Consider the following 144,179-nt stretch of genomic DNA (forward strand, 5'->3'; position numbering starts at 1 on the left):
TTTACCCGAGGAACCGGGACGTGTGAGGGAGTCGCCTGTCAATGGCGTCATATCCGTGTTCCCCTCGGTTTCTGGTGTTATTTAGCAGAAACGCTTTACTCTCACTGCAGTGTGAACAAGTGTCATATTAGCCACCGAGCGAACGCACAGAGTAACATCATAACATCATTATCAACACACTCAGATGTATCTAATATGATAATCAGAGCTGCGTTACCTCATACTCATGACCGGAAAAGTGGAAATGGTGCCGGCGACTGTGTCTTAATAAAAGTCCCGCCGGCAACTATGCCAAAATAAAAGTCCCGCTGCTCGCGAGGCTTGTGTTGCCATAGATATCCATAATAAAGGCTAGATGTCTCGTGCGCGCTGCTGGCCAATAGAGGTCGACGTCCGCACCTGGCGGCCATCTTGTCACAGGCAGCTCGCTCACTCGTAACATTGTTTTCATGGGTGCTTGCACTTTTAAAATAACCATAACTTGCTCAATTTTCTACCAATTTTCAAACTGTTTGGTTTGTTATAAACGTCAGAGATGTAGTTATGACACTGCACACTTGTGAAAATGTATTCATAATTTGTTCAAGCATCCATAATTATAGCCACGTTAATAACGTTTGTGAGAAACCAAATCATTTGTAAATCCGTCAAGATTTCAGTGAGATAAGAGTATTTGTGTCATAGACCGTAAAAAAATATGGACGACGCGACTTCATTGACTTCCGCTGACCATAGTTGAAGCTTTCATAGGCCCGCTCACGGCGCTGACATCTTGGGACCGAGTCTGCGCAGTAGCGATCTCGGGACCGGAATTGCGCAGTAGAGAACAGGAAGTAGAGGCGCGATTATCAAAAGCCTGCCCCCACTCTCACAGATGCAGAACAATTCATTATGTTGGTGTGAAATAAACAGTTACGGAAATGTAGAAATTAAAGCTAAAGCTCCAATCTCCTCCTAAAAATCCAGAAAAAAGTCCTTTAGTGCCTCAGTGACAACTTCACTCAGAGAAGCCGTCAATCTTAGCTGTCAATCATGACGTCACACCCCCCGTTTTTATAGCATCAAATAACTCACTAAAACTAAACTTATTTAAAAAACGAACACTTGAAATGAAATGATCGTAATAAAAACTGCCTAAAATGACAGAATGCGCTCTTCTTATTACCAATCGCTCCTGCTTCTTCTTCATACTACAGTAACGTTACTAATCACATCCATCAACATGATTTCTGCCCGAGTCCTATCCCGATTCTTTCCCACCAGCTGTGAGGTGAAGACCACATGTCCCAAGATTCTGCGCTCAAACTTGGCGTCATCAAACTACGCCTTTGTTTTGAATAGGCGACCTCTAGTGGACGGAAAAGTTACATAGTGCATCTTTAAACGACTGATAAAAATAGTAGCAGGGTTGAGAAACATTCAAAATAAAATAAAAACACTAGTTAAATGGCCAAAAGCATATTTTCTTAGAGCAAATGTTGATAATGTAAAGTCCCCTGTAGTCAATAATCGTATCCCTTAAAGGGACAGTTCACCCAAAAATGAAAATTATCCCATGATTTACTCACCCTGCAGCCCCCAGTGAGGGTATGAAAAAAAAAAATGGTAACACTTTAGTTTAGGGTCCAATTCTCACTATTAACTAGTAGCTTATTAGTATGCATATTAGGATATTGGCTGTTTATTATTACTTACAAAGCAAATATTAATGCCTTGTTCTGTATGACCATATTGCACATCCCTTAATCATACAATGTAGGCAGGTTTATTATCACTGAGATCCCAAATGTGAGTTAATTAGGGGGGGTCGGGGGCATGCTCCCCCAAGATTGATTTCCATGATCTACATATGTGCATTTTAAGATATTCTGAACACCAAAAAAATAGATAACAATAGCTTGAAAACCATGTCAGTGGGCATTTATGACTGTTTACGTTTTTCCATTTTCGTCAGTGAAGACAGTAAAACATATGTTTAACTGATATTTATATGTTTTATGAATAATTTTCATAGACATGTTAATTTACTGAAGGCTAACAGCAAAGCTAGGTAACTACATTTATTAAATCAATTCACAATATGCACACCTTCATTACTTATCTTATGCCCAATACAGGCTGAAAAAAGCTGAGCTTTTTATTTACTGAAGGCTACAAATGGAATTATATTGAATGAATGAATGAATGAATGAATGAATGAATGAATTTATTTTTATTTCGAGCAATATATAAAGACACATAACAAAGGCAATAAAGAAGCATTATGATTAGTCTGTACAACTAGTTAAATTCATCATACTTTAACATCACAATTCCAACTGTTGCTCGAAAAGGAGTGGGTAGAAGTTAACTTATTTAAACCCACCCCGGTTACAATTTAAAACAGGAAAAACAACAAAACAAGAAAAGGAAAAAAACAAAAACAAAACAAAACAAAAAATTACAAAGATAAACAAAGGTAGTGCTTCCTTAATTATTGACATTATCCAAACATTCCATTACAATTTGATATATGAGAAAAACTCCAAAAAGAAAAGAAGGGGAAATCCCCCCAAAAAGCAAAACAAAAAACACACATTCCTTAGATACACACCATATATTACCGCGTGTAACAATTATGATAATATCAACAATGATAATCAGAATACCTACGAGGTAAGATAACACAGACTGTGAATTCATAGATCTATACTATTATAGTAATACCAACAATGGTAATCAGAATAGCTAAAAGGTAAGATAACACAGACTCTGTATACATGATTTTACACCACACAATTAAACCACACACTCCTTATAATGAGACAAGACCTTCTGTTTATACAGTGCTTTAAATTGATGAATGCCTTTACATTGTTTATGTTCGAGCCCCAGACTATTCCATAGCTTAACTCCACATACAGACACACAAAAACTTCTCCTGGTGGTTCTGATTGTTGGTAGTAAAAAGTTCCCATAACCCCTCAAACTATATAACTGCTCTCTCTGCGTGAATAACTTTTGTATGTTATCAGGTGATAAGTTGTAAAATGCTTTGAATAAAAATTGTGCTGTATTAAATTTAACTAGGTCGTGTATTTTTAATCATTTTGATTTCAGAAACAGTGGATTTGTATGTTCAAGGTATTCAGCCTTATGTATGGTACGTATAGCCCTTTTTTGGAAGATAAATAGTGATTGTATTAAGTTAGTATAATTATTTCCCCATACTTCCACGCAGTAAGTTAAGTACGGTAGAATCAGGGAACAGTACAAGGTACGGAGTGTATTCTCATCAAGGACCTGTTCAGGGCTGGACTGGTAATCTGGCATACCGGGCATTTTCCCGGTGGGCCGACGCACTTTGGGGCCGATAGGTTATTTATTTATTAATTTTTTTTGCCACGGACTGGCCCATCATGCAGGGACAGCGGCCCATTGGTTTGTCTTCTGAATTGACAGGCCAAAGCGAGAGAGACCTTCCCTCCTCCATAGACTGTGGCCATATTAGGCGCTGTTTAAAAATTTGGCCGCATGAAACTGCAAAAGGCGAATATCCGCGCAACAGCGCTGCCGCTGACGAACATGCGCTGCGTTTCTGCTGCTCTATGAAGTGATGAACCGGCACTTTGACTCCGAATGTTGTTTTATACAATCGTGTGATATGGGAACATTAAAGGTTCTGTGGTGAATCAGCTGAAAACAGCCGCGACCATGTAAATAGGCTACATCATGAGGTAAATTGGAAAACAGCAATACACACACAACTACTAACTTGTCACTCTAGCACAACCAAATTCAATAGTTTATTATTATTGATTTATTTATATTCGAAACCATATTATACCTATGGCAATGAGGAGCATGATTTTACCTGTGACTACCATGCCCATACAGTTAAATGAAACTGACCTACAGTTAAACTCATTTAAAATGTCATTAGCTACACGCAAAAAAAAAAAAAAGGTTCTATATGGCACCAGAAATGGTATCATAGGGGAACCTTTTTCAGTGCTATATAACACCAATTTTGGTGCTTCAGTGGTTCTTCAGAGGTTCTTCAATGGTTCTTTGACCTGAAGAACCGCTGAAGCACCAAAATTGGTGCTATATAGCACTAAAAAAGGTTCCCCTATCATTACGAGCCAAGAACCATTTTTGGTGCCATATAGAACCTTTTTTTTTTTTTAGAGTGTAGAGTAATTCAATTATAATTCAACAAAACAGCTTTAAAGCCTGGATCCCATGCATTAAAGGGATAGTTCACCCAAAAATGAAAATTCTGTCATCATTTACTCACCCTCAAGTTGTTCCAAACCTGTATGAGTTTCTTTGTTCTGCTGAACACAAAAGAAGATATTTTGAAGAATGTTTGTAACAGAGAGAGCAACCATTGACCACCATAGTAGGAAAAAAAATACTATGGTAGTCAATAGTTGCTCTCTCTGCTTGGTTACAGATATTCTTCTAAATATCATCTTTTGTGTTTCACGGAAGAGAGAAAGTCATACAGGTTTGGAACGACATGAGAGTAAATGATGACAGATTTTAAAAGCATTAAATCACTTTAATGTATCCTAGCTCAAAATCAGTGGTTTACTGTCAAGTGCATTTCTGTGTGACAAAAGTGCAATATTACGTTTGTAATCTGCATTTGCAGTAAATTCGATAATATCCATTATTAGTTGTCCCTGTCCTAGATTTATTTATTTACTCCAATTTAAGGCCCTAACCCCAGTTAAAACCATTCAAGAGGGACTCATGGGCCGGATGGGCTGGATTTGCCAGGGCCGAATTTTAGCCCCAGTCCAGCCCTGGACCTGTTTGGCTTTATTTATTATTGCAAGGCTTTTGGAGACTTTGGTTTTTATGTGTCTGATGTGAGTTTTCCAAGTTAGTTTGTTGTCTATTATAACTCCTAAAATTTTTATTTCAGAAACATTTTCAATTTGTATCCCATCTATCTCAATCGTCTTATCCATTTTTTCCTTATAATTACCAAAAAATATAGCTTTAGTTTTTTCTAAGTTTAAAGATAATTTATTACTATCCATCCATTTTTTTATATTCCTTAGTTCCGCATTTACCACATTGATAACCTTATCATTATTGTCATCACAATAGAAAATATTGGTATCATCTGCAAATAAAACACACTTAAGTAGTTTTGAAACATTAAATATATCATTGATGTACAAATTGAATAATTTAGGGCCCAATACTGACCCTTGGGGGACACCACAATTGTAATATTGCAAATATTAATTTACAATATGCACACATTCATTACTATTAATCTTATGCCTAATCTGGGGAAAACGGCTTTGTTAATATTTCTTGTTTGTTAATTATATTGTAAATGATTTTACATAGGCCTATTTCAAAATTAGACAAATGTTTATTAATTTGCCTGAATATTTTTGTCATTTGTTTAACATTTCTGATTAAACACTGTAAAAAATGCTCTTCTTACTTAGAATTTTTGTCTTATTTCTAGTCTAAATATCTAAAAATTCTTAAATCAAGATGCATAAGTAAAATGACATAAGATATTTTTTCTATCTTGAAAAAATACGTTTTTAAATAACTTTAAAAAAAATAACTGGCCTCTCGCCAGTTTCATATATGTTATATAAAGGTTAATCACACATTTTTTAGGGGGGCTGGGCAGAAGTTTAAAAAGTCTAAAAAGGGCCTATTGACGCCCATGCCCTCAACCCATCCTAGGTGTACATTCTTCTTTCAGATGAACACAACCAGAGTTATATTAAAAATGTCCTGGCTCTTCCAAGCTTTATAATGGCAGTGAATTGTTGGGTCATTTTTGAAGTCCATAAAAGTGCAGTGAAGTGAAGTGAAGTGAAGTGACGTGTGGCCTATACTTGGAATTTCCGCTCTGCATTTAACCCATCCAAGTGCACACACATCCAGAGCAGTACATCTATCCATCATATAACTGCTCCACGCGGCTCCGGAGGGTTAATAAAGGCCTTCTGAGGCGAAGTGGCGCGTTTGTGTAAGAAAAATATCCATATTTAAAACTTTATAGACTAAAATAACTAACTTACCATCACATCCATCCATTCAACCACATTCCCTCTTTCTCATGCCATCCAATTGTGTGTGTGTGTGTGTGTGTGTGTGTGTGTGTGTTTGTGTGTGTGTGGGCATGTTTTTGTGAAATATCAGGACTCAAATGTGTATAATGACATAGGTATGACATAGGTATTACAAAAAGAGGGTGAAATATGAGGACGTTCTGTCCTCACTTTTTTCAAAATGCTTATAAATCATACAGAATGAGTTTTTTTCACAGAAAGTGAACTGCACAGTCTCCTGTGATTATAGGTTTAGGGGCATGGGCAGTGTAAGTGGATAGAAAATACGGTTTGTATGGTATAAAAACCATTACGCCTATGGAAAGTCCCCATAAAACATGAAAACCCAACGTGTGTGTGTGTGTGTGTGTGTGTGTGTGTGTGTGTGTGTGTGTGTGTGTGTGTGTGTGTGTGTGTGTGTGTGTGTGTGTGTGTGTGTGTGTGTGTGTGTGTGTGTGTGTGTGTGTGTGTGTGTGTGTGTGTGTGTGTGTGTTAGTAGCTTCATTCAGAAACTGTATTCCAGCGGGGATGTAGCTCAGTGGTAGAGCGCATGCTTTGCATGTATGAGGCCCCGGGTTCAATCCCCGGCATCTCCACACTTTAGCGTGTCTGTTTGACGTTTGCGTTGTCTTGCGAAGTGGTTTGGATCCAACACACCCAACCCTGAGTACCCTAGCAACCACATAGCAACACCCTAACAACCACCCAAGTGCCCTAGCAACCATATAGGAACACCCTACCAACTACCTCGAGTACCCTATCTATCTATCTATCTATCTATCTATCTATCTATCTATCTATCTATCTATCTATCTATCTATCTATCTATCTATCTATCTATCTATCTATCTATCTATCTATCTATCTATCTATCTATATATCTATCTGTCTGTCTGTCTGTCTGTCTGTCTGTCTGTCTGTCTGTCTGTCTGTCTGTCTGTCTGTCTGTCTGTCTGTCTGTCTGTCTGTCTGTCTGTCTGTCTGTCTATCTATCTATCTATCTATCTATCTATCTATCTATCTATCTATCTATCTATCTATCTATCTATCTATCTATCTGTCTGTCTGTCTGTCTGTCATCTATCTGTCTGTCCATCTATCTAACTATCAAAACTACTAAATTAAAACAAACTATTTTGAACTTCAGACTTTTAAAACTATTTCAAACTTTCCGGCTAGGCTTTTTCAAGCCAACTTAGAGTTTGTCAACAAACTTTTTTTTAATCTAGTTAAATCTAGAGTATTATAGTTTTTCTCCATTGGTTTGGCTCATTTCTTGAAACAGAAATTACATTCTCAAAATTGTAAGATCATTTGGCAAAACTGTCTTACAGTTCAGCACAACACTATAACTCACTTGCAAAAGCTAATATCTCTACCAAAACTGTTCACTCATGCTTCAGAACTAAATTCCTTTCCCATATAAATAGTCAGTGCCACCAAAATGGCAAAGATCCTTCTCATTGCTTTGGCTCATTTCTTGAAACAGACCGGACGTTCTCAACACTCTTGGTGCTTTTGCCAAAATAACGTGGATGGTTCGGCACAACACCATGGTTCACCTGCAAAAGCTCATACCTCTCCCAAAACAGTTCACTCATGTGTCAAAACTAAATTTCCTTCTCATTTAAACAGTCAGTGCCCCCAAAATGCTTCGTCCCTTTGGCATTGTGTAAGCACTGCAAGTCAAAATGTTTAGATGTTTTGTCACTATGGCAGAGGACCATTGAAATATCCCTCATGTCCACCTTTCAGTCTTAGCCCAGTCCTTCATTTTTGTCTAGCTAACAGAATACAATTGTGTATAAAACTGAAAGAAAAAAAAAGAAATAGGATTTTAGGGTAAGAGTAGCCTCCAAGGTTTGACATCACACATTGCACTCATACTGCCAAGGAAAATGTAACCATTATCATTCACACACATAAAGTAACTTCCATACATCAGAGTATGTAAAAAACAAATCAGAGTACAAAAAAACAATGAAAATTACCGTCCTCACCCTCCTGGCCATCCACACGCTGCTGTTCTCAATCTTACTGTAAACACTTGTAATGTTGTAAAATTTCTACTTTTCTAATGATATGATCTGGGTTTGATTTTTTTCAGAGATATTGTTAGAGTAAAGTATATGAATATATTGACCAAACAGTACACACAAGACCAGTACTGCATATTGATGAAAATATGTATTTCTCTCCACATTTGTAAAATCATTCGATTCATTCATGCATTTTCAAAGGTTTGTTTTTTGTATATCTGCTGAGGTTGGGCTGAATTCTCTGTCCAGCCTCTCTCAATGTCAACCCATGGGTACTCAGTAGAATCGCATCTGATAAATTTGGTCCCCGTCTTCTTTGGCCACATCCTACTCCAGGTATACCTTTTCCTACCCCTCTCTACCCCTCTCTTCTTTGATTGGTCATCTGAAATGTGTGAAAGTCCTCCTTCATTAGTCAAGTTCTAGTTTCACCTGACTGTCAATTGCTGTAAGAAATGTATCAAATGTTCCAAGGGATTCATATATGGTATTCATGGTATTATGTTTTTGACTAATTTTGACAATTTAATAGACTATTGTGCATGTGATGACTTATACAATGAAATGATGCTGATACGTTTTGGAGCGAACGACCATTAGACTGAGAATCTAACAATCAGTTTAGATCAACAAGATCTATTCACTTGCAAACTGTGCTAAATGTAGGCTAACTGTACTTAATCATTTGCAAAGATGTACTGAGACATTGAGACATGTACTTAGACATTTGCAATTTGATGAAATGAATGAGAAATGCTATTCTGTTGTGAACAATTGCCAAGTGGTTTGGAGATTTGTCCATGTTGTTTTGAGAATGTAATTTCTGTTTCAAGAAATGAGCCAAACCAATGGAGAAAAACTATAAATCATAAGTAACTGTATTGTTGCAAATGAAGAGTAATCCGTTACTTTACTTTCATTACTAATTACTTACTATCAACCACATAGCAACACCCTAGCAACCACCCTGAGTACCCTAGCAACACCCTAACAACCACCCCAAGTGCCCTAGCAACCATATAGGATCACCCTAGCAACTACCCTGAGTACTATATCTATCTATCTATCTATCTATCTATCTATCTATCTATCTATCTGTCTGTCTGTCTGTCTGTCTGTCTGTCTGTCTGTCTGTCTGTCTGTCTGTCTGTCCGTCCGTCCGTCCGTCCGTCCGTCCGTCCGTCCGTCCGTCCGTCCGTCCGTCCGTCCGTCCGTCCGTCCGTCCGTCCGTCCATCCATCCATCCATCCATCCATCCATCCATCCATCCATCCATCCATCCATCCATCCATCCATCCATCTATCTATCTATCTATCTATCTATCTATCTATCTATCTATCTATCTATCTATCTATCTATCTATCTATATTAAAACAAACTATTTCAAACTTCAAACTTTTCAAACTATTTCAAACTTCCCGGCTAGGCTTTTTCAAGCCAACTTTTTATCTAGTTAAATCTAGAGTATTACACCAGAAGTAACTGTATTGCAGAAAAAATGAAGAGTAATCCGTTACTTTATTTTCATTACACCCGACACTTTCAGTCTTGCTATCGAGTGATTCTTTGTGAATCATCAACCGAATCATTACAAAAGAATCTGTTCAAAAGAACGATTCGCTCGCGAATCAAACATCGCTAGTTCAATGACATAACAAGCTTAAGAAACATGAAACTGTCCTTATATTGATCTCGATTTGATCACGGACAGCCAGACTCCAGTGTGAAATAGCTGGCCGTAGTTCAATGTTTTCTAGTGTGACCGAAGAAAAGGAGGAGGAAGAGGAGGAAGGGGACAGCACAGGACAGCTCCGCCTTCACCTTGTCGCGGAATTCACAAGGGAGATTTCAGGACGTCAGATCCTGACAAAACACACACATCCTCATCCATTTACTAACAACAGCGACTTGAGTGTGTTTTATATCCATGCGTGATTGATATATTGGACGTGTTTTGTTTCCAAGGGCATTTATGCGTATTTATTACCAATGTGCAACTTTTACACTCCATTCTCCCGAAACTGCCGCTGCAGAACACGCTGAGCTCGCGCTGGCAACTCCCTGATTTACAGTTTCATGCGCGTTTCTGTTTGGGATTCTCGTCAACTCAGGAATTATGGGATGCTGCGGCAGCACACAGGTAAGGGATCATAAAACACAACATCGTGTAAATGCATGCAGATTCACATGCGGAAACTTTTTGGAGTTGAACGACCACATGCATCGCAAGAAGTTATGCGTGCATACGGATTTCATATTACGAACACATATATGCAAATATCTTGTTAATGGGGTTTTATAAAAGAGAAGGTCTGTGCACTTTATATAGAGATATATTAGGACCGAATCGCCTTTATCGCATCAAAATAATGATAAAAAATAAGGGTCAGAGCTTTGTTTGTCAACAGTGTAAAGATCATTTCCGGGTTTGACTGTGAGAGAAGGAGGCAGGTGTGTTCACACAGTCCCATTCATTCACTACTCTGCTTTCATCTGGTTTTATCCATGCTATAAGTGTCTAAAATCTACGCCGTGAGGAAAAAAAAACAACTACATTGACTCTAGTTTAACTTTTTGGATTTTGTCTTTTCAACATGATTTTTTTTTTGGATGAAAAAAGAGAAGCTATTATTTTTTTTATAATTTATACCAGTGTTTTTATTGTTAACTAAATCGAAAATGATTACCCTGTTGAAAAAAGCAGCATATGCTGGTTAGGTATGTTTTGAGGCATGGCAGCTGGTTTGAGCTGGTTTATGCTGGTCTTGAGCTGGTTAAGAAGCTAGCTCCAACACTTGACCAGCTTAAACCAGCAGCCATGCTTCAAAACATACCTAAGCATATGCTGTTTTTTTTTTCAACAGGGTAAAAATCTTTTTGTTAATTGAACTTAAGCCAAAATAATATATACATATTAGATGAAAAACTTAAACTTAAAATGAAAATTAGTTGCAACAAATAAAATGAGCTGAAATAGAAAAATAAAATGGAATAAAAAAATGACAAAAGCACATAGCAAAATTACTAAAACATGAACTTGGAAGTTAAAATGAAAACAAAAAATATATATACATTTTTGCTAATACAAAAAAAAACCTACATTAATATATAAATAATACTAAAATAACCTTTAATTAATACTTTTTTGTAGTTTTCTTAAATAGTCATGTTGTGTGACAAAAGAACATCTGTTTGTGTAAAAACTCTATTTAAAAAAAAAAAAAAAAAAAAACTATTTACATTTTTACATTTAGCTATTTTGTATGTGTCATGTCAACGATGTCAACTTCCCCTTAACAGAAGACACGCGACTGGAAACCCTTAGAGCAGAGGAAGTGCACAGATATCCCATGGCTGCTCCTCTTCATCCTCTTCAATATCGGCATGGTAAGAGAACAGATGTGATCATGCGATATATCAAAAGAAAGAACAGAGCCTTTGCTTTTAAACAAAAAACATGTTGTATTCTAGCTTCATGGATTCTTTTTTTATTATCACTTGAATGTGGGTAAGTTTCATTAAAAAAAATTGAGCAAAAAAGAGTAGATCGAGTCCATCAACACCGCTAATGCTTGCACAGTCCTAGACCTCATCCTGGGTCAACATTTCATTCAGTAACATTAGGCAGTTTTGATTTATATGCTGTTTAAAGGTACTGTATGTAAGTTTTCACTTTACTAAAGCATAAAAATGTCATAATGTGCTTTAAGATATGTAGGAAACATGCTAAATTCGCCTACTTTTTTCTCAGAAAAACAAGGGTACAGCCTTGTATGTTACTTTTGTGTAATTTTTTCTCACCTGGGGTCCGTTCTTCGTACCTCGCTTAATACATCTGAGATGATTTGACAGATCCCAGATCTTCTAATCGTGATAGCTGATCTCTGGCTAATTTGGTTCTTCAAAACAAATTTGCGGATTGGATTAAAATAGCTGGATTAGATGGTTCTTGTGTTCCCTGAAGAGGGCAGATGCATTGATACTCGAAACCACGATCAGCAATGCAGCGATTGGCTGGCGGCAAGACAGCAACGTAATGACATCATGCCTAATTAAAAAAGCCACCTGGCAAAAAACTTGACAAATTACACAAAAAAACCCCCACAAATTTCTGGACCTTTATAAGGAAACAGCTAAACATAAAACACTAAAACATAAAAGTTATAATAGATAAATGATAAATGATATACAAAAATAAAAAAAAAGATGATTACCAATTCTTTATATTCACGATTTTATAGTATTTGCACACCCTTTACATTTTTATTTCAATGTTGTAATTGGCAATTCATTTAATTTTTAAGTTAATTTGAAGCAGATTTGTTACGTGACAGTATTAAAGTTCAAGATCAAGTTCTCTTCTTCTGCGCTTCATCAAGCCACTCCCATAATATCCGTCATCACTCAAATTAATGCACTGCTCAGAGTAACTGTACATGTATATGTAGCATGTGTGTAAGACTGCAATAACATTATAAAGTAATTATTCCATCACAAATAAATATCTCCATCAAGTGGCTGTGTCTGTAGTATATACACCTTTTACACAACATTATTTTCAAATGCATTTTTATATTATTATTATTACTATTTAAAACGATTCTTGCCCCTGGTTCAGTAATGAACTCTTGTAATAAAGTAGCAGTGGCTGGGACAGATTTTAAGTATCACCTCAAGATGCAATCTAATCCTGTTCACATGAAATAAGCCGCTCGCGTGCAGGTTTAAGCTTATGGACCTGTTGCAGTGACAGCAAGTCCAGGATGAGCGTCGAAGAACCAAACAATCCAAGATCATGCCAAATCGTCAACAATCAAATCCAGCTAACCGAGTTAGCGACGTACGAAGAACGGACCCCTGGGCTGGGCTTGTTTTTTTTTTTTTTAATAACAAAAAAGTTTTATTTTTGGCAAATGTAAAAAGGCCCTTTCAGACCACAAGTGAAGTGAATAAACCACAGACTGAAGAAAAAGCTAATTCACACGTGTACACTTACAGTAGAGGGTGCAACTCAAACAAAATAATAATGTGAGATTAAATTCATAAAGTATATTTGTGTAATTTAACATTTAATAATGCATTTCACTGTTTTTATTCATTTTGAGGAATACTGAATCGTTTTTTGTGCAAGCGAGATGAGTAAATGCATGTTCCCATTTGTGACACTGGACCACAAAACCAGTCATAAGGCTAAATTATTTTTAGATTTATACATCATCTGAAAGCTGAATAGATAAGCTTTCCATTGATGTATTTGTTAGGATATGACAATATTTGGCCGAGATACAACTATGTGACAATCTGGAATCTGAGGGTGCAAAAAAATCGAAATATTGAGAAAATCACCATTAAAGTTATCCAAATGAAGTCCTTAGCAATGCATATTAATAATAATAATACAGTTTTGATATATTTACAGTAGGAAATTTACAAACTATAATGCAATGAGTTTGCCTCCTTTTTTTCTGAGAAGATCAATAATATCAGAAAGGCAATCACTATATCTTCATGCTATGCTGAGGTCAGACAGACTCGTCCACAATTTCGTCTTATTTAGAAGAAATCGACTGTAAAATTTTAGAAGAAACGTCACAGCACATTAAAACATCAACCTGCGCCCTTGACACACTCCCCACTTCTTTTTTCAAAAGTGTGTTTAACTGTTTAGAAGCTTCTAGATGTGGTAAACGCCTCACTTCTTTCTGGGACTTTTCCAAAGTCCCTTAAAACCACAGTAGTTAAGCTTCTCCTGAAAAAGAGAAACCTGGATAACACCATATTAAGCAACTACAGACCAATTTCAAATCTTCCTTTCATAGACAAGATCATTGAAAAAGTTGTTTTCAGTCAGCTGAACAAATTATTGAGCTCAAACGGATACTTTGACAATTTTCAATCCGGTTTCCGACCGCATCACAGCACAGAGACAGAGACAGCGCTCATAAAGATAATAAATGATATTCACCTCAATACAGATACAGGCAAAACATCAATTCTGGTACTACTCGACCTTAGTGCTGCATTGGACACTGTTGACCACAACATACTTCTTGACAGGCTAGAAAACTGGGTTGGGCTTTCTGGGATGGTTCTTAAATGGTTCAGGTCATACTTAGAAGGGAGAGGTTATTATGTGAGTATAGGTGACCATAAGTCTGAGTGGACATCCATGACATGCGGAGTCCCACAAGGGTCAACTCTTGCACCACTCCTATTCAACCTGTATATGCTGCCACTGAGCCAAATAATGAAAAATAACAAAATGTCTTACCACCGCTATGCTGACGACACCCAGATCTACTTAGCCCTATCGCCTAATGACTACAGCCCCATTGACTCTCTATGTAAATGCATTGGTGAAGTTAACAGTTGGATGTGCCAAAACTTTCTTCAGTTAAACAAAGACAAAACTGAAATCACTACATTTGGAAACAAAGATGAAATTCTCAAGGTGAATGTATATCTTGAGGCTAAAGGTCTAAAATCAAAAAATCAAGTCAGGAATCTTGGTGTGATTTTGGAGTCAGACCTGAGTTTCAGTAGTCAAGTCAAAGCAATAACTAAATCAGCTTACTATCATCTGAAAAATATTGCAAGAATTAGAAGCTTTATTTCCAGGCAAGACTTAGAGAAACTCGTTCATGCTTTTATCACCAGCAGGGTGGACTATTGTAATGGTCTTCTCACTGGCCTTCCCAAAAAGACCATTAGACAGCTGCAGCTCATACAGAACGCTGCTGCCAGGATTCTGAGCAGAACCAGAAAATATGACCATATCACACCCGTCCTCAGGTCTTTACACTGGCTTCCAGTTACATTTAGGATCGATTTTAAAGTACTATTACTTGTATATAAATCACTCAATGACCTAGGACCTAAATACATTGCAGATATGCTGATTAAATACAAACCCAACAGATCACTCAGATCATCAGGATCAAGTCAATTAGAAATACCAAGGGTTCACTCAAAGCAAGGAGAGTCTGCTTTTAGCTATTATGCCAGCCGTAGCTGGAACCAGCTTCCTGAACAGATCAGATGTGCTCCAACAGTAGCCACTTTCAAATCCAGACTCAAAACACATCTGCTTAGCTGTGCATTTACTGAATGAGCTTTCTGTGCTTTGTCCGAACTGATTGCACTTTAATTTGTTTAAATTTAACCCTGTTTTTATTTTTCATTTTACTTTTTATTTTTTATTATTCTTTATTTTGTTAAGGCTGTCTGGGTGGAAGAGTTTGAGAGACGGGGGAGCAATAGATCAAAATCCCTCCAGCGTGAGGACGATCCGTTTAAAATCCCTCCAGCGTGAGGACGATCCGTTTAGATCTGCTCTGACGGATATAGATCTGAGATAGCCCTGGTGGTTCAGTCCAGAAAGATTTGTCTGTAAGGGTAATGTTTATATTAGTGGTGGGCCGTTATCGACGTTAACGTGCTGCGTTAACATCAGACTCTTATCGGGCGATTAAAAAAAAATATCGCCGTTAATCTATTCTCAAAGTTGGGTTGGGAGCTGGGTCTATACTACGCAAGCTATGATGACTTTCACCTTGATATTTTAGCGCGGATGTACACCTAGCCGAATTGCACAGTAGGGGGCGAGAGAACGAGTCTTCGAACCTGTGTGTATGCCTACTAGTGTTGTCAAAAATATCCATATTTCGATATGTATCGATACTGAAATATCTGAAACGATATGATACTTATTTTCTACAGTATCGATATCAGCTGCGCTCTCCTCTCCGACCGACAACGAGTTGACACGCTCCGCCTCCTCTCATTCAGTCCGGTTAACCCAACACGGCGAACGCGTATTCTGCTGGATTTTTCCTCATGACAGCGTGTTAGTGTTGGTGTGACCAGTCTGAATTTCGTGCGGGGTTGCACATAACGTTAATTCTACTAATTCCCGCAGATTTCGCGCTCGCATTTGAAGAGCACACATACATACCGTAATAAAACCTGCCTCTGACATACAAAAAATATGCCTCTGACATACAAGTGCAAAAATGAGCTCCTTTTTCAATCTTATTAATGGTCAAATACACTCAAAAATGTCTCAATGCCCATTTGGGTGAGTTTTAACGTAAACACAGTTGTAACCAGCTCACAGGAACAGTGTTTGGGATCCATGTGTGCGTCAGGTCTTAAAGGGACAGAAGTTATTTATTATTCAAACTACAAAAAGACAAACGATCACTTACGAGCACACATATTCTGAATGCCTTCGGCAGAATTCAAATGAGCCATTTGAATCTAGATTAATCGAGATTAATTCCAAGATTACAGTGAGATTAATCTAGATAAAAAAATTAATCTATGCCCACCACTAGTTTAAATGCACAGTTACCTGACAAATATTTTTAACGTAAACCTTACTCCATTTTCTTCCACTCCAGATACGGGTTATACTATATATATATATATATATAATATATATATTTTTTTTTTTTCACCTATGAATTTTTTTATTTAATTTCTGTGTAAAGCACTTTGAATTGCCACTGTGTATGAAATGTGCTAAACAAATAAACTTGCCTTGCCTTGCCATATAGGTAAATAATACTAAAATAATAAAATATTTCATTTCTGCTACTGGTTGTATCCCATTATAATCATCATCATCTTGTGTTTCTATGGCAGCTCTGCATCTGTGGCTTCGCCATAGCAACAGGCGCCGCCTCAAGACTCATATCAGGGTACGACAGCTACGGGAACACCTGCGGTCAGAAGAATGCCAAAATCCCAGGAATAGAGCTCAGCGGCCTGGACCACACCTCCAGAAAGTGTGTGAAACAAAGCATTGAGTGAAGCTGAAACAGTGGATCTTCTTCTTATATTCTATATGCAAACAATCACTGCGGTAGGAAGATTGAATGACCATTTCTTTCAATGGTTTTGTCACAGGTATGTGTTTTTCCTGGACCCCTGCAACATTGACATAATGAGAAGAAAGATCAAATCTGTGGCTCTGTGCGTCTCAAAGTGCCCAGAGACTGAGCTGAAGTCTTACGAGGATCTCACAAAGTTCTCAAGAAATAATGGTGAGCTCAGTGCTGACTATAGTGAACTGTAAATGGGATTTTATAACTAATGTTTTGTTTCTCCATATTGTCTCTAGGATCTGATTTATGCACCTATGACTTACAACCAGACCAATATTCATCTCACCCTAATAAAGCTACAAAATGTCCAACACTTCCTGTCCATCCAAGGTAGAAACATTATAAGCCCCATGAGTTTTGTTCCTTTTAGTCCATGTGTGTTCAACTTGAGGTCATTTGTATGCTAGTTTGCTCCTAAAAATTGGCAACTTTATAGGGATGAAACGGTATGGAAATTTAACATCACGATTATAGTGACCCAAATTATCACGGTTATCAATATTATCACGGTTTTGTTCAAACGAAATGAAAGTATTCAAAAAGAACAGATGCACACACTTAAAACATTTCAACAAGTTTTATATTTTAAATTCAACAAACAACAAATAACTAAAGCAGCTCTAAGCACTTTTTTAAGCTAGATTCTGTGGGATTTCCTTCCTTAATGGCCGTCATCAATAGCAACGCATAACACATAAATAATAATAATTTGTCGTAAATATTATCTCTAATATTATCACTGTAAATATATTCCCAAGCAATATTCTCATCAGTGTTCTATCAGACACATTTAAATCTAGCATATTTTGTGTTAGAGCCCAAACAGTATCCTAGTGAAATAATGCATATCCATATTTCCATATGATTTGACAGTTTATTTTATTAAATATCAAAACCTAGATGAGCACTTTACAGTCTTTTTATGACTGTCATTCTCTTCAAATGCTATTGAAGTTTGAAACGTGTATAACGTTACCAATGTTGTATGTAACTTTAGAGACGGTCCCTAAATTCGCCTGCGTTATGCCAGTCATATCAGATGCGCTGTGGTTCTGCTGTGTTTTTTTTAAACCATTTTCGCTGCTGAAATAGAACAAAAGCAGTCATCCACTGTATGATGAATGAATCTCCTGCGTACAGCACACGTTTATCTCTGCTTTGAGTGCAGATTTCAGCGTGAGAGAGCGGCGCGCGCTCTGAACAAAACTCCGCTAATCTGAACGCCTCTGATTATGAGATATTGGATTCATAAACTCAATAGAAGCACGTGTAAGTGTAATGCGCAACGCGATTATAACAGATGGCTTTTGAGAAGACTATTATAAGTTCAACAGCCAGAGTGGCTAGTGTGCAGCCGAAATAACGTTACACTCGCAAATGGCGGTTGTTAATGTCAAACCCTGATTATTATCCCTTAAATGTCTCCCTAGTCTTGTCTGAATTTGTTTGTTCGCTTCACGTTATTATTTCCCAGACGTAGGTTTGGTATTGAGGTCAAAGTCCACTTGCCTTGCGTTCGTAGTTTTGAAGTGTTTTCCCTATTACAGCGACTTTCTTCTGGCATGTTTGCAGACAGGGTGACCATCTTAGATTAAGTTTCCCTCAGGACTTTTGTAAAAGCCAAAATATGACCACACCTCAGATTGGGTCCTTTTAGAAGGCAGAACAATCCCCCGAGTGCTGTCACTGCTTTCTGCCATTTCTCCTCATTCAGAAAACAGCGGTGCGCCAGACTGACGCTGACTGGACAAGATTTACCGCGAGTTTTCACAACCGTGATAATCACACGCGGTTTTAATCATAATAAAATTTTATACGATATTACTAACCGTCACTAAATTTTATCGTGGTTTATCGTGAAACCGGTAATCGTTTCATCCCTACAACTTTAGTAGATATACACTACCATTCAAAAGTTGACGTCATTAAGATTTTTGAAAGTTTTTGAAAGAAGTCACCAAGGCTGCATTTATTTGATAAAAATACAATAAAAAACCTTAATATTGTGAAATATTATTACCATTTAAAAGAACAGTTTTCTATGTGAATATACTGTAAAATGTAATTTATTCCTGTGATCAAAGCTGAATTTTCAGCATCATTACTTTCAGAAATCATTCTGATATGATGAATTTAAAACGATAATAGACCCATCAATATTTACACCCATACTTATGTCAACACCGCAAAGAAAACTTTTCTGTATGAATTCCTGCTTATACATTCAGAAAACATTAACATTAATTTCTTGGTGCAGTGCATCTTTACCAGTGTTTCACCGCTGTATGCCCGTTGACATTTCCTGCTACGCCAAGTTTGCGGAGGCGTTCATCACCTTCGTCAGCGACAACAGCGTGGTGCACCGGGTCATCGCCGGAGTGATGGTATCCAAAGAGATCATCATGGGCCTGTGTCTGCTAGCTCTCGGTGAGCGCATTCACTGGGACTGTCATAAAGCCGACTGTCAAACCACTCATGAACACTTATGAAACCAACGTGAATACAAATTATGTTTTTGAAAACTTCCAATAACGTATTTTTATAAATGAACCCGGTTTGCATCAGTGTGTTATTTTAGTATCATTGAGATCAGTGTTTGGGGTAACGCATTACAAGTAACTTAAGCGATGTAATCAGATTACTTTTTAAAGTAACAAGTAACTTGAAAAAGTTGTTACACTTTTTTTGTTCTTAAAAAACAAACAAGCAAGCCCAGCGTAAAAAGTAACTCAACAGTACTGTAATGGATTACTTTCCATAAAAAGTAACTAAGTAATGCAATCAGTTACTTTTTTAGAGAGTAATGCAAATTTGTAATGCATTACATTTAAAAGTTACTTTCCCCAACACTGGTTGAGATACTATTATAGTTTTTATTGTTTTTATTTTTTAATTTTAGTTAAAGTAATTTTATTGTGTGTTTTTTTCATTTTTATTATTATTCTATAGTCTATATCGTTTTTATTCATTTTGATTTCAGTTTTAGTTATTTTAGTACATTCAAGTTAAACTAAATGACAATTTAATTTCAAGCAATTACATTTTTTTATGGTTATACTGACAATACTTTGCAATGACTTTTGTTAACTTCAGTTAACATGAACTAACAATGAAAAATACTTCTAAATGTATTAATCTTAGTTTAACATTTACTAATACACAATCAAATGTTGTATCTATAATTTAATGGATCTGAGTTCACATGAACTAATGAACAGTTGTATTTTTATTAGGGATGCACCGATATGTAAATTGTGGCCGATAACCGATAATTCTTTATATTTGAAAGCTGATGACCGATATATTGGCCGATAAATCTACATCCACAAATACATTTTTTTTAAATCATTTTTAAAGAGGCCTTATTACAAAAACAAAAGGCTCACCATTAAAAGCCATGTCCCAAGTGCACAATTATAAAGTTCATATTATAATTTTATGTAGCCTTTATTAGGGATGCACCGAATCCAGATTTTTGGGGTTCGGCCGAATACAGAGTCCACTGGTTAAGATTCTGCCGAAACCGAATCCTACTCCCATCCTCAGTCCATTATCACAGTAAACACATTAATTAAGTAAACAACGTCCACAGCAGTGTATTTTTCATTTGATTTTATTTTAACTGTAAAACAAAAAAGAAAGAATAGGCAACATTATGTCAGGATGACTGTCCTTCCTTTGCCGTACCTGATTCATTAGCTGCATTTTGGCTGCATTAGCTGCATTTTCGTATTCTTTCAGGTGTTTCATACGCAAATGTTTTAACATCGGCTATTATTTAGGATCCTAGTCACCACGAGACAAATCGGCATTGCAAATTGAACATGTAGCTTGACTTGAATTGCCTTCTTTTGACTGAAAGTACTGCCAAACAACACTTTTTCTGCTCACGAGTTCCATTTTTACTGTCTCTCAGCCTAGTAAACACCTTCCCGTAATCAACGGCGGCGTCATTACGTCGAACAGCATAGCGCAAGCCTAGGGTTCGGTTCGGTGGAAAAAAAATCTAAGTTTCGGCAGAAACCAAACCCCGTCAAAAGGCCCAATATTCGACCAAAGCCGAATCCTGGTTCAGTGCATCCCTAGCCTTTATGACAGACTTGCGCTGCACATGTTGCACTTAACTTTTCCTTTTTGAAGTGATTCCAGTCATATTTCAGGCAATTCAAAACCATGTGAACAGTGCGTACATTGCTTATCAGCTTTAATACTGTATATCGGCCAAATTTACTTACCAGGCCGATAACGAATGAACATATATCGGCTGATACCGATATGGTGGCCGATATACCGTGCATCCCTAATTTTAATGAACTAACATTAACAAAGATTAATAAATACTGTTGCTTATTGTTAGTTAATGCATTAACTAATGTTAACCAACAAGACCTTTATTGTAGTGTTACCGTTTTAGTTTAAAGTTAACTGTAATGCCTCTGATTTGCCCGAGTTAGTGTCAGTGGTCGAATTAACGCACTGTTATGCCTTTGCTTTCCGCTGCAGTTCTGTCTCTGATTCTGATGGTCGTGATCCGCTACATATCCATGCTTCTGGTCTGGATTCTTACAGCTGTTGTGGTGGTCGGGTCAATCGGTGAGGCCTTAGTTTCACATTGAAATGAATGAAGCGACCAGCACTGACTGTCACTAGCTGAAAAGTCATAAAGAGCCCATGATCTGAGAGACAGTGCTGTGTTTGTGGCAGGTGGAACTGGTATTCTGTGGTGGCTGTACGTGGATCAGAGGAAAGCATTGAACGTCACTCTACCGGCTCATGAACTGCAAGTGGCCAATGACAACCAACAAGCCCTGCTCGTCTACGCCATCGCTGCCACGGTTTTCACGGTATGAACTGGGGCTACGTTTAGAATCTCATACAACTATATGGACTGCCAAATGGCAAGAATGTTTAAATATAACTGTACGCCTCAGGTGATTCTGCTCCTGCTGATGTTCTTCATGAGGAAGCGCGTGGCGCTCACCATCGCTCTGTTCCATGTGGCCGGGAAAGTCTTCACCCATATGCCCCTGCTGGCCCTGCAGCCTTTCTGGACCTTCCTCACGCTCATGCTCTTCTGGGTTTACTGGATCACGGTGCTCCTCTTCCTCGGAAGCGCAGGTTTGTCAGCACTAACGAATGAAGGTCTGGGGTGGGCGGCATTTCAGGTAGACGATCGCAGGGCTGCACAATATAGCTTGAGTGTAGATGTATATTTTCAGATATATTAAACACGATAGTTACGTTTCTGTTCCTGTGAAGAACATTCAAAAGGCTTAAAGGGATAGTTCACCCAAAAATGAAAATTACCCCATGATTTACTCGCCCTCAAGCCATCCTATATGTATATGACATTATTAAACACATCCTGGCTCTTCAAAGCATTATAATGGCAGCCCAAAATTTGAAGACCAAAAAAGTGCATCTATCCATTATAAAAGTGCTCCACACGGCTCCAGGGGTTAATAAAGGCCTTCTGAAGCAAATCGATTGGTTTGTGTAAGAAAAATATCCATATTTAAAACTGTAAAACGATTAAATGTAAAATAATGTAAAATATCTAGCTATATATATATATTTTATGCTTATATGTATATATATATATATATATATATATATATATATATATATATATATATATTATGCTTATATGTATATATACAGTATATATATATTTATATATATATATAAGCTAGATATTTTACATTATTTTACATTTAATCGTTTTACAGTTTTAAATATGGATATTTTTCTTACACAAACACAATATATTGTCATATATATATATATAATATATCAATATATATAAAACATAATATATTTATTTATTAATCATCAGGTTTAAAAACGTTCTATTCCAAGTGCACACATCTGAAGTGATCAACATTGTGTAAATGTAAAACAAATGACTTATTTGTTATATATCTTTGCAGAAAATATGCATGAAATATGAAGGCAAATATTGTACAAACGTATCTTAAACATATCCTATATACTCAGAAATAATATAAAATAAGAAAAATCCTAAATATTTCTTAGCCAAAAAGTAATAGCAATAAATAACACCAGTAATGGGCTATTATTAATTGAAAATAATTTGTAAAAACAGAAAATAACCTTTCAGCCTGTCACCATCATGCAAACATGAAATATCAAACATACAGTAGTAGATCTTTACAGGTTTTGGTATTCCATTGAGCTATTTTTCCTATTGTTTTTATGTTTGGCGACGTGTTTGGCTGTTGCACTCGTGTGTCACGTCTTTAGCAGCGTCTCACCGATGAATCGGCATTCAAAAAACATGGCGCTCAAGTTAGAAGAAAGTTCAGCTCACGTCTTATATCTTTGCTTTATTCCCACATAAATGTGTCATAAATATTCAATATATTGTCTAGTCCTAATCCACAGATTTTATTGTTATTATATCAAAGTTTCACTAGGAACAGCATTTCAGATTTCTGTACAGTAGTGTCACGCAGTTGCATGTAAACTAGCATAACATGACCCCCCCCCACAGGAAGTCCAATGAAGAATAACCAGACGGATCTGGTGGAGTTCCGTATGGACGGCCCGCTGCAGTACATGGTGTGGTACCACGCCGTGGGTCTCATCTGGATCAGCGAGTTCATCCTCGCCTGTCAGCAGATGACCGTAGCTGGCGCTGTGGTCACATACTACTTCACCAGGTCAGAGGTCAAAGTCATTTAGAAAAACGTTAAGACACTTTATTTGTAATGTTTCCACTTTGTCTATGAAGGGTAATCGTTGTGATTTATTTTATTATTCTTCTGTCACTGTAGAGATAAGTCTCAGATGCCCTTCACGCCCATAGTGTCGTCTGTCCTGTGTCTGATGCGCTATCATTTGGGCACCGTCGCTAAAGGAGCCTTCATCATCACTCTAGTGGAGATTCCTCGCCTCATCCTCACCTACATCCACAGTCAGCTCAAAGGAAAAGTGAGTCCCGTCACTATCCGCTCATCCATGTTCCTGTCTCACCATAAACAGATAATATTAGAATGAAGTAAAATGTTGTTCCTGCAGGAAAACGCCTGTGCCCGCTGCATGCTGAAGGCGTGTATCTGCTGTCTATGGTGTCTAGAAAAGTGCCTCACTTACTTGAACATGGTGAGTCATGCGTGTGCACATTGTGCAGAAAGATAAATTCATGTTAGTTTTTTTATGCTTTAATCATGTGGCTTTTCTTCAGAACGCATATACAGCAACAGCCATTAACAGCACCAACTTCTGCACATCTGCACGAGACGCTTTCTTGATCCTTGTGGAAAACGTTCTCCGTGTGGCGGCTATCAACAGTGTCGGGGACTTTGTCCTGTTTTTGGGAAAGGTATTTATACTTCCCATTATACTGCAGAGAATTCAGTTTTTATTTTATTAATATTTTATATACACCGATCAGGTGAAGTGAATAACACTGATGATCTCTTCATCACCTGTTAGTGGGTGGGATATATTAGGCAGCAAGTGAACATTTTGTCCTCATAGTTGATGTGTTAGAAGCAGGAAAAATGGGCAAGCGTAAGGATTTGAGTGAGTTTGACAAGGGCCAAATTGTGATGGCTAGACGACTGGGTCAGAGCATCTCCAAAACTGCAGCTCTTGTGGGGTGTTCCCGGTCTGCAGTGGTCAGTCTCTATCAAAAGTGCTCCAAGGAAGGAACAGTGGAGAACCTGCGACAGGCTCATGGGCGGCCAAGGCTCATTGATGCACGTGTGGAGCGAAGGCTGGCCCGTGTGGTCCCATCAAACAGACGAGCTACTGGAGCTCAGATTGCTCAAGAAGTTAATGCTGGTTCTGATAGAAAGGTGTCAGAATACACAGAGCATCTCAGTTTGTTGTGTATGGGGCGGCATAGCCGCAGACCAGTCAAGGTGCCCATGCTGACCCCTGACCTCCGCCGAAAGCACCAACAGTGGACACGTGAGCATCAGAACTGGACCAAGGAGCAATGGAAGAAGGTGGCCTGGTCTGATGAATGCGTCGATGGTATGAGAAGCACGAGTTTGAGGTGTTGACTTGGCCTCCAAATTCCCCAGATCTCAATCCAATCGAGCATCTGTGGGATGTTCTGAACAAACAATTCTGATCCATGGAGGCCCCACCTCGCAACTTAAAGGATCCTCTGCTAACATCTTGGTGTCAGATATCACAGCACACCTTCAGGGGTCTAGTGGAGTCCATGCCTCGACGGGTCAGGGCTGTTTTTGGCAGCAAAAGGGGACCAACACATTATTAATGATAATGTTATGCCTGATCGGTGTATATATTGCAGTTGGTTGACAAGACAGCATTTATTTTATATATTTTTGTTTACATTTTTATCTAATATTTTATATAGCTGAAATATATATTTCTGCTTCATTTCATTTAACAAAGATTATATTTAATCTTTTTGATCCGAGGTACAGTTTTCACTATTGTGGGATGATTTATGTGCTAAAGATTACTAAGCTATAAGCAATAAAACAGCTTTGATTGGTGGTTTACATTTTTTCCAATTGCAGGTGTTGATCGTGTCCTGCACGGCGTTTGCGGGCGTCCTTGCGCTGAACTACCAGCGCGAGTACACCGTCTGGGTGCTGCCGCTCATCATCGTGTGCGTGTTCGCCTTCCTGGTGGCCCACTGTTTCCTCTCCATCTTTGAGATCGTAGTAGACGTACTCTTCCTCTGCTTCGCCATCGACACCAAGTACAACGACGGCAGCCAGGGCAGCGAGTACTACATGGACAAGAACCTTATGGTGAGAGATTTTCCCGTTTTTCAAGTTCAGTTAAACCCAACAAAAGTCATTTAGAATACCCTTGTGTTGTTGTATAGCAGATTAAACATGCCTTCGGTGTCTCTTTGCAATCGTTCATGTAGGAGTTCGTAGAGAACGCCAAGAAGGCGACAGAGCGGTACGGCAAAGCAGAAGGAGACAGTCGGGAAATGAAATCAATGGTGAGTTTAAAGGGGTCATGAACTGCAGTTTTATAATGTTTCCTGGGGTGCACTTATGATGCTAGTTAGTCCAAAAAATGGTCTTAATTTAGAAATAAAAGGCCATTTTCTACCCTGAATTGAACGCTCTGTTGGAAGGGGTGTGGCTGCTGTGAGACGTCAGTGTAAACGCCCACTGCTGTGATTGGCTAATGAAATTTGGAAATTCCAACATTCTGTGTGGTCGAAATGCAACATTAGTTACAGAATTGTAATGCATATAAACAATACAAGCACAAGATTAAATATGTTTGTGTAGAGCGCAACAGCTGGGTTCCCGTAAAAACTCTCCATAAACTTGAACTTTCCCATAGCTCAATCCCACCAGGATTTTTTTTTTGTGATTTTTGAGATCAAAATTACTGAATTTGTGGTGGTCATTTCCAGAAATTTGCAAGTTTTTTTTTTTTTTCGTAATTAGGATACCGCATTTACTGTATTATGTTAGATTCACAATAGTTACACATGGCAATAGAATAAACAAAGTGCATAAATCTTGTTTATTTTGGTATCTTGGCATTATTTCGCGGTGAAATGACGAATTATGCAGGATCACAAAAAAAAAATTATTGTTGGATTTTCGTTGTATCCAGTAATCGTGGAAATGCGAAAAGCTGGAGGACTATTAGCTGAAGAATAAAATTTGTTATGTGTCTGTGGTACAATCCGAAAGAGACTCGTGGCAATAACACGAAAGCTGATTGGCTGCAATATAAGATGCTTGTTGGTCTCATTTGTCGTAATTCAGCAAATTATATTTGGACTAGCAAAAGAAAGAACTACAACACCCAGAATTAAAAAAACATTCTTAAGTGCTGCTGGAGCATTTCAATGAACATTAGAGGTAGCCAGTGGTGTAAAGTAACGAATTACAAAGAATTGTACTTTATTAAGTAGTTTAAAAACAGTGTACTTTTACTTGAGTACATTTTAAGTGCTGTATCGGTACTTTTACTGTGCTATTTTCCCTAACCCTGCAGTTGCTACATTATGTTTATTTTTGTCCTGTCAAGGCGAATAATAAGTCCTGTCTCCATGCGTCACGCATGTGACTCCCGTCATATCAACCATAGTGTTAGGGAGTCGCGATCAGCCTAGAGTGAGAGACACGCGCGCTTTTTGAAAGGGGGTTGTTGCTGGTTACTGTATGATGACTTAAATCGTGAAATTGCTCCATGAGCCAACATGCATCCTCATCTCAGCGTAGTTTATCAACTGAGAGAGGAGAGAGAAAAGTCCAAAGTTAAGTTTTTCTTAAAGGGGCCGTACACTTCATTACAAATCATATATAAAACTCCAAAAATATACATACCAGCATAATTAAATCAAAAGACAATCCAATAAAAATCAAACATATATATAATATATTCAAAATAAGAGAATCAGAGTTTTTAAAGGTCCTGTTCTTCGTGATCCCATTTTTCAAACTTTAGTTAGTGTGTAATGTTGCTGTTAGAGCATAAATAATACCTGTAAAATTATAAAGCTCAAAGTTCAATGCCAAGCGAGATATTTTATTTAACAGAAGTTCCCTTTCAAAGCCTACAGCGAACGGCCAGTTTGGACTACATCTCTGTACATCCTGCTTTAATTACGTCATTAGAACAGTTTATCGACTAACCTCCGCCCACAAGAACGCGCGAAAAAGGGGGCGTGGTGTTGTTGCTCCCTCGTGGAGAAGAGGAAGTGTTGCGTTCGGTACGGTTCGGTTGCGTTGCGTTTGTCGCCATGTCGTTCAGACGCTGTTATTTTCATCCCGGAGTCAAATCACCTTTGTTTGGCCTTCAGGGGCTGTAGTTTGAGCGCGTTCATCTCCCCGTTATGGTGAGAGGCGTGACCTTTCCCGTAACGTGCGCTCTGCGTGCCCTAAGCTGCTGTCGAATCACAACACGGGAACCGCTGGCACAATCAGAACTCGTTACGTGTTTCTGAAGGAGGGACTTCATAGAACGAGGAAATTCTCAGGCCGTTTTGAGGACAAAATACTAAAATATTTGTATATATGCATGTTTTGCAATAAACTTAAAGTTGTTTCTATAGATATAATCAACAACAGTTGATTTTAATTCAATGATGATGTTCGCAATGCTTCATGGGATTGCAGTTCTTTCCCTTTTTAAAGGCGTTTAGTAAACTATCCAATTTTCAAATACTTTTTTGCTTCGTATCAAAGTTTATAATGTTGTGATTCACCTTGTACCTGGTTTGTTTGTTTCATGTCCTATTGTTGTTTAATCTCTCTGGGGAAAATTAATAGAAAAAATACTTTCAAAACCAGCGCCGCTGACTTGTCATGTATTGTGTTTCAGACTGGAGGTACAGTGGCTTGATGAAGACCTGCGTGGTATTACATCATCTGACACTCCAAAAAAGTGCTATCGAGATGCACAAAAGCTTCTCTTCAGGGATTATAATGTGACAGACATCCGTCATCACGATTTAAAGGGCATTTTACATTAAGCTCAAGGACAGTGAGCCGGGTACATGCACAAGCTGGAAGATGCACACAAATATTTCTGCTCCTACATTTTTATTCAAAAAGTTTTTATTTCAGTTTTATTAGGATACTAAAATGTATATAGGTGTTATTACCTAGCAGTAGCGGCATTAGTATTTCAGATATTTTTGGTTTAAAAAAAGCAAATCATTTAGTCCTATTTTTTTAACGGTGCTTTTTGTATTTTATCTTGTTTGTATCATTTGACTTTGAAAGACTTTCTTCCGGAACAGATGTGAAATACACTCCTGTCTGCAGAAGCTTAAACTGCTGATGTTTTTCTATGCAAGCGATAATATAGGATCTTCTCATTGGTTAGTTTCAGATTGTCCTTGAGTGTCTTATTTTAATATTATAAATAGAGTAGTTCCATCTTATATTTGCATTGTTTATTTAATTTGTGCAGGATTATATGTTACAAGCAAATATATTATACGAGACTCTCAACTTTTAAATCAACAGCGTAACACTGATTGTCATTTCCCTCGTGCCAATGAGCTAAAGTGTGTCATTTATCAACCACTAGCAACACCAAATGGAAATGCGCTCTATTTGTTTGAGGAGCCCGACTTTGCAACAGCCAATTTGAACTGTTGACAGCGGGTTTATCCCATCAATCAAGAGTTTCCATTTGATGCAGAAATTACACACTGCAGCTTTAATCTAGTGCTTTAGTGTGAAAGTTGTGTGTGCGTGAAAGAAGACAATTTACTTTTAACTACCATGTTTAGACACTCCATTCAATAAAAGCCAAAGAGACAAGCAAAGTGTTATTGATTCATTATTGCATCAGTTTTCATGAAGTAAGGATTGAATGAAAACCCCTGGAATTTAATTAAACAAATTCAATTTAATAAAGGACTGTTTACAAAACAAATTGTAATTTTGACGAACTTTTAACAAAGACAGAATAACTGTGGCTGCCCCGTGCGGGAGCTGTAGTGTCTTTAAGCAGGCAGGTGAGTTTTGAGATGTTCTTTTAGTTTGGGAATCGTCGGCTGCTCTTTACGACACACGTGGCATCGCAGAGGCAGCTTCAGTAGTTCACTAGCACCTTCCTTCACCGTCACTTTCCCATCACACTCCAGCATCGCAACAACGTCTGTGGGAAGAGGAGCATGAACACTTTACTTGATTACACTAGAATGCTTGTTTATTTTTAGGTGCGAAGGCACCTATTGTATCCACTGGCATTCTTCTTCCGCTCTTGAGTCTATGGCAGCCCATAGAAGCTCTTGTGGGAAAGTTAGGATATTTAACAGATAGAGGACCGTCTGAACTGTCACCATAGCAAATTTGGAGTCTCTAACTCAACCCCTCTAGCGCCACTAACTGTCCAAATTTTCACCCACTTTTATGCTTATAACTTTTGAAGAGTAAAGGCCTTTGCACACTGAGTCCGAAATTCGCATGCGAAATTTTCGCACGTCAAAAAATTAATTTGACCTCACCTTATGTCAATTACGCTTGCACACTGCCTCCGAAACTTTCGTCCGTCAAAAAAAAAAATCGGAACAGGTTTGATTTTCTGCGTTTTTCCATCTACAGCTGATGCCCAACCTAAAACTGCTGGCAGTGCTGGGGAATGAATCGCCAGTGCTCAGATACCTACAATTATATATAGCCTACAAATATTATTGTATCAAAAATACTACAAATATTATTATATCACAGCTATAATTTATAGCACACCAAGTCCCTGTAAACCGTGTGTGTGTGTGCGCGCGTGCGGATCCATACCTTTAGACATAGGCTGTCAGTCTCTGTTCAGGATAAATTGATTCACGGAAATTTGTGGTCTTTTTAATATGTGGCTCCAGTATCACTAGCAAAGCATCAAACGGAGCCACTGACATTCTAAAGTAAACTTTGAATCGATCTGGATAATCCCGCAACGCTCCTTGATAAGGAGGTGGAACTCTCCTTCCTCTCTACGCGATCGCAGAAGTGGATGGACCCAATATTTCATCTTTTTCATTTTTTAAGAGAGAGGACAAAAAAATCATCCTCACTACTTGAAGACGCCATTGTGTTGTTTTGCGTTTTTATTTCTAAACGCATTCATTAATACGCATCGGACTCAGTGTGCAAGGTCTCTGTGCGTGACGAATTTTTCAGATCACGAATACGAAAAAACGCATGCGAAAATTTCGGACTCAGTGTGCAAAGGCCTTAAAGGGTTAGTTCACCCAAAAATGAAAATTCTGTCATTAATTACTCACCCTCATGTCGTTCGACACCCGTAAGACCTCCGGCGCTACGTCATATTCTCGCGCATGCGTCGTGGAGGCACACACGGAAGACAAGAACAAGTTGGATAAAGGTGTTATTTTGATTTTTTTTTGCGCACAAAAACTATTGTCTTCGCATCGTAAAATTATTGTAGAGCCACTGTGGTGAGATGGACTTTGTAACGACGTTTTAAGTGCCTTTTATGGGTCTTGGGAGTGTAAATGTACTGAATGCCAATGGAGGCCTAACTGAAGCCTTTCTCAGCCATCAGCTTTCAACTAAAATATCTTCATTTGTGTTCCGAAGATGAACGGAGGTCTTACGGGTGTCGAACGACATGAGGGTGAGTAATTAATGACAGAATTTTCATTTTTGGGTTAACTAACCCTTTAAGGGCTAGAAACACAATTATTTTCACGAAGACTTACTTTTTGCAACAATGAACCAGATCGTCTTCAGACTATGCTGACAAAAAGTTATGGAATTCAATTCACTCGTATAACACGCAAACAAATTTGACAAAGTGCCCGAAGGCTATGTCGCCGCAATGCTTTAGTGTATCCTGACAAAATTTGGTGTGTGTTATGACAACCAGGACATCATGTGGTCAGGAGATATGAAAAATTGTTTTTTTTTACTTATTTAACTTCTGAACGGTTTGGCCAAAAATCTTTAGCTTCCGTGCTGCATGCCTAGTTAAACGATGCCAATTTTTGCCAACAGCCATTTTTAATTTTGTCGTAAAATGATATATATATATTTTTTTTTTCGGTATGCGTTTTCGGCACCATGCCTTGATGGTACTCAAAAAGTTTAAGAGTTATAATGAAATGTACAAAAATGCTAATAACTTTTGATGAAATTATCCTATTGTAATGAATGGCTGTAATAAGATTCCTTGGATCATGCCGAGAACATAGATACCAATTTTTCCATTGGCGGCCAAACTTTGTCCGCCATTTTGATTTAAAACCTACTTTTTCAAACTTGTCCTAGACCATTTGTCCAATTTTCACCAAGTTCGAGTCAGACCATCTTCAGACTGTGCTGACAAAAAGTTATGGATTTCATGTCAATAGACGAAACTATTTTCCAATACCACAGCAACAAAGTTGAGGCATGATGCCAAAATGACTCTGCAATGCTTTGGCACATTGACACCAAATGCATGTGTCAATGGGTCTCATTCACTATTAATTGCATGGATTCTTTCGTATTTGTACACACAGGAGAACTCGCAAAAAATGTCCACCTGATTCACAAAACGTTCGGACACACAAAAATTAGTTCTTAACCTTGTTCTCATGTTAGTGAATGTGGAGTATTCTAAATGAGCGGCTGCGTTCACGAGGTTAGTCATTTGCATAAAACACGCCCAAACATCTCCATATAAGGGCTTTCCGCACACGCTTTCCTCACAGCCTTTCGTCGCTCTCATCAAACTTTGTGCGTGCCCATGCTTAGTGAATGAGACCCACTGTCACCTTACTCTGACCACAACACATCAGTTACATAACAGCGCCACCTATAGGTTGAAAGTGATCAACCATTAAATCACATTACCAGTGATTGTATTTGATTTTTCAGGCACTAAAAAATTTATATGTCTTTAATTACTCATTGTTGCAGTTAGTCTGATGCTCCCAGCCATACAGCCAAGACTTGTGATAATTGCTCGCAATTATATTTACTAACGCTTTACATCCATGTGATGGAGCAACATTTTCATTAAAGGATTATAAAGACTTTTTTTCAAGTTTAAAAATAACAAGCGCAAATAAATCATGCAGAAACATTGCATCATATGTTTTCATACAGAGTTTGTTTTTCTTCCACTCACCTTTAGACTCAACAAAATAGTCGGTAGTGAAGGAATTCCAGTGCTTCTTGTTCTTCAAACACTGCGAGTCGAAGTCTTGGCTGATAACGTGCAAGTGGACGTGACTATGAGAGGAAATAAAACATTTAATTAATGACAAGCCCCACCCTCCCCACATCAGCAGCCAATCGGGGCGCAGACATGTGTACCTCATGCTGGGGATGGCGTGATAGCCCAGACGGAAGCGCGGTTTGTCTGCATCATGGCACTGCTGCACCATCTGATCTCCCACACGCTGCATGTGCTTGAGCAGGTCCACGTGCTCCGGCCGCAGAGCCTTCAGACTGGAGATCGAGTCCCACGGCAATACCAGCCAATGGTAACGCGCCTTCGGGTACTTGTCCTTGATGACCACCACCCTATCATCTTTGTACACCTGACAACAATAAAAGGTTTATTGTTTTTTACACATACACACTACTGAGTAAGATTTTCTCTTCTGCTCACCAAGGCTGCATTTATTTGATCAGAAATCAAGTAAAAACAGAAATATTGTGAAATATTATAACCATTTAAAAGAACTGTTTACTATGTGAAATTATTGTAAAGTGTAATTTATTCCTGTGATCAAAGCATCATTACTCCAGTCTTCAGTGTCACATGATCTTTCAGAAATCATTCTGATATGATGATTTGATGCTCAAGAAATATTTCTGATTATTATCAATGCTGAAAACAGTTGTGCTGCTTCATATTTCTGTGGAAACTGTGATACTGTACTTTTTCAGGATTCTTTGATGAAGAACGTTCAGAGGAACAGCATTTGTTTGAGATAGAAACCTTTTGTAAAAATGACTTCACGTCACTTGATATATATCTAGAGAGGATATATTTTTTTAATGACCCTACAGGTACAATTAAATCATCATATATGAGGAAAGTATATTCTATATTTTTAAACATGGGTAAGATATTCATCTGACAAAATTATTTGGCAAACTACAGCTAGAGGTTTTATTTTACTATACAAACAAAATGCATAGAATACCAAAAAGCTCACAAGAAAAAACATACACTGACTACAACATAATCAGCTATTAATATTTAGCTGGTTCTCTCTTGTTTTTGCATGCGTTTATAATTTCTTTGTATGGCCGCCTGTCCAAAAATGATTAATTTGGCATGTTTCGTAGCATTATAACAAATAAAACAACTGACTCCAAGCACAACTATGCAATATGCTTACAAAGTCTTTGACAAATTTGTAATAAAATATATATATTAGAGCTGCACAATTCTGGATAAATTGAGAATCACTATTTTTTTTGTTTCAAATAGAGTTCATAATTCTCCCACGATTCTGAACAGACAACTAAACAAAATAACATGTAATTTACTAGAGGTTCTGACAAAATGTTAATTGCTTTAAAATGTTTAATCTGAATTATTTATTTATTTATTTTTAATCGAATTGAATGAATGATTCAATGATTCACCCATAAAGACTTCCCTTGTTTTATTACCGGATGAATCAGCGTGTTTAATGATTGATTCAATGACAAATACATTTAATTGTAACAATGTTATGTAAAATAATATCACGTGGGTGTTCGAAGATCGTGATTGTGATCTTTTAATGATTAATCGTGCAACTCTAATATGTGTATGTGTGTGTGTGTGTGTGTGTATGCGTGTGTTACCGGTTAAAAAGTTTGAGAACGGTAAGATTTTTTTTATGTTTTTAAATAAGTCTCTTCTGTGCACCAAGGCTGCATTCATTTGATCAAAAATACAGTAAAAACAGAAATATTGTGAAATATTTTTACAATTTAAAATAAAATATATTCAAATAGAAAAAAAGTTCAAATGTAATTTATTCCTGTGATCAAAGCTGAATTTTCAGCATCATTACTCCAGTCTTCAGTGTCACATGATCCTTCAGAAACCATTCTGATATGATGATTTGATGCTCAAGAAATATTTATTATTATTATCAATGCTGAAAACAGTTGTGTACAATTTTTCTCAAGATTATTTAATGAATAGAAAGTTCCAAAAAATAGCATTTATCTGAAATATAAAGCTTTTGTAGCATTATAAATGTCTTTACTGTCACTTGATAAATTTTATGCATCCTTGCTGAATAAATGTATTCATTTATTTAAGTTCTCTTACCGTTCTCAAACGTTTGACCGGTAGTGTGTGTGTGTGTCCTCTTAATTCATCAAGATAAGTTTCAATAGAAATGAACAACTCATACCTGCATCTTGGGGTCCTGCATTGACACTTTAAGCCCTTGGCTCCAATGGCCAGCAGATTCCTGGGAAACAAGAATGTTTGCAGTGTTTTAGTCCAATGTAATAAAAGAGGTTGCCATTTAAAAAAAAAAAAAAAAAGGTTTCTCCAACCAGCTTGGAAACTTGGCTGGTTGGAGTAAAAACTTTAAAGTAAAAAGTGTATGAAAATTGGAAAAAGTATCAGAACAATATAAAACTACTGGCTAAAAAAAGTGTAAAATTTTATTGCAAATTATTGCAAAATCACTGTAACTCGGGCAGCTTTATTAGGCTACTATTTTATCACATTTACTCATTAAAAACAAACCAATTTCAACTTGAGCAGAAGAAACTCACGGATTTATCATGTCCAGGCGGCGGTGTCTTTTTCAGTGGCGGTGAACCGTCAGATGTTGATGTTGCATTTGCAGGGCTCTTGATCTTCTCTCCGTTCCCCTCAGAGCTCATCCCATGGGCTCTTTTGGAGGCTTTGCCCCCCTCTGCAGCGGGTCTGGGTGTGAACGTCTCAGTGAACTTCACTGTATATGGATACAGCTGGTTGACCATGTAAAGTCTCTGGCCCGGCTTTATGGTCACCTGGTTGCAGAGGTGGGCGACATGTGGTTTGTAGGATGTTAAGACCAGTAACCTGTGCAATACAGCCTCAATTACAAGAGAACTGGGCATTTATGGACATACTGAATTTGATAGACAATGACAGAATAAACACAAACTGCTATTTTGATGACACTGTACCTGATTGTCTTTCCCCACAACCACATTGTCCACATTTGTAGGATTCACACCCAACTGTTAAATGGACCAAGCATGCATTATTATATTATGATATCTATTATGCCATAATATATTACATTTTCTTTAATATTATAATATTCTAGCATACCTGTTTAACAGAGATAAATCCTCTGTTGCAATCAGCTCTCAATTCCACTGCAAGAAAAAAACATTCAATGAATAAAGCCTGCATTTCTTTACTTCACACTGGCTCTTGTGCTACACTACCTTGTTCTCTTGAGCACTTTTTGTCTTTTATCTTAGTTTCTGGTCCTCGACCCAAAGTCACAGCTTGCTGGTGATGAAGCTGAATGGGTTTATGTGAGCCATCTTCACTTACTAGTAAGCACACTGGCATCTCTCTGAAAACAGTTTGATATAGCCGTTTATAACACATATGGGCTGATTCGTGAATGTACAGCAGACTGAAGTCTAAAGTGCTTGTCTAAAGGTCACATATATTCATCACTTACCCTGCTGGTGGTGGTGTAATATAGGCTATCTACAGCAGAAAGTGTTGTAGTTGAAAACAAAACACTGGGAAGTGCAGCACATGATGCACACGGTCTTCTTCATGGACACCAACAAAACAAACACGCAGGCGGACGCGCGCATACTGCCACCCACAGGACGATAACCTCACATTACAAGAAGAAAGATTTGTGCAGTTTGTGGACACATATCCTTTAACTAAATTAAAACAAACAATGTTATATCATGTTATTATATATATATATAAAAAAGTATACAGTTAACAGGTTTTCACTGTAACATTTTAGGCTACTCTGTTGTTTTGTTTTGTTTATAGCCTAAATTATTTACAGTGCATGGGCAAGTCAAAGACAATGACTAAAACCGAATGATTAATTAAACATTAGCTTATTGCTTTAATTATACACCTGTTACTACACCAGGTTTGAGTCTCAATAACATATTGTATTATTTGTATGCACTTTTGGGACAGAATGTATGAATGGTCAGTTAGAAAGAATGTGTAACATCTGCTTTTGAATGAATATCACATTGTTAAGGTTGTTTTTTATGCAAAACAGAGTTGAATTTGGGTGTAATAACATTTTGATTATAGCCTATAAGTTTTATTAAACCAATTTTGTAATTTGTTAAAACTGCTCCAAGTTTTGTAGCATAAATTTGATTTCAATCCTTAAAGCAGCTAAAAACAGGAATGCCTTAAAACCCTCAGAATGACTTGCAATATTGATTAACATAAGCTTTTGCTTTTAAATATTTCTGTATTTATGGTGCGTTAAAATCATGTTGGAAAGATGAATGGCATCATAAATTCGTAAAAATGAGTGGAAGCTCTGGATTTAAACCCCTATTTTACAATTTAGGTGCATGTCAGGCTTTTTATGTTCAAAAAAATAAGCTTATTGCCCATACAAATATAATATCATTAACCTATAACAATATAATATGTAACACAGTTTACAGTGGCTTTAAATAAAAACAAAAAGCTAAACACACCTGATACACACTCTTTGTTCTTGATTTTCTAGAAGTAAATAAATGTATTTAAGCTAATTAAGTTGATTAACTACGGTATAGTTTAATTAATTAATTAATTAATTGTTATTTTAAGTTAATTAAGAGAAGGTACACCGCCATCTTTCTGTGACGAAAGTGACTTGAACACACCTGATGTCATAAACACGACTTCCCAAATCATAAACGACTTCCCAACTCGTAAACACGACTTCCCAACTCGTAAACACGACTTCCCAACACGTAAACATGACTTCCCAACTCATAAACGACATCCCAACTAAACACGACTTCCCAACTCATACATACAACTTCCCAACTCGTATATACAACTTCCCAACTCATAAACATGATTCCAACATGTAAACATGACTTCCCAACTCATAAACGACTTCCCATCTCGTAAACACAACTTCCCAACACGTAAATATGACTTCCCAACTAATAAACGACTTACCAACTCGTAAACACGACTTCCCAACACGTAAACATGACTTCCCAACTCATAAATGACATCCCAACTAAACACGACTTCCTAACTCATACATACAACTTCCCAACTCGTAAACATGACTTCCCAACTCGTATATACAACTTCCCAACTCAGAAACGACTTCCCAACTTCTAAACACGAGTTCCCAACTCATATGACTTCCCAACTCGTAAATATGACTTCCCAGCTTGTAAACATGACTTCCCAACTAGTACATACAACTTCCCAACATGTAAACATGACTTCCCAACTAATAAACGACTTCCCAGCTCGTAAACACACCTTCCCAACTTGTAAACATGACTACCCAACTTGTAAATACGACTTCCCAACTCATAAACGACTTCCCAACTTGTAAACATGACTTCCCAACTCGTACATACGACTTCCCAGCATGTAAACATGACTTCCCAACTCATAAATGACTTCCCAACTCGTAAACACGACTTCCCAACTCGCAAACATGACTTCCCAACTTGTAAATACGAATTTCCCAGGATCATTTGAACACACCATTATTATTTGTTTTTATTTATTTATTTATTTTCTCTTTCTGTAGGCTATATGCTGCTTGGAATTATTTAATTTGCGTTTAACAATGATAATGTCTGTTTGTTAGGCTATTTAAAGAGGTTTAATGAAATTTAATAATGAATTAAATTACTTAAGAACTGTATTTCGATCATTACAAGTATACAAGTGTTTATTATTATTAAACATTTGTGTTTTCGTCATATTACTGTTGCCATCGTTGTATAAAGACAATGAACCACCCGAGCACTTATTTTACACAATCAGCATCTTGTAAAATCACTGTCACTCGATCAGCTTTATATTTGGCTACTATTTTATCACATTTACTCATTAAAAACAAATCCGTTTCAACTAAAATGTCATTAACGAGTGAGTCAAATCACTTATACACGTGTGTTGACCAGAATCAGGACGGTGTCTGTATTCTGTGAACTGGGAAAGATGCGATAAAGTGACTTTTATGCGAGTTGTGTGAGTAACTCGCTCACTCCTGTGATCTCATGTCACTGACTTCCTTCTTCAGAGGGGATCATTGAGAGATCAGGTAAGAGCTGGCCTGCTCTAACACACTTTAAATCATGTCAACACCGGGCAATTCACATTTCCCTGTCTTGTCATGTTGTTTTCGGTTGTTGTCCGGAGGTTTCATCTGATGTTTTGCATTAATTGACGGGATTTCTCTCATTATACAGAGCTTTGAAGCTTAGCACAGGCTAGTTAGCTTCAGTTTAACACACATTCCCCCGCACGCTAACAATATTACAGGTCTTTTAGAGGGTAAACGCGTATTTGAATGGTTGATAGGTGATTTATTATCACGTAAGTGTTTCATTTACACAGATATTCGTGTTTTTGACTGTACTCGTCCATGTCTCGCGATAGCGCGTCAATTTTATTAGCCGTTAGCTGAATTAGCCGTCAAAGTCATTTTACGTTTGCATTTGTGCACATGCGAATAAGCAAACTGGATTTCTATTAAAACATTAAGAGTGCTTGTTATATATTTCATAGTGGTGTTAATGAACTTTGACATTTTAAGGTCGTTTGGACTCGTAGTTGTGTGTGAATGACTCCTAAATACAGGCCTCGTTTATCTAAACAAAGTTTAAACTAGCCCGAGATATGTTTGTGTTTGTTTATCACGGTCATAAACACTGTCGTTTATAAGGTTTTGTTTTGATTCGTGTCTGTAAATGAAATGAAGTAACGTTAGGTTCACTGAGTGACACGTAAGCGAAACGAGCTCACTGACATGATATCCACTAAGTATAACACACGTTATTTAGCTAGATTTGAGATTTGTGTCAAAACCTAAGGTGCTGTCAACCCCACAGAACCCTTTAGACAGCACAAAAATGCTGTCTGGGCGGGGAACAACACAACTTAGGTGTGTATGTAAACATTTCAGGTGCCCTGGCATAGAGAAAGGCAGTGAGTTTACCCAACATGGTGTGAATCACACAGGCATTTGTGTCAACTAACCCGTTTAACCTTTTGTGTTTACCCAGACCCCCGTCAGACACTGTGAAGCCACGGGCTGTCGTGATGTCGGAGCCCAAAGCGCCCACCCCGGCCCCTGGAGACACCTATAAAGGCTGGCTCTTTAAATGGACTAATTACATCAAGGGATACCAAAGGCGATGGTTCGTCCTGAGCAATGGCTTGCTGTCTTACTACAGGTGAGAGTTTGTGGTGTGTTGTTGTCGATTAGCACACTCTAGAGACAAAAGAAAATGTCACCGGTATCGTTTCCGTCAGACAACTGGTCTCCCAATGGCTGATAGGAACGTCTGATGTCCTAATGAACCCTTTGTGACACTGTCAAGTGTTCTTTGGCCTTTCACCAATATCTGATAAGGTGCAAAGATTTAGATAGCGTAATTACATGACATTCTTGGTATGGCAAGCGTTGCCATTGCTGATTGCTCATACAAAACCTCTAACCCTGAGTATTAAAGAGGACTTGTTATGCTCTTTTACAAAGCCTTGGTTTTGTTGTTAGAGTCGACTAGAAGTTTTCATGCGTGAATGTTCAAAAAACATTAATTTCGCATTGTTGCAGCTCCTCTCATCTCAGTCTATCAGTATCGCTCTGTTTAGTTCCTGTCTCTATGAAGCCCCTCCTTCTTTAAGCACAATGTGCTCTGATTGGTCGGCTGGACCAGTGTGTTGTGATTCTTCAAGTGTGTGTGCCAAATGTCCCGCCCCTTACCATACGGCGAGTGTAACACACTACTAACTAACACAACAAGGCCTCAGCCCATTTTTTTCCGTATGCCTTGGGCGGGAATTATTTAAATTAGGGGATACTGTCACATATTAGTTCCCGGTAGAAACTCAAGGCTACAATGGAGGCGTTTCAGGGAATGATATAGAGAATATCTCTTTTTGCTTTGTAACTTTGCAGAGCTTTTTCATGTTCAGAAAGCAACAATACACACTAAAGAACGTTGTAAAGGAAGCATAATAGGTCCTCTTTAGGCTTATGTACATAACCCGTCCCATATTGTTTGTGATGAATTGATAACGTCCCAAGTCATACGACTTGTGGATGCTAAACGGGCAAAAAAAACTCAACAGCTGTCTGTCTGTAAGATGATGCCATTTTACGTAATTAGATTTGAGTTGATCTAGTGGTAAAGCTGTATTGGGCTCTGTCAATTATTAATACTGCATGTGAGAGCGTGCAGGAGCGCCCGAATGTTGTCTGTTTGCTCGTGCGATCCTCACTGTTTGCTCAACAGTTTGAGATGAGAGGATAAACACATTCTTTAAAATCCACCCTCATCATCTGATGTTTAACTCTGTAAATGTGCGATAACATAACAAGGTCCAGTTGGCTAATGAGTGTATCTGCACTGTTTTTGCTTTCCTTATTATGTTGTGTTTGTACATGAATACGGAAATGTAATGTAAATGTCATTGAATGCTGTTTTAAAGCCACGCCAAAGCAAATTTGTTTTACGTTAGTGCTTCATTCAGATCGAGCTGAATATCAACAAAACGTGCTGTGTGTGGCGCTGAAGCATCCAGTTTCTCTCAATGACACATATATATGGTGAATTATCAGACATTTGATGATCTAACAGGCTCCAGATGCATCACAACCATGGTACTTACTTGAATGGAAACACAACCGTTCAGAAATTTGGGGCCAGTTATTAACTTTTATTCAGCAAGGATGCATTACATAGATCAAAAGTGACAGTAAAGACATAAATTAAAACATAAATTCTTATGAACTTTCTGTCCATCAAAAAAATCCTGTATCACAGTTTCCACAAAAATGTTGATATTAGAAATATTTCTTGAGCAACAAATCATCTTTTTTTTTGTATGATTTCTGAAGGGTCATGTGAAGAGTGGAGTAATGATGCTGAAAATTCATTAAAATCACTAGTGGATGTAAATAAATAAAAAAAAACCTTACTTTTAATGTAGTAACTTTTTGTTAAATCTCAAATATGTGAAACGTGTATTTAATTTAAGCAGTTAAAGAGCATATTGCACACAAATGTTTGTCATATAATCTGTTACATGTGCATCAAATTTAATATACTTAATTTAAATTGAAACTGATTTAGTCCGTTGTTCAAAAATAACCTACATATTTTCCTTCACTAATATAACAGAGACTTGTCTTGATAAACCCAGAAGTGCATTACATATTGTGTGATGTCATAAAATATAAAATATTTGCACAAAATAACTTTTTCAAAATATAGTGGAAACTTCCCAATCATGTATAATACAGTTACCAAAGTGATTTAATTTGAAGGCATTAAGCGCCGTTTCCAACATCAGGTTCTGATTTCGATATTATTTATCGATATGCGCTACTTCTAAAATGTTTAATCCGGCTAGAAATAGTTCTTTGTGATAGTAGACTAAATAATTCTTAAATTAAACATTTCAATCTTAAACATTAATCACGATAACTGTTAAAGTCATGGAAATTCATGAGTCAAACGGTGTGGAAAGTCTGACTGTAGCTTTACAGTGTAAATAAAAGGCACAAGTGTACATTGTCTCTTCCACCTCCGCATGACCATTTTGATTGGCTGAGTGAGTTTTGGGTCACGTGACTTTAATCCGGCTGGAAATAGTTATTTGTGATAGCAGACTAATTAATTCTTAAATGAAACATTTAAATCTTAAACATTAATCACGATAACTGTTAAAGTCATGGAAATTCATGAGTCAAATGGTGTGGGAAGTCTGACTGTAGCTTTACAGTGTAAATAAAAGGCACAAGTGCACATTGTCTCTTCCACCTCCGCATGACCATTTTGATTGGCTGAGTGAGTTTTGGGTCACGTGACTGACTTAACAGGTCATCTCTGTTCAGGAGGATCACACGCTCTACTTAAGACTTGATTTCAGCACTTCCTCTGATCCTGCAGGCAGTCCTTACCAGTTTTTCATCACTCTAGTTGTGTGTGTGTGTGTGTGTGTGTGTGTGTGTGTGTGTGTGTGTGTGTGTGAGATTCATCAGGAAGTGTAGAGGGAGAGTAAGAGATTTCAGTTTCACAGGTTACATGCTCTGGATTCTTGTGCCCAGGACCCATGACATTAACACCTGCCAAATGCGTGTGTATTTCAGCAGTGGTGTGTAGCGCAGTCACTCCTACTAGCCACTTTGGCGGGTTGAATTTTATATATAATCTACGTTTTTAAATTGTAGTCATTTAAAAAGGCATCTGAAATAATGAACTAAGAACTGTAGTGCTGTCAAAAAGATAGATTTTTCAATACATTTTGGTACTGATATATCAGAAACGTGTGTGTATGTATATATATATATATATATATATATATACACATACACACACACACACACACACACGTATATAATCTCTCTCTCATCTCTCCCTCATCTCTCCGACAGCGAGTTACACACAAAACCGCCTCCACTCACTCACTCGTTTAATTTGCTCCGGATGAATATTGTTGGTCTTACAGGGCTTAAATTTCGCCGTGGGACTAGGTGTATTGTGCATAATTTTACTCATTCCTTCAGATTTTGTGCTCACACTCACATAAAGCCGCCTCTCAGTACTAAATTGAGTTCTTTTTCGGTGCTTAAACAGTCAAATAAACACAAAATAATGTTAAAATGCCAGTCTTGGCAAGTATTCTCGTAAACCAAGGTAGTTATGTTTTAAGTGAAAAACACTCGTGTAACAGTATAATGGATCCGTGTGTCAAGTCTTAAAGTGACAGCAGCCTAATATTCCTGCTGCCAAATTATGAGATATTTAAAATATCGGTAACACTTTACAATAAACCCAAGATGAAAAAACCCAAGATGAAAAAACCCAAGATGGCGGCGCGAGTAGTTCGCGAGGCTCCGGGTCTCTCCAGATTCTGCAATTTTGCGGTATTTTTCCTGCTCATCTCGGGTCTGTTCGTTCAGAATAGTTGTGCCTTAACATCGTACACCCGTGGTGAGATTTTGGATATTGGTTTGCGAATTTCCGACAGTTTTATGGACAATCTTCGACTCCTTCCTGAGATCGCTAGAACACCCGAGGCTATGCACTCTGCCCGGCCGGGCGGAAGTGCTCGCAGGCGGCGCCGAGATCGTAAACAAAGGCGGGGAAGACGCGGTGGTCTGAGAGCTAAGCTAAGGCTAAAGCTAAGGCTTACCCCACATCGGCTCTCTTTACCCAGTATTTTCCTTGCCAATGTACGGTCGCTAGTGAACAAAATGGAGGAGATTCGACTCAGCATCACACACAGCAAGAAACTTTTGAACTGTAACGTCCTAATCTTCACGGAAACCTGGCTAAACGGCGGAATACCGGACACCGCTATTGAGCTAGCGGGATGCCACACGCTCCGGGCGGATAGAACATTAGATGGCTCCGGTAAGACCAGAGGTGGTGGATTGTGCATTTACATTAACAAAGCCTGGTGCACAAACTCTGTTATTGTTGGGAGTCATTGTTCAGCTAACCTGGAGTTTCTCATGGTTAAATGTAGACCGTTTTATCTGCCGCGAGAGTTCACTTCCACCATTATAACTGCAGCCTATATTCCCCCGGATGCTGATGCCAAGCTTGCTATGAAAGAACTTCATGCAGCCATCAGTAAACAACAGACTGATCACCCGGAAGCTGCTTTTATTGTTGCAGGTGACTTTAATCATTCAAACTTAAAGTCAGTGCTACCCAAGTTTCACCAGCATGTTTCCTGCCACACCAGAGGAAACAAAACCTTAGACCACGTGTACACAAACATGGCGGGAGCTTACGTTGCGACACCCCTCCCCCACCTGGGACAGTCAGACCACATCTCTTTGTTCCTCATCCCCAAATATTCACCCCTCATCAACCGTGTGAAGCCATCAGTGAAGACCATCAAGGTGTGGCCTGCGGGGGTTGATTCCACACTCCAGGAAAGGTTTCTAAACACAGACTGGAGTATGTTTGCTTCTCAAGCCACCAGTGGCGCTCACACGGACATTGACTCCTACACCTCCTCTGTATTGGATCATATCAATACCACCATTGACAGTGTTACAACCCAGAAACAGATCACCACATACCCAAATCAGAAGCCATGGATGAACAGGGAAGTGCGACTCCTGCTGAAGTCACGCAATACTGCCTTCAGATCAGGAGATGCACAAGCCTACAGTGCATCCAGAGCAAACCTGAAGAGGGGCATCAAAAAGGCCAAGCACTGCTACAAGCTAAAGATAGAGGGTCACTTTTCCAACTCTGACCCTCGACGCATGTGGCAGGGCATCCAGGCCATCAGTGACTACAAACCCACCCACTCCACCCCCGCAGCCACTGATGTCAACTTCCTGAACGAGCTAAATCACTTTTACGCTCGTTTTGAAAGAGACAACAGAGAAACTGCCACCAAGCTCAAACCCTCAGCTGACCCACCAATCACACTCTCCTCCACAGATGTCTGCAAGTCACTGAGCCGGATCAGCGCGCACAAGGCTGCTGGACCAGACAACATCCCTGGTCGTGTTCTCAGGGCATGTGCGGAGCAGCTCGCTGAGGTTTTTACAGACATTTTCAACCTGTCTCTTGCCCAAGCAGCTGTACCTTCATGCTTTAAACGCACGTCCATTGTGCCAGTGCCAAAACACTCTAACCCGAGGTGCCCTAATGACTACCGCCCTGTAGCACTCACACCCATCGTCATGAAGTGCTTTGAGCGGCTGGTCCTGGAACACCTAAAAGACTCTCTACCATCCACATTGGACTCACACCAGTTTGCCTACCGCAGCAATAGGAGCACAGAGGATGCCGTTTCCATGGCACTGCACTCTGTGCTCACTCACCTGGACAATAAGAACACTTACGCACGCATGCTGTTTGTTGACTTCAGCTCAGCATTCAACACTGTCATCCCAACCAAGTTAATAGCCAAACTTGGAGACCTGGGCATCAATACCTCAATGTGCAACTGGATTTTGGACTTCCTAACTGACAGACCCCAGAATGTTCGTTCAGGATCCACCTGCTCCACATCCATCACACTCAACACTGGTGTACCACAGGGCTGTGTGCTAAGTCCGTTTCTCTACTCCCTCTTCACCGCCGACTGCAAGCCTGTGTATGGATCTAATTCTATCGTCAAGTTTGCGGACGACACAACGGTGATTGGTCTCATCAGCAACAACGATGAGACTGCCTATAGGGAGGAGATCCAGCACCTGGCCACATGGTGCGCTGATAATAACCTGCTCCTCAACACCACCAAAACGAAGGAGCTCATCGTGGACTTCAGGAAGGAGTCAAGAGGCACACACGACACCATCCACATCAATGGAATGGCTGTTGAACGTGTCTCCAGTTTCAAGTTCCTGGGGATCCACATCTCGGCGGACATGTCGTGGACGACCAACACCTCCAGCCTGGTCAAGAAGGCTCACCAGCGCCTCTTCTTCCTGAGGACACTGAGGAAGAATCAGCTCTCCTCGGCTATCCTGGTGAACTTCTACCGCTGCGCAATAGAAAGCATCCTGACCAACTGTGTGGCAGTGTGGTATGGGAGCTGCTCTGTTGCGGAGCGCAAGGCACTGCAGCGGGTGGTGAAAACTGCCCAGCGCATCACAGGGACTCCACTGCCTGCCATCGAACACATCCAGAGGAAACGCTGTCTGCATCGAGCTCGCAGCATCCTCAAGGACTCCTCGCACCCAGCCCACAGACTGTTTTCTCTCCTGCCCTCCGGCAGGCGTTTCAGGATCCACCGGACCAGGACCAGCAGACTTAAGAACAGTTTTTTCCCCAGAGCTGTCTCCTTACTGAACTCAAACCCCCGCTGATCCACTCCCCTCATATACTGATAACTCTCCTACCTCACATCCACCTTCACTTTGTTATTTGCACTACCGACTCCTTATTACAGTAACAACTGTTTACTTATTCATTTTGCACTACCACACCGTAACTGGATTATGCTCATTTGCACTGCCGACTGTTATTTACAGTACCTACTGTTTACATTTGTATTTTGCACCGTACTTCTAACTGTAATATGCAATCACTTCCACTGCACTTTTACACTTTTTTTCGGATAGCTTCTGTCCATAATTTATTGCACTACCTTAATCCACTGCCATATTCCTCATTTTAGCCTAACATATCATTGTATACCTCTATCTGTAAAATTCTGTTTATAGTAATAGCCATCTGTATATTATATTATATTCATAGTACATATCCACCTGTAAATTCTGTTTATAGTATTAACCATCTGTATATTATTCACTGTACATATTCACCTGTAAATTCTGTTTATAGTAATAACCATCTCTCTATTTATAGACATATTTATATATACTCAGTACATATCCATGTCCTGCACTTATGCAAACGTTGTATATCCTGCACTTGCTGCTATTGCACTTCTGGTTAGACCTAAACTGCATTTCGTTGCCTTGTACTTGTACTTGTGTAATGACAATAAAGTTGAATCTAATCTAATCTAATAAGTTTTCATTAGTTAACATTAGGTAATACATTAACTAACATGAACTTACCATGAGCAGTACATTTGTTACTGTATTTGTTCATCTTTGTTAACGTTAGTTAAGGGGGGGGGGTGAAACACTCATTTTCAGTCAATCTTGAGTACCTATAGAGTAGTATTGCATCATTCATATCTCCGAAAAGTCTTTAGTTTTATTATATTTATAAAAGAAAGATGCGCTGTACAGAGTCTTTCCGAAAAAAGCAGAGTGGCTGGGGGCGTATCGTTCGAGCGGAGCTAAAGAATGACGAGCGCGCGCAGCTGTTGCGTTGAGCTATGCATGCTTACATAGAAAAACAGTGGAATCGATAGCTAACAACACAGACATTTGAAGCAGTTTTTACTTACCGCCTGCTACCAACACACGACCGTGAACCTTAATCGCTGGGATTGCTCCATTTTTCAGCATTAGACGAGCTACAAATCTGGAGTTGAACTGGACCTTGTTTATAAACCATCGTCGCCGAAATGCAGGGAACAAACAAACACTTGCACAGCTCCGTTGCTGCTCCGGAAAAACATGATTGTCTTGCCATGACAACCAAAAACACACATCTTTGGTGACATTGTTGATTTTGTGAAGTCCTGTGCTTCCCTAAAGCGTTTGCGCCCTTCCGGGAGAAGAGCCTGTGCGGCCCGTACAAGGACATTCCGCCTCATCGGACGTCACATATACTCATACTCGAAAAAAACGTTCCGAAACTTATAAGAAACCGGAAGGAGTATTTTTGGCACAGAAATACTCCATCAAACATCCAACTTTTTTTTTTTTTTTTTTTTCATGTTAGGGATGGGAATCCAAGTCTTTAACAGTGTAAAAAGCTCAGTATGCATGAAACAGCATTTCATAAAATTACAGCTGTTCATGGTTTGTTCATGTTAGTTCACACTCCATTAACTTTTGTTACCAAGATTTGAATAATACATTAGTAAATGTTGCAATTAACATCAACAAAGATAAATAAATGCTAAAAAAAAGTGCAGTTCATTATTAGTTCATGTTAACTAATGTAGTTAACTAACGTTAACTAATGAACCTTATTGTAAAGTGTTACCAAAATATCTATATGGCAGTTTTCCCCCATGGTATCATTGTCAAAATTGTGGCCAGTGAAAATACTGAGTGGCTACTAGTGAGCAAAATAGTTAATGTCAAGCCCTGCTTGTGCCTCTTCTCAATCGCCTGGCATGTGTCTTGTGCCATGTTGTGGACCGTCCAAACTGGTCTGGTTTTTCCTGCCGAGTATGGAAAATCCTGAGAACTGGTGATTCATCTGTGTTGGCAAATTACAGTTAAAGATGGAAACTTTATTTATATGTGATATATTTGGTGCTGTTTACATATGAGCGGCTTACCAGGATTACTACAACAGTACTATTTTAGGAATATTTCTATTATAGTATTTATTACTGTTTTGAATTAGCTTTTATTTTTATATTTTCAGTCTCAAACAACTTGTCTCATTATGAATAGGAATCGAGTTTATTGAACATGTAATATATAGCATTTTGTGCGGTTTCTCATTTGATTTATTCATCATTTTGGAGCTGGTTGGATTGATTCATGTCTCAGAATTATCGAACAAGAATTTGCTACAATCGTATACATGGGGCTCTTCTTCAATCTGATATCAGATACGTTACCGATGCTATCGCAGTATCTTCTGTCACATAAATGCTCAAGAGTGAAAGAAACTCTAGCTGAAGCCATTTCTCGAATGCTTGCCTTTCAGTGCTGATTCATGAATATTGCATCAGATGCCGAAAAACAGCTGTCAGGGGGCTTTTGTTCAAGTTTTTGCCCGCAGAGTTTAAAGAGAGCCTTATGAATTCTCCTCTTTGACTATCGTTATCATAGTCTGAAACACTTTGAGCCTCATTTTTGAAATTAACGTCCAACAGTTTCCACGCAAAACTTGCCATTTATCAATGTGGACGTGAGCGTCACTATGATCCAATCTCACGTCAGGTCTCAGCTTGTGTATGCAAGTTTTTGAGTTGGCCTGAACTTGTGTGCACTGTGCAGCATAGCGAGTCTGGCGAAGAATTGAAATGAGAGCATTCTGATCATTTAGATTATTTTCCATCCTGACTAACAACCAAAGCTCATTAGTCGACTATTAACTGTTAAAGGAACACACCACCGTTTTTTAGAAATAGGGCTTATTCAACATCTTTCCTACATTTAGATATGTGGGCAAATGCAATTTTGTCTCAGTGCATACATTGTTTTAGTTTGGCAGGGTCGCCGCTAGCTTATCTTAGCATAATGAATGGAATCCTGCTACTTGGGTGCAGAGAGATATCACGCAACACATGAAATCCCAGTGATATCTCTGCACCCAAGTAGCAGTGCTTCGCCTGTGCTTCGCCATAATATAGTCCCAAGTTAATATCTGCCTCGGAAAGCGCCTAGTCTTAATCTGCATCGCTATTTGTATTCGTTGTAAATACGCAGGCCACAAGAAGTAATTAGGTGGGGTTTTTTTAGGGCTGTAATCTCCCAGTCGATTAGTCGACTATTAGTCGATACGTTCTGGCTCGACCAAAATTCTGATTGGTCGATTTTTTGCCGCGTTCATTTCATTAGTTTTGCTGCGTTCATTTAATCAGTTTTGCCGCGCCGCGTTCATTTCATCAGGTGAAAAGCACTAATTGCTAATGGGGGTGTTTTCAGTGCACCCCTGTTTCACAGGTAACAGTCTGTCTTCAGAACACCCCCATTGTTTTCACTTCTTTTGGATTAGCCCAACCCACTGGCGAAGAGAGACAGATAGAAGAAGGCTAGTTTTCTTGTATATTATTTATTTAATTGTGAGCGTTTTTTCTGCTCTTGATCTGGCTTGTTAATAAATATTCCCTTTTTATTAAAGTGGACGTGCCTTTTGTGTTTAAGAGTAAAAGCTTTAAGTTAATAGTCTATTCGTGTCTCAGCCGCGAAGCTGAGCTCCTGTTCGAGCTGCACAGAGCGGCTGAAATGAGTGTCTGTCAGTTATTATAATACATATGACAAAAACAATTGTCTAAATTATGTTGCATATTCCTCAAAAGTTCTTGTGATGATATCTAGTTAACAACACATAGTACTATATTCTCGGAAGTCATAGGCTATGATATTGCACAGGTGCACTTGATGCGACGCTGTCAGAGCAGACAGACTTGTGTGTCAGACTCATTTCAGTGCAAAATAATCAGCTCAAAAACTATTTAATATACTGCAAATAGCCTACTAGTTTTTTATGTTTATTTATAATTAATTTAGGCAAACAACAAGGCTACCAAGTACTGCGCACAGTGTGCAGCTTATTCCTAACGTCATTTTAGTCGATTTTTAGTCGAAAATTTCAGGACTTCAGTCGACCAAGATTTTCTTTGGTTGATTACAGCCCTAGTTTTTTTTTTTTTTTTTTGATCACTTTTACTCGGGACATGCTAGCTGGCAACATAGGATTCCATTCATTATGCTAAGCTAAGCTAGCGGCGACCCTGCCAAACTAAAACAATGCATGCACTGAGACAAAAATGCATTTGCCCACATATCTAAATGTAGGAAAGATGTTGAATAAGCCCTATTTCTAAAAACGGTGGAGTGTTCCTTTAACAGTAGAATGTCAAAATATATTAGTTTTTTGCCAAATATGGAAGCATATTTGGATTCTTGCCGGCCTAATACTGATACTTATAATGACAGACTAGCCTAATACTGTTTAATTTTCACTTTAAATAAATCAATTTTGGCTTGACGTGTTGTATATAATGAATGCCACTGTGACCTAACTTCTTATCTAATTTGTGTTTATATATTTTTATGGCTACGTAATTTTCATTCATGCTACTGTTCTGAAAACCGTTACATTTAAAGGATTTGTTGTGGAGTGAGGGGAAATGAAATACATTTGTAAATGTTTAGTTTTATTTACCGTTATGTAATAGGCTATACATATAAATGATGTAATTGTTTGCAATTACGAGGTTCACAGGTGTTTTTGGAGTAAGATGAGATTACTTCATCTTCTTGACCAGGTTACGTTTCTCCATGTCTTAAACTCTCAGGGCGAGGCGGGATATTCTTTAGGGGCATGATTTTTTTTCAGCCACCACATTTATCAACGTACGATGGGATTGGCGGCATACAAATGTTTCATGAATCACGCGTGAACCCTGTCGTAAGATGATTTCTGTACTCGGATTTGCATTCGTTTCTATTGATAAATGAGGCCCATTGCGTCTTATTCTGGCATCCCTAGGGCCTCCTGAAAGTCATGTGAACCATGTTTAAATCTAAAATTGGATATAACTGACCAAATGAAGTGTTTCACCTTGAACACATCATCTCATCTCCATCCCTCTTACTCTTCCAGAACCCAGGCGGAGATGGGTCACACGTGTCGGGGCACCATAAACCTGGCCACAGCCAATATCGCGGTGGAGGACTCGTGCAATTTCGTCATCTCTAATGGCGGCACGCAGACGTATCACCTGAAGGCCAGCTCAGAGGTGGAACGGCAGCGGTGGATCACAGCACTGGAGCTGGCCAAAGCCAAAGCTTTCCGCATGCAAGCTGAATCGGGTCAGTCACGCCCCCTTACTAATACTGGGAATGGAACGGGAAACCACATTCGAGAATAGCACAACTGCACACTCATACTGTTTGGGGTGAAAGGCGTTTCACAGTTTTTGTTCCTCTTCTTCTTTCTCTGCAGATGATTCCGGGGACGAGTCCAGTCCTCCTGCGGCAGGACAGGGTGGAGGCTCACGCAACTCAGAGGTGCAGTCCACCCTCCGGACCCTGGGCAGCAAGGTGGAGGATCTGAGCACCTGCAACGACCTCATCGCCAAACACGGCTCTGCACTTCAGCGGTCAGTCTTTCTTTCTCTACCAGATTGGATACACTTGACTATCATTCTAGTATGTAATGCGTATATAAATAATAAAAATAAAAAAAACGTTTTACAAACTTGTACTTTTACGTTTAACATGTTAACTGATGCCTGTAGAGTCTGAGGTGTAGCTTTTGGGCTGTCTGCAATTTCTCTGAGCATTGCACGGCCTGATCTTGGGGTCAGTTTGCTGGGACGTCCACTCTTGGGAAGATTGGCAACTGTCTTGTCTGTTTTCCACGTCCTCACTGTACAATGATGGTCTTCGAATTGTTTGGAAATGTCCGTATAACCCTTCTCAGATTTACAATTGCTTCTCTAAGATCATCGCTGAGGTCTTTCCTCCTTGGCATAGTGATAACACACACCTGAATGCTCCAGACCAGCAAACTGACAAAACTTCTGCTTTTATAGAGGTTATCACACTTGCTGATGATCAATTAATCAAAGGCACTTGATTAGCAGCGCCTGACCATTACCCACCCTCTTAAAGGATTAGTTCACTTTTAGATAAACTTTTGCTGATAATTTACTCACCCCCATGTCGTCCAAGATGTCCATGTCTTTCTTTCTGCAGTCGAAAAGAAATTACGTTTTTTGATGAAAACTTTCCAGGATTTTTCTCCATATAATGGACTTCAATGGGTTTCAGTGCAGCTTCAAAGGGCTTTAAACGATACCAGACGATGAATAAGGGTCTTATCTAGCGAAACGATCCGTTTCTGCAAGAAACCAAGCAGTATTTATGCTATTATTTTACCTCTTATCAGACGAACATGATCATCTCTGAGCTCCACCATTACTTCCGCTAAGTAAGGTCAAAAACAAGCCTGGTCATAGATGTATACGTAGATGCCTCATTAGCGCTTGCACGGATCAGTAGAATGAGGCATCTACGATTGATATATCTATGACCAGGCTCGTATTTGACCTCACTTAGCGGAAGTAATGGCGGAGCTCAGAGATGATCATGTTCGTCTTATAAGAGGTAAAATAATAGCATAAATACTCCTCGGTTTCTCGCAGAAACGGATCGTTTCGCTAGACAAGACCCTTATTCATCGTCTGGTATCGTTTAAAGCCCTTTGAAGCTGTACTGAAACTGTCATTTGGACCTTGAACCGTTTGGAGCCCATTAGTATATCAAATTTTAAAACAATACAAAAAATGTATACGTATGTATGAATTATTTTATTTCAGCTTTAATTAACATTTAAAATAAGGAAAATCTTTTTTTTCCCACTCAGATTTGGCCTTTGTGCTCATATAAAGTGTCTATGTGATGTCCAATTTGTTGATTCTTATGTTTTCTTTCAGGTCCTTGTCTGAGCTGGAGGGAGTTCGGCTGGAAGGACAGACGAGTGAAAAGATTCGGCAGGTGACGGAGCGAGCCACACTCTTCCGGATCACCTCCAACGCCATGATCAACGTAAGACAGTATATTTTCTTTAGGGAATTTGCTTTGCGGTTGTCTTTTTCCCACACAGAAACCACTCTGTTAAACGTTTTCTTAACGATACTCTAACAATCTGATACCCAGGCCTGCCGGGACTTCCTATCGTTGGCTCAGGCTCACAGTAAGCGCTGGCAGAAAGCCCTGCAGGCCGAGAGAGAGCAGAGAGTCCGACTGGAGGAAACACTGGAGCAGCTCGCCAAACAACACAACCATCTGGAGCGAGCCTTCAGAGGAGCGACTGTACTGCCTCCTTCCCAGAGCAACCCTGCCATAGATAACAAAGGTACAGAGTCACTGACACAGAAAGACTGGACGCCACAAAATAATATCTAGACTAATATATAACACAGCTTTTTAACGCATTGTCTTCACTAGTTGCACACAGCGAGAAGACAACTAGTGATGTCCGACTCCAAATCGAATGACCCTTATGAGCAAATCCTTTTGAATGAATCAGTCAGATTGTTTCACAAGTCAGTCACAACACACACTGTTTTCAGTAAATCAACACGTGGGAGAATAATATTTAATCCTTTTTTTACATAATTAACGGCAATATTACATTTACACTACCACTCAAGTTTGGGGTCAGATGTTTTCTGAAAGAAGTCTCTTCTGCTCACCAAGGCTGCTTTTATTTGATCAAAAATACTGTAAAAACAGTACAATTACAAATATATAGGAAAAACTAATTTATTCCTGTGATCAAAGCTGAATTTTCAGCATCATTACAGTCTTCAGTGTCACATGATCCTTCAGAAACCATTCTAATATGATGATTTGATGCTCAAGAAACATTTATGATCATTATCAATGTTGAAAACACTTAATATTTTTATGGAAACTTATTTTTTCCTCAATATTATTTGATGAATAGAACGTTCAAAACAACAGCATTTATTTGAAATGGTAATCTTTTGTAACATTATAAATGTCTGTACTGTCACAATTTGATCAATTGAAGACATTTTTGCTGAATAAAAATATTGATTCCTTTAAAAAAAATATTACAGACTCCAAACTTTTGGTAAGATACGGTAGTATATTTTACTAAAACATTTTAATAACTGAGAAATGTTTGGCCAATACAAATGAGTCATTGAATCAGATTTTATTTATTTATTTTAATGCATTTTATGTATAATGTACAATTAGAACTGATTCAAATGCCTTTTTCTAGTCTTTAAGAAACATATTGGCCAATTAAAAATTGTAATGTATCCTTTGCGATGCTTGCAATATTGAATATTTATATCACCCAGAAAGATGAAATCCTGGGATCTCTAACACTCATTTCTATATTTTTGAAAACTAGCTATGTATTTGGATATGACAGAGATTTCCTGTATATATTATATTTCCTGCATTCTCCGTCCTGTAGGCTCAGCTCAAGTAAAGGGCGACGCCAGTGACGAAGACGATGAGAATGAATTCTTCGACGCGTGCGAGGACGTTCAAGAGTTTATCACAGTTCCAGCAGACCCCAAATATCACAGGTCTTTATTTACTCCCTCGCTCCTGTTGTTTACTCTCATCCCTCTCTGTCCCTTAACTCACTTCTCATATAAGTGTTACTGGACCTAAGTGTGTGTCCTATGCTTTCCCTTCCCCTTCTTCCTCTCTCTCACACTCTCTGGCTCTCTCATACTCTCTTTCCATTTCTCTCAGGAGATCTGGCAGTAATGTCAGCGGAATCAGTAGCGAGCTGGGAATGGACGACGGGACGACGTCGGTAAGGCGTTATGTTTGTAGAAATCTTGCAAATTCGATTTCTTGAATGGTCTAGATATAAAAAAAATGTCATGGCTGTGTTTCCATCCAAATGTATGATTTTAACTTGTGCACAAAATTGGAATATTGCATAAAACATTAGCGAATAAGAAAAGAAAAAAATCCTGGGAAATTGGCGAAAAATATCTGTAATAAAAATGTAAGTTGCTGAAATGGGGGCAATACACACACAAACAAGTAAGCTGCATTTTAGCAATCTCCATTTGAGATTTTCTGCTTAAATGAAAGTGTCTTTCAGTCAGCCTGTGTTCTGTCACGAGCCGCTTGCACTGTTTGCTGTGGCTAAATCTGCGATAAAACCTTCTCAGTGATGAACTGTAATAAATCCAAACATGAATCTCGACTATATTTGCGATTTGTGGTTGCTGAATAAATGCTCTTACACAACCTTTGCTGTTGTTTTAATTGAAAAGAATTAACATTTATAATTATTGAATCACTAGGAATTTCACTGTTTTAATCTTTACATTTTTACCAGTAGGCCTATGATAATTAGCCTATAATAAATCAGGAAACTGCGTGTGGGTTGACATTCTCTTGATTTTTGCTTATAGGTAGAAGTGCATTAGTTCTGAAATGTAAAAATACATTTCCCAAATGACAAAAATCATTGTGATTTATAATTTTGAGCAAAATAATTGCGATTATCAATTGAACTATTATGCAGCATGACGAAAACTAGAATAAAATGCTCAGACATGATGAAACAAAAACAGGACAAGGTTGACTAAATATGATGATAACTAAAAAGTACACATGACGCATGACTAAAATTAAGACTACATTTAAAAATAGCTGACGGAATTAACACTAGTTTCCATCATTTTGGTTGTTTTTTTATGCAATATCCTACAATGTTCATAAAAAAAGGTAGAGAAAAACCTCCTTTGATGTCTGAAGCAAATTTTTTATCATCTCTCACAGCTGGACGAGCAGTCTCTAGCATCCAATCCCGAGTCTCCGCAGTCCCAGGAGATGGTGCCTGTGAGGAAGAGACGGACCCGAATCCCAGATAAACCGAATTACTCTCTCAATCTGTGGAGCATCATGAAGAACTGTATCGGAAAAGAACTCTCCAAAATCCCTATGCCTGTACGCTCATCGGTGTCTTTATGAGAATCCCGAGCGGCCCGGATTCATTGCTTTGCTTTTAACGCATCCTTTCTTTTCCCAGGTGAACTTCAACGAGCCCCTGTCCATGCTGCAGCGTCTCTCAGAGGATCTCGAGTACTACGAACTGCTGGACCGGGCGGCCAAGTGCAACAACTCCCTGGAGCAGATGTGCTACGTGGCAGCTTTCACCGTTTCCTCATACTCAACTACAGTTCACCGCACGGGCAAACCCTTCAACCCTCTGCTGGGAGAGACATTTGAGCTGGACCGTCTCCAGGAGAGCGGCTACAGGTCCCTCTGTGAGCAGGTGAGGGGACATCAGCCTATGTGTATCCTGAGATAGAGGAAGAGCTTACTGAAATGAACGAGTTGAGTTTGAAACGTAATCTCTCTCTTCAGGTAAGCCATCACCCTCCTGCTGCGGCTCATCACGCAATCTCCGAGCGAGGCTGGACCCTGAGACAGGAGATTGCCCTGGCCAGCAAGTTCAGGGGCAAATATCTCTCCATTATGCCCATGGGTAACTACTTATGCTTTTTTGGACCATGTTCATGTTTTTCTCACTTGTTCATAATTGTATAAAATCTAAACATTTAGTGAAAAAAAACATTTAGTGGGGAACAAATAAAAGTGAATAAGTGTAGCACTGAACTGGTAAAATGTTACACATTGTTGTAAAATACATTTAGGGCTGCAACAACGAATCGATAAAATTCGATAATTAATAGAGTTGGCAACGAATTTCATTATCGATTCGTTGTGTCGCGCGACTATTATGCCCCTCAATAAGACGCGGAGATGTTTGAGTATAAAAAGCACGGTTGAGCGCAAAGCAGAGTGGAAGCGGGCGAGCCGTGCTGTAGGCTCCGTCGTACCACGCAGCGGAAAAGCAAACCGAGCCGAGCCGTACCAGTCGAAAAGCACCATTAATAAATCGAAAAAGTGTGTTAATTGCAGCAAAAGCAACGCGACATGGCACGGGAGCACCACGGTGGTGATTCAGCACCTAAAACGAAAACATCTCTGAGTCCTTGATGAGGAGGAAGGCAGTTCAACAGCAGGGTAACGTTAAGTCACTACAAAATCCCACTTTTGTTCCGTTTGGAAGTGAGGAGCGTGATGTCCCTGCAGTAGCTCTTCTGGGCCCGTATTCATAAAGAATCTTAATGCAAAGAGTAGCTCCTAGTGACAAAATCGTAGAAATGTGGGCGTTTACTCTTAAATTTAACTAAAAAATCCTAGTAAAGAAAAAAGTCATTCAGAAAGCATCTTAACACTTAAAAGAGGTCTTAAGGTCAAATTTGTTAGGAGCACGGACGAGGACTTTTAAGAGGCTTAAGAGTTTCTTTAGCAGCGGAGAAAAGGGAGAAGAAATGTGTTGCAGACGATGGAGGACAGTGACTTAATAAGACGCTATAGATCGTGCAGGGATCATGTTTGTTGCATTAAATCCAACTTTCAAACCACCAATTAAATAGACATGCCAGCAATCAGTGTAATTGGAAAGAGTGGAACAATGTTTATAGTTCTAACCCAATCAAATACCTTATAGGAAATTAACAGCATGGTAAATAATAAAATAATTTATATACATATATATATATATATATAGTGTGTGTGTGTGAGAGAGAACGGTAAAATAGGACAATTTGCGCTTGTAATTTCAAAGTGAAGGCTTAGAATAGACCCTATACTTAAAAGCGTTCCTTTTTTCCCCTTTTTGGACAACCAACCAATCACAGTCTTCAAAAGACTGTGTCATATGTAGCAATGGGGTCAGCCCCGCCTCTTCACTAAGAGAAAAGTTTTTGTATTTTCCTTGCTCAGAGTTGCTCTCAGATCGGTCCTGAATAGCTCTTAAGCTAAGACTCCTACGTAAAAGTTTTTAAGCTAAATTAGGAGTTTTCTGAGAGGACTCTTAGAATCTTTATGAATATGGGCCCTGGTGTTTACTCGTTATCCAGCTTGACAAGCATGACAAGTTAGCTTGTTAATAACAGTAGTAAAGCACAGGTGGTATAGTTTGCTAGACTAAAGACAACTTTTTATTCACTTGCCTTTTTTGGCCCATTAATTTTTCAATCTGTTGCTTTGTTAATTTCATTGACAAATAATTTGTCAATATTGTAATTAACAACATTTTTCACAGACAAAAGCGAGACGAAAATCAAAACCAGCTTTGAATGACAAAAACTATGACTAATATCTATTGTCATTTTCGGTCAGCATTCGGTCTTAAAGTGACAGCAGTCCATTAACCTGCTTCTATTTGTGCTCTTAATATTAATCAAACAACAAAAGACAGAAAATCACCTCTTTAGTTTTGATAAGGATTCATTATATTTATTATAAATTAATTATTTAATCCATATTTAATCTATAAGGAATGTTGTATGCAAGTTGTTATAAAGAATGCATATCATTCATTGAAAATAAGACATTGTGTTCTTGTTTAGGAGGAGTAGTTTTATTTAATTGTTACATAATATTTTTTTATATGTCACAGCAGTTAAATCTGTGTCTGTATTGCATGTTTAAATTTTAATATACAGTAGATGTTTTCTCCAGGAGTATATAATGGGTTTGTCAGTCCTGTGTTGTGACAAACACCCGGTAGAAAGTCACACGATTTAGAAACCGCAATAAACTCCCGCCAGATAAAGTCATTTTAGATGAAACCATAGAGCGTTATCTACAGATCAGGCATAATAACCGGAACACTGAATCATCTTGGAGAGCGTTTCATCGTGTTGACGGTCGTAACTGAACACGACACAAAGTTTAAAGCTGAATGGAGAATGACTGACAGCCGCAGCGGAAGGAAGCGCTCATGTGAACTTGAATTGAATGCCTTAAATATTCATCTGCACCTCACATTAAACTATGGAATGGCTTCAGAACATTTAATAAAGTGCACGAAGAAGGGTTGATGATGCTTTATAATGTTTTTGTGGCGCACTGGGGCTTAACAGTAACACAGAATATTATACACAAAGTATCAGATTTGGATCGGTCATGTCTGACCGTTACCCGATCCGGCAAATAATGGCGGTATCGGAGCCGATACTGAGTATCGGATCGGCGCATCCCTAGTTACTATACTGAGGTTTATGAGTTGATGATACTTTGTTCATATGAAAAGATGGATGCTTGAATGTCTTATGCTTGCATATATGTCTTCAAGCAAGAGTTTGAGAGCTCATTTTGAACTGCTTGTATGTTTCTCCAGGTTCTATTCATTGTGTCTTTGAGAAGAGTAACAATCACTACACCTGGAAGAAAGTCACAACTACAGTGCACAATATCATTGTCGGGAAACTCTGGATAGATCAGGTTGAGAACACAGTCTACTTAATTAGGCATATATATTTTCATATTCTCAGCATCAGTCTGTGACTGCCGGGCTATTTATGTTGGTTACAAAATCAACTGATGGTCTTGTCAGTGGATAATGATATGTTTTCATCTGTCATTTATAATATACATGTATTTTCAGCCACTAGCATTCATTTTTGTTATACAAATGTTGCCCTGAAAATGCAATATCTATAGAGTGTCTTTTCATTTGATATACAAGCTCAGTGTCTTTGTCTCGATTCAGTCAGGAGAAATAGACGTTGTCAACCACAAAACAGGCGATCGCTGTCATCTCAAATTCGCCCCGTACAGCTACTTCTCCCGAGACGTGGCCAGAAAGGTGAGTCAGCAGCTGTTCCACTGACTTCTTCCTCCCAGAATGCAGACGTGTCAGTTTTGTCCCCTTTCATTCGTCACCCTTTGTACATTTTCTTGCTTTATTTTTTTTTGCCCATTCCATCCTTCTCTAATTGATGTCTGCTTTCACTTCCTCCTTGTACAATGCCTCTCTGTAGGTCACAGGGGTTGTGACGGATAAAGATGGGAAAGCGCACTACGTTCTGTCTGGGACGTGGGACGAGAAGATGGAATGCTCTCGTGTGATGCAGAGCAGCAGAGGGGGGGAGAACGGCGCTGAGGGCCGACAGAAAACCGTCTATCAGACGCTCAAAGCCAAAGAGCTGTGGAGGAAGACTCCGCTCCCGTAAGATATTCCCAAACACGCACATTTAAAAGAATATTTTGTTGAGCTCAATGAACAGCATTTGTCCCTCCTTTTCTTTAAAAAAAGCAAAAATCTGGGTTACAGTACGGCAATGGAATTGAATGGTGCCAATTCATAAACATTATATTAATAAGGGCTGTAACGATTACTCAATTAAACAAAAAAATCCTAGATTGCAATTTAGCCGTGTCGATTAACCAGCAAAATACCGTAAGAGAATCTATGAACCGCATTATTAGATAGTCTAAGGCTGCAATAAAATGTATTAACCGTTTAAAAACCATACTATAGCATACTGCTATTGTGCAGTCAAAAAGGCTGTGAATTAAATAAATGTATGCCCTGTTTTAATATGCACTTTAATTATTTACATGCGTGTAGGTTACGTGAGTCTCAGATCGTCTCCGTCATCCGTACAGTAAATGCTGCTCCACACGAACTATAATCATTTACATCCGTGGAACACATCTCAAACTCCATCTCTGCATACGCTGGGAGTTTGGGTTGCTTATAACGTTCAACTGGGAACACAATGCACGCCATTTCATCAGATTTGTATGGTAAATCATTTTTTAAACCTATGCCAACACAGGGGAATACATCAGTATGTTTCTAAATATGCAAAAGTTTAAACCTTCGCTCTGAGTTTGCCTGTTTTGATGTCCACATATTCCTGTTCCAGAAATTACAGTGGCTGTAGCATTTCTATTGTAAATAAGTGGCCAAATATAAAAGATTAAGTTTTGAATTTGAATTAAATGTCACCTGGCCAGTAATAAAGGGATAGTTCACCCAAAAATGAAAATTCTCCCATAATTTACTCACCCTCAAGTCATCCTAGGTGTATATGACATTTATTCTTTCAGACGAACACAATTGGAGTTATATAAAAAAAAATGTCCTGTCTAATCTAAGCTTTATAATGGCAGTGAATGGGAGCATCCATCCATCATAAAAGTACTCCACACAGCTCCAGGGGGTTAATAAAGGCCTTCTGAAGCTTTTGTAAGAAAAATATCCATATTTAAAACTTTATAAAGTAAAATATCTAGCTTCCGGTTGACCGCCATTTGATTCAACTAACAAAAAAGCTTAACTGGGGCGACAATGACGTTGGACGTAGCGTAAGCGGTTTGAACTGCAAGAGGCGTTACACTTTTTTGAATTTAGGATTTGATCTGCTGTAAAGTGGAACAAGACCTATTGGCACCCTCTGCAGGCATTTGTTATAATACATAATGTACCAAAGTTGATTGTCAATATTGTGCATATTTATGTATTTTAACAGTGTTTTTCTATGAAACCATATGATTATTAATTTTGATACTTTATTTGAACCAAATTGTATTGCCTTATAGGATAATATTTATTATGATTAATTTTTATTTTTATTTTAAGTCATTTTAAAGGTTATTGTTTGCTTGGGTCTGTTTTTATTACCACAAAAAAATATCTGATTAATCAAAATAATTGACAGATTACTCAATTACCAAAATAATCATTAGTGACAGCCCTAAAATTAATGTTTCAAAAGTCTAGCCTCAAGATGTAAAAAATATGATAACATGATTTAAGTGCGAAATCACAACCTTTTCTGTGGGAAGTTGTCCAATTTTACTGCTTTGCTGTCATGGCAGCGTAATGCCATTAAATCTAAAACCCTAAAAATGACTGCTCAAATAATAGACACATTTAACAGACCATTAATCAGGGATGTGATTTTTATGTATTTATATAGATGTCTGTATGACCCGTATGAATTCGGTAAATCCGAGGGGGGAAAATGCTATTTTCAAATAAATTTAAAATACACACAGTCTTCTCTGCAAGCGCTGCGAACTTGGATCACTTATGTGCACTTTTTAATGTCAACATTTTTTTTATGAGAATTGTTTATAAATCTGGTGTCAAAAAGAGAAACTTTTAGGTTAGAAATTACAGTAAGAAATGAAGAGTCTTGTTGTATAATTTTATTATTAAATACTGTTTATTTTATAGTACTGTAGTATTGCAATAGTAAACATTTTTATTAATAATTGCAAAATATTTATATTATTTTATAGTCAAATTTCAGGGGAAAACAGGTTTTCTTTCTTGTTTGATTACTTGCCTGAATAATGTAAATGCTTTTTTAAAATAATACGCTTCACCTTTCTGCCTTTTGTCATAGTTAACATTATGCCTGACAGATGTGCTTAACTTGTATTGAACTTGCATTATTCCTTTAATGAATATTGATTTGAATACATGACTGGACTTCCAAGGAAGGTTACAAAGTTACTTCGCCATTGCCTAATTAATATTTGTGTGAAGTTGCAGCCTTGGTTTAGTATTTAGTGCGTGTTCTTTTGAGCTCAAGTTTGAATTCAGCTGGAATTTCTCAATTTCCTCCATCATTCTCTGCCCTCTCTCTCTACTGTGTATGCAGGGATGGCGCTGAAAACATGTACTACTTCTCAACACTGGCGTTGACGTTGAACGAGTCGGAGGAGGGCGTTGCTCCCACGGACAGCAGGAGGCGGCCGGACCAGCGTCTGATGGAGCAGGGCCGCTGGGAGGAGGCCAACGCTGAGAAACAAAGACTGGAGGAGAAGCAGCGCACCGTCCGCCGAGAGAGAGAACGAGAGGCCAACCGCTCCGCCAGCCCTTCAGAAGAGGGCAAGGAGCCAGCAGAGGGGGGTAAAGTCTACTTTTATTTATCCTTCTACACGTCTCTCCTCGTTTCTTCCGCCTTCTCGGCGTCTCTCGTTCACTCCCGTGTGCCTGTCTCTGTCTTTCCCTCAAGCTCTCATTGAGGACTCCATATCTGACTCGCCTCTAAAAAGCAAGTACTCCTGTTCTACTTCGTTTTCCCTTTATCTTTGCTCTTTTTAATTGTCGTCTACTGCGTTTTCTCCCATCTCACACAAACACACACTGTAATAGTGCTTATTTGCATATTATTAAAGTAATAGTTCACCTAAAAATGAATATTTTGTCATCTTGTTCCAAATACTTTTTTTTTTGTTTTTTTTCGTGGAGCTTTTCCATATAATCAGTGAAAGGGACTGAACCGTGTTAGTTTAGTATCAGTAAAATACTATTATTTTTGAAATAACAGTTTTTATTTTTACATTCAAAATTAATGTGTATCTTTATTTTCTATTTTAGTAAGTTCAATTGGTTATTTTAGTACATCTTTTGTCATTTCAGTACTTCATAAACTACACGAAATTTGGAAATGTTGCCTTGTCAGCTAGCTGAAATAAAATAGGTTTATTTAACGTTTATTTTATTGTAATTAGCATAAATGTTTTTTTGTTTTTGATAGTTTTATAATGTTTTTTTTCTTTAAAAATGCACTCTTTATGTACCACGTATAAAAGAAAGTAGGGCTGTGCAATTAATCGAATTTCGATTTCGATTTCGATTTTGCCTCCCAACGATCACCAAAATAGTACAATCGAGAAAAATCGATTATTTTGCCTTGCGTTCTGAATGAAACGCGCACGCGCACATCCGCCCCTCCCGAACCCACAAATCTCTATGAGGTCGTGAGTCTCGTGTGCATATCATCCGCTGAAATTTAAAAACTCGGCGCGAGTAAAGATGGCAGAAGGAGGGCAGTTACAGCAGCGTTTGGTGAGCAAAAAAGGCAAAACCAACTCCGTTGTCTGGGAACATTTTGGCTTCGAGGAATCAGAGGATAGCAGAAATATGTTTCGTGCAAGATTTGCTACATGGTAGTGTCTGCAACGCAAGGCAACACCACGAATTTGTTTAACCACTTGAAAATTAAACAGAGTGACCTATGACAATCTAATAAAGAAACAAAAACTGACGAGAGCAGGGGAGCCGTGTAAACGTCCTTTTTTTCCTTCATATTTTTCAAATAATTCTCTCTTTGTAAACTTTGTTCAATGCATGCGAGATTGCGAGTGCTGCCATATTTTCGAATATGACCAGTCGTTTTCACCGTCATCACGCGGGTTTAGTGCTTTAGGGTTTAGGTTTAGAATGAGAAGCCGCGCGCGCTGTGAGAAAATGTGTCTCTGTGCGTTCTTCCGAGAGCGCGCACACGTCTCTCAGCGCGCAAATATTGAGTTCTCTTTCAAGTCTTGCTCTTAAACGGACAAACTCACACAAAACGTATGTCAACATGTCCATCTTGATGAGTATCTTTGCAGACATAGTCTGTATATGCCTTAAGTGAACTTTATACAGTCGATAAAGAAGACGCGAGGTCTTAAAGGGGCAGTATCCTTTACTGCTGTCTGTTTAATGTCAAACAACAAAAGACAAGGACATCACTCACTGCTCTTGATTGAATAGCTTTTGTAAATTTAATAGGATTAATCTTTAATTTATGCACTCAAATATGCAATGTTATTTTACATTTGATACATTTCTGTACCTGAAAACTAATGTTAGACGTACATGAAAGCATAGCCGAACCATATTGTTGATCTTATTTATTTGTGGTTATCATTTTTACGTGAATACTTTTATACTTTGATTCGAATATATGTTATATTATTTATTTTAATAGTTCAAAAAGTACAACAAATGTTACAATTTCAATTGAATTGTTGAAAGGTGTATTTTTAATAAATACAACACATTCCCAAAGTCATGTGAAATAATCGTGTTACATAATCGTGATTTCAATATTGACCAAAATAATCGTGATTATGATTTTTTCCATAATCGAGCAGCCCTAAAAGAAAGTCATACCGAGGTGTGGAGCGGTGAGTATGAGGGTGAGTAAATGATGACAGGATATTTATTTTGGGTGAACTATCCCTTTAATAGGAGCACTTTCCCCGCCTCCATTATGCCATTCACTCATTGTATTCTTTCTTTTCTTGTTTTTGTCTTAATTTGCATCCCCTCTTTTAATTATTGGCTGCTCGTCTCTCAACTCTGATCAGCTGAAGAAGTCGAGATTGCCAGTGAGCCCTCTGAGACCACTTACAAAAGCAAGTACCATCCCATCCCTCTCCCTAATCGCTCTTGTCTCTCACGTTTATCATCCAATCATCTTCATTTTCCATCTTTCTATCCCTCCATCAGCTGACACGGACGAAACTTCCTCCGATCTTTCGCTCTCAAGCAAGTAGCAGAATCAACACATTCCATAGCTGCCTAGTGTCGTTTAAGCTTAGTTTGATTGCTTAGTTGTATTTGAATTTCTTCTCCTTGCACCTATTATGCTTTTTTACATGTTCATCTTTCTTGTAATGTCGCTGATTAAGCATTAATAAGGTCTGCAAAGTTACAAAACACAAAGTCACTGAAATATCCAGGGGGTGGAGTTGGGGTAGGTGTAGTCTCGTTGGCTGAACGCCTGATCCCTATGGCACACTTATCTGGAAACACTTCAGGAGTTTCGAAGTCGTCATCTGATTGGTTGAATTCTACAGGATGTCCATGAGACGTGCGTGTTGCGTTCTTTAACAGTCCGTCTAGAAACAAATGCCCTGATGCCAAACTCTCCGTTAACTGTACGCCGTTGCGTTTACACACGTGACAATGAGCGCTTTCCAGGATCAACCAAACGCTGGATTTTTAAAAGTACGTAAAGCTCGCGGCTCCATTGTGGCAGCAAACTTGCGCAATGTTCCTGAATTAATAATTTATAGATGCACGCTGGTCTGTTATTGCAGGGACATCGATTTTACATTTTTACACCTAAACATGATGCGGATCAAAATGAGCTGTGATTGGTTGCTTTACATGTCAATCAAATGTCCTCTTGGGCGGTCCTTGACCAATAAAAGCTGCGATGGAGTCCAGACCTTCTGCCGTCAGTCTGAAGAGCTGGCTATGCGAGACTAATATAGAGAATAACTCCCGTCAGAGTAGTGTCACTGTTTTTGAACTCCCTGAAACGCCCTCATTGTAGTCTTGAGTTTTTTTTCCAGGAACGAACACGTCACAATATTCCTAATTCCCACCCAAGGCATACGCAAAAAAAGGGGCGAGGCCTGGTTGAGTTAGTTTAGTAGTGTGTTACACTTGAAGTTATGGTAAGGGGCTTTTTTTTTTTTTTTTCTGATCATATTTTTTTTCCAGGCACATTTGATCAATTCCAAACCACAGTAATCCTAATAACTACTATTGATTTAGTATTCAATAATGTATAAGTGATATATAATTGTTCATGAAGGCTGGAAATGAAAAACACCTTATATTCAGGTGTGCAGAATTATTAGGCATGTTTTCTTTTACAGATAAATTGAGCCAAAAAAGAGATTTAACTCAGACTGAAAAGTCAAAAAGTATTAAATGCCCATGAGAAGGATGCAATACTAATGCAATACTAGACATTGCAGTTAAAGGGTTAGTTCACCCAAAAATGAAAATTCTGTCATTAATTACTCACCCTTATGTCGTTCGAGACCCGTAAGACCTCCGTTCATATTCGGAACACAAATGAAGATATTTTTGTTGAAAGCTGATGGCTGAGAAAGGCTTCATATAGGCCTCCATTGGCATTCAGCACACTTATACTCCCAAGACGGATAAAAGGCTCTCAAAACATCGTTACAAAGTCCATCTCACCACAGTGACTCTACAATAATCTTACGATGCGACGACAATAGTTTTTGTGCGCAAAAAAAAAATCAAAATAACACCTTTATCCAGCTTGTTATTGCCTTCCGCGTGTGCCTCCACGACGCATGCGCGAGAATATGACGCAGATCCGGCGTTCGGACAGATGACCCAGAAGTGATTTGTTTACTATCAGAGGAAGACGCGCGTGTCTCAGCTGTTGGATTCTACATTGATCGTGCTTTAGGTCTCGGCGTAGAGCTCAAAATCGTGCTAAAGTGCGCATTTCATGGATTCCCGAACCCCGGCGCTACGTCATATTCTCGCGCATGCGTCGTGGAGGCACACACGGAAGGCAATAACAAGCTGGATAAAGGTGTTATTTTGATTTTTTTTTTGCGCACAAAAACTATTGTCGTCGCATCGTAAGATTATTGTAGAGTCACTGTGGTGAGATGGACTTTGTAACGATGTTTTGAGAGCCTTTTATCCGTCTTGGGAGTATAAGTGTACTGAATGCCAATGGAGGCCTATATGAAGCCTTTCTCAGCCATCAGCTTTCAACAAAAATATCTTCATTTGTGTTCCGAAGATGAACGGAGGTCTTACGGGTCTCAAACGACATAAGGGTGAGTAATTAATGACAGAATTTTCATTTTTGGGTGAACTAACCCTTTAAGGCATGACCATTGGACAGTGAAATGCTCGTTGGGTCAGCAGGATCTGACAAAAACAGGTGGTGAAGAAAAGACACCTGTTAACTGCAAAAGAATTAAAGGGGTGGTAAAACACATTGTTTTGAAGGCTTGATTGTGTTTGTGGGGTGCACTGTAACATGTGTTAATGCTTCGTTTTTAAAAAAAAATCATTATTTTTCATATATTTGACATTTATTCTACACTGCTCTGTCCCTCCTTGTAAAACGGTCTGATGCTTTCCGGGTTGTATGAAGCCAGTCCCTCAAAAATACGCAATGGGCTCAGATTGGTTAGCTGGCCCAGTGTGTTGTGATTCGCTAACCGCAGTGTACGTTTATCGGAAACGTCACGCCCCTTACCGGAGGCTGTGCTTTGGTCAGTATTAGAAACGATGGCGTCAATAAAACCACACCAATCTGAGCCCGAATCAGACCCAGAACATTTTAGTGAAGATGATCGAGCAGAACCTGTTCATTCCTAATGAGTAAAGACTGCGGGTCTATAGTGATCGCTACTGAATGGCACTGTTACTTTTGTATTTTTAGAACGATTACAGCCAAATATCTGTCGCAAGAACTATTAACCCAAAACACTAAACACTGGCTTTACTATAGTAGCCAAATCACACACAGAACCATGTTTAGCATGCCTGTAGATAAATAATACATAAAAGCTCTAATCAAAGAATCATTTACACTAATGCCAAGTTCGCTGTTGAGATTTTAACGTTAGTGTTTGTAACGTTAGGTGTTCGTCGGATAACGTTAAGTATGAATGAGCATTTAACAGACTGGTTTGCAGAACAGCGTTGTCATCTGTTTACTTCCTTGCTACAACCTATTACAGGAAAACACATCGATGAAAAATAAATCAGACTTACAGGTTGTGGCCCGTAAACAGCTTCTGTTTGTAAATCCAGCTTTCAGGTCAAGCCGTTGTGCATATCCTGCATTGAACTCGCGAACATTGTGAAAGTTTTCCTCCGTGAAATGTGCTGCGGGAGGGAGCCCCGCGCGCGTCGTGCATTCACACACTGGCAGTGTTTGTCTTATGCAGCTGACGTTGTGTCATACACACGTGCATATAACAACATGTTGTATGTTAAACGCTCTGCAACGCACCCCTGTCCCTATGAAGGCTGAACAAAGCAAGTACCCCAGACCTGCAATCCGGATGAATATAACAGCGTTTCCTCGGCAACACCACTCCAGCCTACTATACCACAACAGCGCCGCGATACAAAATGGCCTCACCCCCCCTTATTTAATATTCTCGGAGGAGGGGTTTATGTAAATATTGAGCCTGGTGATGTCACCAACCCTGGAGGAATGTGTGTAGTCGCCTACTGGCCGTTTGCTGTAGTTCTTAGAAATGGATTTCTTTAAAAGCAAATATCTCCCTTTGCTTTAAACTTTGAACGTTGTAACTTTGCAGATGTTGTTTATGCTCAAGCAGCAACATTACACACTAGCTAAAGTTAGAATAGTGAAATCGTGGTTTACCACCCCTTTAAGAATTAAGGTGAAGAATTAAGGGTGAAACCATCAGGAAACCTTTAGTCTCCAGCGCCACCATTTTCCAAAGCTGCAACCTACCTGGAGTCTCCAGAAGTGCAAGGTGTCAGGATCTCAGAGACTTCAGTTAGGTAAAGAATCCTAAAAAATGACCCCCACTAGATAAGAATCATAAGCTGAAGTGTTGTAAAATACATGAAGAAGGTTTTTTTATAGGCTTTATGGACAGATAGGTTGAGAGTGACTCTTGAAGGACCAGCACCACATCCTCTAGTACCACTGTTTGAAGAATTCATCTTCCAGAATCTGGCAGTACGTTTTGGGAGTTCATTTTAGTCCATCCTGAAGTCCGTTTTGCAGAGATGGACTAAAAATGAACTCCCAACACTTCAGCTTGTGATTCTTATCTAGTGGGGGTCATTTTTTAGGATTCTTTACCTAACTGAAGTCTCTGAGATCCTGACACCTTGCACTTCTGGAGACTCCAGGTAGGTTGCAGCTCTGGAAAATGGTGGTGCTGGAGACTAAAGGGTTCCTGATGGTTTCACCCTTAATTCTTCACCTTAATTCTTAATTCTTTTGCAGTTAACAGGTGTCTTTTCTTCACCACCTGTTTTTGTCTGACCCTGCTGACCCAACGAGCATTTCACTGTCCAATGGTCACGCCTTAACTGCAATGTCTAGTATTGCATTAGTATTGCATCCTTCTCATGGGCATTTAATACTTTTTGACTTTTCAGTCTGAGTTAAATCTCTTTTTTGGCTCAATTTATCTGTAAAAGAAAACATGCCTAATAATTCTGCACACCTGAATATAAGGTGTTTTTCATTTCCAGCCTTCATGAACAATTATATATCACTTATACATTATTAAATACTAAATCAATAGTAGTTATTAGGATTACTGTGGTTTGGAATTGATCAAATGTGCCTGGAAAAAAAATATGATCAGAAAATCAACGTGCCTAATAATTCTGCACTCCCTGTAGAGACAGAGAGTTACTGACAGACTGAGATGAGCTGCAACAATGGAAAATATGTGAAAAATAATGTGTTTTTGAACATTCAAGCATGAAAACTTATTCTAGTCGACTCCAAAAGCAAAATTAAGACATTGTAAAAGGGCATAATAGGTCTTTAAACAAGCACATCCAATCAGATTCATACATTTAACTTCCACTAGTGGGCAGTGTGAATGCATAAATTACTGCAGTCAGTGTTGAAGTCCATTCCCCATGAATCTTTCATTTCTTCAGTTCACTCCTCCGGTGCATGCTAACATGTCTCTCACTCCTCTTCTCTTTGCCTGCATCCCTCCATCTTCAACTTCAGCTGAAACACTGCACGGCTCACATCCGCCGGCGTACTCAAGCAAGTACCACACAGTTCACGCTGATCGTTACAAAGCCAGATCGTTCGCAATAAAGTGAAAACGTTGTTAGAGCTGCATGTTTAAAGGGGTCAGATCATACATTTCTTTAAAATTGTAAACGGAATTGGCACCAAAAACTTCTCAGTTCTTCTGCTTTGTTCTTCTAAACTCTACCAATATTTCTTCACGGCCTATATAGAATAAAACCTTGTTGTTGTTTTTTCGAACAACAAAAGAACCACAATTTGTGTTAATAAATGTTAACAGTTACAAACGCAAGGTTTATACACTGATAAACTGTATTATCTCATAAAACCGCACACATTACACACCCACCCATATTATCGCGCACACATTACACACCCACCCATATTATCTCGCACGCATTATAAAATGGCAGTCGTGTGGTCAGTGTTTGACTTGTGCATTTGTGAGCACCGTCTCACTTTCTGCTCTGTCTCGCTCTAGTGGAGGGTCCTTTTGGAGCTCCGGTCAAAAGCAAGTAACATCCACCCAAAACCCTCCCAGCCCCTCCATCTCTCACCTCTAGTAGAGCTGGGCAGTGTGATCGAGCACTGGCTATAATCTATAACTATTTAAAAATATGTAATTTAGTAAAAGAAATTTTATATTTGTATGTATTTGTATTCATATAATTGTTAATGTATATACATGTATAACAATTATTTTTATTTATATATATATATATATATATATATATATATATATATATATATATATATATATATATATATATATATATATATATATATATATATATATATATATATTATATACAATTACTATATAAATATAACTACATAATTACATACAAATTGTATGCATGCATGTGTATATATATATATATAATATATATATATATATATATATATATATATATATATATATATATATATATATATATATATATATATACATGCATGCATACAATTTGTATGTAATTATGTAGTTATATTTATATAGTAATTGTTAATTTATACATATATAACAACATAGAATATATATATATATATATATATATATATATATATATATATATATATATATATATATATAAAGAACATAGCATGCAATGTCCATCAAAACTGCATTGTTATATATCCTACAATTGCTATAATATAACATTGTACTGTATAACTTGGACCATGAGATGGTCATACCGCCCACCTCTAAACTCTACCACTATTTGTTTCCCTCTTCACTGTATTTTTCTCTTCTGTTGACCATGTACTGTCCTTAGCTCTGTTAATCAGCCTGCTGTGTAAATGTAGAGTGAGAGATCAGAGATTGTAGGTGATTTGTGTAAGTTTAGATTTGATAGTTTAGTCAACGTTTGTCCTGTAAGCTCCTGGCTACATTTGAAATAGTTTCTAATAGTCATCTGTTCTGTAGAAAAGTTACTTGCACCCTCGTGTCCCTACTCTTCTTTACTTGATTGTTTGTCTGCTTTTGTATGTCCGTGTTCGATCAGGCGGACACCAGGACAACTACAAGGCGATGTGGTTCGAGAGATGCGTCGACCCCGCGACGGGAGAGCCCACAAACATCTACAGAGGGGGATATTGGGAGGCCAAGGAACAGGGCAGCTGGGACTCCTGCCCGGATATCTTCTGATCCGAATCACGCACATGCCCCACAACACCCTCACTTTCCCTGTTTCCCAGAAAAACAAACGAAAGCTCAGTCAGCTGCCCCCTTCTCTTTTCCGTATTGTAGTACATCAAGACACACTTTCGCCAGCCGTGCTCTACTCAGTGGACAATAAGGGACAGCGAATTGGTTCGGGAACGCTCTCCCACCACCGCCCCACTGTGTGTCGCTCTCGATTCCTCATGTTCACGGGATTATTAAAGCATAGGGTTCATGGTTCAGTAAACATTAGCATTAGGAAAACACATCCCTTTCCCGCTCCACACGTCTTCATCAGGCTGTGGACGTCACCTTCTTAAACATCCCGGGGATATGGAGGCCTGTTTGCGTGCGTGTGTGTGTGTGAATTAGCGAATGTGTGAGTTTAGAGAAGCGCCTTTAGTGCTCTTTGTTTGTGTGAGAGACGTAGTTTAAGAGCTCGCCTTGGTTTGTGGATTTTAAAGAAATAGTTTGCGTAAATATGAAAGATCTGCCGTTGCTTACTCGCAGCCTCGATTGCTTCGCACAACATGCAGCTCTTTTGTCACACGATAAAAGTATCATGAATGCGATTTGTGACGCTATATATTCCAAGCCTTCTGAAGCTATACGATGTGAGGAATTACGGCGCAAGAACCAGTGGCGTTCAGTCATTTTTTTAAAGAAGACTTATCACTGGATATCGACGTAAATTTCAGTGTCTTCCTCACAGTAAGATAGCGTAATACTGATATAATGAAATATAAGTCTTTTATGGTGCTTTTGAGTTGTCATTTCGACAGCCTACGTTCTACAGAAAGTCAACAACATGGGTTTTTGAACAACCCGAGGGCGAGTAGATAATGGCAACTTTCATCATTTCTGCACTTTGAAACCAATCACACTTGGATTGTCCTCATTAGAAGCTGAGAGGACCGTGTCAGCGTCGTCCTGATGTCCGTACTAACACTGCTAAAATCACTTAAACTGACAGAGTGTGTTTCTAACCTCCAGGACAGCATCTGTTGATCCTCACAAGGGACTGTGCTGGCCTTTCAGGAGAGCCACGGAAAAGAATGTGTCAATAAAAACACAGTCCACAAACTGAGGCGCTCAAATGCGCGTGAACGTGTGTGAGTGTATTCAAATGGGCATGTGAGGTCAAGGGAGAACTCTCAAACTACTCTGTGTGTGTGTGTGTGTGTATGTGCGTGCGTGATCATGAGTAACGTATTTGGGGTTTGTTGTATATTCCAGTGAAACAAAAAAGAAAAAATCGCATTTTATTTTCAAGTGTACTTAAACACATGCGTGGGGGAAAACAGCAAGGATACTGCATTGCAGATATTTGTGTATATATATCAAATAATGAAGTAAAATATTCATACTAATAATACCAATTCTTCTAATGCTGACACTGACAGCTAGAGTTATAATTATGATGGTAATTTTGATGTAGTTTGAGGGTTCAACACAATTATTTTGACTTTTTATCTTTTGTTTTTTGTTGATGTGGGAAGCGTCGACTCGTCTGTTTTCTCCCATACTAAAGACGATGCGTTTGCTCACTGTCCTTGAATGAAATTTTATATACATGTATCCCTTCATCATCATCCTGTTCCGTTAAAACGGCAGTTTCACGGTTCATTTCGCAGTCTTCCTGCCGTTACAGATTCTATTTTCTTTGTTTGCAGTCTCTTTTTATTTGTACAACTGTCGTCATTTGATTTCTTTTCTTTGGCTGTCATTCCTGAAGTTTTCGTTCTTCATTGTCCTGTTCGTGTTGTCCCTCTCTTGGCCTCCGATCATTGTGTGACGGCACAGAATTGCTCTTGACTGTCGTCGTGGTGCAGATGATGCTGATAATAAAAGCTGGTTTGAAAATGAACCGGTCAAACACACAACGGTCTCTCACGCCTGTCATTATGAAGCGCCACATTTTACATATTTCGCATATTTTTCTTAGAAGTCATGAATGGTGGATAGTAAGTTTCGGTTTCCTGCCTTGTGCTCTGTTGGACCGCCACCCATTTTACAGGAAAACACATATGTTTTCCTCCTCAAGATAGGCAGCTGAAGTTGTCGGCTTGTGCCGTGGAATTTTTTCTTTTCTTTAAAGTATTTCATTGGATAAATATTGGTAGACATTCATCAGTTTTTTTCTTTTCTTTTCCATACTTGAAAAATGTGTACAATAAGAAGTATAATTATTTAAATCAGTTAATTTTCAAGGACCAGTGTCGTACCAGTGGAAAACTGCCCATATTCTCTATAAAATGAGTTTTAATTGAGAGTGTCTGGAAAAGTCTTTGAAGTTCATTGGTCAAAGTGTGTTGAACGGCTGTAGTTTCTTTATTTTTAACTCTGAAACTCCTCATATTAGTGTAAAATACATGTATAATCTGTTCATATGAATGATTCTCTTGCACATTTACAGTTAAAACTGACAGATTTCTTTGTTTTGTCTGACTGCTGACAGTTTACAACATTTAACTCGATGCACACAAGTTATAATATTAGTAATACGTATGTTTTGAATTGATTTGAACGTAATTTTTATCATCTTAAGAACACATTTTTACATTACTTTAAATACAATATTTTTTTTGTCAGTTTTATTATTTAAATGTGTTTAGTTTGATTAATTTTAGTATTTTTAAACAAACTAAAATTGCTATAGAAATGTTGCCTCTGCAATTAACTGTTTTTTTAATATGAAATATATATATATTATATATTCAGAGGCATTTGTCATAGCTAATGCCAATTTTTCCTGAGCGATATGATTAACGTAAATGTGTTTTATTTGTGCAGTAACACTGACACAAGATCTGTTCTTATTGCCTGTAGTAAAGAGTAGCCTATAGTGCAAATGTACATTTAAAAAAAGCTAAATTACTTTTTTCCAAGATCCCTCGCGCTGCACTAAACAAAACGCAGTGGGGTCATGTGACCTATAGCATACTAATATTATTCCACATACTGTTTTCCACAAAACTAGTACACTTTTTTTTTTTTTTTTTTTTTTTAACAAAACTAGTACACGTTAAGTTTCTATTTCCCAGCTGTGACGTTTTCAAAGGGGGCATGTCTTGAAGAAATCCTTTTAAAATGACCTGCAGCACCTCACCTCCTCGCCACCTCTGTCTGAACCAGAGCACTGCAACACAACTGGAGGATCAGTCTTCACCACACAAGGTACAACTTCAGATATTTGTGTTGTCCATAAAGAATATTTAAGTATTTATAATGCTTGTGATGCTTACACATCTGCTTCTCTTCCACGTTGGATATACTTTGAGAAGCAGATAGTATATCACCTCTGCATCTGCAGAAAAATAAACCTTTACGCATACTTTTGACTTTTCACATTCTCTGCTCTAGTTATCAATAAATTTAACGTTAAAATTAAAAAAGATTAAATTAAATAAAGAACTTCATGATAGAGAATGATGTTTTCAACAACGTCTACATTTTAATGATGCAAATTAAACAAAAAAAATTGTATTGTACTGTAGAAAATAATTTACTATGGTTTTGTATAGTGCATTGTATTAAATAAGAGTCTACATGGAGTATTTTAATATTTTTTACTTGTAAAATTCACATGTTAAGGATGTTACTAGCCTACTAATTACAATAGTGTAATTAGATTACTGTACTAATTACTCTCTTAAAAGTATTGTATTAATAATTACTTCCTCAATCCCATATCAACCTCAACAGTTGAACAATAGTAGGATAGACAGGAAACGGCTCTTTCAAAGAAAACGTGATGTTGCAATTAACACGGTTACATTTTTGTTAAATCCACTATTGTTTTATATATAATTGTTCTATACAGTTTTCAATGCAATTACACCAGAAGTTACCTACCTAATTAGCCTAAATCACAGAACATTTGGAGAAGTACTTACTTTTTCAAGGGAAAATATTAAATTACAGCAAAATGACGTAATGCATTACACCCAATGGTCATAGCATGACCACTGAAATTAAATTGAAAGTGGTGGAAGATAAAAAATTGTGGGGGACTTCAAGTAGGTGAAATTAATCAAGAAAGAAATTCATACAGGTTTGGAACAACATGAGAAACGAGAGAAGCCTACATTTCTTTAGTGAACTATCCCTTTAAGCACAGATTTTTTATTTTTTACTTTTTATTACTGGCTCCTTGTATGTTTTATTATTAGTTTAACTAGTTAAATATTTCATCATTGGCTCTTTCTCTCACACAGTCGTCCATCATGGTGCGCACCCTGAATGAACTGTTCCAGCTGAGTGACTCCGGCTTCGGGCAGCCGCATCCGCCGAGACATGGCCTGAACCTGTTGTACTGGTTTGCTCATGACTACATAGACTTCAACTACAATGGTGAAATCGTCCCCAAGTTCAGCCCTCAGAATGGAGACTTTGGCTTTCGCCTGTACCAAAACAGAATTGAAGATGAGGATGATCACATTGTGCCCATTCAAAATCTCCCATACTATGAGGTGGGCAACCTGAACTATCGAGGAGCAGACAAGCTCCCAAATTATGTCAGGGCCAATTACAGCCGCAATATTCTTGGCAGTAACAAGGATCGCATTATTGTGCGCCTGGACGCCAATGGCAAAGTCAACCGGGTGTATGTGACTGAACACAGCGACCTGATACGATTCGACAGCAGCAAAACCTTCCGAGTGAGTCAGGGCCTCCTCCAGATCATCAAGAACAAGAGTCGAGATCAGTATCTGTCCCAACTCTCCAACACTCCAGAAAATCATACCATATTACAGAGTCATTATCAGACGCCGTCTAACGACTCCTGGTGTGCCATTCTTTAAATATAAAGAGCTGCTTGCCATTAAACTACTCTCATTTTATTTGTGACTATTATCTATTTATATAATCTTTTACCTTGAACTGATTAAAATATTCAGTTCGAAATCTTTTATGAATCTTTCGAGTGAGTGAATCGGATCACGCCAGCAAACGAGGCCGGCTGTTAGCCTACATGATCCTGCTGTTTTGAAATGTCAGTTGTGTGAAGACGGGGTGGCATTAAATGTATTAAACGTGATTGTAAATGAATCTCGAGACATTTTTAAATTTTAAGCTTATGAAAGTTGATTAGAAAGCATTTACATGACTTTAACCAGCTAAGTTTCGAGCACTCCGAAGATTCATTTTGCGAAGCAATTGGTTCAGTTGACTCAAAGTTTCAAAAAGCTATTTCTCACTGTTATGTTGTGTCTCCTGTTATAGCTAATCACAAATTCTGATTCATTTGCTGATTTCCTTTCATTCTTATTAAACATGATTTCTCTGGCTTTGTTTGAAATAAAATGGCTTTGCAAACTCGTACTTCGAACTGTTCTTTTTTTGTTTGTGTAAATGCATTTCGGTATGTATAGCCTAATATCAGATGCCCTTGAAAACAGCTAGAGGTAGAGTGGGGTAAGATGAGCCAGTGGGTAAGCTGACTCACCCTCTTTATCCTGGCAACTGTACACTTTTATTGTCATGTGACCGTATATTTTGGAACCACCCATCATTTCTGCCAGACTGTGAAAAGGAGAAACACATGGGATGAGTGGAAAGCACAGATTTACTTTAAAAACTGTGTTTGTATCTTGTAAAAGTACAATATTAGCATAACAGATTTAATGCTGATACATCAAAGCATATTTGTCCAGGTCTTAAAAAAAATTAAATATGATCCATATTGGTGATTTAGCAATGTATAAAACCATGCAAAGCATATAGCTAAATATTAGCCTGAATTGGAAAGCTAGCTAGTTTTGTTCAAAATGTCAGCTATGGGCAAAGTGAGCCAAATGCTGTGCGGTAAATTGAGCCATCGATTTAATTTAAGTTAAATCTCTATAAACTGGTATAATTTCAATGTAATGAAACTGGTTTAGTTTATCATTTTTTAAAATAATTTTTCTGATAGGAACAATGCACATGTACACCAAATCCTTCTCTGATATGAATCATAAGATGCTTAATCATATATATATATATATATATATATATATATATATATATATATATATATATATATATATATATATATATATATATATATATATATATATATATACACTCACCTAAAGGATTATTAGGAACACCATACTAATACTGTGTTTGACCCCCTTTCGCCTTCCGAACTGCCTTAATTCTACGTGGCATAGATTCATCAAGGACACGAAGCTCCCGTTCCACCACATCCCAAAGATGCTCTATTGGGTTGAGATCTGGTGACTGTGGGGGCCATTTTAGTTCAGTGAACTCATTGTCCTGTTCAAGAAACCAATTTGAAATGATTCAAGCTTTGTGACATGGTGCATTATCCTGCTGGAAGTAGCCATCAGAGGATGGTACATGGTGGTCATAAAGGGATGGACATGGTCAGAAACAATGCTCAGGTAGGCCGTGGCATTTAAACGATGCCCAGATAGCACTAAGGGGCCTAAAGTGTGCCAAGAAAACATCCCCCACACCATTACACCACCACCACCAGCCTGCACAGTGGTAACAAGGCATGATGGATCCATGTTCTCATTCTCTTTACGCCAAATTCTGACTCTACCATCTGAATGTCTCAACAGAAATCGAGACTCATCAGACCAGGCAACATTTTTCCAGTCTTCAACTGTCCAATTTTGGTGAGCTTGTACAAATTGTAGCCTCTTTTTCCTATTTGTAGTGGAGATGAGTGGTACCCGGTGGGGTCTTCTGCTGTTGTAGCCCATCCGCCTCAAGGTTGTGCGTGTTGTGGCTTCATAAATGCTTTGCTGCATACCTCGGTTGTAACGAGTGGTTATTTCAGTCAATGTTGCTCTTCTATCAGCTTGAATCAGTCGGCCCATTCTCCTCTGACCTCTAGCATCAACAAGGCATTTTCGCCCACAGGACTGCCGCATACTGGATGTTTTTCCCTTTTCACACCATTCTTTGTAAACCCTGGAAATGGTTTTGCGTGAAAATCCCAGTAACTGAGCAGATTGTGAAATACTCAGACCGGCCCGTCTGGCACCAACAACCATGCCACGCTCAAAATTGCTTAAATTACCTTTCTTTCCCATTCTGACATTCAGTTTGGAGTTCAGGAGATTGTCTTGACCAGGACCACACCCCTAAATGCATTGAAGCAACTGCCATGTGATTGGTTGATTAGATAATTGCATTAATGAGAAATTGAACAGGTGTTCCTAATAATCCTTTAGGTGAGTGTGTGTATATATATATATATATATATATATATATATATACATTTATATCATGGCCTAACATGTTCGACATTGCAGAAAAACCACCAAGCCAAGAAACTTTGACATTAGTTTCAGTGACATTTATTCAGTTTTTATTTAATTTTACTTGCCAAACTCTCTGTTTAGTCTGTTTTTTGGAAGTTCACAACTTTGGTGTTCATATTGTTTCAGAAATGCAAACAATTAAAGATGTTGAAATTCCAACTTCATTTGGTTGGTTTTATGCTAAGCTTTATGCAAATATGACTATGTAAAAGGTAATTTGATTGTTACATTAGTTTTTTAAAGATGTACATTATCTTTACAATTTCACATGGGTTTGATTCAGATTGGTCCATTTACACCCAGATGGTGTAACTTACCCACTGACTCAGATCAACATACCCCTAACGTAGGGTAAATTGAGCCACAGACCATATTTTTAGAACCCTTTGTCATAGATTTATTCTGATCATTTAAAGTGATACTTAAGATATTTTCATTGTACTTCTGCCTAATTTTCTCCAGGACCATGCAAGTAAAAAAATGGCTCATCTTACCCCACTCTCCCCCTATGCCTACAAAGAATGTGAGCAAGACTGGGGCTGGTTGACAGAATTTCCATTCTTTATTGAATATCTCTGATGGAACAGACAATAGGGTTTTTGTGTTAAAAGGAATAGAAAATGATACAATTCAAATGCTAGCCAAACTAATTCCACTTAACTCACATTAGCCTGTCAGAATTCTTCTGCTCATGCATTTATCGGATATGGAGCAGCATCAGTTTCTGTTTACAGATCTTTGCTCCACCCTCAAAAGGCATTATCAGAGTGTGAACGCTCCCATCACTTCTGCAGGGTCAGGTGTATTCGTTTATGTTTATATTGCTGATTGCTATTGCTGTCTAGTTACATAAACCAGATTAGGAGCGTCTATAGTGACTTTGACCTCACACGAGACACTGTGGAAGCTGCTACATGCAAGGAACTGCTGGATACAACAATCTTTTTCAAAAGCAGAATTATCAGAGACACGGTGAGAGCATTGAATAATCCCTATTGAGAGACCTTTTTATTTATTTAAAAACATAAATTATGAATTAGAAATTTTACTCCAACTCATAGATTAACCGTTTATCTCACTCAACTCACTACAAGATTCAGAGGTTCAGTCTTTGTACAGATGCAGTGATCGTTCTACTGTGTGAGATTTCTGTGATTCTCAATGTCTGTAGATGTGTTTTGGTCATAGTCTAGGACCAAACAAACTTTATTCTGGTTTTGAGAGATAGTCTTCTGAATGGATGTAAATATATCAGTTGTGAGCTGAGCTGAAAACCCCATCAAATAAGCTCAAATCTTGAATAATTCAGAAAAATGACTCTTTCTTAGCATGTATCAATAGCATGATCTCATCGTTAAAGGGACATTAATTTACAAGCAGGGACCAGAATCAAAAACTTGTGTAAAATGTGCACAAAAGTTTTATTCAAATAAATCACGAACACGCATATATGGATAAAATTGAAAGTGAATGAATCTGGAAACAAAACAGAGGAATGAAGCTATGAAAAGACTCATTCAACCATCTGAACACAGAACCACCAGTTTCTTAGTTCAAAGCACCTTATTAAAAGGGGTCTGTAGCTTATACTAAACATCTGTTTAATTAGTTAATTGTACGATACTTGCATTGCCTCAGCCGGTGAACGAGCATCCGGATGCAGTATTGACGGTTCTGTGAGTCGATGGTGTTGAAGTTGCAATCGATTTCTTCTATGATGAATGAAGAAAAGATTCTACTTCAAGAGTAACTAAACAAGCCAATGCACATTGGCATGCAAGATTTGCATCTTATATTCCGCCCCACAACGGCTCATTTGTTTCTGCTCTGCTGATCTACTGTGAGTGAGTTCAATGAGCCAGTTCTTCAGGGAAGAAGCCGCTTGGTCGATGTTGGTGTGATGGTGCTACAGCTGTGGTCGCATTCTCTAAGAGCACTATAAAAACAGCTGTTTTCACAGCTATTGAGTTGCTGTTCCAGCCATATCCTTCGGGGCTCCGCACGATGACTAGATGTTGATCGCTGCATTGAAGGGTGAGCCTAGATTCTCCGGGGATAAGGATACGGCCGTGTTGCCCCCTACGGGGATGGTAGCGTTGTTCGAGTCTGACCCAGAGCTGATGGCTATGCTTTCCTGGGCTGCAGTGTCGGATGACTGGTTCTCAGCATCCCGTCCCGGTTCCATTCTTCTCGGCAGTGCATGAGGAGCTTATTAGGTCATGGACAGTGCTTGAAGTGGAAAAAATAAAGTGCCGGTACTCACCAGAGGGGGCGGGGCGGGGCTTTGTTGGGGGCGTGGTTATGGGGGGATTGTTTAGTCAATAATTCAAGACGGTCCGTATTTTAAAGCTCTTTCTAACTTGTTCTCAGCCTTAGAACTAACATATCGTTCTTGTAATAGTGTAACTTTATCATTTGTTACAATAATTTACAAAGCAAGACCATTGACGGCACCTCATTAGGCTACCATGCAGGCCAATGTTAACTTTTTTCTTTCTTTTTTCGAATCAAATAGTAACACAGTTAGAAACTATAGCTGGGTCATGACTGGTATGTGGTAACATTTTGGCTTCATAAATGTTGGGAAAAAAAGTACATGATTTTCATGTTTTTAGCATTCTACCAAAATGGTGACATGTTTAACTAGTCGGAATACATATTGGTCAAGCTCAGGGACTAAAAAAATTATAATTATGGGTAGATTCATTGTTCAGACACGGGTCGTGAAGGTGTTCCACCCTGTTAGGGACATAGTCATCACAAAATGTTAATAATGTAAATGTTAAACAATAACAAGTTTTTCTTGGATAGTATATGTCCCTTATGCCATCATGGTATTTTTTTTAAATTCTTGAAACAAAAACAAAACTATTATTGATGAACAGAATGTCTTGATTATTAAGAGCAGGTACTTTTTGTACCCATTTTTGCCAACACGATGGTAAATAATAAAAAAATGTGTTCAAAAACATATATTGTATTTGCTGTTAATGATCCTCACCTCCCAAAATAAAACATAAGTATCCAAAACATTTAACGTTGCTGTCAAATTATTATTTAAAAATGACTCGCCTAACAGGGTGGAAGACCATAACAGTGGATGAGTTTTCCGTCATTGTCCTGCAGGATTTGCCATCAGTAATGTGTGGCACTGCACCTATATAACATGGTTTTATATATAATATTTATATATGCATATATGTGTTTATAGAATTTGCAATTTATTCTATTAGAATTTCCACCCTGTTATGTTTATAGATCTGACAGGGTGGAACATTTTAAGATAAGTTAGCCGTAGCTCTTTGAGGGATCAACATTTAGCTAACCTTCTACAGATAAACAGAACTTTTATAACTATGTCAGATATGTTTTTAAATTTTTTTGACCGGACAAACATTCTTCATAACAGAGCCTAAAAGGGTGGAACTTTAAGAGTAGGACAAGCAGGATAACATTTCAAAAACTAAAAAAAAAAGGTAGAGGTGAGAGTTGAAACTTACTTCATTTTGTACGGTTGAATTCCAGCAGGAAAAACAAATTATGTAATTTCCTGAAAATTGTCTCAATGAAATTGTCGGTCTTTTTTGGAAGTCGAGAAAAACATAACAGGGTGGAAGATGACTTCAGGGACACAGTAAATGAAGACAATTGTAAAAAAATAACTATAGTTTCACATGATTTATATGTGATTTAACATGATTTAACTAGAGGTAGTTTAGCCTATTCTATAACATAATCAAAATATATTTTGAGATTTGTATCATTTCATGGTTTATAGTTATTGTGAAATTTGATTACTTTACACTGATGACATGATAAAATTGAATGCATATATCAATAAAAAGGTGTGTAAAATACAAAATAGTATTTTTAATATCTATTATCTGTTGAAGTGATAAAGAAGACCTACATTTATAATTTAAGCCATTTCTTATAAATATGTAACTCATTTTATAGAAAATATGAGTAGGTAAATCATAAAGACAGAAAAGTCACTGTATAACAGGAACGACCCAGCTACAACATGCGGCTGTTGTCATCGGTAGAAGTGGTGTAGATCTCGTCCTCGTCACCACTTGTGACCGCGACCGCGGCACAAGTGCTTTGTATTTTAACCGAGCAGCTATGGTTGCGCGTTTCACACACCCTCTCCGGACCACGTTGAGTTGTTGACACCATAGAGTTGACGCTGACAGCGGCAAAATCGACGCATGAGCTTTTCACTTGTAAAACTCAAGGGTGTATCGGTAAGGTAGTCCCTGCTCGCAAATGAGCGTACCGGTACGCTAAAAGTATGTTCTGGGCGCACGGAGAGGTGGCGGTACGCTCGAGCTATATTTGGAAGTGGCGGTACTGAGTACCGGGGCGTACCGGCCCACTTAAAGCACTGGTCATGGATGACACCTTTTACTGCCAGACACCGACCTGGTATTGCTTCCCCCTTCAAACCCTCAATGCCACCTGGCGGGCAAGGGTGGTTCTGACCCAGGCCTCATGCAAGAACCGCAAGCAGTGACCGACATCCCCTTATGGGTGACTAAAGTCACTGCGCACTCTCTGGGTCGGGCAATGTCCACTTTTGTGGTCCAGGAACGCAATCTCTGGCTGTGCCTGGCCAATATTTGGGATACCGATAAAATTTGGTTCTTAAATTACCCAGTCTCCCAGGCAAAATAAAACACATCCTGCCCCGGCAGACAGCAGCTGCCTTCTCCTGACTGCTGCTGCAGCCCCCAGTCTGCTCATCGCCAAGGGCGCCCCCTGCGACTTCCCCTGTTCCCACCCAGCTTCAGCACCAGCCTTCACACAAGCAGCAGCATGGAGCCGGTCGCAGTCAGGCTGTCCAGTCCATCCAGGCTCCCGCCAAACCAGGTGGCAAATGTAAGAGCAAGTCCTGAGATGGGCAACCTAGAGATGGAGGGAGCAGCTCTTTCGGGAGATGGTGTCCACATCACTCCCTCCCCCGGTGGAGGGCCGGGTGGAGAATTTTTTGTTTTGATTTATTTCTGTTCCCAAATTGTCAATAAAGAAACAGTTTCCTCCATTTCTAGGCCCCAAAAGGGTTCAGAGAGCAGTGGGTGGTGAAAAGCCTCAACACTCTCATTCGCCAGTGGACAGCAGTGGGCTGTTTGAGGACGCAACCAAGCCTTCTCACACTCCCTCTGCCCAACCAAAAACAGGTAAATGTTGCTATGCACACTCAGACCCCACTGCTGGCTGCCACTCTACCCCACGGCGGGTACATCTGTGGTTCCTTTTAATCTGTTAGTACGGTTTCTTGGGGCCTGGATAGCACTCCCCAGCCTGTCCTGCTGGCTCGGCTCATTCATACCATCAGATTCGGCTATGCCATCAGTTCGCCCGGTGCTCCCCCAAGTTCAGGGGCATCCAGTTCTGCTCTGTGCAGAGCAGCGATGCTCCTGTCTTATGGGCAGAGATCGCAGTCCTGCTGGCGAAGGACGCGGTTGAGCTGGTCCCTCCAGCCAATATGAAGGCAGGATTCTACAGCCCCAACTTCATTGTTCCCAAGAAAATCGGTGGGTTACGGACAATCTTGGACCTGTGAGTTCTGAATCTGGCCCTTCACAGACTCCGAATGTTGACGCAGAAACAAATTTTCAATTGGTTTGGTTTGCAGCGATCGACCTGAAGGACACGTTCTTTCATGCCTCAATTCTCCCTCTGCACAGGCCGTTACTATGCTTTGCATTCGAGGGTTGAGTATATCAGTACAAGGTCCTCCCCTTAGGGCTGTCCCTATCTCCCTGTGTCGCGGAGTCGGCCCTTGTTCCCCTGAGAGAACACGGCGTACGCATTCTCAACTATATCGACGACTTGCTTATACTGGCCCATTCATGAGAGCAGTTGTGCGAACACAGGCACTTGCAAAAGTCAAAAGTGCAAAAGTGCTCAGTCACCTCAGCCAGTCGGGACTTTGTTCAAAGGCAGGACAGCGGCCTCACTGAAATAGTTTATGTTGTGCATATGTTGTGCATACTGCAAGGTTTGCTTCATATGAGTCACGGCCGAGTCCTGAGATGGGTGTGGCAACACGACACACATTGGGTGACAATCACCTGTCGCCAAACCTTCAGCCCGTGGATGGACCCTTCTTTTCTAAGGGTAGGAGTGCCGTGGCATGCTGTTGTCTTCACGGATGCTTCCACCATCGGCTGGGGGGCCACGTACAACAGGCAGGCAGTTTCAGGGATTTGGATGGGTCCCCAACTTCATTTGCACATCAATTGCTTCGAGTTGTTAGCAGTACGTCTTGCGCTGGGCAGCCTAAAAAAGCCGATACAGGGCAAACATGTATTGGTCCATAAGGACAACACTGCGACCATTGCGTACATCTACTGGAAAGGTGGTCTACGCTCCTGTTGCATGTCACAACTCACCCGCCATCTCCTCCTATGCAGTCTGAAGCATCCGAGGACCACTTCGAGCTCTCACGATAGCCTGCATTTCCGGTAGAGTGGAGAATCCATCCCCAGGTGGTCCAGCTGATCTGGTTCAAGCGTTCCAATTCTGCAGACTTAACTAATGATGAAATTAACTGAATGATGATGAACTGAGTTATATTACTTCTTGGTTTTACATTTGGCTATTTTTCTGAAATTGTATATTTTATATTAAATATTTTGTATTATATATATTAATAACATTATATTATAACATTTATTGTATTACAAGTGCACTTTTTTTCAGCAGATTTGTCAGGAACATGATGAGGACCCTGTATAATTTGTCTGATCTGGAAGAGTCCAGGTTTGGTCGTCCGCCTCCCAGACACGGGCTGATCTTGCTGTGGTGGTTTGTTCATGAATGTGTTCAGATTGACTCCAATGGTTGTATGAATGCTCTCTGCGACCCTGTAAATGGAGCTTTTGGCTTCCACCGATTCTATAATTGGGACCGACTTCTTCCTTTCTCTAGACTCTGCTACTATGAGGTGGGCAACCTGAACACCACTGACTCACTGCCACTTTATGTCACTGTGAATTACACAGGATATATAGACAACAGCAACACTGATCGCATCATTGTTTCCTTTAACTCAAGGTGGAACAGATTTGAAAGCATTTATGTGACACAGCACTCAGATAAAGTTCATTTTGACCAGAATCACACTTACTGCATTAGCATTGAACTCATGAAGGACATAAAAAATTTGAGCCGTCAGGAATTCCTCAGAGAACCCATCCTTCCAAAGCCACCCGTGAATCCTTCTGAATATGTGTCCATAGACATATTTAACGAAGAAGACCATGTCCAAGAAAGACTGCCACACACACCTCAGCCAGTGCAGAGTAAAACCTGTTTGAGCAAGAAATGCTGCTGTGCGCTGATTTGGGTCTTGATTTTACTGTTGGTCATTATTTTTGCTATTGTCTTTTCATTGTCAAAATGAAATAGTTTTCGTCCACTGCTGTTTGTTATTCTAGCTCATTTTGAAACTGCATGATGCAGTTTGTTTCCTTTGAGTCAGTTTATTATTGGAATGAAATAAATTTACATGTTTATTATTATATAGAATAAAATACAATGTTGAGCGTTGCATTTTTATCACTGCATTATTTATAAATATTCAAGATTTAGAAGGACCAGATGTAAAACTAGAAGAATCAATATTGATATTAATCTGATTATTGGGTGACACTCCAATCAATGTCTTTAAAATAATTTAATTTCATATTTGTTGTGCTTATTCTTTGACAATGTATTAAAACTAATAAAAAAACCTTGTGTTTTGTGACTTAGTTTTTTATTTTATTTAACAATGTAAAATTGTCTTACTTTGCCATAAGTGTCATACATATACAGGGAGTGCAGAATTATTAGGCACGTTGATTTTCTGATCATATTTTTTTTCCAGGCACATTTGACCAATTCCAAACCACAGTAATCCTAATAACTACTATTGATTTAGTATTTAATAATGTATAAGTGATATATAATTGTTCATGAAGGCTGGAAATGAAAATCACCTTATATTCAGGTGTGCAGAATTATTAGGCATGTTTTCTTTTACAGATAAATTGAGCCAAAAAAGAGATTTAACTCAGACTGAAAAGTCAAAAAGTATTAAATGCCCATGAGAAGGATGCAATACTAATGCAATACTAGACATTGCAGTTAAGGCATGACCATTAGACAGTGAAATGCTCGTTGGGTCAGCAGGGTCAGACAAAAACAGGTGGTGAAGAAAAGACACCTGTTAACTGCAAAAGAATTAAGAATTAAGGTGAAGAATTAAGGGTGAAACCATCAGGAACCCTTTAGTCTCCAGCGCCACCATTTTCCAAAGCTGCAACCTACCTGGAGTCTCCAGAAGTGCAAGGTGTCAGGATCTCAGAGACTTCAGTTAGGTAAAGAATCCTAAAAAATGACCCCCACTAGATAAGAATCACAAGCTGAAGTGTTGTAAAATACATGAAGAAGGTTTTTTTATAGGCTTTATGGACAGATAGGTTGAGAGTGACTCTTGAAGGACCAGCACCACATCCTCTAGTACCACTGTTTGAAGAATTCATCTTCCAGAATCTGGCAGTACGTTTTGGGAGTTCATTTTTAGTCCATCTCTGCAAAACGGACTTCAGGATGGACTAAAATGAACTCCCAAAACATACTGCCAGATTCTGGAAGATGAATTCTTCAAACAGTGGTACTAGAGGATGTGGTGCTGGTCCTTCAAGAGTCACTCTCAACCTATCTGTCCATAAAGCCTATAAAAAAACCTTCTTCATGTATTTTACAACACTTCAGCTTGTGATTCTTATCTAGTGGGGGTCATTTTTTAGGATTCTTTACCTAACTGAAGTCTCTGAGATCCTGACACCTTGCACTTCTGGAGACTCCAGGTAGGTTGCAGCTTTGGAAAATGGTGGCGCTGGAGACTAAAGGGTTCCTGATGGTTTCACCCTTAATTCTTCACCTTAATTCTTCATTCTTTTGCAGTTAACAGGTGTCTTTTCTTCACCACCTGTTTTGGTCAGATCCTGCTGACCCGAGCATTTCACTGTCCAATGGTCATGCCTTAACTGCAATGTCTAGTATTGCATTAGTATTGCATCCTTCTCATGGGCATTTAATACTTTTTGACTTTTCAGTCTGAGTTAAATCTCTTTTTTGGCTCAATTTATCTGTAAAAAAAAACATGCCTAATAATTCTGCACACCTGAATATAAGGTGATTTTCATTTCCAGCCTTCATGAACAATTATATATCACTTATACATTATTAAATACTAAATCAATAGTAGTTATTAGGATTACTGTGGTTTGGAATTGGTCAAATGTGCCTGGAAAAAAAATATGATCAGAAAATCAACGTGCCTAATAATTCTGCACTCCCTGTATTTAATATTGTGAACTATAGATCTTAATAAATTATAATATGTTTTAATATGAATAATATATACTATTAAATATTTCATATGAAATCTGAATTTGTGTAAGACATTATTCAATTAATTATATTATAATATAATTATACGTCCATCATGGTGAGCACCCTGAATGAATTTGTCACGTACGAATTAAAGAAAACTGAGGTGAGGACTCATGTGCAGAGGAAAAAGTGATTTATTTACAAAAAGAAACAAACACAAAAAAACCCACAATGGGGCAAAACACAATCCAAATAACAAATAGAACTTAAACATACCAAAAAGGGAAAATCACAGGAAACGTAGACAAGACAACGATCCGACCAAGACTGAACACACAAAGGAACTTATAAAGGGGACAAATCAGGCAGGTAATGAGGGAACAACAGGGGGGGCAAATGAAACCAATAATGAGATAACAAGGGGGAGGGATCTGACAGAGACACGAGCACATGGCCCAGAATAACAAAACACCCATATGCTACACAAGACAGGACAGACATGTGACATTACCCCCTCCCTACGGAGCGGCTACCAGACGCTCCACTAGACCAGGGCGGGGTGGGAGGACCAGGGCGGGGCGGGAGGGAAAGACCAGGGCAGGAGGGAAAGACCAGGGCGGGACGGGAGGACCAGGGCGGGGCGGGAGGGAAAGACCAGGGCGGGGCGGGAGGGAAAGACCAGGGCGGGGCGGGAGGGAAAGACCAGGGCGGGGCGGGAGGGAAAGACCAGGGCGGGACGGGAGGGACAGTAAAGTTCAGGTGGCCAGGGCGGCCCGGACAGAGCAAAACGCCTCAGCGGCGCGGTCATAGCAGGGCACCTGGGAGGCGCGGGTAGAGCAGGGACCCCTGAAACACGGGAACAACCGGAACCACCAGAACCGGGACCACCGGAACAGGGACCACCGGATCTGGCATGGAGGGAGCCGCTCTCCTCCTCCGTTTCGGAACCACCATTTGATTTATCTGGCTTGGTTTGAAATAAAATGACTTTGGAAACTCTTTTCTCAAAATGTTTTGTGTGTGTGTGTGCGTGTGTGTGTAAATGCCTCTCTTTTTCGGTCAGCTATTTAATATCAGATGCCCTTGAAAACAGTTATACCTACAATGATACAGTTAGAGCGAGACTGGGGCTGGTTGACAGAATTTTCATTCTTTATTGAGTATTTCTGATAAAACAAACAATATGATTAAAAGGCAAGCAACAAACAGAAAATAATAAAATGCTAACCAAACTAATTCCACTTAACTCACATTAGCCTGTCAGAGTTCTTCTGCTCATGCATTTATCGGATATGGAGCAGCATCAGTTTCGGTTTGCAGATCTTTGCTCCACCCTCAAAAGGCATTATCAGAGTATGAACGCTCCCATCACTTCTGCAGGGAAGGGTGGACTCATTTTATGCATTCATATTGCTGATTGTTATTGCTGTCTAGTTACATAAACCAGATTAGGAGCGTCTATAGCATTTGACCTCACGAGACACTGTGGAAGCTGCTACATGCAAGGAACTGCTGGATACAACAATCTTTTTCAAAAGCAGAATTATCAGAGACACGGTGAGAGCATTGAATAATCCCTATTGAGAGACCTTTTTATTTATTTAAAAACATAAATTATGAATTAGAATCAAATTAGCCGTAATAGCGATCTGGACTTTTACTCGGATGATATGACATTTTACTCCTACTCAGATTAACCGTTTATCTCACTCGACTCACTACAAGATTCAGAGGTTCAGTCTTTGTACAGATGCAGTGATCGTTCTACTTATATATCTGTGTAAGATTTCTGTGATTCTCAATGTCTGTAATTGTGTTTTGGTCATAGTCTAGGACCAAACAAACTTTATTCTGGTTTTGAGAGATAGTCTACTGAATGGATGTAAATATGTTAGTTGTGAGCTGAGCTTAAAACCCCATTAAATTACGAGTTCCCCAATGAGGAAATGATCTGATTTAACTGAAGTCCGGCTGCTTTTAGTGCTCATTATGTTCCTTCTTGGTTTTGCATTTTGCAGTTTTTCCTATGTTTGATATTAAAAATATCTTTCTTTGCATTACAAGTGCACCATTGTTCCAGTTCTTTTCTTTAAATATTTTTTCTCCGCAGAATTGTCAGGATCATGATAAGAACCCAGTATAATTTGTCAGATCTGAGAGAGTCCAGGTTTGGCCAGCCTCCTCCCAGACACGGGACACTGAATTTGCTGTGGTGGTTTGTTCGTGTTTAAAATGACTCCAATGGACATATAATTGTTTGCTGCAACCCTGCAAATGGAGCTTTTGATAACCCTGCTAATGGCGCCTGCAGCTGAATCATCCATCCATTTCCCGAACCGCTGGTCCACTGTGGGTACAGCGTAAAATCATTATTAAATTGTTTAATAAAGGTTTATAGATACTAGTTTCCATGACAGAGTTCAAGATAAATATTTTCTTTACTACTGGAGCTGCCAGTTTGCACATTTTCAAATGATTAGCCTGTTAAAACAGCAAGGACAAACTATGCAAAAGCCTTTCCAGCGCACTCAGTTTCTGAATTCACTCACTCCTACAAGTGGACTATATTAGTGCAGTAATGAAGCGAATAGTGAATGAGGGTATAAGAGGCGATTTCACAGTTTTACAGACAGTTTTCATGCTGTTTGTTTTTAATTATGAAGCTGTGTATTGCAGCTTGTCTTCATTTGGACAAATGGCTTATTTGGATGGTAAATAAATATACAATCTATGATAAGTTGTTTAAATGTAATAATAAATATATGCTCATCATTCTATAAATGTAAGATATGGTGATGAGCTTTGCATGTTTATCACTTGATTTTCTTTATTTATTACAATGATGTAGATTAATATTTAGGGAGACATAAGGTAAAACTTTAATAAGAATATGTGTGAAACTTTTAATATGAGTGAGAAATGATAGTTTAATATAAAGTAGCTTTAATGCAAATCATGTCATGAGCAGTTTCACTTTCTGCATTTTGAGTTTCTGTTTGTCAAAATAGAAACAAATGTACAACCTGTAGGGCAACTAATGTTTGTTAGTTACAGTAGAGTAGTTCCTGTCATGAGTGCAGTGACATCAGCACATAAGCTTTGCTGTCATGTCAGATAAATGAGGCAGTCAGTGCCAGATATCTAAGTAAGGTGTATCACTATAAGGTAAGGCGTATCATTTTTAATGTGTTTATATATACTTTATATACAGTACATATTTTTGTGTGTGTGTTTTTTTATTTTGAACTGTGTTTATACTTTTGCAGAAATGGTAGATCAGTGCACTACAGATTAACCCTTCGTCCCACTGCAATAATTTGGGAGGATCAGTTTTTCTCAGTTCTTTGTAAGTCATTATTGATATCAAAATGAAAATTTTTACTAGTAAGAATTGTATTTCTGATATGTGCAATTGAAATTTCAACTAGTAACTACTATTGATTGAATTGAATCAATTGAATTTGAATGGCAGTCTATAATGACATTTAACTAGTGAAAATACAATTACAGGTATCAAGAATTATAGTTCCCTATCAGTCAGTCACGTTTGGCGTTACATCAGGTGACTGACGAATTGAGATCACGCCTGAGAGCCCAATTTCCTATGAGTGTGAACAAAACAAGCCAATGGACATTGGCATTTGGATTGCGAACCACACCCGCAAAGCGGGTATAAAAGGAAGCATGCAGTATGCGGTCATTTAAGCTTTTGCTTTGGAGCCAAGCGTTTCATTGATTCTGACCTGCAATCATCTACTACGAGTGTTCTACGAACCCGGAAAAAGCTCTCCCTTTGACAACACAGTCAAAAACTTTGCCCAGAAGTTCTCTGCAACACAAAAGAAGACGGAGGCTATCAAGCACATCCTGTCCCGGCCTGCTCGTCGCTGAGGGCACCCCCTGCGACTTCCACCTCCGCTCCAATATGGCCTCAGCAGCAGCCTCCACCTAAGCTGCAGCGTGGAGCCGGTCACAGGAAGGCTGTGCAGCGGTGTACCTGAGAAGGACCAGAGGATGTCCCAAGAGGGTGCGGATGGCAGAATGCAAAGCTGTGCCTTGCCACTCTCATCCCCCTTTCCGATCGCCATCAGGTAGTGGTGTGCAGTTTGAAGACGCGATGCTTTCTCGCTCACCCCCTGCCAACTCATGGAGCCAGGTAAGTGTTCCACTGCACACTCAGTCCCCACTCCGGGACACTGCGTCTTCCGGGTTGGACCCCTGTGCTCCACCACGCTGTCCCACTGCAGGTACGTTGGTAGTCCCATATGACCCCGCTTGTCTGGCATCTGGAAGCCTGGATAGTGCTTTCCAGTCTGTCTTGCTGGCCCATTTGGACTATCTGGCATGGCTATGCGATTCAGTTTGACCAGCGTCCCTCCGGACAAGGATGCTCCTGTCCTGCGTGCAGAAATCGCAGTCCTACTGGCAAAGGATGCGATAGAGCTGGTCCCACCAGCCGATATGAAGACGGTTTTACAGCCCGTACTTTATTGTACACAAGAAGTGAGTTATGGCCAATCTTGGACCTGCGTGTCTTGAATCGGGCCCTTCACAAGCTCATGTTCAAGATTCTAACACAGAGACGCATCTTCGAATGTATTCGTCCCCGTTGGTTTGCAGCGATCGACCTGAAGGACGAGTACTTTCATGTTTCAATTCTCCCTCGACACAGACCGGTCCTACGCTTTATGTTTGAGGGAGAGGCATATCAGTACAAGGTCCTCCCCTTCAGGCTGTCCCTGTCGCCTTGCGTCTTCACGAAGGTCGCTGAGAACTCACCAAGGGAGCTCTGTGTTCGCATTCTCAACTACCGCGACAACTGGCTCATCCTGGCCAACATGGTAAACAAGCACCTCAGCCATCTGGGGCTTTGGGTCAACTGGGAAAAGAGCAAGCTCTTCTCCGTGCATATGGAGTGGTACCAAGTGGTTTTTATGGTTGTACTAGAATTAGCTGAGGCTGTTACTCCCAGTCTAAGGCTTTGGTCTAAGTGAATCCATCAGGTCCCCTCATTGCTGCTATTTGTTTTGTATTTTGTGTATGTTTATTTTTTTGTATTTTGACTTTTTGATTTTGTTTTTTATTAATTGATTGATTTTTTTTCAGCAGATTTGTCAGGAAACATGATGAGGACCCTAAATGAATTGTCTGATCTGAAAGAGTCCAGGTTTGGTCGTCCGCCTCCCAGACACGGGCTGATCTTGCTGTGGTGGTTTGTTCATGAATGTGTTCAGATTGACTTCAATGGTTGTATGAATGCTCTCTGCGACCCTGTAAATGGAGCTTTTGGCTTCCACCGATTCTATAATTGGGACCGACTTCTTCCTTACTCCAGACTACCATACTATGAGGTGGGAAACCTGAACACCACTGGCTCACTGCCACCTTATGTCACTGTGAATTACACAGGATATATAGACAACAGCAACACTGATCGCATAATTGTTTTATTTAACTCAAGGTGGAACAGCTTTGAAAGCATTTATGTGACACAGCACTCAGATAAAGTTCATTTTGACCAGAATCACACTTTCTGCATTAGCATTGAACTCATGAAGGACATTCAAAATTTGAGCCGTCAGGAATTCCTTGGAGAACCCATCCTTCCAAAGCCACCCGTGAATCCTCCTAAACAAGTGTCCATAAACATATTTAACAAAGAAGACCATGTCCAAGCAAGACCATGTCCGTCACGCACACCTCAGCCAGTGCAGAGTGAAACCTGTCTGAGTAAGAAATGCTGCTGCTGTTGCTGCTGTGCGCTAATTTGTGCCTCGATTCTGTTGGTCATTATTGCTGCTATTGTCTTTTTATGGTTTAAACTTAAATAGTTTTCATCCACTGCTGTTGGTTATAGCTCATTTTGAGATTGCATGTTGCAGTTTGTTTCCTTTGGGTCAGTTTATTATTGGAATGAAAGAAATGAAATACATTTACATGTTTATTATTATATAGAACAAAATGCAATGTTGAGCGTTGCATGTTTATCACTGCATTCTTTTTAATGATTCATTGCAACAATGTAAATAAATATTCATGATTTAGAAGGACCGAATGTAAAACTATAGGAATCAATCTTAATGTTGATATTACTCTGAATACTGGGTGGCACTCCAATCAATGTCTTCAGTGGTTAGGACCTGATTTAAAGTCATTACATTTTTAATGTTTGTTGTGCTTATTCTTTGACATACAAACAGAAAATGTATTACCTTGTGTAGTATTAAAACTCCAAAAATCATTGACTTGTGTTTGTGTGATTTTAGTTGTTTAAATTTAACAATGTAAACTTGTCTATTACTTTGCCAAAAGTGCCAACAAAATATTTAATATTGTGAACTTTAAATCTTAATACATTATAATATGTTTTAATATGAATAATGTATAATGTTATTAAATATTTCATATGAAATCTGAATATGAGAAATACATTACAGGATTCATGACCTGTCTCACCTGCTCTAATGTGTTCCTGCATCCGTTTCTTTTTCCACACTGATGAGCTTCTGTCCAAACACACATACAACCTGTGGGACAATAGTGAGGGTTACTATAGAGCAGTTCTTACATTACTGGCTCCTTATTTTACTATTTAAATCTTTAAATATTTCATCATTGGCTCTTTCTCTCAGACAATCGTCCATTATGGTGAGCACCCTGAATGAACTGTCCCAGCTGAGATACAGACCTGAACCAGTTTGTACTGGGTGTAACCAGTGGCTCACGATGCCAAGTGTGATGTGCGGCCAGCAACACCAGAGGGTGGGATGCAGTGGGGTAAAGCACGCCGCCACTGGACTCTAGAGCAGTGGAGACGTGTTCTCTGGAGTGACCAATCACGCTTCTCTGTCTGACAATCTGATGGACGAGTCTGGGTTTGGCGGTTTCCAGGAGAACGGGACTTGCCTGACTGCATTGTGCCAAGTGTAAAGTTTGGTGGAGGGGGGGATTCTGGTGTGGGGTTATTTTTCAGAGGTTGGGCTTGGCCCCTTAGTTCCAGTGACAGGAACTCTTAATGCTTCTGCATACCAAGACATTTTGGACAATTTTATGCTCCCAACTTTGTGGGAACAGTTTGGGGATGGCCCCTTCCTGTCCCATCATGACTGCACACCAGTGCACAAAGCGTTGGTCCATAAAGACATGGATGAGCGAGTTTGGTGTGGAGGAACTTGACTGGCCTGCACAGAGTCCTGACCTCAACCTGATAGAACACCTTTGGGATGAATTAGAGCGGAGACTGAGAGCCAGGCCTTCTCGTCCAACATCAGTGCCTGACCTCACAAATGTGCTTCTAGAAGAATGGTCAAAAATTCCCATAAACACACTCCTAAACCTTGTGGAAAGCCTTCCCAGAAGAGTTGAAGCTGTTATAGCAGCAAAGGGTTGGCCAACTCCATATTAAACCCCACGGATTAAGAATGGGATGTCATTAAATTTAATGTGCATGTAAAGCCAGGCGTCCCAAAACTTTTTGTAATATAGTGTAGGCTATCAGATGCCTTTGAAAACAGGTATATGCCTAAAAAGATTGTGCGGGAGACTGGGGCTGGTTGACAGAATTTTCATTCTTTATTGTGTAGCGACTATGAGTCAGATAAAATAATAACTCAACGGGGAACTGAATTAAAATGAAAGAGACTCGAATGACACTATAATTTATAAATAATTCAGAATTAATGTTTACACATTAACTTATTCGTCCGCCGATATGTAAGAACTTAAAGGGGGCTCTGCTAAAGGGAAACATGTATATTTAGCTCAAATGAATGAATTAATGAATTCATAGGGAATTTTAAGAGTCTATTTTACAGCCGAGCAAATGACTCTTCCAGCGTTCATTTGAACGGGCCGTAAATATCAACTCTGCGGCGGATATTAATATCCGAACAATAGTGAAACACTATTTAACAGCCAGGTAACTTAGATCGGCAGTTCAAGACATTAAATTGATAAGCACATAACACAAGAACAGTTATTTTTGAATACAAACGGAACTTTATTGATTACTCTAACACATCAAACTAATATCTAACAGAAACACACGCACTCGCACATTCACAAGTTGCAGAAAGGAAGAAGGTGAGGAAAAGAATAAGTTCTAAGAGAGATAAATTATGAAATAATTTGCCTAAGCAATATATGCATTTATGACACATGACCTGAAGAAACCATTGATCAGTAATTTAACCTCCTATCGTTTCTTAGGCAGGGTTATTACATTTGATCTAATGCACCAGTTCAGCTCGGAATCAAGAGGCATTACTTGCGTTTGTGTCTCCTGTGTCGTCTGACAAGGGGGATTCCCTTCTCCTGGCTGGACAGGGGTTTTCCCGGGTCTTTGATTCGCTGAAGGTCTGGTCGACGTCTGGGGAAGCCAATCACGTGGCGTGTTGGCGGCTGGATGAAAGACTTGTGGGCGTTGTTTGAAGTTGGAGCGCGCTGTTAGAAACTCATTGTTGAGAGACTTTTGCGGCGAAACTTAACAGAACCCAAGACTTAACGGAAATAAAATAAACTTTAAGTAAAAGAAAGGAAAGTGAGAGAAAAGCAGATGGCCTGAATGAAATCGTTGTTAACCCATTTTCTCTGATGTTGGTCTGTCACGATCGTGAGATCGTCTCCTGGGAGCTCTCCGTTCAGAACTCACTCTGGTCAAACTGCTAGGACTTAGCTCATCTCTGAACTGCGAACAGGCCGCTAACCCGCTCGAACCGAACTGGTTGTGACGTGAACTGGAACCGAACCAAACTGAACTGAACTCTGAACTGAACTCTTCGTTCGTGTTCTGAGATTAAACTCAAACATTTGCCCATCCCCTGGATGGGTTCTGGCCAATTAGGCTTCAGGGGTGACTGTGTCTCTACCCCTCCCACAAAATTGGGTAATCTATAGAATTTAGTTTCCTGTTTCCTGTTTAGTTTTCCTTAGACCTAATTTCTTACTATAAGGACATGATCAATTCTATAAAGATTTCATTCAGCTCATCTGTTGGATTATACCCATACGAACACACTAGTATCAAACACGATGCCTTTTCATCCACTCATTCAATAGTTACATAATTGCATGAATTGTGAGTAATATACATGCCTAACAGTGATGCGCGGATCAATGTATAAACAACCCGCACCCGACCGACGTTTTCAACTAACCCGCCCGCAACTCGGACCGCAAAAAAAAGAAGAAAATATTGTACCCGACCCGCTTCCTGACCCGCATTTTTTAAAAGTAGTAAATGCTCATCGTTGCTCATTGGGCCATTGAGAAAATGTTTCAGGCCCTGACGTGGTGTGCTCAGAGGTGCAGCAGCGAGAGCAGGAAGTTCTTGCGGCGGCCCATCATTTTCCATTTCAGCTCCAGATGCATATTATTGATGAACGCGATGTTTATGTTTCGACCCGGCTTGAAGAATTCATCAGCCCACATTTGGAAAACATTTGGAAAAGTGTGAAAGCCCTTAGGAGCGCAAACTGTTATTTTTCTGAATGCTGTATGATATAGCCTAGTGTTATGTAATACAGGCTTGATTTATTCATTTATTTCGTTTAATTTTCTTAACAATTAAGATGCTGCATGTGTTTATCCAGTCTAATCGAAGTGTGCGTCTCTCCCCCGACTTTCCCAACAAAAATCCCGCCCCCTCTCAGAAAATACATAAAACTGACTTTAAATGCGTTTAAAAGTAGCCTATTAAAATGGTACAATGGCATTGCTCAGTTCAACGTTTTGGGAAATCGGGCATTTTGTCCCGCGTCAGCATTTATTCAAAAGTTAATAACGCTCAACATTCAAAAGGTAAATAAGGATTTATTGACGATCCGACCGACCGTGACCCGAATATCATTAAAAATATTTTTGGATGACTCGTAACCGCGGGTAACCGCGGGTGGCCGCGGGCACCCGCTCATTTTGGATCAACCCGCGCATCACTGATGCCTAATAGTCACGTGTATTCAGTTGCAAACACACTAACAAGTTATGTCGAAGGCTATTTGAATGAAAGTCCAATAACCAGTTATTTGATGCACTCCATAAGCTAACAGTTTCTGTGAGCTTGCTTGGAGTTTTAGCTGTGTCGTGGAGTTAATTTACCGGTCATTGCAAAGACAGATCTGGTTGTTTCTTTGTCTTGTGAACACAACAAGTCCTCTGTCCTCTCTAACTGAGTTTGGTCATGAGTTCATAGGAAGTCATCAACAACTAGTAGCTCCGGGCAGAATCGAGCCCCCATCTCGTGATCGATGGTCGATTTCCTGGGGTCTGGAGCTGAATTGGGCTTTGTAAAGGGGATGTTAATTTGATCGAATCATTTTGAAGATTCATTAACTATGTCTGCACCCATAATTGCTACATTGAGTATTTCTAATGGAACAAACTATGATTTTAGTGTCAAAAGGGAAGCATCAAACAGAAAAGATTAAAATGCAAATTTTTATCCAAACTAATTCCACTTAAATGCATGAGCAGAAGATCTCTGACAGGCTAATGTGAGTTATCTGATATGGAGCAGCATCAGTTTCTGTTTAAAGATCTTTGCTCCACCCTCAAAAGGCATTATCAGAGTATGAACAGTGATACACAGAATATAATATCAGTGATCTTTCTACTTGTATTTCTGTGTAAGTGATCAATGTCTGCAGATGTGTTATAGTCTAGGACACAAAAAAACTTGAGAGAAAATCTGCTGAATGGATTTAAATATGCAAACCTCATCACAAACCCCATTAAATTAGCTCAAATTTTGCAGAGTTCAATGAGGAAATGAGCTTATTCAACTGAAGTTCGGCTGGTTTTAGTGCTTGTTACGTTCATTTTTGGATTTGCTTTTAGCAGTTTTTCTGTAATTATAGGTTTGAAAATATCCTTCTTTGCATTACAAGTGCACCATTGTTAGGCCCCGATCACACAAAACGCGTTTTTCAGGTTCGAAAACGTGAGGCACACCGCACTACCTTTTTTGGTTGATGTTTCTTCATTTACAAAATAGCAGTGCTCTGCATTTTTTTTTTAATGTTGCTAGGAAACCCCCGAATCAGCTGTCCTGTCAGTCTAATCAAGGTAATGGACGCCACAATGGAAGACCCACCTCTCCATTCATTTGATTGGACAATTTTAAAAAAACGCGATGACTTTTCCTCTCAGTTGTTTTTTTTTTCAACTTCAGGCGCTCAGAGCGCTCCTTCTAAAACACGAGGCGCCCGGGGCGCATAAGCAGCACGCATAACGCTCACTGCCATCAGAAATCTATTTTAAAAAGCCGCCTCTCGCTGCCTCTGTGTGATGGGGGCCTTAGAGTAAAACCAGTTCCCTTTCTTTCAGTCACTCCGAGATACGTCAGTGAATGGGGGTTTCGTTTGAAGCCTATCATTTTCGAGTATTAGAAAACGAGCCAATGGCAATGAAATGCCATGGGTCTGCAGATTTGCATAGCGTGGCTCCGCCCCACCTCTTGGGTATATAAGGAAGTACGCTGGCAATCTCGCATTATATTTCTGCTTCGGAGCCAAGAGTATCTCTTCACTCCTCACGCCTGATACGGAGTTCGTCAGCTTCTTCGAGATGAGAAGATGTCTCGCCCATGCACTTCTGGGTGCAATCGGTCTCTGCCGCCTTCCGATGGGCACAATCACTGCCTGACGTGTTTAGGCTTACAGCACGTTCAGGCAGCGTTTGTGGATGCGTCATGTTCCCACTGCAGGATCATGACCATCGCGGTGCTGCGGTCAAGATTCAATGAACTCCGTCCTGGAGCGAGAGTCCCCTCTGCCACACCCCAATCTACCGTCTCTACAGGAGTCGGTACTTTGGCTGGTGGCCAGGGTGACCTGAGGGTGACTTTGTGGAACAAAGCCCCTACGCTAGTTCCTCAGGCCACGCCCCCCTCTAGCGCACCGCTACACAAGAGCGAAGCAGCGGGTTTGTCTACCAGGCCCAGATGCTCAGGGACATGCACAAGGGTAGAGCTGACCCAGGGCTCAGAGATCCTCTGTCAGGGCGCGGCAGATGACCGTGCCCCCACACCTGGACGCTACGCCTCCCACGTCTGGGTCGGTCACGCCGCCTCAATGCCCCACCAGGGGTACGTCTGTGGTTCAGTTTTTGGGAGCCTGGCTAGAGCTTCCCAACCTGTCCCGCTGGCTCGCGAGAACCATCAGGCTCGGCTATGCGATTCAGTTCGCATGGTCTCCTCCCCGCTTCTGGGGAATCCACTATATCATGGTGTGTGGCAATGCCCCTGTCATGCGTGCGGAGGTTGCTACCTTACTTGCAAAGGGTGCGATCGAGACTGTCCCTCCAGCCGAAATGAAGTCAGCCTTCTACAGCCCCTACTTCATTGTACGCAAGAAAACCAGTGGGTTATGGTCAATCCTGGACCCGATCCCTTCACAGGCTTCTGTTCAAGATGTTCACAGCCAAACACCTTTTCGAATGCGTTCGTCCAGCAGATTGGTTTGCAGCGATCGACCTGAAGGACGTGTACTTTCATGTCTCCATTCATCCTCGACACTGTTCCTACAGTTTGCTTTTGAGGGGCAGGCATACCATTACATTCCCATTCGGGTTAGACCTGTCTCCTCGCGTCTTTATGAAGGTCGTCAAGGCAGCCCTTGTGCCACTCTGGCAACACAGGGTTCGCATCCTGAACTATCTCGACAACTGGCTGATTCTGAGTCACTCTCAAGATCAGGTGTGTGAACACTGGGACCAGTGCCTGGTTGCATAAAGCACCTTAAGTTTTTCCCTCAAGTATGATACTTAAGGGGCGATTTCCCCTTACCTAAAAGAATAACTTAAGGGTGTTGCATATAATCTCTTAAACGGTTCTCTTAGGTAAGGGAAACATTTAAGTGTTTCACGACAGCGACGCGAATAGAGCATCAAATTCGCGTCTAGTTTGACGCTTGAACTTTGAATGCATTCACGCGTCCAAAGCGAGATGGACACACGTAAAAAGCAAGTGTTTAAGTGAAGTTATTAAACGTAATTTCGGGAGGAGTACGCCCATCTAATCTTCAAATTAATACCAAGGTATAAAACCAGCAGCTTACCTCTTCCTATTTTTAGTTCCTGCAGCATCCCTCCTCCTCCTCCTCCTCCCCTGCTCCTCCTTTTGTACAATTTTGCCTGTTATAGGGGGGCAATCAGAGCTCGGGTAGAATATCCTCTCCGAGCCCCTCTATAGCAGACAGCAAGCCAAATCTGTTTACCACTTTCACTAAGATTATATGGGCACACAAACTCGTGAAAGCGAAATTGACGCTTTTACGCTTTTCATAGTGGTTGTGTGCAGCCGCGAAATTGAAAAATACTACTGTTATTGTGTTAAATGTAGTTTTAAGAGTTGTTCAGTCGAGAATGTAGTTGTTTAAAGCTCAAATATGTGGTTTATTTGTAAAGACAGCGCCTATTTAAAAATGTTGTGAGACCCCGGCGATTGTCTCGCACTCATGTAACCCGCCTGGAACAGCCTTACCTCGGCTAGTCCTCCTGACTTTTGCTGCTGGTAAACGAGAAATGTTTAAATTCACAATCTATAGCTTTGGTTCTATTATATGAAACATATAAGTTAAAAGACATTAATGACTTGTTATAACGTCAAACGACTTCTTTAATTATATGAGTTTTTTTCATCTCATTCAGAAATGTACGTATGACTGCAAGTGTTCAGTGTCACAGTGGTTGCGATGTGTGGCGGTCAAATCGGTATTCTTGCAACAATTTTTCATCGCTAAGATGGTCCAAAGGGTTCTCCCTATCCCTAAAAATTCTTCTTGGCACATAATGATCTTCAGCTGGTTCCATACATTCAGCCATGTCGCCTTATTTTGTCCACGTTACTCTTAAGGTTACGATTTCCAAACCTTAAGTTATACTTAGGGAAATGACCGTTAAGGGGTTTTATACAACACTTAACGCTTTTTAAGGGATTACTTAAGTGAAAAAACAGCATTTAAGGGGAATTCTAAGTGTTTATGACTTTTCACTTAAAGAAACCCTTAAGTAACACTTAAGGGTTTTTTTTCTGCAACACCCTTAGGTTTAAGGGAAACATAATGGCGAATTTAAGGAAAAATTACACTTAAGGTGCTTTATGCAACTGGGCACTGGCGCTCCAGCACCTTGCCCGTCTGAGCTTTCAGGTCAACTGGGAAAAGAGCAAACTCTCCCCAGTGCAGAGGATCTCTTTTCTCGGTATGGAAATCGACTCGGTCGCCATGTACGCACAGCTTACGAGCACATGCGCAGTCACTGCTGACTTGCCTCCGTCAAATCAAGAGCAAGAGTGCGGTTCCACTGAAGTTATTTCAGAGGCTCCTGGGGCATATGGCATCTGCAGCCGCAGTCACGTCGCACGGATTGCTTCATATGAGACCGCTTTAGCACTGGCTTCGCGATCAAGTCCCGAGATGGCCAAGGCAGTCAGGCACGCTCAGGGTCCCAGTGACTCGGCCTGCTGTCAGACCTTCACCCTGTGATCGAATATCTCCTTTCTACGGCCCGGAGTGCCCTTAGAACGAGTTTCCAGGCATATTCTTGTATCAACAGATGCCATGGGCTGGGGTGCCATGTGCAATGGACATGCTGCCACGGGCTCCTGGACAGGACCCCAGCGCCTCTTGCCTCGAGTTGTTGGCAGTACGGTTCGCCCTGGACTGCTTCCGAGCGTTGCTCAGGGGTCAACACTTGCTAGTCCAGTCAGACAACACGGCCACAGTAGCGTACATCGTAAGTCCTCCCTGCGGGCAGGCGCTTGGTGCATGTTTCCACGTGGAATATGCTTCCCAGTGTACCTTGGTATTCCTGTGTTAAGTAGGAGTCCTTCGTCCGTACTAGTCTTATGACAGGGAGCTCACACTTACGCAGGGCACTGGAAGACAGCCGAGTGGCGTGATTATATTGGACCCCCATCGGAGTGACTGAGCGGAAGGGAACGTCTCGGTTACGTATGTAACCCTCGTTCCCTGAGGAGGGAACAGAGACGTTACGTCCCTCTACCACTTCCGCTGTTTTTTTTCTCCACAGAATTGTCAGGATCATGATAAGAACCCAGTATAATTTGTCAGATCTGAGAGAGTCCAGGTTTGGCCAGCCTCCTCCCAGACACGGGACACTGAATTTGCTGTGGTGTTTTGTTCGTGTTTAAAATGACTCCAATGGACATACTATAATTGTTTGCTGCAACCCTGCAAATGGAGCTTTTGGCAACCCTGCTAATAGCGCCTGCAGCTGAATCATCCATCCATTTCCCAAACCGCTGGTCCACTGTGGGTACAGCATAAAATTATACACAAGTATAAATTGCTTTTTAATTGATTATTAAATAGTTTAATTAAGGTTTATACATGCTAGTTTCCATGACAGAGGTCACGAGAAAAATCTTTTCATTACTACTGGAGCTGCCAGTTTGCAAATTTTCAAATGATTAGCCTGTTAAAACAGCAAGGACAATACAGAAAAAATACGCAAAAGCAGCAGCCCTTCCAGCACACTCAGTGTCTGAATTCACTCTCTCGTTTTCATTCACTCCTACAAGTGGACTATATTAGTGCAGTAATGCAGCGAATAGTGAATGAGGGTATAAGGGGTGACAGACAGTTTTCATGCTGTTTGTTTTTTTAATTTTAATTTTTTTTTATTGTGATTATTATGAAGCTGTGTATTGCAGCTTGTCTACATTTGGACAAATGGCTTATTAGGTTTCTAAATGAATATAATCTATGATAAGTATGTTTAAATATAATAATAAATATATACTTAATTAATTATATAATGAATGAATGAAATTAATATAATTATTCTAAAAATGTAAAATATGGTGTTGAGCTTTGCATGTTTATCACTTGATTCTCTTAATGATTTATTAATTGATTTACAATGTAGATGAATATTTAGGGAGACATAAGATAAAACTATAATATGAAATCTGATTATGAGTCATTATAGTTTATTATAAAGTAGCTTTAATGTAAATCATGTCATGAGCAGTCCCTAATGTGTTTCTGCATAAGTTTCACTTTCTGTATTATGAGTTTCTGTTTATCAAAATAGAAACAAATGTACAACCTGTAGGACAACTAATGTTTGTGACTTACAATAGAGTAGTTCCTGTCATGAGGTCAGTGACATCAGCACATAAGCTTTGCTGTCATGCAATATAAATGAGGCAGTCAGTGCCAAACATCTAAGTAAGGTGTATCACTACAAGGTAAGGTGTATCATTTTTAATGTGTTTATATGTGTGTGTGTTCAACTAGTGAAAAACATAAATTTGTGATATCAAGAACTCAGTTTTCACTAGTTGATATGTTACATCTTGATATCTGTAAATGTATTTCAAAATATTACATTTGTTATTTCTGATATCTGAAGATGTATTTCAAAAATTGTAAAATGCATCATCAATAATTAGAAGAGTAATTTCAGAGATCTAAAAAGGCTTTTGTTAAACAATCACATTCATATCAGAAATTAACATTGTCACTAGTGACAGTCTAATTATTGATATTGAAAAATGTAAGTTTTTACTAGTAGCAATTTAATTGTTGATATCAAGAACAGACATTTGTATGGCAAGCCTTTTTGACTTTTATTCATTCCCAGGATATGAATTGTTAGTATCAACAATTACATTTTCACTAGTGAAATGTCCCCATAGGCTGCCATTCAAATTCAGTTTTTGATATCAACAATCAGCATTTCTGATATCAATAATTCAATTGCTGATATTAATATAATTTCAGATATCTAAAATGGCTTACTAGTAACAATCACATTCATGATATCAGAAATAAACATTGCCACTAGTGACAATCAAATTAATGATATCAATAGACATTTGCACTAGTAACCACATAATTATTATTGATTAATTATTGATATCAAAATTATAGGTTTTTACTTTATAATGTATTCCTGATATGTGAAATAGAAATTTCAACTGTAAGAAATCAATTATTGATTTCAACAACTGAATTTGAATGTCAGCCTATAGTGACATTTAACTAGTGAAAACAACATTTTTGCACGTTTCTCTCAGCATCTGACAGAAGTGTCATGAGTTTTCACAAACGTCTTTCAAAATAAAAGTGGCATCGGAAAAACAGAGAATTATATTTGTTATCGTGTCTTGCAACTCACCAGTTGAGAAATATTATCGTCTCCGGGAAAAAAGGCATTTGGGGGGTAAAATATGTGTTATTTTGGCAGGGCTGGCAGCTAAAAATCGCATTCCTGGGTCTGTATGTCACATAATTGGGGTCGCTTCAACCCGCGGACATGGCAACACAGTGCAGTTGAGTTCTGTTGACATTTGACAACTAACGTTATGCGTCGCTCCGTTGCTCTGATTGGTTGTAGGTCTATCCAATTGAGGTCTTTCCTGGTTCGGTTGAAACACGCCCCATAATCAAAGCCCAACGGAGCGGTCTCAGACTCATATTCTGACTAGAATTGAGTATGACGACGTCAGGCTAGTGGAAATGTAAATCCTGATGTAAAAAATTGTCCGTTACTAATAACCGATTTTTGAAATCAACAATTAGCATTTTAACTAGTGAAAATTGAATTGTTGATATCAAGAATTCATATCCTGGGAATGAATAAAAGTCAAAATGGCTTGCTGTATAAAAGAGCACCAGTCAACGACCAAATGTCGAGCGGCAAGAATTGCTTCTGACTCTCTGCCTCAGGGAAAAGTGCGGACGTCTGCTTAGACCCTGATGTGGTGCTAAGCACTTTTTTAAATGTTTTTACATTACATTGGCGAGGATTTTAGGGAATGCACACTCCAAGTTCAAATCTGTGCATATGCACATTTTATAATTGAGGCCCCAGGGGATTTACAAAACTTAATGAAGAACAAGCACCAATTCTGCAGACTTAACTAATGCTGATATGAACTGATATAAAGCTGCAGTTTGTAAGGTTTACTCTTTTGACCCCATCTATGTTTGAACCCTGAAATTGCAGTTATTTGCAGCATTTCTTGTGTGCATCGGCGGTTGTGTATCGGCACGGCTCCTCAGTGCGGATTAATCTAATGTTTTGAGGTGTATGTGTGGGTTGTCTATCAACGCACCAGTTGTCAACGATGATTGTCATTTTGAACTTTCTGGATTACAAGCCGCCATCAAAATGACAAGTTTAATAACATTCCAGCTGCTGTAAGAGACCACAAATGATCCGCCACCTGCAGCATCCACATACACGATATAGCCTACAAGCCCAGACTCCTTTCTGTATACAGACGTGACGTAATGATGAAAAGACAAACGTACCACTCAAATTATAGCACATTATTACAAGCTTACTGTTGTGAATCGGGCTAAGGGAAGGAGATCGTTTTGAACACTGGCTGGTGTTGTACATATTGCTCAAACATTTATTTTGGATCATTTTTAATTAAAAAAAATGTATGACCTGTAGCTTTAAAGGAATGATTTTTCAGTTTTTCAGTAATTGCATATGTGATATTGAAAATAATATATTAATATAATATTATAACATGTATTGCATTACAAGTGCACTGTGTTTTTTCAGCAGATTTGTCAGGAACATAATGAGGACCCTGAAGAATTTGTCTGATCTGAAAAAGTCCAAGTTTGGTCGTCCGCCTCCCAGACATGGTTTGAACTTGCTGTGGTGGTTTGCTCATAAATGTGTTCAGATTGACTCCAATGATCGTATGAATGCTCGCTCCAACCCTGTAAATGAAGCTTTTGGCTTCCACCGATTCTATAATAGGGAGAGTCTTCTTCCTTACTCTAAACTACCATACTATGAGGTGGGAAACCTGCACAAAGCTCACTCACTGCCACCTTATGTCACTGTGAATTACACAGGATATATAGACAACAGCAACACTGATCGCATCATTGTTTTATTTGACTCAAGATTGAACAGATTTGAAAGCATTTATGTGACACAGCACTCAGATCAATCGAAATTTGACCAGAATCACACTTACCGCATTAACATTGAACTCATGAAAAACATTGCAATTTTGAGACGTGCGGAATTCCTCAAAAAAACCATCCACCCAAATACCAGAAATCCTCCTGAACATGTGTCCTTAGACATATTTAACGAAGACTATGTCCAAGAAAGATCGTCACACACACCTCAGCCAGTGCAGAATGAAACCTGTCTGAGTAAGATATGCTGCTGTGCGCTGATTTGTGTCTTGATTCTGTTGGTCATTATTGTTGATATTATCTTTTCATTGTCAAAATGAAATAGTTTTCGTCCACTGCTGTTTGTTATTCTAGCTCATTTTGAAGCTGCATGATGCAGTTTGTTTCCTTTGAGTCAGTTTATTATTGGAATGAAAGAAATTAAATACATTTACATGTTTATTATTATATAGAATAAAATACAATGTTGAGCATTGCATTTTTATCACTGCATTATTTATAAATATTCAAGATTTAGAAGGACCAGATGTAAAACTATAAGAATCAATATTGATATTAATCTGATTATTGGGTGACACTCCAATCAATGTCTTTGATGGTTACGACCTGATTTATAGTAATTTAATTTCATATTTGTTGTGCTTATTCTTTTATATATACATACATATATATACACACACACACACACACACACACACACACACACACACACACACACACACACACACACACACACACACACACACACACACACACACACACACACACACACACACACACACACACACACACACACACACATTTAATATTGTGAACTTTAAATCTTAATAAATTATAATACCTTTTAATATGAATAATATATACTATTAAATATTTGATATGAAATCTGAATTTGAGTAAGACATTATACAATTCATGACCTGTCTCACCTGCTCTAATGTGTTCAGTTTCTTTTTCCACAATGATGAGCTTCTGTCCAAACACACATACAACCTGTGGGACAATAGTGCGTGTTACTATAGAGCAGTTCTTTCATTACTTTAAATCTTTTATCATTGGCACTTTATCTTGTACAGGAACCCATCATGGTGAGCACCCTGAATGAATTGTCCCAACTGACCTGAACCTGTTGTACTGGTTTACTCATGACTATAGACTTTAGCTACAATGGTGAAATTGGACGCCAATGTCAACCGGGTGTATGTGACTGAACACAGCAACACGAAGCGATTCAACAGCAGCAAAACTGAGTGAGTCAGGGCCTTCTCCAGATCATCAAGAACAAGAGTCAAGATCAGTATCTGTCCCAGCTCTCCAGCACTCCAGAAAATCATGTCAGATTACAGAGTCAAGATCATAATTTCAACGACTCCTGTTGTGCCATTCTTTAAGAGCTGCTTGGCATTAATCTATTCTAATTTTATTCGTGATTATTATACTGTATAAATATTTTTATTATCATTTACCTTGAGTAAAATCGATAGACAATTTTTTTAGTGAATTGAATGAGTGAATCGGATCACATACGGGGTGCGTTTCCCATTCAATGACGTAATACAGAGTTCACACTGCACGATTTTCAAACTGGTGGATCCCTGCATGACTATCTGGAGTAGCATTCAGTCACTACTGTGTTCACACAGTCTTTGCCTTTAGTCTTTCACAGAAATTGCCTTATCAGACAATGGCTTGTAAGGCAGCATTTGTGCATGAAGGCACCTCACGAAACTAATTTCGGACAGACTTCTGAGGCAGTTTAACAGTTTAATGATCTACAGCAAAATAGAGAAAGCTTTGGTGAGAACTAAACAAATATTGAATTACTACATTAGTAATTTCTCACTAGAAATGATATCAAAAGTAGAAAATGTTGGGACATTTTTTTCGCAAATTTCGGACGCCATCGTTTTTTTTCCAGCTCAACTGTCACAGAATGGAAAGCACAGGATTGTGGGATATCAAAGGCAGCGAAAGATACATTTATGCTGCCTTCAAAAATCAATCAGATGAAGGGATCTCTGGAGACAGGAAGTGAAGCTAACGTCTCGGTTACGTATGTAACCTTGGTTCACGTAGGGAACGAGACACCGCGAACCATCACAATGTCCATCTCGCATTTGGGTTTCAGACCTGGTCAGTCTGTTAGTTGGCCCTCTGTGGGAGGTTCCCCTCAGTCCATTTTTGGAAGTTGTGGGTGTGGGCCCTGAGCAGGGCGCATTAAGGTGTTCTGGTCGCTCGGCTAAAAGAGATTACAGATAATTTCTTAACTCAAGAGCCCCCTCCACGAGGGGTCTTGTGCCTTTAAGTGGAAGTCGTTTACCTGTGTAGACAATATAACATAGATCCAGCTCATTGCTCCATTGGTTCAATACTGGAGTTTTTACAAAGTTGTTTTTGGCAGAGACGGCTCCGACCATTCTGTAGGTCTATGTGGCAGCTATATCTACCAAGCATATACAGATGGGGGAGATTCTTTGAAGTTACCTCATGGTCTCCTGGTTTTCTGCAAGGGACGAGACAGCTTAGGTTTTCCGCCCTGCCAGGTTTTCCGTTCCCTCATGGGATCTTCTGTCATCCTAGAGGGACTAACAGGTGGCTCTTTGAGCCACTGGAGTTGGTCTGTCCTCTCTATAGGGATAGGGGATCTAGGGAATTTTCTATCAGTTCTTGTATAGACTTTGTCACAGGGCTGGTTAAAGTCTTTTTGCGACTAAGGCCAGGTTATGTTCCCAAGGTCTCTTCGACGCCCTTTCATTCCCAGCCAGTGGTCTTGGAGGATTTTTCCTCTCCTGGCGCATAGATTGGGGGCGATGTATGACCCCTTGGTCTTGCCCGATGCGGGCATTGAAGATCTATGTCAACCGTACATCCCAATGGCATAGATTGGAACAGTTATTTGCGTGACTGGAAGTAGACAAAATAGCTGCCTTCATCAAGCAAAAATGTCTCATTGGGTGATTGAGGCTATTCTGTGGCCTATAAGGTGTGTAGCTTCACTTCGCCTCTAAGGTGTCATGCTCATTCAACTAGAGGAATGGCGTTGTCATAAGGCTCTCTTTAAAGAGGCTATTCTTTTGGAGGAAATTTGTGTTGTGGCAGGCTGGTCCTCACTTAACACCTTTGTTAAATACGTGAAGACGGCTCTTGGCTCCCAGGTTATCTGCTTGAGTGGACGCTTTCCACGGTCTCCCAGCTACTCTCAGATATGTAGAAGGCGTTGTGATATATTGTTCCCATGGCGACGGTTCGCAGTGGTGAGTGAACCTATGAAAGGGAACGTCTCGGTTACGTATGTAACCTTGGTTCCCTGAGTAGGGAACGAGACACTGCGATTCCGGCCATTCCCTATCTTCGGGTAGTAGCTTCCTTCGTCTTTAAAATCTGATGATATGACGTCTAGCACACTGATATGAAGCATACGTGACGTATTCTCGGGGCGGTGCTAAGTGTCACTAGCCAATCAATTGGCGTGATGGTATAAGGGCTTTAGACTTTCGTCACACCGAAGGTGTTCCCATGGCGACGGTTCGCAGTGTTGAGTGGACCTATTAAAGGGAACATTAGATTCAGATTTGGACGTGCCTTGGTGCCTTCCTGCCTTGAAATGTACCCTCCGAAGGCAGCATTTTGCAGGTTTCGGACGCAACCCTCGTTTGACAACCAAACACACGTGAGATGTGACAAGTATAGCCTAAACAACGCAGGATCACGCGTGCGTCAGACCGGAGTTCTCGCGCCAGATTTATTAAAATGATGATAAACTGCAGAAAGTTTGTGATGCAAATAGTCTGTGCGCTGATATGCAGCGAAAAGGAGAAAAAGAAAAACGATTATGGCGGAGGAAATCGTTGGGGAGACACAGCGAGCAAGGATTGCGTGTTCTGCAAAAAGAGTTTGAGGTAAATAAACAATTTACCCAATGTGTCTGCTGCTGGTCAAGCAAATGTTTGTGCTTTTTGTTTCTGTTTGATAGAATTGTAAATATATATATATTAAAATACTGATATTCTTGTCTACATCTCCTCCCTGAACCTCCCGCTGCCCTGTATCTTGCTCTCCTATTGGCTGTTGGTCATCGCCGATGTATTTTTCAGTCAAAACCAAGCGGCAACCTCCCCCAGTTTCTCTTGAAGCAATACGGAAGTGACTTAAACTGCAATTCATCGACTGGCCACTAGAGACAGACTTCAGAAGGGAGCAGAATCTCATTGAGCCCCATGTTAAAATGCCCAACTTTACAGCAGAAAAAAACATGTTTACAGTCTGGTACAAATTGTGGTTTTGGTCTATACAGCTGATTTTGCCCTTCATGACAACTGTGAGGTTGGATTATTGTTCAACACTTCAACACGTTCTCATGTATATATAGCACGAATTATATTTATCATGCGATTTATACGGCAAAATGAATTTTTAAGTGCATATGATACGCATTGTCACCCCCTTGGGTAGGTTTAGTGGTGTGGGTTACGTGCATACACGTTATAAACTCATTTTGGCGTATAAATCACAAAAATGAGGGGTACACTTTATAATAACTACACGCTAAGCATTAGTTAAGCATTAGTAAATAGTTAATTCATAATTTATAAAGCATTAATAGTCATTACTAAGCAGTTTATAAATACAGCTATAAATGCTTTATTCTTGATTTATAAACATATCTATAATGTGTTTAACAATTGCATTTTCATACATCATAAATTATCAATTTATAATTTTTAAATTAAGTATTACATTATTTACAAACCAGTTATTTAGGAGTTGTCAGTGGTTCATCAGATCATTTAGAAAGTGTAAGTAAAGGATTAATAAACTATTTAAATGTACATTTTTACATCATTTAGTTGCTCAGTGTGTTAATAAATGCTTTATTAACATGTATTTCTACTGTAATTCATGATTAATTCAGGTAGTTATAAAACATTTAGTAGTTGTCACCTGCGCAAACTATTTTTGTGAGCTCATCTAAAGTGAGGACTATTTATGCCTTGTAAAGCTTTTACAAAGTAGATTTAAAGGCTCAGTTCTTCTGCGCGGCTGTTCTCAAATGTTTAAAAGTTAGTACTGTTTTGGCACTGCAAAATATTTTATTATATTATTATTGTTTTATCTAAATGTTATTTGTTGTAATTTGGCACTCATGTAATCCAGTGTAATCCACTGGTACATTTTTATAATGTTTACACTTTACAGAAATGTATTTTTATATCAGATTGCAGAGGCTTAGTTTCATTTGAATGCAGTTATGTTTTCTGGCGGTCTCCAGGAATATTATTTTCTATGACATTGAAGAGGTTTAATTAAAATGTTATATTAAGTTATTAGTTGTACAGTCTCCATTTTTGCATTTTTATATTTCTATGAAATAAATATTTCTATGTGCTATATTCCTCTGTGTTGTGTTTTTTTCCTTTTTATGTTCAGAAGAGAACTGAGCCTTTAAATCTCCATTGTAAAAGCTGTACGAGGCATAAATAGTCCTCACTTTAGATGAGCTCACAAAAATAGTTAACTGACAACTACTAAATGTTTTATAACTACCTGAATTAATCATGAATTACAGTGGAAATGCATGTTAATAAAGCATTTATTAACACACTGAGCAACTATTACTATATGTCTAAATAATAAGATGTATAAATGTATATAGTTTATTAATCCTTTACTTACACTTTCTAAATGATCTTATGAACCACTGACAACTACTACATAATTGGTTTGTAAATAATGTAATACTTAATTTAGAAATGATAAATTGATAATTTATGAAGTATGAAAATACAATTATTAAACACATTATAGATATCTTTAAAAATCAAGAATAAAGCATTTATAGCTGCATTTATAAACTGCCTATTAATGTATATTAATGCTTTATAAATGATGAATTAACTATTTACTAATACTTAACTAATGCTTCATAGCGTGTAGTTGTTATAAAGTGTTACCGCTACAACACTGAATTCAAATAGATGTGTCAAAATGACGACATTGATGTATGGAGCTGTCGGTTTGTCATTTTTTTAACGATTAGCCTATTAAAACAGCAAGAACAAACTTTGCAAAAGCCCTTCCAGCGCACTCAGTGTCTGAATTCACTCTCTCGTTTTCATTCACTCCTTTAAGTGGACAATATTAGTGCAGTAATGCAGCGAATAATGAATGTCATTATAGTTTAATATAAAGCAGCTTTAATGTAAATCATGTCATGAGCAGTCCCTAATGTGTTTCACTTTCCGTATTATGAGTTTTTGTTAGTCAAAATAGAAACAATTGTACAACCTGTAGGACAACTAATGTTTGTTACTTACAGTAGAGTAGTTCCTGTCATGAGGGCAGTGACATCAGCACATAAGCTTTGCTGTCATGCCATATAAATGAGGCAGTCAGTGCCAAACATCTAAGTAAGGTGTATCACTACAAGGTAAGGTGTATCATTTTTAATGTGTTTATATATGTGTGTTCAACTAGTGAAAAATATTTTTTTATTGATATGTTACATCTTGATATCTGTAAATGTATTTCAAAATGTAACATTTGTTATTTCTGATATCTGAAAATGTATTTCAAAAGGTAACATTTGTTATTTCTGATATCTGAAAATGTATTTCAAAAATTGTAAAATGCATTATAAAGAATTAGGAGAGTAATTTCAGAGATCTAAAAAGGCTTTTGTTACTAGTAGCCTAACAATCACATTCATATCAGAAATGAACATTGTCACTAGTGACGATCTAATTATTGATATTGAACATTTTTAGTTTTTACTAGTAGCAATTGAATTGTTGATATTAAGTTGAAATTTGTATGGCAAGCCTTTTTGACTTCTATTCATTCCCAGGATATGAATTCTTGATATCTGTAATTGTATTTTCACTAGTGAAAATGTCACCATAGGCTGCCATTCAAATTCAGTTGTTGATATCAACAATCAGCATTTCGTTTATACGTTGATGGGCGTTCCTCAAGTTTACTGCTATGGGCGTGCTTTTGAACCAGCGGGGAATGTTGTGTTTTGTACCCGTGAGAGACTTCCCCTAGTCTCCATGTGCTCTACTTCTATTGGATAGTTCCGTCACTTTCAACAGATTAATTTGCATCAAGACGGGTCAAGGTGCTGATCCACTTGTCCATGCGATACTTCTGACGCGCCGCACTCCACTTTATTCCTATGGGTGACGTCAAGCGACTTTAACGCGGCTGCAAAGCATTCCGGGAAGGCGGCGCTGCATTTGAACAAATGCTGCACGTCAAAAAAAGCTGGCCGATGCCCATCTTTATGCAAATGAATCCGTTGAACGCGACGCGACTATCCAATAGAAGTAGAGCACATGGAGACGGAGGGAGTCTCGCTGGTCTTTTGTTTTTTGTTTTCCCTGCTGGCTCAAAAGCACGGCCATAGCGGTAAACTTGAGGAACGCCCATCAACAAACACATGAGGGGAAGCGTCACAACACCACTCTTCAGTCGTGCCGCAAAAGTGGATCTGTATCGTCAGCGGCCAGCTTTTTTGACGTGCGGCATTTGTTCAAATGCAGTGCCGCCTTCCCGGAATGCTTTGTGGGCGCGTTAAAGTCGCTTGATGTCACCTATATAGGGTGTGGATCCACTTGTCCGTGCAACACTTCTGTTGGATAGTCGCGTCGCGTTCAACTGATTAATTTGCATAAAGATGGGCTTCGAACAGCTTTTTTGACACACAGCATTTGTTCAAATGCAAATCGCAATCTCTAACCTGTTAACATGGGAGCCGAAATAAAAATGCTCACGCCACGCAGCCAGTGTGTAGCCGGCACGGCCGAGCTCAGTATTTTGACTGAATAATATGGTTTCTTTCTGGCAAAACCTTATAGTATTCCATACTATGGCACGGGTCTCACTGTGTCATTGCGTGATACTTTTGTATATTGTATATCTTTTGTATATTGTATCGTGTATATTTCTTGTAATGTTTTAACCTGATCGCTATTCACTGCCATTATATGGAGGAGCCATATAGGAATACATTTTTTATTTTTAAAATAAAGGGCTAAAAGGACTATAATTAGGACCATTTTTTTTTTTCATTTCTGTTTTTGAGGTCCAAAAAAGATAGAAGGACATAGTGCATTGGAACAACAGCAGGGTCAGTAAAAGATCATCAAGAACTTTATTTTGATTTCAGGGTGAACTATCCCTTTAACTAATGATGAAATTAAGATTTAAAGCTGCAGTTCGTAAGTTGTACTTTTTGTCGCCATCTCTGTTTGAACCCTGAAATTGCAGTTTTTGCCGAGTTTCTTTACGTGGATTTTGCATCGGCACGGCTCCTCAGCGCGGAAGAATCTAATGTTTTGATGAACGCACCAGTTGTGAACGATTATTGTCATTTTGACTTTCTAAAATACAAGCCGCCATCAAAATGACAAGTTTAATTACATACAGCTGCTGTAAGAAGAGAGCACAAACGATCCACCACCTGCAGCATCCACACACACGATATAGCCCGGACTCCTTTATACATACAGATGTGACGTAATGATGAAAAGACGAACGTACCACTCAAATTATAGCACATTATTACAAGTTTACCGTTGTGAATCGAGATTAGGGAAGGAGATCTTTTTGAACACTGGCTGGTAATGTACTTGCTCAAACATTTATTTTGGATCATTTTCAATCAAAAAAATGTATGACCTGTAGCTTTAAAGGAATGATGACAAACTGGTTTATGTTCCTTCTTGGTTTTACATTTAGCAGTTTTTCAGTAATTGCATATTTGGTAACGCTTTAGATTACAGCCCGGAAAGTACTGTGTAAGTAAAACGATTTTACTGTGTAACTTCCGGTAATTATAGTGTAATTATGTGTGGGTATAAGGGAACAATATGTAATAGTTGTGGAATAAAGGGGTAATTACCAGGAAAATAAACAAATTTAATTAAGGGGTAATTATTTGTGTAGTTACAGGGTAAGTGGTGTTTGTTACCCTCTTGTTTCATGTAGTTACAGGGTAAATACAATAAAAACACATACACTATTTGATATCACTTTGAAACATTCATTTGAAAAACAACTTTCAAATTAGATTTATGACACTTCTTATTATTTTTTGTAAAGAAACTTGTCATTTCAAATACTAACATCCTGACAGAAAAAAGCATGTTTTGTCCCTTTTTTGTTTCTCTTTCTTCTCCTTCACCTCTTCCTTGACCTCTTCTTCATTTTCATTATTTCTACTGAAGGAATCCCATGTCTTTTGCTATTGTGTATTAATATTTATTAAAATAAAAAGTACACCCAGAAATGCTCTCATAATGGACTTATATTCCGCTTCCAACCGCCTGTAAATAAATATGGACGTAGTGTCCGTGACGTCCCCCATAGGATTCTGAAGAGCAGTTTTGAAGCATAAAGAAGGGATGAGCTGGCCGTTGCCATCTTGGCAGCGCGTCATCGCATGTCACTCCCGGATAATAGAAAATGGGTAAAGAGGCGGGACATGGGTGGAGCTGAGGTGTGATGTGATGACTAACAGACAGCAGATAAAGGGCTATCCACCTGTCACTCAAAGTGGCCACGACCTTAATTATGCAGAACTTTAAGGCTTTATATAATGTAAATGAATGAGTTATAAAAAGATTCACCCCCCTCAGAGTTTTCATGAAGGGGAAAATTAGCCGTATAGACAAAAAACACATTTTTGTACCAGACTGTAAACATGTGTTTTCTGCTGTAAAGTTGGGCATTTTAACATGGACCTCAATAAGACTCTGCTCCCATCTGGAGCCTGTCTCTAGTGCCCAGTCGATGAATTGCAGTTTAAGTAACTTCCCTATTGGCTTCAAGAGAAACCAACTGTTACCAGCATGTGCAAAATGAGCTTCAAGCTTTCATGACGTTCTTGCGTGAGTTTCATCTGAAACTCATGCGAGAACTGACGTCTATTTATTCCTGTCTTGTTTGTTTCTCATTGCTATTATCATATATTATGTTATTGTTTGTATACTGTTGTGAGCATTAATTAAAAAAATAAAATATAAACAGACGGCATCCGACATCCACGTGAGAGTTTCTTGGAGCACTCACGTCACGCTTCAAGTTACATAAAGCATCCCTCATGCATGCGCAGGTGACTGTGGGTCGGAAGCGATAGTCTACTCTACGGTTTATTTTTTTTAAATATTGTTATTTTTCTTACAAACACTTATTGTTTCACTTCAGAAGACATTGATTCATCCATTGGGGTTGTATGGATTACTGTAGTTATTGCTGTATGTGCTGTTTGATGCTTCAACTTTTGGGAACCCAAATGAGTTTTTATTAGCAGAGATTATTTTTCTGTGTTCATCTGAAGAAAGAAAGGCGTATACATCTCGGATGGCATGAGGGTAAATGATGAGTAAATGGTGAGGACATTTATGGGTGTACTGTATTTTTTTTTTTATAATAGCTAGAGACATGGGATTTCTGCTTAAGAATCATCTGTGACAAGAAAGAAAAAGAAGAGGGACACGAGGAGTATGAAGCCAAGCAAGATAAATGAATAAGAAAATTCATAAATCTGTTTTGAAAGTTGTTTTTCAAATTAATGTTTCCGAGTGATATCAGATAGTGTATGTGTTTTTTTTGTATTTATCCTGTAACATGAAACAAGAGGGGGACAAGCACCTCTAAAATTTACAGCCCGCAGATTCATACTTACCCTTTAACTAGGCCTACATGAAACAAGAGGGTAACAAACACCACTTTAATTTACAGCCCGTAGATTCACACTTACCCTTTAAGTACATGAAACAAGAGGGTAACAAACACCACTTTAATTTACAGCCCGTAGATTCATACTTACCCTGTAACTACATGAAACAAGAGGGTAACAAACACCAGTTTCATTTACAGCCCGTAGATTCATACTTACCCTTTAACTACATGAAACAAGAGGGTAACAAACACCAGTTTAATTTACAGCCCGTAGATTCATACTTACCCTTTAACTACATGAAACAAGAGGGTAACAAACACCACTTACCCTGTAACTACACAAATAGTTACCCCTTAATTAAAAAATACTAACAGTATAAATAGTTTGTTTCTTTTCCTGGTAGATGCCCCTTTATTCCACAAATATTATATATTGTTCCCTTATACCCACACATAATTGCACTATAATTACCGGAAGTTACACAGTAAAATCGTTTTACTTATGCAGTACTTTCCGGGCTGTAATCTAAAGCGTTACCGCATATTTTATATTAAATATAATATTATAACATTTATTGCATTACATGTGCACCGTGTTTTTTCAGCAGATTTGTCAGGAACATGATGAGGACCCTGAAGAATTTGTCTGATCTGGAAGAGTCCAAGTTTGGTCAGCCGCCTCCCAGACATGGTCTGATCTTGCTGTGGTGGTTTGTTCATGAATGTGTTCAGATTGACTCCAATGGTTGTATGAATGCTCTCTGCAACCCTGCAAATGAAGCTTTTGGCTTCCACCGATTCTATAATAGGGAGAGTCTTCTTCCTTACTCTAAACTACCATACTATGAGGTGGGCAACCTGAACAAAGCTCACTCACTGCCAACTTATGTCACTGTGTATTACAAAGGACATTCAGACAACAGCAACACTGATCGCATCATTGTTTTATTTGACTCAAGATTGAAAAAATTTGAAAGCATTTATGTGACACAGCACTCAGATCAATCGAAATTTGACCAGAATCACACTTACCGCATTAGCATTGAACTCATGAAGGACATAAAAAATTTGAGCCGGCAGAAATTCCTCAGAGAACCCATCCTTCCAAATCCACCCGTGAATCCTCCTGAACATGAGTCCATAAACATGGGCACAAGAAGACCATCACACACACATCAGCCAGTGCAGAGTGAAACCTGTCTGAGTAAGAAATGCAAATGTGGGCTGATTTGTGTCTCGATTTTACTGTTGGTCATTATTGTTGCTAGTGTCTATTTATGGTTTAAACTTAAATAGTTCTCATCCACTGCTGTTTGTCATTCTAGCTCATTTTGTTTCATTTGAGTCAGTTTATTATTGGAATGAAAGAAATTAAATACATTTACATGTTTATTATATAGAATGTTGAGCATTACATTATCATCAATGCATTATTTATAAATATTTAGAATCACCAGATGTAAAACTATAAGAATCAATATTGATATTAATCTGATTATCACTCAAAAAAAATTATGATGCTGTTCACTTTATTTATGCAATTAATCTTGATTTAACTCAATTATATCAAGTTTATGGTTCAAATGTAATTGATTCATGTTAAACTGACTTAAAACCCTTACTCTTTGACATAACTTGATGTTTTCATCTTGAAATAACGTTTCAATCAAGTAACCCAATCAAACAAGACTTTCACTTCCCATCATGCTTTGCAAAGGGGCTGAAATGTTTAAATGAAGTGCTATTTGATGCATTTTTAACAAGATCAGAAAATGGAGAGACTTTTTAATGCTTAATGTATTGTTATGTTGGGATTTAAAAGTTTTTGTTATGTTAGTGTTTTGGAGGTTACCATTGTGGTGAAGTGTAGAGCATGTGCTTGGGCTGAGGACCTGCTAATAACAATTAAGGATGTTTTAACAAACATTTTGATGTAACAAAACCATCTTCTGGCCAGCCAACAAGACCTTGTAAAAGTATTTCATTAAATTAAAATAATCAATCAAACTGGTTTACTTATTTTGATTTGTATTTTATATTCATTTTAGAATAATTAAATTAAATAGTTATGGACAAAATTAAGAATGCTAACCTGATTTAACTAAATGGCATTGAATTAACCTTACCTAAAAAACTTCAGTTTACTGAAATAAACTATTTTAATTAAATTCATCAGAACCCAATTACGTGGAACCTCTTGACATAAAACAATTAAGTAAATCCATTTATAGTAATTTAATTTCATATTTGTTGTGCTTATTCTTTGACATATACAAACAGAGAATGTTTTAAAATGACAAAAAAATATATATACTTTTGTTTTGCGATTTCGTTTTTTTATTTAACAGTGTAAAATTGTCTTACTTTGCCATAAGTGTCATACATATACAGTATATTTAATATCGTGAACTATAAATCTTAATAAATTATAATACATTTTAATATGAATAATATATACTATTAAATATTTAATATGAAATCTGAATATGAGTAAGACATTATACAATTCATGACCTGTCTCACCTGCTCTAATGTGTTCAGTTTCTTTTTCCACACTGATGTGCTTCTGTCCAAACAAACATACAACCTGTGGGACAATAGTGCTAGAGCAGTTCTTTCATTACTTTAAATCTTTCATCATTGGCACTTTATTATATTTGCACGGGATCCCATCGTGGTGAGCACCCTGAATGAATTGTCCCAGTTGAGAGACTGACCTGAACCTGTTGTACTGGTTTGCTCATGACTACATTGCTGTTTGCCTGTTTGCCTCCTGCCGATCTGTAGCTCTGTACAGCCTTGCTTGCGTTTGAATCTCTATTTTGATATATCTTCTTTGTTCTACTGCTAAATATAACTTATTTATCACCATAATTTGTTTAAATATTGCCTATCACATTAAATTTGAAATTTGCTAGCTTTTAATCTAAATCACCATCACACGTAAGCATTTCGCTAGCCTGTTAGCTTGTCATCTCTGCACCCGGGTCTCCTGTTTTCTGAGTTCATTAGTTGGATTAGTAAATAGTGTCCAGCAAACAATTGTGGTAAGTTGGATTAATCAACAAACACGGTAAGTCATGTCATCTCCTGTCATTGTCACTTGCAACGCATGCTGTATGTTTAGTATAGGCTTCTCCGCTGGCGAACAGGGCTTCACATGTGATAAATGTAAGGAGATAGTTAGGCTGACGGAGAAGATTTCAGAATCGAAACACGCATCCATACTTTATCTGAGAGTAGTGAGGATGTAACAGCTTTAGATACTGATTTGGATGCGAATAGCCTTAGTGAACTCTGTACATTCTTCGGTTCCGGCTGCAGGGCCCCCACAGCAGGGAAACTGGGTAACAGTGAGGCAGCATAGTCGCAGATCAAAAAAATCACTTTTGCGTTCCGGTTAAAACATCAAACAGGTTCTCCCCTCTCAGTGAAGCACCCACTGAGTATCCTGTTGAAAGTGCCCTAGTCATTGGCGATTCTATTACACGGAACGTGAAAATAGAGACACCAGCCACCATAGTCACATGTTTACCGGGAGCCAGAGCACCTGACATCAAAGCAAATTTAAAAGTGCTGGCTAAAGCTAATTGTAAATTCTCTAAGATTATTATTCATGTCGGCACTAATGATGTTCCACTTCGCCAGTCGGAGATCACCAAAATTAACATTAAAGAGGTGTGTGAACTCGCTAGTACGATGTCAAAGGCTGTTTATTGTTCTGGACCGCTCCCTGTAAAAAGGAGTGATGAGATAGTGAGCAGACTATCATCACTCAATGGCTGGTTGTCTAAGTGGTGTCCACAAAATAACATAGGGTTCATTGACAATTGGAAAAGTTTTTGGGGCAGACCTGACCTGTTGAAGAAGGATGGCATCCATCCCTCCTGGGGTGGTTCCGCTCTTCTCTCTAGTAATTTGGCACATAGTCTTAGAGCTAAACCTTGACTCACTAGGGCCCAGGTCAGGAAGCAGACAAAACTGACCGTCTGCTAGCTGTCTCACGTCACCGGAGTCAGATAAATCCCAGCACATAGAGACTCTTTCACCTAGATATTATCATATAGAGACTGTGTCTGTTCCCCGAATGAGTAAATACAAAAAAACATCGAAACCATTCAACAGTAAAAATTGAATTGATGTCCAACAAATAAACAACAGATATAATACAGATGAACAATTGTTAAAGCTTGGGTTGCTGAATATTAGATCCCTTTCCCCAAAAGCGCTTATTGTTAATGATATCATTACAGATAATAATTTAGATGTGCTGTGTTTGACTGGCTAAAACCTGACGACTACATTACTTTAAATGAGTCCACCCCCCAAGATTATTGTTATAAACATGAGCCGCGTCTGAAAGGTAAAGGGGGAGGGGTTGCTGTAATTTATAATAAAATCTTCAGTATTACTCAGAAGTCTAGTTTCAAATATAATTCCTTCGAAGTTTTGGTGCTTTATGTAACGTTATGTAGTGTACATGATAAACCCCGTTTAACATTTGTGTTAGCTACTGTATACAGGCCACTGGGCATAATACAGACTTTATCAAAGAATTTGCTGATTTTCTATCAGAGTTAGTACTGGTCGTAGATAAAGTACTAATTGTTGGTGATTTTAATATCCATGTAGACAACGAAAAAGATGCATTGGGATTAGCATTTAAAGACATTCTAAACTCTATTGGATTTAGGCAACACGTGTCAGGACCCACTCATCGTCATAATCATACTTTAGACCTAATATTGTCACATGGAATAAATGTTGATACCGTTGAAATTCTGCAGCAGAGCGATGACAGATCATTACCTAGTATCATGTATACTTAATTTAGCTAAGGCTGCAAAGCCGTCCCCTCGCTTCAAAAATGGCAGGACAATCACTGCCGCCACTAAAGATTGCTTTTTAAATAATCTTCCTCATCAGTATCATCTCCTTAGCATCCCAGATAGCTTAGAAGAACTCGATGTTGCAACAGAAACTATTGACTCTCTCTTTTCCAGTACTTTAGACACAATTGCTCCCCTGCGCTTAAAGAAGATTAAAGAAAATAGTCCAACGCCGTGGTACAACGAGCACACTCGGGACCTTAAAACAGCAGCCAGAAAAATGGAGCGCAGCTGGAAGAAAACAAAGCTAAAGGTCTTTCGTATTTCGTGGAAAGAGCACATGATCGCATACAGAAAGGCCGTATACACAACCCAAGGTATTTATTCGATACAGTGGCTAAATTAACCAAAAATAAAGCTTCAACTTCTGATGTTTGTAAACAGCACAGCAGTAATGACTTTATGAACTTCTTTACACGTAAGATTGATAATATTAGGAAGAAAATTTTAACCACGCAGCCGTCTACTACAGTATCACATCAGACAGAGCATTGTAGTGTCACTGAGGAAAAATTATACTCATTCACTGCTATAGGAGAAGAAGAATTGGCTAAACTCGTTAAATCATCAAAATCAACAACATGTATGCTCGGCCCTATACCGACTAGGCTATTAAAAGAGATGCTACCAGAGGTCATAGATCCTCTTCTTAATATCATTAATTCATCTTTGTCATTAGGATATGTACCGAAAATGTACCGAAAACATTTAAGTTGGCTATTATTAAACCACTTATTAAAAAAACGCAACTTGATCCTACAGAATTAGTTAATTATAGACCAATCTCAAATCTACCCTTTCTGTCAAAAATACTTGAAAAGGCAGTGTCTTCACAATTATGTTCCTTTTTAGAAAGAAATGGTATCTGTGAGGATTTCCAGTCAGGATTTAGACCATATCATAGCACTGAGACTGCTCTCATCAGAGTTACAAATGATTTACTCTTATCATCCGATCGTGGCTGTATCTCTCTCTATTAGGGTTACTCGATCTTAGCGCTGCATTTGATACTATCGACCACAACATTCTTTTGAATAGACTCGAAAATTATTTAGGCATTAGTGGAATTGCTTTGTCATGGTTTAAATCATACCTATGTGACCGTTATCAGTTTGTAGCAGTAAATGAAGAGATTCAACTTTTGAAAGATGAAGAGAGAAATGAAGAGAGTCCCACCGATCACAAGTTCAGTATGGAGTACCGCAAGGCTCAGTGCTAGGACCGCTGCTCTTCACCCTGTACATGCTACCACTGGGAGATATCATTAGGAAGCATGGCGTTAGTTTTCATTGTTATGCTGACGATACTGAGCTCTATATTTCTTCACGCCCTGACGAAACTTACCAATTCACAAGATTAACGGAATGCATAGCTGATATAAAACATTGGATGATCGGTAATTTCCTGCAACTCAATTCAGAAAAAAAATAATTTTTAATTATTGGACAAAAAAGCTCCACAAGTAGTAACCTAGAATACTGTCTAACACTTGATGGCTGCTCTGTCAAGTCCTCGTCGTCAGTGAGGAACCTGGGTGTGCTCTTTGATACCATAGGCCGTAAAAAAAATATGGACGACGCGACTTCATTGACTTCCGCAGACCAAAGTTGAAGCTTTCATAGGCCCGCTCACGGCACTGACATCTTGGGACCGAGTCTGCATAGTAGCGATCTCTGGACCGAAGTTGCGCAGTAGAGAACAGGAAGTAGAGGCGCGATTATCAAAAGCCCGCCCACACTCTCGCAGATGCAGAACAATTAATTATGTTGGTGTGAAATAAACAGTTATGGAAATGTAGAAATTAAAGCTAAAGCTCCAATCTCCTCCTAAAAATCCAGAAAAAAGTCCGTTAGTGCCTCAGTGACAAGTTCACTCAGAGAAGCCGTCAATCTCAGCTGTCAATCATGACGTCACACCCCCCGTTTTTATAGCATCAAATAACTCACTAAAACTAAACTTATTTAAAAAAAGAACACTTGAAATGAAATTATTGTAATAAAAACTGCCTAAAATGACAGAAACCATCTTTAGGAAACAATTATTTGAAGTGTAATTAAATTGTTTAGTGTGTCTCGCGCCCATTCAAATACATGGAGAGGCGGGGTTTAGGAGCTATACTGGGACCGGCCACCGGGGGGCGATCGAGGCGCGAAAGCTTCAATTTCTGACTGGAGCACTACAGGCTTGTTTGATACCAATCTTTAGTTTGAAAGCCACGTTTCTAGCATCTGTAAAACTGCATTCTACCATCTTAAAAATATATCTAAATTACGGCACATGCTTTCAATGCAAAATGCTGAACAGTTAGTTCATGCGTTCATGACCTCAAGGTTAGATTATTGTAATGCTCTACTGGGTGGTTGCCCTGCTCGCTTAATAAATAAACTCCAGCTGGTCCAAAACGCAGCAGCTCGAGTTCTTACTAGAACCAGGAAGTATGACCTTATTAGCCCAGTTCTGTCTACACTGCTGCCGATTAAACATCACATACGTTTTAAAATCTTGCTTATTACTTACAAAGCACTAAATGGTTTAGCTCCCCAATACTTGAGCGAGCTCTTAACATATTATACTCCATCACGTCTACTGCGGTCTCAAAATTCTGGCCAGTTGATAATACAGAGAATATCCAAATCAACTGCAGGCGGTCGATCCTTTTCCTATTTAGCACCTAATCTCTGGAATAGTCTTCCTAACGTACGGGAAGCAGACACACTCTGTCAGTTTAAATCGTGACTAAAAACACATCTCTTTACTTTGGCATACACATAAAACACTTTTTCAATTAAATGATTGTTAGGCTGCATTAACTAGGTCAGCCGGAATCGGGAACACTTCCCATAACACCTGATGCACTCGTTACATCATCAGAAGAATGGCATCTACGCTAATGACAGTCTCTCTGTTTTATCCCGAGGTTTACTGCAGTCAGCCGGATCCGGGTCGTATCCAGATCAGATGGTGGACCTGCGCCCAGACATGACCAACGCAGGACCCTGAAGTGTCTGCAGAGACCGTGTCAATTAGACTCCCCTGAAATTGCATCGTCGACAGGGCATCCTCAATAAACCCGTCTCCGGCGTGATGACTCCGATTGTTCGAATATTACAATTTAATAATACTTAAATCGATATGTCATCCTCAATAAACCCGTCTACGGCGTGTTGCCTCCGATCCTTCGAATATTCCGATCTATTATGACCTCTGACCTGTAAAGTTTCCAGAATAATAATCATACGCTGTTTACTAATTGGCCAGAGGAGAACTGGCCCCCCACTGAGCCTGGTTTCTCCCAAGGTTTATTTTTCTCCATAAGGTCACCTGATGGGGTTTTGGTTTCCTTGCCACTGTTGCCTCTGGCTTGGCGTGCTCAGTTGGGGACACTACATTTTTCAACTAAATATCGAAATAAATCGAATTATTAAACTAAATTAACCATATAAACTAAATTACTGATCTAATTACTGATCAAAAGCACACACTGTCACTGTATGTTAATTGAAATTATCTGATGACATCACAGTTTTCTCCAGAATGCGCGAGCGGCGACCAGCAGCAAGACTACGTTCGTCCGATTTTTCTGTTTGTTTAGTTGCACGTGGGATTCGTGGGATTTGTTTATGTCTTTAAGGCAGCAGTCTGAAGAAAGTTTCACTAAAGGAATATTTTCGGATCGGTTGATGAATTGGTTGATGTTGGGAGACTAAGGGAGACTAACATGGAGTTGATGGCCCTTCTGTTTTTGTGGATGGCGTGTTTTTTGGCGAACTCTCTCAATGTACTGTCTAATCAGCCAATAATCAGATATAGTAGAGATTTTCTACTGCAGCAGAATATCCCTCAGGTTAATAAGCAACCTGATCTTGTTTTTCCTAACTTGAACTGTTACAAAGACCTGCGGCATGAGACTAAATCGACGGGTGATTATCCACGGAGACTCAGAAAACGCGGTAAGCAAGGTGGAGTTCGTGTAAGGCTGAGGAAACAATCGCTCTCCCGTATTCCCCTACCAGCCATTATTTTAATGAATGTACAATCCCTTCGGAATAAAACGGATGAGTTGCAAGCTCATGTGCGGTTCCAGCAGGAGTTCAGAGATGCAGGTCTACTGGCTATAACGGAGACATGGCTCTCTGACAGACTCAGACTCGGACATTACTATGGACGGGTTTGGAGCCCCTGTTCGTCTGGATAGAGATGCCGGTACTACGGGCATGTCGAGGGGAGGAGGAGTTTGCCTCTATGTGAATCAAAGGTACTGTAAGAATATCATTGTGAGAGAAAGACTATGTACTCAAGACGTTGAACTGCTGTCGGTATCGTTACGCCCCTTATATCTACCACACGAATTTCCTCAAATATTTATTACTGTTGTTTACATTCACCCCAGAGCAAATGCAGATAAAGCTGCTGAGAGTATTCAGCAAGTAATCCAGAGATTGCAACTTATTTCTCCTGATGCACCAATATTAATCATGGGTGATTTTAACCATTGTCTGTTGGATAAGACTTTGAGAGACTTCCATCAATATGTCACAAGTCTAACTAGACATAACAGGACTATAGATCTGTGTTATGGTTCGATAAAGGGTGCATACAAATCTCTGCCTTTCCCCCCGTTAGGTGGGGCTGACCATAATTTTATCCAACTTATCCCACTGTATCGTACAGCCCTAAAGAGGGGGAAAACTCTAATCAGACAGTTTAAGAACTGGACTGAAGATTCAATTTCAAATGTAAAAGGTTGTTTCGAATGTACTGATTGGGAAATATTTATAGAGTCCTGTGTTGATATAGATGATCTCACTGATGTTGTTAGCTGCTATGTGACCTACTGTGTGGATAATATTATTCCTGTAAGATCTGTGAAAATGTATCCAAATGATAAACCATGGATAACTAAATCACTTAAGATGCTTTTTAAAAAAAGAAAGAGGGCATTTCAGGAAGGAAATTTAATTGAGTTGGATCGGCTGAAAAAGGAAGTGAAACTGGAAATAACTAAAGCAAAGTTGCAGTATAAAGTGTGGTACCTGCCAAGCAGTACCTTCTTTTTAGTCTGACTACGCCACCCCCTGATGATGGGCAGGAGGAACCACAACTCTTTCTGTGAATACAGTGTGGCTAACTCAGTTTTTCCCCACACAGGGACAGTCAACAAGAGGCAGATATGTAAATGTATCAATTTATTACACTTTGGTACAAAAAGATGTAAAAAGGTTATTAAGAACAGATCTTAAAAATACTGCGATAAATGACTGGTGGAGTTTTCCTCAGTCTAGGAAGGTCGGATCAGCCAATGCAAAACCCCTGCTCAGGAGGCCCCTGGGGAGACAGAAAAAGGAGACAGCAACCCCACACCAGTCGGAGCATGCAACACAGCAAGCACTACACACTTAATATCTTTAGAAGCCACTTAAAAATATCACACCGTGTCGTAGCCACAAGTACACACCAATACAGTGTCTCTCCCAGTGTGGTCCCCTGACGAGAAGGGGCAAAGCATCAGTGTGGATCCGGCCTTGTACAGGGATAGCCTACACAGAAAACATAGTTAAAGAGGAAAACCACCAGCATTAATGGCCACTATTAGTCAAGAAAAAAATACACAATAATACAATGAATGTGGCACATGAGGGATAGGTCCAAGGGCAAAATCACAAATAACCAAACAAATAATCAAACAAACAAAAAACAACAACAGGAACCAAAGAAAAAGAACAGTGGCTGGCCTGGTCCCTTTTCAGTATGCTCAACTGTCCCACAGCACATTGACACAGCATGAAAGAAAAGGTGAATGTTCCGTTGCAGTGCAGCCCAGCAGCTCGGGTCACACTGGAGGTGATTGCACAAATGTTAACCCTCCATGCAGAAGCCCGTGTCCTCCGTGAAGAGTAGACAAGCGCTTCTGGAATTACCCTGCATGAAAAGGGAGCCCAACTCACACAACCGTGCCTAGCATCAACACAAAAGAGTCTGACTCGCAGCCAGCAAACACTTATCACTTCCTGATTAGTCATGTGACCTCCCAAAACATCATGTGATCCCAGGTATTGGGTAAATGTGATGCAGCTGTGTTGTGTGCCTGCCTGTGTAGATCCCCACAAAAGGAAAGATAGAATGGGAGTTAAAGAATAATAATTTGGGCTCAGTCTGGGAGGGCTTGAAAACCATTGTTGCTGGTAAGCATAGCATACATTCTAAGGTGGTATTGGAAGGAACTAGTGATGATTTTAAACTGGCACAGACATTTAATGAGTTTTATGCAAGGTTTGATATTTATGATTTTGGTGATATTATTAGTGAGCAAAAAAGAAATTTATCTAGCAGTCAGGCAGTGGTCTTACTCTTATCCCTTTTGCTGAAAAATATGTAATCAATATGTTTAAACATTCAAAAGCCAGGAAAAGCCCTGGCCCTGATAACATTGAGGGTCGGACGCTTATTTCATGTGCAGAACAACTGGGACCCATTTTTTATTACATCTTTGAATTGTCACTCACTCCACAAAAGGTGCCGCGATTATGGAAAACTTCAACTGTCATTCCTGTGGCAAAAATTACTCGCCCAGTTATTTTAAATGATTTTAGGCCAGTTGCTTTAACTTCCCTGGTAATGAAGAGTTTTGAAAGATTATTAAAAAAATAGCTTCTTACGAAGGTAGAAGACTCTCTTGACCCCCTTCAGTTTGGTTATAGGCCTGGGCGAGGGGTGGAGGATGCTACAGCTACCCTGCTCAATTTGATACTTAAGCATGTGGAAGGAATCAAGACTCACGCTATAATTTTATTTGTTGATTTTTCATCAGCTTTTAATACAAAACAACCACATATCTTAATAGAGAAGCTTTTGAGCTTCATTCTAGACTCTAGTATTGTCGGATGGATTCTGGATTTTTTAACTGATCGAAAACAGAGTTAGAGTAAATGGGTGTCTGTCAGGGGTATTGTCGTCCTCCACAGGGTCCCCTCAGGGGTGCGTCCTTTCTCCCCTCTTATATATTTTATATTCTGATGACTGCCGAAGTAGGCATGAAAATAGATTTATTTTAAAATATGCAGATGATTCAGCTGTTGTTAGCCTCCTCGGTGCTGATGACAATGGCCATGGCCCAGTGGTGGATGATTTTGTGCAGTGGTGTGACAGGGCATGTCTGCAAATAAATGTGTCTAAAACAAAGGATATGCGTATCGATTTTAGACATAATCAAAATGATCAACTGAGTACAATTATTAAAGAGCAGAATGTTGAATTGGTGGAATCTTACAAGTATTTGGGGTGTGTGATTGATAATAAGTTGAATTTCAATTCCAATGTGGAGATGATTTGTAAAAAGGGACAGCAACGCCTGTTTTGTTTACGGAAATTGTCAAAGTTTAATATTGACAGGTCGTTGATGACCTTGTTCAATAAGTCTTACATTGAGTCAGTTGTGACTTTCTCTCTATTATGCTGGTATGGCGGTCTTAGTGTCAAAGCTAAGAATGCGGTGGTAAAAATAGTCAATACCAGTAGTAAAATTATAAGAACTCATCAGAGTCACCCTACTGACTTGTATAATTCTCAGGTTGTAAGGAAAGCCCAATCCATTTTAATGAATTCTTCCCATCCCCTACAGTGTGAATTTAATGTTCTACTTAGATTTAGATTCCCCACTGTTAGAAGCAATAGGTATAAACATTAATTTATTCCTACTGCGGTTTCTATATTAAATTCGGGAATGGGAGGAGTTGTGGGAAGTAGGTAAACTTTTGGGCTGCTGCCGTCTTGTTGTGTTGTTTTTTAGGTATTTTTAATGTTTGTAAACTGTTTTTATGTATCTATGTTGGTCTTGTTGCAAAACAAATTGCCCTACGGGGACATAATCGAATAAAGTGAAGTGAAGTGAAGTGAAGTGGTGCATTATTTTCCTGTTTAACACTGTAAAGCTGCTTTGAAACAATCTGCATTGTTAAAAGCGCTATATAAATAAAGTTGACTTGACTTGACTTGACACAGACTTCAGCTACAACGGTAAAATTGTCCCCAGTTTCAGGCCTCAGAAGGGAGACTTTGGCTTTCACCAGTTCCAAAACAGAATTGAAGACGAGGATCACATTGTGCCCATTCAGAGTCTCCCATACTATGAGGTGGGCAACCTGAACTATCGAGGAGCAGACCAGCTCCCAAATTATTTCAGGGCCAATTACAGTCGCAATACTCCTGGCAGTAACAGGGATCGCATTATTGTGCATCTGGACACCAATGGCAGAGTCATCCGGGTGTATGTGACTGAACACAGCAACCTGATACGATTCGACAGCAGCAAAACCTTCCGAGTGAGTCAGGGCCTCCTCCAGATCATCAAGAACAAGAGTCGAGATCAGTGTCTGTCCCAGCTCTCCAACACTCCAGAAAATGCTGTGTTTGAAATCGCCCCCTATACCCTCATTCACTATTCCCTACATTAGTGCACTGATATAGTCCACTTGAAGGATTGAATAAATTCAGGTCAATTCAGACTCTGAGTGTTCTGCTTGCTATTTATTTGAAACGTATAGCAAACCGGCAGCTCCAGTAATAATGAAAATATTTATCTTGAACTCTGCCATGGAAACTCTCATGTATAAACCTTAATCAAACAATTTCATAAAATGTTTACCTGTATACATGATATTGGCTGGGCCAGTGCAGTGTGGAAGATGGATGGATGATTGATTAAGCTGCGGGCGTCCTGGCAGAAATCTCCACCTATACCTTTTAATATGGCACTATTTGAGGGAACAGCCATTTGTAGTGGTGTCTGAAACCAAAGTGGATGTTATTGAGTGCAATCATTCAATCCCACAATGCACCGCTATAATGAGTTTACAACCGATAGACTTGGGCCCTGTCCCAAATGGCACACTTCATGTGCACTTGCGGTCTTGTGGACTTACAATGGCTGCTGCGTGCGTCCGTTAAGTCCAAGAGACCGTAGGGTGTCCCATTTGTAATTTTAGGTCTCAGAAGGGTGCTCGCGAGCGCCCCCTTTGAGGTCGATATGCGCCCTCAATGTGCACTTCTGCCGAGCACTGGTGCGGCTTACACAGCGGACTTCTTCCCAGCAGTCAAAGCGACATTACATGGTGAAAGTGCAGACTCAGAGGAAGACCGTGAGGGTTTAGGGTGCCATTTGGGACAGGAGGACCTTGGTCGGCATTACTGGGAACGCCCACAAAACGTCATATCCGCCATATCCCATGGGGGAAAACAAGCTATTAGAATGAATGCACGTAGACCTTGTTAGACGCTTTATCTTTACTCTTTGTAATGGTTACGATTTATTTTTGCTTGGTGCAGTCCCGAAAAATTGCCATGTGGCGTTCTACACCTCTAGTAAGTTAAAACCCTGATCTGAGGTTTTACACTGCAAAAATAAACAGACGGAGCCGTTTGTCAATTCCGAAAGCCTGCAATGCGTCCATTACATTTGCGCTACATGATGCTGCCTGGTATTATTGTAAAGATTAAAAAAAGAGATTTCATTAATTGCAATGGAAAAAGTTTTTTTGAAAAATGCCAATAAAGCCATACTTGTCACAGGACTCGTTAAAGCAGTTGAGCGATTCTTATCAGATACATTTTCAAATGCATTGCAGACGCTCACAGTTTCCATCTGCAGCTCAGTCTGTGGAGGGCCAAAGGTCACATCCATACTTTAAGGATGTGTGTGCAAAATGCTGCACTCTACTGATCTGTACTTTATTGTTGAATAAAATGAATAATATAGTTTTTATCCACTGCTGCAAATGTCAACAAATGTCTTATTTGGAATAAATATACATATAATCTATGAAAAATATATTTAAATATAAATGTATGTTTGCCATTCTGTAAATGTAAGATTTCATGATTTATTGCAATGATGTAGACAAATATTTAAGATCGTGGGCGACACAAGGGGAAATCTTATCCAATGTTGATAATAAATGTTATGAATAATGTATCATAAAATGAATAACTTCCTTTCAGTAGTTTAGTGACATCAGCAAACATATTATTGTCATGTCACAAAAATGTCACTGGAAATTAAAAACATGAGTCAAACTATAATTCCTTTGTCCAATGTGTGTGTCAGAGTGTGTTTGCTCATATTATCTTGGGCACGCCCACTGCACTACTGTCTGTCTGCTTCAGTTTCTATTTCCTACATAGTCAGCTGACCTCTCTCTCCTTTCCTGTTCAACTATGGAAGAACTAATGTGCTTATTATTTATTCACCCCCGACTCATATTTTACCCTGAATTACTGACTCTAGGCACAAATACATGTTACAGTTTAGTTCCACAAGAAAAAAAATTCAGATCATCCATGAAAGTCCAGTGTTTCACCATCCACTGATTGAAGGTACATCATGCTGTGTTCTGTTTGTTTGCTTTTTTTTATAATATATAGGATCATTTTAAACTTCACAACAGATGTCCTTTTTTTAAAACTGCACGTGCGTCTTGACGTGCGATCTACTTGTTATTCAGAGAATAAATTGTCTTTCACTCACAATTGGATCTTCGTGCACTTATTCTGAGTTAACCTTTGTGACAGAACGAACTGACCACTTATGGATCCAGCGAGAATGGCCGAACTACAGGATTACTTATCCAGCAGTAATCAGCGTATGGACAGGCAGGACGAACAGGTTCAGGCTGCTGCTCAGGCGGTTCAAACACTGGTGGCGCAGGTGTCCGAGCTTTCTACCCGGATTCAACAGCTGACACCACCCACTGCGCCAGACCCACCACCAGATCCCCGCAACCCAACTAACACCACCAGCCATCACGAGCCGCGCATTCCAACGCCGGAGAGATATTCGGGTGAGCCAGACCTATGCAGATCTTTTCTGAAGAAATGTTCAATATTCTTCTCTCTACAGCCACTGACGTTTGCCTCACCCTGCTCTCGGGACGCGCGGCTCTGTGGGGAACGGCGGTGTGGGAGAATCAAGATCCTTGCTGTTCCTCGTTCCCAGCACTCACACGAGATGAGACGGGTCTTTGATCGCGCCATCGTGGGCCGCGAGGTAAACCACGATTTCACTATTCTAACTTTAGCTAGCGTGTAATGTTGCTGCTTGAGCATAAACAATATCTGCAAAATTACAACGTTCAAAGTTTAAAGCAAAGGGAGATATTTGCTTTTAAAGAAATCCATTTCTAAGGACTACAGCAAACGGCCAGTAGGCGACTACAGACATTCCTCCAGGGTTGGTGACATCACCAGCCTCAATATTTACATAAACCCCTCCTCCGAGAATATTAAATAAGGGGGGGTGAGGCCATTTTGTATCGCGGCGCTGTTGTGGTATAGTTACGCCCGTTTCACACATACTCCGTTTGCAGTGCGTATGCGGTGCGTATTTTTTTCCGTACCCATGTTAACGGATTACAGCTTTCACACTGCGCGCGGATGCTGTCCGTCAGTCCGTTCCAGGTGCGGTGCGTCTGCAGCAGTCCGGCGATCGTTTCTGTACCGAGTCTATTTTTTGCTGTGCTGCACTGCGGAATTAAAGTGACAGCACATTGTTCGCTTTAAAATAAACATGTACTGACACGAAAATCTAGTAATTTTACCACAGATGTATGTAATTTAAAATATACTGTGTTTCAAAGTCAACACATGGCTTTTTTTTCTCGGGTAAAGCAAGGAAACAACACCTTACCTGGCATTTAGGTTAAAAAATTTAAATAATGGAGAGCACGTAACGTTACGTTCCTGGAGGTGGAAAAACAAAGGTCTTTATGACCTGCTTTTAAAAGGGTTTAAAAACGAAAGAAAAGACGAGAGTCGGCTGTTTCTATTGTAAGTTTCTAATTTAAAATGTTTATAGGCTATAAGTTATATTTCAATGTTTTGCCACTTGTGTGGGCTAAAGTATAGGCTATATAAAGTTATATAGGCTATATAAATATAAAGTAATGAATTGAATAAAACGTTGTTTAAATGTACTACGTTAAAACGTGACATCTATGAAAGTGTAAACAAAGAGAATTGCAATTCTGACAAGCCATGTTCAGTAACAACTTTTGGATTTGAAATAAAAATAATAATGAATAAATGCTGTGTTTGTGGTATACAACTGCGGATCAGTTGCGCGCTGCAAACGCAGCATATATGAAAGCACAACAGCGCGTGCTGCTCCTGCACCGCATACGCACCGCAACACGCACCGCATACGCACTGCAGACGGAGTATGTGTGAAACGGGCATTAGGCTGGAGTGGTGTTGCTGCAATGCCGATGAAACGCTGTTATTTTCATCCGGATTGCAGGTCTGGGGTACTTGCTTTGTTCATCCTTCCTTGTGGGACGGGGGTGCGTTGCAGTGCGTTTAACATACAGCATGTTATATGCACATGTGTGACGGAGGGGAACAGGCGCGCGCGGGGCTCCCGCTGCACATCTCACGGAGGAAAACTTCCACAATCTTCGCGAGTTCAATACAGGATTCGCACAACGTCAGCTGCGTGAGACAAACACTGCCAGTGTGGATCATGCACGACGCGTGCGGGGCTCCCTCCTGCAGCACATTTCACGGAGAAAAACTTCCACAATCTTCGCGAGTTCAATGCAGGATATGCACAACGGCTTGTCCTGAAAGCTGGATTTACAAACAGAAGCTGTTTACGGGCCACAACCTGTAAGTCTGATATATTTTTCATCTATGTGTTTTCCTGAAATACATTAATTGTACGCAAGGAAGTAAACAGATGACAACGCTGTTCTGGAAACCAGTCTGTTAAATGCTCATTCATACTTAACGTTATCCGACGAACACCTAACGTTACAAACACTAACGTTAAAATCTCAACAGCGAACTTGGCATTAGTGTAAATGATTCTTTGATTAGAGCTTTTATGTATTGTTTATCTACAGGCATGCTAAACATGGTTCTGTGTGTGATTTGGCTAACTTACTAGTAAAGCCAATGTTTAGTGTTCGTTTTTGGGTTAATAGTTCTTGCGACAGATATTTGGCTATAATCGTTCTAAAAATACAAAAGTTACAGTGCCATTCTGTAGCGATCACTATAGATCCGCAGTCTTTACTCTTGAGGACTGAACAGGTTCTGCTCGATCATCTTCACTAAAATGTTCTGGGTCTGATTCGGGCTCAGATTGGTATGGTTTTATTGACGCCATCGTTTCTAATACTGACCAAAGCACAGCCTCCGGTAAAGGTAAGGGGCGTGACGTTTCCGATAAACGTGCACTGCGGTTAGCGAATCAGAACACACTGGGCCAGCTAACCAATCTGAGCCCACTGCGTATTTTTGAGGGACTGGCTTCATACAACCCAGAAAGCATCAGACCGAGCGGACAGAGCAGTGTAGAATAAAGGTCAAATATATGAAAAATAATGCAAATTTTTGTTAAACGAAGCATAAACACATGTTAGAATGCACCCCACAAACACAATCAAGCCTTCAAAAGAATGTGTTTTACCACCTCTTTAAAAAAATAGTAATTGCGACTTATCTAATTTGCGAGTTTTGCAACATTTATTTATTAAGTGCGACATGTAAGCCACGACTTTTTTAAACATCTAATATTAGTTAAATTGCATGAAACTATGCCATAGCTACAAATGTTTTTCCTCATCTCTCATCAATAGACTGAGAGTCTGCTTTAGTTTCACTTTCCAAGTTATTCTGCAGATACAGAAAGTAAACACTCCTTCACTAACAACAAAAAATGTTTTCCCAATCCTAATCCCGGAAAGTCCAGTGTTAGTTTCTCTACGTGTGTTTTTCACCGCCCATTACACACACATGAAGAAGAATAAAAAGGAGCGCGTGAGCGGCACAGACGCAGATCTTCCCACAGCTCGTGAACAAGGTACAGCTTAGCCTATTCTATTCTATATTTTGTCTGATTTCTATTGCTTTTTTTTAATAAAACCAACTTTAATTACATTATAGGATGATTTTAAAGGTTACGCCGGATGTTGCAGTTTAAATACGCTTTATTAAACAACGCCAAAACAGCGATTTTTTTGCATCGATATGAGAGCAATCTGTATCCCAGATGGGCTGCACTGAGGGTGTGTGTTTAAAGAGAAGTGAAACCTACTGTGTCCAATTGTATTAAAGCCTTCTATATACTGTAATGCTATATTGTATTGTATTATTTAATATATTGGTAACACTTTACAATAATAAGGTTCATTAGTTAACTTCATTAGTTAACATGAATTAATAATGAACTGCAGTAATAAAGCATTTATTTATCTTTGTTAATGTTAATTTCAACATTTACTAATGCATTATTCAAATCTTTAACATTAGTTAATGCACTGTGAACTAACATGAACTAACTATGAACAGCTGTATTTATATGAACTAACGTTAACAAAGATTAACTAATGCTGAACAGGTTGTTCATGGTTAGTTCATGTTAAAAGGTTAGTTCACCCAAAAATGAAAATTCTGTCATTAATTACTTACCCTCATGTTGTTCGACACCCGTAAGACCTCTGTTCATCTTCGGAACACAAATTAAGATATTTTAGTTGAAATCTGATGGCTCTGAAAGTCCTCCATTGGCACAATGCACGGTTCACTCTCAAGACCCTTAAAAGGTACTAAAGACGTCGTTACAAAGTCCATCTCACTACAGTGGTTCTACAATAACTTTATCAATCAACGAGAATAGTTTTTGTGCGAAAACCCCCCCAAAATAACGACTTATATAGTGATGACCGATTTCAAAATAATGCATCATGAAGCTTCAAAGCGTTATGAATCAGCGAGTCGAATCATGATTCGGATCGCGTGTCAAACCACCAAACTGCTGAAATCAGTTGACTTTGGCAATTCAAAGCGCTGAATCGACTCACTGATTCATAGCGCTTCGAAGCTTCATGATGCCTTGTTTTAAAATCGGTCATCATGATATAAGTCGTTATTTAGGGGTTTTTTTTGCGCACAAAAACTATTCTCGTCACTTTATAAAGTTATTGTAGAACCACTGTAATGAGATGGACTTTGTAACGACGTCTTTAGTACCTTTTAGATTAGATTAGATTAGATTAGATTCAACTTTATTGTCATTACACAAGTACAAGTACAAGGCAACGAAATGCAGTTTAGGTCTAACCAGAAGTGCAATAGCAGCAAGTGCAGGATATACAATGGTTGCATAAGTGCAGGACATGGAAATATACTGAATATATATAAATATGTATAAATAGAGAGATGGTTATTACTATAAACAGAACTGAATTTACAGGTGAGTATGTACAGTGAATTAATATACAGATGGCTATTACTATAAAAAGAATTTACAGGTGAATATGTACTATGAATATAATATACAGATGGCTAGTACTTTAAACAGAATTTTTACAGTTAGAGGTATACAATAATATGTTAGGCAAGATGAGGAATATAGCAGTGGATTAAGGTAGTGCAATAAATTATGGACAGAGCTATCCGAAAAAAAAAGTGCATATTACAGTTAGAAGTACGGTGCAAAATGCAAATGTAAACATTGGTACTATAAATACAGTCGGCAGTGCAAATGAGCATAATCCAGTTAAGATATGGTAGTGCAGAATGCATAAGTAAGCAGTTGTTACTGTAATAAAGAGTTGGTAGTGCAAATAACAAAGTGAAGGCGGATGTGAGGTAGGAGAGTTATCAGTTTATGAGGGAAGTGGATCAACGGGGGTTTGAGTTCAGTAAAGAGACAGCTCTGGGGAAAAAACTGTTCTTTAGTCTGCTGGTCCTGGTCCGGTGGATCCTGAAACGCCTGCCGGAGGGCAGGAGAGAAAACAGTCTGTGTGCTGGGTGAGAGGAGTCCTTGAGGATGCTGCGAGCTCGATGCAGACAGCGTTTCCTCTGGATGTGCTCGATGGCAGGCAGTGGAGTCCCTGTGATGCGCTGGGCAGTTTTCACCACCCGCTGCAGTGACTTGCGCTCCGCAACAGAGCAGCTCCCATACCACACTGCCACACAGTTGGTCAGGATGCTTTCTATTGCGCAGCGGTAGAAGTTCACCAGGATAGCCGAGGAGAGCTGATTCTTCCTCAGTGTCCTCAGGAAGAAGAGGCGCTGGTGAGCCTTCTTGACCAGGCTGGAGGTGTTGGTCGTCCACGACATGTCCGCCGAGATGTGGATCCCCAGGAACTTGAAACTGGAGACACGTTCAACAGCCATTCCATTGATGTGGATGGTGTCGTGTGTGCCTCTTGACTCCTTCCTGAAGTCCACGATGAGCTCCTTCGTTTTGGTGGTGTTGAGGAGCAGGTTATTATCAGCGCACCATGTGGCCAGGTGCTGGATCTCCTCCCTGTAGGCAGTCTCATCGTTGTTGCTGATGAGACCAATCACCGTAGTGTCGTCCGCAAACTTGACGATGGAATTAGATCCATACACAGGCTTGCAGTCGGCGGTGAAGAGGGAGTAGAGAAACGGGCTTAGCACACAGCCCTGTGGTACGCCAGTGTTGATTGTGATGGATGTGGAGCAGGTGAATCCTGAACGAACATTCTGGGGTCTGTCAGTTAGGAAGTCCAAAATCCAGTTACACATTGAAGTGTTGATGCCCAGGTCTCCAAGTTTGGCTATTAACTTGGTTGGGATGACAGTGTTGAATGCTGAGCTGAAGTCAACAAACAGCATGCGTGCATAAGTGTTCTTATGGTCCAGATGGGTGAGCACAGAGTGCAGTGCCATGGAAACTGCATCCTCTGTGCTCCTATTGCTGCGGTAGGCAAACTGGTGTGAGTCCAATGTGGATGGTAGAGAGTCTTTTAGGTGTTCTAGGACCAGCCGCTCAAAGCACTTCATAACGATGGGTGTGAGTGCTACAGGGCGGTAGTCATTAGAGGGTCTTGAGAGGGTCTTTTATGGGTCTTGAGAGTGTAAAGTGCATTGTGCCAATGGAGGCCTTTCTGAGCGATTGGATTTCAACTAAAATATCTTCATTTGTGTTCCGAAGATGAACGGAGGTCTTACGGGTGTCGCGGTAAAGTAATTAATGTCATAATTTTCATTTTTGGGTGAACTAACCCTTTAACTTAGGCATTAACTTAGGGCTGTACGATTAATCGAAAAATAACCGAAACCGACATTCAGAACCTCTAACCGACGTATTTTTCCCATGTCGGTTACTTCGGTTTTTACGTGACTCCGCCCCGTCAGTCACATCAAGTGCAGTTTGCAGGCACACAGAGAGAAGCAGGAGCAGTTATCTGTGTTTATAGATGCCCAGAATCACTATAGTAACTGCATGTTTTACACAGTTTATACAGGTCAGTTAATCACCGTTCTTATAGCCTATACAGGCTGTCGCCGATACACACACACACACACGGCGCGCGCAAGCCCCGAAGCCAGATCGCTTTCACTTTCGTGCTCATAAAGTTTGTCAAGTAAATGCGTTTAAAGGCTTGTCAGTTTCAACATTTAAACGCGCGCGCGTCCTCACAAAGCGTGTCATTTGTATGTTTTAAGCCCTGCCAGTTTGAACATTAAAGCGAGTTTAGAACATCAGATGTGTATTATGTTGAACTAATGCCTGATATATTGTGACAAACGAACACTCAGACAGAAGCTCGCACATCATGTGAAGATCGCGCGCAAAGCAGCGCAGAAACGCAGTGTCAACGCTGTCCTGTGACTAAAGTAAAGTCACTAAAGTAGCTTAGAAACTCAACCGTTATAGCATATATTTTAATACTGTAGCGACTATGAGTCAGATAAAATAATAACTCAACGGGGAACTGAATTAAAATGAAAGACTCGAATGACACTATGTAGTATAAATAATTCAGAATTAATGTTTACACCTTAACTTATTCGTCCGCCGATATGTAAGGACTTAAAGGGGGCTCTGTTAAAGGGAAACATGTATATTTAGCTCAAATGAATGAATTTAATGAATTCATAGGGAATTTTGAGAGTCTATTTTACAGCCGAGCAAATGACTCTTCTAGCGTTCATTTGAACGGGCCGTAAATATCAACTCTGCAGCGGATATTAATATCCGAACAATAGTGAAACACTATTTAACAGCCAGGTAACTTAGATCGGCAGTTCAAGACATTAAATTGATAAGCACATAACACAAGAACAGTTATCTTTGAATACAAACGGAACTTTATTGATTAATCTAACACATCAAACTAATATCTAACATAGACACACACACTCGCACATTCACACGTTGCAGAAAGGAAGAAGGTGAGGAAAGAATAAGTTCTAAGAGAGAGAAATTATGAAATCCTAAGCAATCTATGCATTTATGAAACATGACCTGAAGAAACCATTGATCAGTAATTTAACCTCCTATCGTTTCTTAGGCAGGGTTATTACATTTGATCTAATGCACCAGTTCAGCTTGGAATCAAAAAGGCGTTACTTGCGTTTGTGTCGCGTGTCGTCTGACAAAGGGGAATTCCCTTCTCCTGGCTGGGCAGGGGTTTTCCCGGATCTTTGATTCGCTGAAGGTCTGGTTGACGTCTGGGGAAGCCGAACATGTGGGGTGTTGACGGCTGGATGAAAGTCTTGTGGGCGTTGTTTGAAGTTGGAGCGCGCTGTTAGAAACTCGTTGTTGAGAGACTTTCGCGGCGAGACTTAACCAAAACCCGAGACTTAACGGAAATAAAATAAACTTTAAGTAAAAGAAAGGAAAGTGAGAGAAAAGCAGATGGCCTGAATGAAATCGTTGTTAACCCATTTTCTCTGTATTGGTCTGTCACGATCGTCAGATCGTCTCCTGGACTCTCTCTGGTCATACTGCTAGGACTTAGCTCATCTCTGAACTGCGAACAGGCCGCGAACCAGCTCGAACCGAACTGGAACCGAACTTGAGCTGGACTCTGCACTGCTTCTGGTCTGAACTGTACAGAACTGTAGGGAACAGAACTGTGAACAGAACTGAGAACTGAACTTGAGAACAGAACTGAGAACTGAACTTGAGAACAGAACTGAGAACTGAACTTGAGAACAGAACTGAACTTTTCGTTCGTGTTCTGAGACTAAACTCAAACATTTGCCCATCCCCTGGGTGGGTTCTGGCCAATTAGGCTTCAGGGGTGACTGTGTCTCCACCCCTCCCACAAAATTAGGTTATCTCTAGAATTTAGTTTCCTGCTCTTAAGCAGAGAGTAAATTTAGACCTAATTTCTTACTATAAGGACATGATCAATTCTATAAAGATTTCATTCAGCTCATCTGTTGGATTATACCCATACGAACGCACCGGTACCAAACACGATACTTTTTCATCCACTCATTCAATAGTTACATAATTGCATGAATTGTGAGTAATATACATGCATGATAGTCATGTGTATTAGTTGTAAACACACTAACAAGTTATGTCGAAGGCTATTTGAATGAAAGTCCAATAATCAGTTATTTGATGTACTCCATAAGCTAACAGTTTCTGTGAGCTTACTCTGAGTTTTAGCTGTCACGTGGAGTTCATTTGCTGGTCATGCAAAGACAGAGGTCTGGTTGTTTCTTTGTCTTGTGACAACCACGAGCCTTTTGTCCTCTTTTAACTGAGTTTGGTGGCGAGTCCATAGGAAGTCAGAACTAGTAGCTCCGGGCAGAAACAAACCCCCCATCTCACTCGTGATGATGATGGTTTCCTGGAGCTGCATTGTGCTTTGTTGAAAAGGATGTTAATTTGATCGAATCATTGGAAGATTAACTCATCTATATGTCTGCGTCCATAATTGCTACAATACCTTTGAAGTAGGCTAAGTACAAACCGCAGCTTCATAATGAATAGAGACGGTAATGAGTGATTCACACACAATCACTCTCTCATTAATGCATTCAAATAAATGTAATGTAGGCCTACTGTGTTAATGTATCTGTATCTGATGTACAAGCAAAAATCTGCTCCATAGACAATAACTGCTGAAAGTGAACCGTTTCCTTCAAGTGTTTTAAAATCACAAAGAAATGCACTTTTTCATTAGAAAAAAAAAATCCACCTTTAATAGTAGAAAATATTTACAGTAAAAACCTTATCAGGAAATTACTGAACCTTACGAGGCAAAAAAAAAGAAAAGCAAAATAATCGTTCATTAATTGTAATCGAGGTAAAATGTTCAATTAATCGAGGTTTTTATTTTTGGTCAAATCGTTACAGCCCTACATTAACTATATGTTAACTAATACAACCTTATTGTAAAGTGTTGCCAATATATTTTACATATATAATATAATATTATAATATGTAGCTAATAGATTACATATAAATAACATGTATACAAATATTACTTTTTATGTATAGCCTACATTTTAATAAATTAAATGTAGGCTACATATTACCACCATACTAGTAAAATACACACGAAATAGTAATATATGTTCCAGATAAAGTAAAGTCAAATGTAATTTTTACACATGTTGTCCAGTCCCATTTATCATATTTTTCTTAGGACCGGTAGGGCAACATTTTCATGAAGGGCAAAATTAGCCGTATAGATCAAAACCACAATTTGTACCAGACTGTAAACATGTTTTTTTTCTGCTGTAAAGTTGGGCATTTTAAAGGGGTCATGAACAGGCTTTTAATTTTTTTTATACTGTTTTGAAAGCGTCTGGCGAAATGCTCACAGGACTCGCTAAATATCTTAAACACAATGATTCATCTCCACCCGCGATTGATTGGAATGTTATTTTTTGTTTTACTTGGCCCGCCCGATCGGTGGATATAACCGTGAACCGTACACACACGCCTGCAAGAAAGGAATGTTATTTGACGCCCTTCGGCAGGCCGGTGACGCTTTTT

At 39.2% G+C, this 144,179-nt stretch overlaps 4 protein-coding genes and 1 long non-coding RNA gene across 30 annotated transcripts; 4 read left to right on the forward strand and 1 right to left on the reverse strand.

The window, feature by feature from the left end:
- The first annotated feature begins 9,720 nt into the window (after window positions 1-9,720).
- Window positions 9,721-29,260, forward strand: slc44a1a (solute carrier family 44 member 1a). The gene is made up of 16 exons (XM_079812288.1): window positions 9,721-10,256; window positions 11,417-11,503; window positions 16,763-16,905; window positions 17,027-17,163; window positions 17,241-17,334; window positions 19,262-19,431; window positions 21,508-21,597; window positions 21,709-21,848; window positions 21,936-22,122; window positions 23,519-23,687; window positions 23,802-23,958; window positions 24,046-24,129; window positions 24,212-24,349; window positions 25,527-25,763; window positions 25,886-25,963; window positions 28,312-29,260. Exons 1-16 carry the CDS (start codon window positions 10,233-10,235, stop codon window positions 28,330-28,332), a joined length of 1,956 nt encoding a protein of 651 aa, XP_079668414.1. The 5' UTR covers window positions 9,721-10,232; the 3' UTR covers window positions 28,333-29,260.
- Window positions 29,212-36,207, reverse strand: aptx (aprataxin). Of its 2 annotated transcripts, none has more exons than XM_079812289.1 (9): window positions 36,095-36,207; window positions 35,850-35,983; window positions 35,731-35,777; window positions 35,583-35,636; window positions 35,184-35,423; window positions 34,811-34,870; window positions 32,760-32,986; window positions 32,572-32,675; window positions 29,212-29,601 (listed from the first exon to the last, which is right to left on the reverse strand). In XM_079812289.1, exons 2-9 carry the CDS (start codon window positions 35,977-35,979, stop codon window positions 29,447-29,449), a joined length of 1,017 nt encoding a protein of 338 aa, XP_079668415.1. In that variant the 5' UTR covers window positions 35,980-35,983; window positions 36,095-36,207; the 3' UTR covers window positions 29,212-29,446. The 2 variants fall into 2 exon arrangements, with proteins under 2 accessions (XP_079668415.1, XP_079668416.1); XM_079812290.1 differs by having other exon boundaries at window positions 29,333-29,601; window positions 35,184-35,475.
- A 2,390-nt stretch (window positions 36,208-38,597) lies between these two features.
- osbp (oxysterol binding protein) lies at window positions 38,598-74,525 on the forward strand. 25 transcript variants are annotated; one of them, XM_079812760.1, is made up of 22 exons: window positions 38,641-38,698; window positions 39,663-39,833; window positions 51,519-51,727; window positions 51,861-52,017; window positions 53,356-53,467; window positions 53,579-53,777; window positions 54,876-54,990; window positions 55,163-55,226; window positions 56,210-56,377; window positions 56,460-56,705; window positions 56,798-56,918; window positions 59,628-59,731; window positions 60,000-60,095; window positions 60,271-60,458; window positions 62,908-63,158; window positions 63,265-63,303; window positions 65,174-65,218; window positions 65,390-65,437; window positions 65,532-65,570; window positions 70,558-70,596; window positions 71,066-71,095; window positions 72,090-74,512. In XM_079812760.1, the coding sequence occupies exons 2-22, from the start codon at window positions 39,700-39,702 to the stop codon at window positions 72,230-72,232; spliced, it is 2,547 nt and encodes an 848-aa protein (XP_079668886.1). In that variant the 5' UTR covers window positions 38,641-38,698; window positions 39,663-39,699; the 3' UTR covers window positions 72,233-74,512. The 25 variants fall into 25 exon arrangements, with proteins under 25 accessions (XP_079668907.1, XP_079668888.1, XP_079668886.1 ...); XM_079812771.1 differs by having other exon boundaries at window positions 55,166-55,226; XM_079812780.1 differs by lacking the exon at window positions 65,174-65,218 and having other exon boundaries at window positions 72,090-74,518.
- An 812-nt stretch (window positions 74,526-75,337) lies between these two features.
- LOC307124195 (uncharacterized protein) lies at window positions 75,338-77,570 on the forward strand (the record flags this gene model as incomplete). Its single annotated transcript, XM_079813242.1, has 2 exons — window positions 75,338-75,424; window positions 76,465-77,570. 2 exons carry the CDS (start codon window positions 75,338-75,340, stop codon window positions 77,050-77,052), a joined length of 675 nt encoding a protein of 224 aa, XP_079669368.1. The 3' UTR covers window positions 77,053-77,570.
- Window positions 77,571-91,975: 14,405 nt separating this feature from the next.
- LOC307123394 lies at window positions 91,976-95,153 on the forward strand. The gene is made up of 3 exons (XR_013816161.1): window positions 91,976-92,085; window positions 92,187-92,266; window positions 94,030-95,153. It is a non-coding gene; the product is annotated as an uncharacterized lncRNA (long non-coding RNA).
- Window positions 95,154-144,179: the final 49,026 nt, after the last annotated feature.

Source organism: Gobio gobio, assembly GCF_949357685.1.
Source record: "Gobio gobio genome assembly, chromosome: 3".
Classification (NCBI taxonomy): domain Eukaryota; kingdom Metazoa; phylum Chordata; class Actinopteri; order Cypriniformes; family Gobionidae; genus Gobio; species Gobio gobio.

Coding starts and splice junctions, on each gene's coding strand:
- slc44a1a (XM_079812288.1), top strand. CDS start 10,233: ATGGGATGCTGCGGCAGCACACAG. Junction 19,432..21,507: donor CCTGTGTCTGCTAGCTCTCG/GTGAGCGCATTC, acceptor TTTCCGCTGCAG/TTCTGTCTCTGATTCTGATG. Junction 25,964..28,311: donor GTCGGGAAATGAAATCAATG/GTGAGTTTAAAG, acceptor ATTGTGTTTCAG/ACTGGAGGTACAGTGGCTTG.
- aptx (XM_079812289.1), bottom strand. CDS start 35,979: ATGCCAGTGTGCTTACTAGTAAGTGAAGATGGCTCACATAAACCCATT. Junction 34,871..35,183: donor CGCCTGGACATGATAAATCC/GTGAGTTTCTTC, acceptor CTTGTTTCCCAG/GAATCTGCTGGCCATTGGAG. Junction 29,602..32,571: donor CTATTTTGTTGAGTCTAAAG/GTGAGTGGAAGA, acceptor CTCTTCCCACAG/ACGTTGTTGCGATGCTGGAG.
- osbp (XM_079812760.1), top strand. CDS start 39,700: ATGTCGGAGCCCAAAGCGCCCACCCCGGCCCCTGGAGACACCTATAAA. Junction 39,834..51,518: donor GGCTTGCTGTCTTACTACAG/GTGAGAGTTTGT, acceptor TTACTCTTCCAG/AACCCAGGCGGAGATGGGTC. Junction 53,468..53,578: donor CCTCCAACGCCATGATCAAC/GTAAGACAGTAT, acceptor TCTGATACCCAG/GCCTGCCGGGACTTCCTATC.